This window comes from Prinia subflava, chromosome 2 (assembly GCF_021018805.1).
Source record: "Prinia subflava isolate CZ2003 ecotype Zambia chromosome 2, Cam_Psub_1.2, whole genome shotgun sequence".
NCBI classification, from domain to species: Eukaryota; Metazoa; Chordata; class Aves; order Passeriformes; family Cisticolidae; genus Prinia; species Prinia subflava.
In genome coordinates this window covers 99,173,360-99,317,538 of record NC_086248.1, presented here as the reverse complement: position 1 = coordinate 99,317,538, position 144,179 = coordinate 99,173,360, and the positions used below count along the sequence as shown (strand labels likewise).

The window sequence follows — 144,179 nt, the reverse complement described above, 5'->3', positions numbered from 1 at the left end:
ACTGTTGGCTGAGCCAACGTGGGCTTGTAGGGATATCTGAGAGTGTTCTGGGCAGGAAAACTCTTCATCTGGGAAACAGGAAGACCCCCCAAAAGGCATTAGCAAACCTTTTTTAACTTCCAGATCACATAGCTGTGTTTACACCACCCGCGTTATTTATTGGCCATGTGCTTGACAAGTACTTACCATGAGGAATACTAATTCAAGGTGGCAGTAAATTTCAGGAAGACAAGCAATTTTCAATCAACATTTTTTTGATCAATATTATTTCCAGCCTTACCTAAACATGGGGACCTGCATATATGGAGATTTGTATGGTAGATAATTTATTTTCTCCATACATTTGTTTCAAATATATGAAAGTAATACTTCTGTTTAATTTTCTACTAAATCCAAATGATATTTTCATAAGCTAATGAATAGTATCATATCTTTATATACTTGCCAGTTTTCTGATTTCTTTGTCAGAATCTCTTTATATGAGATCTGAAGGAATAATATCCCTTGTTTTGACCTTGCAGGCAGTTGCCAAAGGAATGTATAGTGAGAATAAAGCCAATTAGATATTAAGACAGCCTCTCCTGTTCTTCCAGGAACACTTTTATATCCATACCAAAAGTTTGGCACTCTCTAGTCAGTTGTAGCTGCACTCACTGTTTTTCACAGCTTCCCAAAGGTGAACAACACAGCAGCTGGGGCTGGCTCCAGTTTGGGGGAGCAGGAGATTAATTTGCCAGTCAAACAGCCAGAGTTACAGAGGTTTTGGAAGCATGGATCAAATCCCTGTCCACGGCACATCATCACCTCAAACTGAGATCATCACATGGAATAGATTGATGAGGGCACAGCAAAATCAATCCCTTGTATGCCATCAAAACCTATCAGCACATGCGAGGACACGTGTGATGTGGCATTTACAAAATTGAATTATGCATGACAGTAGATTCCTCTGTTTATGTAATCATTGTATTGGCATTCACTACAACCTGCTTTCAGGAGCATATTTTGAATTTTCAAAGCATGGCTAAGCTGGCAGGTGCTTTGTGAGTCAACACTGAACTGCAAAACTGCATGTGAGTGATGTCCTCTCATACGTGAATATTGGTGCTATGCAAGGACACGAAAAACACCTCCACAAGGTTTAAGTTAAGTATGCTTTAATTAAAATTAATTATGGCAATGATCTCAAACTGGTTGCAATCACAGCTGATGACTGTTTAAAAAATGTGGCATAAGTTCAAAGCACAACCCTGAGTTTTAACTGCTGGAGATGTCCTTCTGCTTCTTTTTGCAATCAGATTTTCAGATTCTCAGGAAGTCTCTAAAGCTTTGTTGTTGCTGATTATGTAAAAAAACCAAATTTATTTATTTTTTACCCTCTATAATAAAAAAAGCAAAGTGTCTGCTAAGGAGAGGGTGGATGAGCTGTAAAGGATTACACATATCCAGGCTTTTGCTGGCTGACACAATGCATACAGAAGGACATACAGAAGGACACCAGGTCAGTGCCTCACACTCTGCCAAACTGAGCCACCAAGGAGAAACCCAGCAGCCCCCAAGGTGGTTAATCAACAGCTCTGTCTTTGGTGCTCCAGCTCTGTGCCCTCAGCTCCTCCCCTGGGCCTTCACCATCCCTTTCTGCAAATACAGGAACCCTGTTCTTGGGAGCAAATGACAGTGCTCAGGCTGGCTATGGGTGAGCCAGGCTGCAGGTCACCATTCTTGACCTGGGAAGAAAGGGAAATTCCTTCTGCTGATGGAACTGTTTCAGCCCCACTGAGGTCATTAGGAGGATTTTTGTTTGCATCAGCTGCACATCTGTCTCCCGGCTTCCTTGGCTTACTCCTCCCGTGGATGAAGGGGTCTGCAGAAGAGCCCTGGAATGTCACTCTAAGGGACTGTTTTGCTGCAGGGACGGGCAGGACAATGACAAACCAGGCATAACATCCACACCAGCACCACTGGAGTGCTGGGAAACAGCGGGCTGGCAGCTCACAGAGAGACAAGGCTGACCTTGCTGTGCCTCACCCCCCTCTCTCTCTTCTGGGCATGCCACAGGTACGAATCCAAGATGCTGAACTTGATGGCAAGTGGGAACTTTGCAGTTGCACTCCGCAGACATGCAGTTAAGTCATCAGTGTAAATTAGCTTCATTTTATTTATCCACGAGTCCCATTATTTTGTTACTTAGAGTTGCCTTCTGGTTACCTTGGTGGGTACATCCTCTGTTATGTCGCCTCTGAGTTGTCCCTGCTCTCTTTTCCCTTTTCCCATGTCTTGCACAATGTTGTGCTGGCTGTCAGCATTTAGTGAGCTACAAAGAAACAAAAGGGTAAACTTTTCCCATGAGAATTAAATCAAAACACAGCAGAAGGTTGTTTAGCAACTTTGTGAAGAGCAAGGGAAGCCAGCAGGGCTCCTGAAACACCTCTATAGCAGTGTTTCAGTAAGTTTTGTAACTAAAACAAGGCTTAACGCTTTACTGTATGTGAAATAATGTTGCAGACTCAGGGCAGAGATATTTTACTCTCAGTTGTGTGACCATACACGCTCTACACAGCCAACTCCAGGCTGCTCAGGTGAGGGCTTCCATCCATGGCCAAAACCACACTTTGAAACCAAATGTGGAACTATGAGGACAAGAAAAATGCTCTCCCGCTGATGAAGCAACAGTGGCAAAATACACCACCAGCACATCCAGAACCGACAGCAGCAGTAGAGATTATAATGCAGCCTTTTTTGTATTAATCACATTGACTGAGGGATTTTTATCTTTCTATGAAGAAGGTAAGTTTTACCATTACAGGTGCTGTCCCTACTGTAATCTTTGCTGACAAAATCCCACCAATAAAAACATCTATACAGCAGCCTTCAGTCACTCCTGGGTCTGCATTTTAAGATGTGGATGCAAATATTCTGTTTGAATTAACTGAAAAAACACAGTCTTTCTGCTCCCAGCAGTATTAAACAGCTCCCCACACATCCTCTTATTCATATTAATTTATTCCCAGCTTTAAATATGTTTTCCCAGCTGCTAAGGCAAACCTTATTCACACTTATGACAATACAGATTTAAAATCTGTATCAATCTCATAATATTCAGACATTCATCTTGAAAGTACAATTTGAGCCATGACCACAGAAGCAAGTACAGTTGTTTGTCACCATTGTGGTTATTTGTAACATTGTGGCTGCTTGAAAAAGACAAGATTCTTTTAAGTAAAGTCTTTTGGCACTCACTGAGATGTATGTAGATGTAGATAGCACATTTTCAACAACTACAGCCATGTATTCTCAATAATGACTGTAACAGTGAAACTGTTTTTCATGTTATTACTGATGTGATAATTGGTTTGAATATTGCAAAGTATGGGACATGAGCTAGTGCCATTGCTACATTTTGAAAAAGCTCTCCATGCTGTTTCCATAACACAGAGGAAGTCATAATTAAAGTAATTTGTAAAGAGGGTATTGCATTAGTGGTACCACACAAATCAAACAAGGCAAACAACTAGTTGAAAGTGTTCTCAATATCCATCACACATTTTGTGCAATTAAAGTGATACTTCTGTAGCTGCCAGTTAAAACACCCTTAATCACCTCCTGTAGTGGTGCTCAGTAATATAAGCAGAGGAAAGAGCTGGATTTGATTCCATGTGAGAATGGTGAGCAAGGAGAATCATAACAAATTTCTTTTCTTTTTTTTAATTAGCAGCCATTGGAGGAGAGAGAATCAGAATAGGAGTAGCACAACACTTAATTTAGCACTGAGATTTATAACAATCTTAATGGCAAGGTGAAGACTTTAAACAAAAGAGCTAACTTCACCCATGCTGTACCTCTAGAGGTGCCATGAAGACACTGAGATACTTCACAGAAGGAACAAAGCCTGCTGACTTTGTTTTTCAAGAGTCACATCTAGGAGACTTTGAGCTGGAGGGATCTGTATTTCCATTTTCAGGAGAAAAGGCAAGACCTTCAGTTGGCACAAAAAAAACCCCAATGTTGCCAGCTTCTATCCATTCACCTTGGATGTTTCATGTCCAGCCCATTCAGGCTCAGGATGTGTTTCCAGGTGACATCCTGCTTCCTGTTTTGGTTTGGAGGTTGCTTTGATATAGGATTTTTCCTTCCAATAGTAATTTGCTCCCCTTAACACTGAAGCTGGAGCTCACAAGCTTTCCCAGCAGATGCTGGCCGCAGATTGCGTGGCAGAGCCCAGCCGGTGAGGGGTGGCAAATGTTCAGCACAGATGGCACTGCCAGGCTGCCCTGCTGCTGTTTTCTTCATTTTTTTCCCAAAGCCCTCAAATGACAAGGTGAGGACTAACTAAAGCCCAGCTCTGTTGTAGTGGTGGGTTGGAAGAGTGAGTCACTTCAACCTGACTGCAGTGGGGGAGCAAGGCCAGGGAACAAGCCTTGTCTGCATCCAGATGAGTCTTTGGAGAGCTGTCCCAGGCCATGTACAAACACAACTTCCCCATGAGGGGTAGCAGAGGGGCAGACACTGATCTCTTCTCTCTGGTGACCAGTGGCAGGACTGGAGGGAACAGTCTGAAACTGTGTCAGGGGAGATTTTGGTTGGATATCAGGAAAGGGTTCTTCATTCAGAGGGTGGTGGGGCACTGGAACAGGCTCCCCAGGACAGTGGTCACAGCACCAAGCCTGACAGAGTTCAAGAAGTGTTTGGACAATGCCCTCAGGCACATGGAGTGACTCTTGGGGGATGTTCTGTGCAGGGCCAGAGTTCGACTCAGTGGTCTTTATGGGTCCCTTCCAGCTCAGGACATCCCATAATTCTATGATGACACCACCTATACAACCTGAATTTCCAGTGACTCCAGGGATGGAGCTGACATGGCAGCTCCATCTGACCACCCCTCTCCTACTTCCATCAGCATGGATAAAATGCACAGAAGCCAAGGAGAGGGAAGTGATTTCCAGGTTAGTAATCTGTGATGCACTAAATGTACTAGGAAGAGAAAAAGACAATGCTGTAATTGTTGAAAAAAGTGATGGTAGAAGGTGCTTCAGGGTCTTTTATTTTCACCACCCATTTCCTAGAGAGGTAAGGCAGAGATACAGGACTGGGATGCAGATGGACAATTCCTGCACTTTACAACCCACACAACACTGAAATTACAGTTGCATTTTTCCTACTAAATGAGACAAAGTTTGTAAGATGAGATTACATCTTTTACTAAAGCAACTGCCCACACAAGAAGAAAATTATCCACCCGTTTGGGTGCACAAGTCCATTTCCTAGGCATGAAGAGGACTTTAGAGTAAGACACTTGAAGCACCACACAGCTGCATTTGGCAACAGGTCATGCCCAGCCTGAGGCTTCTGCACAAGAGACTTGCCTGTCTGCCCTTTACCGTCGTTCCAGCTCACAAAACTAGTACTCAAGTGTCTGATTTTTAATAACTCACCACTCCCAGAGGCAATCTGACTGCATGTTCTCAATTACTGCTGCAAAGGAAAAGGGACCTCCGTGGGTTTGGGGATTCAGGAAAAGACAGCTCTGCTGCAACTTCTCAATTAGCTGCCCTAAAAGAAGAAACAGGGTGTGCTAATAATATAACCAAAGTCAAATGCCAGACCTGGGAATTTTCCGTGTGGATACCCTGGTTTGATCCTCAAGAGACAGCCACTCGCCCACGGAGCACAGGCAGTATGTGTTGGAGAAGGACACCAGAGGCATCACCAGTGCTCTGTGTTTTACTCACACAGAGAAATAATACTATGGATTTGTTTCTAAAATGTCTAAAAAGGCACCATGCCTCAGTACTGAGACACTAAACTCAAACTTCAAATGATATTCTGCTTGTACCAATACTTCAGAAACTGAGCACCTTGTGATACTGTGCATAAACTGTTCACAACAATCTGGCTAAAGCCACATTGCTGATAGAAACCCTGTTTCCATTTCTTTGAACTTGTAAGGCTGCAGGAATGTTTTATCAGTGCAAGAGGAGCATGGCTGAGCAGGCAGAGGATGATGTGGCCTCTGTGATCTTTCTTTGGTCACTGTTTATCTGGGTGGTGGTGCATGTTGATATACTGGTCAAAGATAACCTCAGCTGGAAGATTTTCATGGAAAACATTTGAACATCTGAATATTTTACCTGCCTCTCTGGCATCTGTACTGAACAAGGCAATTTGTGCACTGAGTCAGTTCTGTGCTTTTCGCCAAGCACCCAGCACCAACAGGGTTCCACAGATGAGAGTTTGAGTACGTGAGGGTCACATACTCAAAGCCTGAAAGTGGCCAAGGAAGGGATATCCAGTCCAACAGAAGCTTTTTTCTAAATCCTGACTAATGGCAATTGTCTCATGTCTAGTTTGCAGCTCATCTGATGGAATTGGGGATATTCTCATTGCTCCCATAAGCAATCTAAGATCTGCTCAGCAGATCATGAAGTAAGTCCTGTCACAGAGAGTGCTGTGGCTCTTGGTGCAGAAGTCCCTCCTTCCCTGCCTTCAGTGCTTCTCCACAAAGGGAGACAGAGAGTGCTTTTGGTCCAGGTTCCATGACCACACAGGTATTTTGTGCTGCAGTCCCTGCAGCTCTCAACATCTTCCATCAGTTCAGGGACACAGCAGGAGCAGACACTAGGGGTCACACTGAGGGACACGAAGGAGGGAAGGAACTTGACCTGCCTCTTACATGTGCAATGCAAATGCTCCTTGCTTGATGTGTAATGGAAAGTGGAGCCTGTTTCTCTTGCTGTTGCTGTGACCAGCATGAGCAAAATGTTAGATAGAGCACAGAGCAAAATATGAGGAGGGCGATATGGGATACAGATAATCACACCTCGCATGTGATGAAAGCAGGCTGTGCCAGTCCACACTGCCTGCAAGGACAGCCTGCCGAGACATCTAGGAAAACATTATCTACTCCATGGCAATAAGCAGCGTTTTGTTCCACTTTATTTTTAGCTCAGTTCCTCCTCTTCCTCCACACATATGAGCCCTCTAGCTCAAGGCAAAGGTCCAAGAACAATAACGTTTCCAGCCAAGGACTAACCTCACAATCAGAAAACCAGAGCCTAGATATGACAGGCTGCCTTATTTACAAACACAGAGCACACAAACCCAAACCAAACCAAAATAACCTACTTCAATATTTTTGCTTCATACAGCAAGGAAAGCGAGCCTGCCTTGCACTCAGCTATGATGTGCTGCCATGAGGAATACCCTGAGAAGTCAGATGAGATTTATTTAGAACACTGAAACCCTTGTGTGTATGTTCTTGCCATAAATTCGAACCTCAAATGGAAATGTGATTTGAATTTAAACACTTAAAGCTGTGGCCTTAACAGTAGGCACTTTTGTATATTCATGCTCCTGCCACTGTCCTCAGTCTCCCGTGGTCTTGAATGACGTGTTGTTTTTAGACAATTGGCTTCTTGTCTGCAGAAGAGCAGTTTGGCCCTATCCCTTCCATTGTCTTTTATGTCCTGTAAGGAAAAGGGGGGAGGAGACAGAAAGAGAGAGACAGACTTCAATCAAAAGCACTGCAATGATAAGGGATTAATAAAAGCCTGCCTTGTGATCAGATGAAACCTAACAGTCAGCCTGGACGCCTTATATTCGATAACAAAAATGATCACTGCCAAGTATCGCCCGTAGAGTCGAGTACCTGCATCAGCTGGAGCAGCAGCAGCTTCCAGCAGTGCCTGCTGCTGGTGGGTTTGTGTTCGGGCAGACCTTGCTGTGGCTAATTCATCTTAAGGACAAGAATTTGTCAAGCTAGTTGAGTAATGTAAGGATGGTGTTTAACAGCCACAGTTAATGCTGAAGACACAAACAGCTCTTTCCTAGAGGCGCACAGCAGAACCGGTGATGAGGAGCACAACAGGCAAAAGCAGGTTGTCTGCTGAGCAGGGTGTTCCAGTGCTGTGTTTTAACTGTCCCAGCAGTGGGGACAGCCCCAGTAGGGCTCAGTGTTTTCAGGGCCAGACATTCCATGACTGTGGAGAAGCCAAGTGGCACCAGACAAAGAAGAGAGAAGCAAATATGGGGCAGAGGGACACTGCAAAGGGAACACGGCAGTTTGGGTGCAGGCTTGGGGATGTGTGAACTCGGGAACAGGCAAAGTCCTTGACACATGTTGCTGTTTCTTGGGGGACCCAAACCAGTCCCCACTGAAGAAGGCAGCAGAAGCACCATCAGTGTGCAAGAAAGGTGCTTTCTCTATGAGAGTGATGCTTGGAGATTCCAAAGAGAATAAACTGTCATGGATGCTCATGCTATCCACTGTGGGGATCCATCCAGGCCTCTGGGGATGTGCAATTCACTCAGTGAACTAGCTCCATAGCAATCCCATTTTCCACTGCTGCATAGAGCTGGTACTGCACCCAAACCAGCCAGTCATCCTTTATCCTACTCTTCACAGACACAAGTCAGGGTTTGAGTTACTGTCACCATGTTTCACTTCTTTTCATTCATATTTTTATAGCCACATGTGTATTTGGCCCCGCCAGTCCCAGGGAGACACTGAGGGGAAGGAATAGCTCTAAGGCGACTGGGACCTGTTTGCCACCTTTGCTTTCCCTTTATGCCCAGGGGAAGGGGAAAAGGACCATGTCCCTGTGTCACTTTTTTGTTGCACAATGAGACACACAGAGGTGCTGTGTAGGTATCATAGGTAAACATGGGGTGGTTACACTCAGAAATAAACCAGCTAACAGGAATAACAACTACCTCATGCTTTTTGTTGGCTCCTCTTCAGCCTCTCACATGGTTTGCTGGGAGGAACACCTGCCCTTGCCAACACTGTCCCTGTCAGGACACTTGCTGGTGACAAGCCTGTCTGTCACCACTTCCCTCAGATAGAGATAGTTCAGTCCCAAAGTATTCTCTAAAGTTGAAATTGGGTCTCTTCCAGGCACCCACCTATGGCATAATTCTTAAAATCTGCACCAAAAAAGCAGCACCTACTGCATGTGTACGGGAAGCCTCCTACATCTATAAGGCATTGGTCATCTCACGTGCATCCCCAGCATGCCAGGTTCACCACACACAAAATGAAGAGGCACTCTTGTTTTGGAAGCCAAGATTTCCAGGAATCTATCAGGTTACCAGGAAATGTTGGAGGATGTAAGATTATTGGTAGAAGTGTTAACCCAAAGCATCTGAGCTGCCTGAAAGAGGCTTAACACATCACGAACTTTATGTCAGGTGCAAACAACACACAAACCATATCACACAACTGGGAAATCAGTGCAGGCTCAGAAAGTACTAGCAGAAGCACAAACACCCTAAATCTAAGTCCAGGTTGGCCCTGGTGATTCACAGTATCTAGCGATGTTGAGCACAGAGATTGTTTCCTCTCACCTGGCTTAGTTATCCCAGCAACATGAGACACTTTGCACTGATGAAAACTTCCCATTGGTTTTAGCCTTTCCCCATAACCCTTTGAAACACTCTCCTCAGTCATTCCTGTTGCTCAAAGTTTCATAGAGTCATAGAATGGTTTGGATTGGAAGGGACCTTAAAGAACATCTCGTTTCAACCCCCCCTGTGATGGGCAGGAACACCTTTCACTAGCCCAGGTTGCTCAGAGCTCCAGCCAGCCAGAGACAGGGCATCATCAGCTTCTCTGGACAATCGGTTTCCATGATCTCTCCCATCCTCTTCCCTTTGGAGCAGAGAAATATCCCACTACCTGCCTAAATCAGCCCTTGCCACCACTTACTTTTGTGAGCCTTGATGCAGCAAGGACCCACCTCAGATGTGCACAGAAATGTCCTTGGAAAGGTATGGGTGACACGGTGGTTAATACAGCGTTTTTCACAGCAATGGCTCATACCCCATTAGCAGTGATTCCCAGATCCCCAGCCCATCCCAGAGTGGTGCCTATTTTCTCTTTAGACATCTTCACCTCCTGCCTCTGGGAGATGAAATAGAAGAACCAACACTGGTCTTTCAGTCAGGCTGAATTTGCTAAATATCAAGTTAAATAGGGCATAGTGGATTTAAAAGGCTCCTGAGAATGGCTGCAGAGCTGACAAGTGTGGGTTTGTCAGAATTCCATTTGCAGCTGTCCCATGATCAGCGAGTAATCCACACTTGCAGCCTCTTGCCTGAGTGTGTCCAACAGACCCCTCATGACCACTGGGCTTTGAACATTTTTGCTGGATAATTTGGCCAGGTCCAACACTCTGGAAGATGGCAGTCCATATTTCACCTAGCTCGGGACATCACAAAGGAACACTGGCAATTTCTTGCATGGAAGCACAGTCACATTTTCCATGCCATGTCAGGTGCACACTGCCCTTAGTGGCAGCTCACCTGTGGAATAGGGAGAAACAGCAATATCCTGGTTCCACAGCCCCAGCCCTCGAACAGCCTGACAGGACACTTTAAAAATGACACCACAGATGTTTCACCAAACTCCTGTTCACCATCTGCTCCAAGTGACACCACCAGTTTTCCTCAGGAAAGGTCAGCCCTGGCGTCAGTGGGAAGACGGACGCGGCTCTCCTGTGCTTGGCTGCAGCTGTGCTGTGCCTGGTTACGGGGTGTGCACAGTGGCCACAACAGCCCATCCCTCCTTATGGAAATCAGCCATCTGCCCAGGGCAGCCCGGCACAGCCAGAGAGCCAAGGAGCCCTGGGAACAGTGGGAAATAAAGGCACGAGCCCTTGTCCCACAGGAGGGGCACAGCTTTGCGCCACGCTCTCCATGTCAGGCGTGGCTCTTTGAAGGTGTGTCCCCTGCTGGCCTGATGCAGATGCACCTGTCAGGGTGGCCATTCCCTATGGGAAACAGATGCAGTTTTCCATGTTTGTGTTAATCACAGTCTGAGCTCTGAGAGACAGTGAACACCTTGAGTTATATATAGTCAAGCACTGCCAAACGAGACGTACTCACACCTTCAGACCAAATCACAGGATTTACTCTGACCTCACTCGCCTTCTCACATGAGGTGCTTTAACTGTGTCTGTACAAATAAACCCACTTCATAGCAGGATAATGTACAGTGTCAGCATCTCCTGTCATCAAGGCTGCATTCCAAACTCATCTATAACCATTCCCTTCACTGGTTCCTAAGTGTTGACAAAAAACTTCCTCTCAGACAGCAATTGCTTATATTTGACTTCTATTTACAACCATAAGGGGTTTTTTCAAACTTAAAAGGGGCTGAAGAAGCATTTCTTTCTATATACAGAATTAGTGAGCTCTGAGCATTAGGTTCTGCTCACTGCAGGATGTGCAACACGGTTAAGGCATGATATCACAATTTATAATACTTTTATACAGCTCATACATTTAAAACAAGAGGAACAGAAATATAAAAGCAGTCTGGAGTTACTGTTAAGGTATGAACTCCATAGGTCTCAGTGCAAGAGAATTTTGACTAACAGCGATCCCAGGGTTGGGGCATGCAGGGAGTATCAGACAAATAGTGCCTGCAGGAGCCACCATCACCCAGTCCTGTCTATCCCACGAGCTACAAGGAGCTCAACAGCCTTCACTTTGCCTTTCACTTACAGCTTCCAGGAAAGTTTTCAAGAGTCTTTGCAGTTCAGCTGAGAAATGCACAGGGAATGCCTAGAGGCAGTTCAGGCATCTGGGGATATTTATTGATCTGTCACTGTGAACACACCTCATTTAGAGCTCCTTTCAAAACCAAGCCAGCCAGCAACTCCCAGCACAACACATTTTCTTCTGCTCTTCAAAAGCACTTTGCTTGACAACAAATTCCAAAGCAATTTATATATCTCAAAGGAGACACACCAGTGGGCTTTAGGAGGAATGATTGGGGATGATTGGAAGAAATCTGAGGAATCTCTAAATATGCCCACATGAGAATCCCCACTTAAATAAAAAAAAGAAAATTAAAGCCTTCTAAACTTAAGAAGATGAGACCCTTTGTACATAACTATGTTTTTAGTGGGAACTTTGGGTGAAGGACAGCATAGAATCCTGTCTCTGATAATCTTATAACATTTGCCTTTGTACAGTGCCCAGGTTATTTCTCAAGGACTGAGATTGCTAAGGAGCTTTTCATGCCAAGAGAATCAAGATATCAAGCCCAAGGATACCCACCCAGATGTTTCAAGGCATTCTTTACTTCTGTGTTTGAGAGGGTTAGCATACATACATATATATATATATATATATATATATATATATATATATATATATATACACACACCTGGTTTATAGATATATATAAACCTGCCACAGACAGGTTTTCTGAGACCCCAATAATGTTTAAGGTATTGCAATTGTGTGGCTTTATATTCTCATTTTATATTTCAGTATCTAAGGAGCAGAGAGATCAGATCCATGTCCACAGGGTATTTTTTGGCATCCAGCTCCCTTCAAGGTAAAGTGGAGGATGAAGGCTACTAAAGCTACAAGTTAGCAGGGAAGATCTATCTAGATAAACTTCAAGAAGCAGAGAAAGCCCAACAGAAAACAATGCCCAATAATGTCATCAGTGATATTTTAGTCTGTACATTTTCCCAGCTCTGGAACTGGTTGGGGATTTACTGCCTCACTTTGGGAGATGGACTACACAGTTCAAATGAAGCAGTAATGGAGCATTAACAGAATTAGTGTGCTGAAAGTGCTTTGCAGGCTGGAGTTGGACATTTTCATCCGGGATGATGGGATCACTTTCCTGCAGTAATTAGTGGAGCAGCTGACATTAACTCCATAAGTGACCTGTTTGTTGCCACCACTGTGAATCAAAATTAGATTAGCAGCCCCCCTACAGGTGTGGCTGCAGACAGAGGTTAAAAGCACACTAAATGCTCTGCTGATTCAGAGTGAACCAAACTGCATCAAAAGGATTACAAACCATTTGGATCAGCTGCATACAGAGAGGATTTGGGGAAGATCCTATAGCCCCAGAGAAGGGAGGTGAAGTGTCAATGCAAGAAACAGTTCTTGCTAAGTATGGAAATATTTATTCCCAATCCATCATGAAATTTACAGTTGTCCCAGGTTGCACATATGTGCTGTGTTCAAAAGCAACAGATGAAAACAAAAAAACAGTGGCTTGAATAAATAAAACCCTGAAACCTCCAATGCAGTGAAGGGGTCACTCTAAAAAAAACATTTTGGGAGAAGAGCAGAAGAACTGGCATCTCTCAAATGATATGTCTTGCAGTATTTGGTTGTTTGAAGTGATGTCCCCTACAATTCCAATATTATTATAAAATATAAAGTTTATAAAATATAAAATATAACCTTCACAGTTGCAGAACAAAGCTTGAAAATGTGACCCAAATATAGCCAAAGGACTTCTTAAAAGCCTAGACAAAATAAAATGAGCTCTAATCTCTTAAAAACAGTCTCATGATTCCTGAGCTACTCTCAAAATGCTGTGAGGGCTTAGCAAAATTTATAACACTTCACTTGTTTCAATTCTGTTGTCAGGCATAAATTCCAAAGCACAGGGAAAAAAAATTAAAACTAACAAGAATTAAGAAATCAAGGAATATCTTCTGGAGCCGCATCCTTTAACTTTGTTCATTGCTCCACTGAATCAACAGAAAAAAAAAAAGGAAAAATGAACCCATGAAAACAATATGTAATTTTAAGGCAGTTCAGTGCTTGAGGCCAGCTGAGGGCATGAGCAAAGGAACAGGTCAGGAAAGGGAGACCTCCTGGAGCAGAGACACTGGTGTCAGCACACGGCAGAACCCAGTGCAAGACCAGCAGGACAGAGCCTCTTGTAAGAGTGCAAGGAATACACGATGGGAAACAAGCCAACATGGATCAGAACAGCAGAGGGAAACTGGAGTCCAGTTGGGAGAAAATAAACAGAAAGCTAAATAGCAGCAAGGTTAAAAAAACCCCTTAAAAAAGAGAAAAGGCACCTCTGACTGAACCAGATGGGGAACTTTCACTTTGCACAGGTTCCTGATCATACAATTAGAAGAATATGTATCGACCATAATGGAATTTCCATAAATGCTAAGTGTCTCTGCTGAAGCTCTGTCATTTCACGCACACAGATATGAAAACATGTTTCTCTGAGTTCAGGTTTCTCAGGTGATTTCTGGATAGTTAAGGCCATGCACTGGCACAGAGAGGAAAAGAATTTCTGTATATTTTCTAGTATAAGGAAAAGCTGAACAACTGACCAGCTGTAGACAGACTTAAGCCATGTTAAACTGTGCCAAGCATACCAAGCTGTTCAGAATGCACAGATAAACTGGCATGGTTATTAGAACTAAAGGTCTTATACACACACACACCGTGGACCACAGGGTGTAGTAAACAGCCACTTGAAAATATTCATGTGACCCTATCCCACCTTACAAAATCAGATTGCTGCCAAAGGGCAGACTGTGACCAAAGCTACCCCTCCTCCCCCAGACATGACCTATAAATGGCACTGTTCAAAGTAACCACAGGCACTACTGCTCCCAGTCTGCCTTTAAGATGAAAGAAGTGCAGCAAATACCTTAAGTCTGAAAGAAAATATCCTGTTAAACGTTTTGCTGCTGACTTGCAGCTGAAAAACAGCTGAAGCATAGCCAGGATTGCTCACAGCAATAGGTACCATGGCTCACCCTGCAGCAGTGAAGCAGAGGGATGTGTGTGCTGAACAGAACAGGCTTTATTCTGCTCATTAAGAGTTAACACTGTTGACAACAACAAAAAGGCAAATAGAATTTGGTGTCGTGGCTGTCAGCCACCATTCAGATTTTGTCACAGAAGCAAGTCAAGGACAGTATTCTGCCACTGCTTCAGATCAGGAAAGGAGACATTTAGGTCTCTTATTTCAGTATATGTTTCACTGGAAAAGGACAAGCAGGACACACTGGGAAATGCTGACTCAAATACTATCGGCTATCAGTATCTTGCAATGTCCACATTTGCTAGAGTGGAGATTTTGGGGTCCCTTGTAGGTTGCAGACCAGTTGACAGCACTATCAGTGGTCTAGAAATGCTAACCAAGCTGGATCACTTCATCTCTCTCTCTCTCTTCCTTTTAGTATTTTTTTTTTTTTAACACAGGCAAAACTTTCACCCTTGAGACTTCAGTCAGTGAGCAGTGGAAGGAAGAGACAGACTTAGTTTCTAGGTAACAGTGCTATTGAAATCCACCCCAGTGCTGGGGTTGACCCATTTGGGAGCTGGCCAGAGGAGCAGAAATGAACAGAGGCAAGAAGCTGCTGGCACATGGGGCTGTTCCCCGCTGCTGTCACCCCCTGTACCGCTGCTCTTCACACCCTCCGTTGGGTCCAATGGGTCCAAATCCTGCTGCTGGCTCACCAACAGGAAAGGTCTGGCTTAGGAAGCCTGAGAAAAGGGGTTATTCAGCAGAGGCCAAATGCTAAGATTTGTATTAGTTACAGTTATTCTGGCTATGCATCTCTCCCTGGGTTCTGCCTTGTGTTGAGTCTCCCCTGTTCTGCAGGGTGAAAGATACCACCCCCCTCAAAAGAAGGAAAGGAATAAGTGGAGCCATAGCTTACTATGCACAGCTTTTGACACTCACTGTCTTAATGCAAATAACTTCAAAGTAAAAAATCTTTATAGATGAAAAAAGACTTTCATACTGTCTCTAGGCAAAAGCATTGCAAAATACCATGGATCTGAAATTGTTAAATTCTGCGGTTGCTCATAACCCTCAAGGAGCTGATCTTCATCTGGTAATGGTTCTCCCCGTATTTATAGTGTCAGAAATTACACACTTCCCCAGCATACTTTCTACAGAATAAGTCACGGCTGCAATTGTCACATACACAAGATGTGACTGTAAATACGAGAAATTGAAGGCTAAGACACTCTAAAGAGAGCATAAAAATCATCACCTGGTAGGAAGTTCTCTCTCCCCCACACACACACAGAACAAGATATTGAAATGTGGGAAAGCAGGAGATTTGGGCTGCTTCTAACTACTGAAGAAAAAAATGTCCACTTATTTTCTGGGGAAGCAAGATCAGACATGTTGATATGGTGGCTGCATTATCTTGCTGATCAGCAACATCTTCCTCTAACACAAGGTGCACACAAAATTAGGGCAATGTTGAGACCATTTGTTCTAAGTGCTGAAGTAATCAACTCCAACCAGAGTGCTTCTGTCTGAAAAACAGCTACTGAACCCCCTCAACTCAAAACAAAAAGTCATCAGAAGCATTAATACTTCTAAAGCTAGCAAGTAAGAATATAATTAATATCCTGCTATTAGCCTGTAATACTGGCACTTTCAGATAAAACCACTGGCACTTATATATATAAAATCACACAGTTTCATAATTTTGAGCTCAGGTATTTCTGCATATGAAAGGTTGACTGGAAACTGGTTTTCCTTCTGCATTTTATTGACAACACAACTACTCAAAGGTGATTCTAAGTTGTATTAATAGCACAGTTGTTGAAGGCTACCTATCTCCAAAGCCCTTAATGAACAATTTGCTGCTGTGTTTAGACTTACTTGTTTTGATGGATTTTTTATAATGTAATATGCTTTAAGAAAACCATGCAAGAAGTCAGACCCCACTCTATCACTGTACATAGCTGTGCTGGAGTAAATGAGGAAAAGGCAAAATATAACAGCTGTAAATCTGTTTCTATGATCTTATAGTACAAAATTGCTTCACTTTAATTTAAAGTAGCAATACATAAAATCACAGAATCATAGTCCAGCTCCTGACCTTGCACGAGGCACCCCCAAGAATCACATCATATGCCACACAATGGAAACTGAAGGAGAGAATCATTATGAGGAAGATGAACTAGAATAACACAGGAAGAAAAAAAAATCTTTCATCTATACAGTGGTTTTAAGAATGAGGCTCTATAAGTCAGACATCCTTGTGCTGAGTGTCATGCAACGGAATGCATTGGTTTTTGCTTTGCCTTTCATGATTTCTATTTACTGAACAGATGGAGAGGATTGCAAGCTGATCTATAAAGACTCTCCAACCCATGCCTCCCTCTTTCAGAGGTACAAGAGAGAAAATAGGAAAAACTTCCCAGGCATTCAAGATGAATTAAGTGGGACATATCTTAATTCAAATCAACAACATTTGTGGCAAGGGGAGGAAGGTACTGGCAGATTTTGGAAGCTGTGATCCTTCATATGCATGGGCTTGAGATTTTGGTATTTTCAGTACATGCAGAAGGAAACACAACTGTTCTTATAACAAAGCCCTCTCTGCCATTGTTTTTTCCACCCAGCCATGACAAGGCTCCAGCAGAAGCTGCATGGACATTAGCTAAGCACATCCTCTTTCTCTGTGGCTGCTCAGTACTTGCTTTAGAAGTAACCAAACCTCCTCTCTCTCAGTTTTTTGAGTAGGGGAGACAACCAAAAGGAAACATGGAAATGGCTTGTCACCCTTCTGTGGCTCCAGCCCCTGAAATCCAGAGGCCTCCACACACAGCAAGTTACAAAAGAGGGGCAGTCAGCTGATATAAATCTGCTCAGCTGCACTGGAGGGAAGAGGTTTTAAGCCATTGTGTAGCAGGTGATGCTCTGGCAGGGCAGGGTGGGTGGTGGCAGGTGAGGAGAGGTTCATTTGTGTTCTGTGAGATTTGGGGGTTGGTTTCATGTGTGATGCTACTTTGGATCATTAATACTTTCAATCATAAGGCAAAACAGAAGAGGGAAGAGTAAAAGTAGGGTACAGATTAACTCATAGTTTCCCAAAGGCTTGTTGTTTGAGAGGCTGGAAATCAGCTTCACATCAGTTCCGGCAATTTTCAGGAAGTCTTAAGCAGATTTGCAAAATTCCTGCAGCACTCACATGTGCTAATTTTTCCATAATTCAGAGTAGGGATCTAAATTAATTGGTAATAAATTAATCTCGTGTAAAATAAATTTTTGTGTTGTGCTTTGACATTGCAAGGAGTCTAGGACTTTTAGTTTTGTGGATTTAAAGCTGCTGAGGCTTATGAAAATCTCCATTCAGAAAATCTCTCAGCTCTGCCTATAGCTAGTCCTATACAGACAGGGAGAAAAAAAGGCATTTTAGAACAATCCTTCCTTTTCATCAATATCCAAATCTGCTAGTGTGGAAATAAAAAGAAACCTTAACCTTGCAATGGAGCTGATGGGCACTGCAAGAATGGGGGAAGATGAGAGTTTAGGATTCCATACAGAATAAAGCACGAATTCCCAACGTGTGCCTGCGTCTTCCTCTGGGCTCGAAAGCCATTGGATGAGGTGCACAGACATGCTTTTGAATTGCAAAATCCATGTAATCGCTGAGGCTGTTTTCCCGCTGTGAAAGGCCGGGCAGGAGTGTCTGGACACGGCGAGGCCGAGCCATTGATGCCGGCGTGTCCGTCCCTCGCAGCGCTCCAGCTGTGCCGGGCTCACAATGCTCTGCCCAGACAAAGCACAGCCCTCGCATCGGGCTGAGAACCCAGCTCCCGAGCGGAATCACCTCCTCAGCTCCCCAGCACAACGCAGAGGAGCTTCTCCAAAAGCCTCTCGGGGAGTAGATTGAGAAATGTGCGGAAAACGAATAATTAACCTTCAATCGTGTCCCACTTCACGTGTGTAGGGGCGTATGAGGCAGGGGAGATTCTGCTCTTAAGCTCTGTGTGGGAAAGAAACAACGTGGTCCCCAAAAATCACTTTGCTGAGAAGACCTGGGGTTGGGGTACCTCTCTTTCCTGTCTCCCAGTCTGAATTAATACAGCTGGGGAGGACCAGCACTAGGTGTGCTTGGCATCCTTTTGGCTCCCCTTGCTAAGGGAGGATGAAGAACCAGAAGGGACTGCAAAAGTGGAATGCACAGTAGTGGCATTTTTGATAATTGAGCAGGTGCCAGCCTTCAGTGATTTTTCAATGCAAGATGAAATTAAGAATCAAAAGGAAGAGTGCTTAGCTTAGCCAAGCTATACAGAACAACTATTTAATTTGGCTTCCTCAGGTGATTCTGACCAGTGTTTCTTTGGTTAACTCGTTGCGTGAAGCGTAACGCTGAAGAAAATTTGCATTTGATTTACAGCTGAGAGAGAAGTGAAACCATTCAAGAAGAAAGTCAGTGAAGAAAAATATAGGGAAAGCAGTAAGGCTCCTGCACTTGAGAAAATACTTGAAGATCACAGAATATTTATTAGCAGAATTCAGTTAGCATTTCACAGATTTCAGGCCCCAAGAGCAAGCTTTGGTATTTTTCGAGGGGGCTTATACTTGTGACTTGGAAAGTCCTTCAATACAGATTTCCAGCTCCAGCTGTTAGTTTATTGACTTCAAGTGAGTGTAGAGACAAAGGTTTGAATGAAGTGTGGTTGGTTTCTGTTAAAGGCTGCCATTATGAACTATACAGAGTTTATTCAGTTCTACCAAACCATTGTTGAATCTCTCCCTTCAGAAAAAGGAGAAAATCTTTTCCACTGTGAATATACATTAATCAAGAAGCCTAAATTCTGCTCACCGTTGATGAATGCCTGGTCTCAATTGCATTATTGCACTGTGACCTGCATAAACCCCATTGACACATCAGCTGGGAAATGACTGTCCCCGTTGTAACCCTGCACGTGTAGGCACCGTGCACCAGTTTAGCATAAAGGTGCTGGACTGCAGGTGACGTCCTTCAGCAGCTGCTGGCCAAAAGTCCCACACTTGCAATGAGAAAACGTGGCTCAGACTTGGGCAATCAATGTTTTAAAGATTTATTCCTGTAATCTTCACTGATGGAGTGCAGGAGTCTCATCTGCCACCCAATGAAGTTGGTGCTGCTGCCTACAGCAGGAATGGGGCTGCACCAGCCCTTGCTGGTACAGCAATAAGCTGTGATACATCAATATTACAAAGAAAACAAAGATTAGCTGTTTCAACTTATTCCTACTGCTTTACATACACAGTAAGATATTATTTGCTATGTAAAGGGTAATTCCCCTGAAGGATACCACATTTAAGTGGCAAATTAATTTGCTGCTTACATTCACCGGCTCTTCCAGCTGGCTTAATTCTCATCAGCCACCATAATTTATTAACAGTGAGGTGAGAAAAGACATGAATCAGCTTAATGTGCTATAAGTAGGGCATTGTCATGGCAACAAGATGCGGACTGTTTTCTACTATTTATGTATGGTTTGTTTTGTGCTCAACCTTGAGACACCGCTTGGAACTACTAGAATTAGAAACATCTCTCTTTTTTCCAAATCTTTTTTTCCTATTCAGTGTATTTTTCATAAATGATTAAAATAAGCATGTGAAAGACTCCGGAACATCTCTCCAGGAAAAGAGCTCTATGCTCTTCCATGAGTCTTCCTAGAAACAGAAGCCTTAACTCTGATCTCCCAACCATTTTCTCACATTGCCATACAACCGAGTCCATGGGTGAGCTCCCAGTTCATACCAGTCTGAGATTATGAACAGACCTTCCCTGTTCCATGCTCTACATTTTATTATTACCTGGGGATAGAGGGAGAATTAGACAATATCACTAGAAAAAGAGCAAGCCTGTGTTTTTTCTTAAATGTAATCCATTGTACTTAGGGCATGAAAAAAAATTAGAATGCTGCATTTTTACAGACTCATGATGAGGAAATATAAAGTTAAAAATTAAAAATTAACAATAAAGGACTTTCATTGCCTTCCCAGCTAAGACTAAATCCCACTGCCTTTTGCATCAGCAATTAATGCTTTTAAATAAAGCTAGTTCTTCATTCATTCATTTTATTTACTACTCTGCTGCATAAAGGGAACAGTTGGAATGCTAACAGAGCCCTTTGAAAAGCAATTACCAATATTATTCTTTTGTTTTCTTTTTTTTTCTCCACTACCTTAAGAATCTGCTATCAAATAATTAAAATCAAAACATGTCTAAGATGTCAGGAAAAACACAAGGAAAAATTAAATCCCTTTCACAACAAATTTTGCAGGCTTTAAGTATTGCTTTGTTCTGAGTAGGGACAATACAAATCTGAAAAATTCGAAGAATTATTCTCTTTTTCTCCATCCAGTGCTCATTAATACATTTTTTAATATGTCTGGGTTTCTATTACCCTAGGTATTTCTTTGCATAATATGTAGGGCAACAGGCAACTGGGCAGTACCATAACATACAAAAAAACAGGGCTTTTTTTGAAACTCAAGAAAAAATAGTCAACAATATAATTTTGAACTCAAAAAATTGTCAAGCTACGAATGCAAATATTCAGTTAAGCACTACTAACTAACTGGGCCCTTGGTTAATGCACCTCTTGGTGCCATTGGTGGCAGATTTTGCCTCTCACATGTTTATCCAGTGGGAAGTAGTTTGTAACCAGCACTCTTCACAAAAGCTCTGGAATTACAGGAAACTTCTTGGCTTTCCCCAGCCACTGCTCCAGGCAGCAGAGCCCCGCAAGGCTCCCTGTCCCTCACAAGTGACACCTCTCAGCAATAATGAATGAGCTGTCAGACATCCAGCTGCTGGCACGACATGGTCCAGTCCTTCCTGGATACTTTTTCACTGTCCAAGCTACGCTTTTCAAGGCAGCAGATTCTCATGGACAGATCACATTTCAGCTGCCTTCTGCTCTCACAGAAGCTGAGTATAGTTAACTTTGAAAATGAAGGTTGTTTTGGAAGCTGGCTTGTGATCTGCTTTCCTTCCTCCTATGTAAGAAGACGGTCTGAAATGTTTCTCCCCCTTTGACATTTCTGACTGCTCAGAGCCACAGGGCATGTCCCTCATGTTGCTGAGATCCTAACTGAGTTGGTAGGAATGCTCACCCCTTGCACCAAACACACAGGGAATGCTTTTTTGATGTCAGAGAAGCGCTAACAGCATCCCAATAAATTTTCCCCCCAGTGTTAACAGTGTGTGGGTGTTGTGTCTTGGTTTACAGCAGGTCCTGGACTACTGCAGATAGATGGTGTGCCATCTGACAGGCAAGAGCATTGAATGAGACCTTAATAGAGTAAAACAACCCAAATCTCTGCTCTTATGTAACTATCTGATGTTTTCTCCACTCAGAAAACAAAGGATATATAGCCTCACCATTCCCAAAGCTAGCTCTTCTCTATTAAAAATGAAAATACATTTTAATAACAAAACTTTCTTTACAGTTTTCAACCTACACCTGCAGAAAGTAATAACTAACAATGTATTACTAATTTGTTATTTGACCCTAAATCGATCTTTTCACCTGCCTGTGATTCTTGCAACTGAAAGGGCAGATGCAAGAATCCATCAGGGAAGCCAGACTTTGAAAAATGCTTCATTATTTGCCTTAGCTCTGTGTTAACTAAAACTGAATTTCCATATTAATAAATATCACTGATATCACATATCTCTGCCCAGTCCTGACAAGATTTCAGAAGAAGAAAGAAAAAACTCAGGAAGAAGCTTATGGTTCCCAACATGGGAGGAAGGAGAAGGAAAAGGAGAAGGAGGTACCCAGGCTCAGTTTGACCCTGTGATTGGTGATCTGGAAAACAAGAGTTTGGGCAGCCATTTGCAGAAAAAGATAAGGAACCACATATCCCAAACCCACAGAAAGCAAATAGGAGGCAGGGGCTGCCTTCTGAACACCAGTCCGTGCCTCAGGGGAAGAGATTCACCAAGAGGCCTGGAGGCAGAAGTCCTTTACCCAGCCCAAGGGTATTTTGAACTCCTCATGTGGTTACAACATCTAAATTCTAGACAGGAAAAACCTGTCAGGACATTACTTTTGAAATTAGGTGATTAACTCTGCTGTATGGAGTTAGGGGAGATCCTTACCCATTTTGGGAAGTTTGGGCTTCAAAATGGAGACTCTGAACACCATGGGGAGGAGACAGCTCTTCGTCAGCTGGAAGGAATGGCTCTGATTTAGCTTTCAGCAAATGACACTGATGTAGGGCCAGATAAATGAAAAAGAATTAAAATATAGATGATGAAGAATGCAGCTCACATGGCCCTCATGCCCCGCAATTTAGAGTCAGTAAAAGTGAGCCCTATTTTTCATAACACATTGCAAAATTCTCCAAGAGTTGTAGTGTGTAGAGAACAACTCATGGGTATTAAATGACTTTGTAAGTAAGATTTTAAAAGCTGTAAAAGGACTGTCATCTTGGCAGATGCAAGGAAGACCATGTGAAACCCTATGGAGGCCTCAGAAGTTGCCATGTTAACCACTGTGCTTTGCTACAAAAACACTATCTGCTGTGGTGAAGAAATGCTTTTCCTGGGAGTGGGACACAGAATAGTGAACTATATTGCTGGAGGAAATGTAAAGGATCTTTCCATGTTAGAAACACTGCTGTTCATAAGGTCAACTCTTGGTCTAAAACCTGTGGTACAAGAAACATGATCCATTTATTTCTATATAGGAGAGCACATATCTCACACTTGGGTTGGAGTTTCCCAGTCTCTTCACACTGGGATAAATTAACTGATTCAAGTAAGGCAACACACATGGCTGATGGGGAAGTTGAATATTTTCATTATGTTCATAAGAAAATTAAGATTGATTTAGACAATTTTTAGGCTTTCCTAAAATATATCCAAGACTTTCTGTGCTTTATGTACATCTCACAAGATGGCAAGACCTGAGGTTGCTGCAATGCTGGCACCACTCTGATTTTCAGTTTGTGCCCATTTCCTTGGGGACCGATAAAATCTGGAGAAAACCAGGTTCAGTGGAGTTGCTTTCTTAGCTTACCTCATAATGCTTTCTGAGATAACCATCGGGGAGGGAAGTGCAGAAAAGGCTTTTTCCCATCCTATACAATGTCCTGAGCCTTGAAAAACACCTCTGTTCTCCAGCACACCCTGCGCCAGCCCGGGGCCAGGAGAGGGAGAAAGGCCAGAACTGGAGAAGAAGGGGCCGTGGGTCTTTGGAGGGTGTCGAGCTGCTGGTGAGACCTGTCCTGCAGAGTCCCAAGCCTGACTGAGTGACCGCCTGGACCTCTGACCCCTGTGGCCTTGCTCGGAGCATCACCACACAGCAGAAAAGCACAGGAGAGCCCTGGTTCCCTGCTTTGGAGGGACAGACACCAGGCAAAGCATCGCCTGGCTCTTTACTGTGCACCAGCTCCCAGGGAAAGCTTTGAGCCGGATGCAGAAGAGACTGGGGCAGTCGGAAAGCCGGCTGCCTCCTGGGTGTGCGCAGGGCTGGGACCTGGGACCCGGCTCCCATCCCCATCCCCATCCCCATCCCCATCTCCATCCGCATCCCCATTCCCGGCCGCACACGGCCCCAGGCACGAGCCCCGGCAGCTCCAGGATTCGAAAATTAAAGTTTGCCATCTAGCGGCAAGCCTCGGGCTTTTGGGAGCGGCCGCGCACCTCCCCCCAGGTTTTTGGGGGATTTGTCTGTGATTTCTGACTCAGATGTGATTTCTAGCGCCTTCTGAGCCTGCCCGCCATCCCGGTGTGCCCGCAGAAGGGACGGCAGGAGCTCGGCACGCTGTCACTGCTGAGCCCTGGCACAGCTCCCTTGGTCATCACACCGTGCAATGGGGATGGCTCCAGGTAGCATTAAATCCTGAGTCGTTCAAAAAAACTCCCACAACCAAACACTCCAAATTTCCATGGGATTAAAAAACGATGCAATGAAATGCAATCAATTCCCTCCATGCTCTTCTCTTGCCTTGGACAATGGTAATTCTCAGGAGCCAGTCTCCTTTGTTTCTGTTGCTTTGTTTCCCGTTTGAATGGATCTGCACCTGGAAGCGACAGCCTCGCCCTGGTTTGCCAGGAGCCAGCACCTCTGCAAGAGCTGCCCATGCCCTCCTTGCCAGAGCCCCTGCAAGTTTCCTCTGAGCAGGATGTTTCCCGTGTGGGATCCATACAGGATGTGCCTATAGGATTCACGTGGAGACCACCCCTGGCATCACCTGGTACTCGTTTTCGTAAGAAGAAGCAACATGAGGCAGCAGGAGTGTGGCTAGTTTTCCAAAGAGAAGAAGTGGTCAAGGATCCTTCACAAAGGAAGGCAGCAAAGAATGGCTGTGGCTGAGGACAGGGTCTGGAGAGGGAGCAGAGGGAAGGTCTGGGAGGTGATGGGCAGTGTGGTCTACTCGGGTGACCAGATTGCAATTAAAGAGCTGCAGGATGCCTACACAATCTCTCCTCTTCCACATACAACACTTCTATTAACAGAACTCCAGGTGGGATTAGCAATTTTTGTAGCATAATCACATTGTTGAGTCATATTTAATTTATGAACCACTATACGCACAGTATCATTTTCTCATATTGACGCTGAGCTGATTATTTCCCAATTCATATTTATGCATTTGATATCTCCCTCTGCAGTGTAGCACTTCATACTTGTCATTAGTGAACTTCATCTTGTTGATCTGAGACCATCTCTTCAATTTAGCATTTGGCATTCTGATCCTGCCTGCCAGACTGAGCAAATTTTATAAGTGTACTCTATATTTATCCTGAAAATCACTAATAAAAATATTGACTAAAATCAGTTCTGAAGATCTCTGCACATCTGCTTGGAATGCTCTCTTGAAATTTCCTTTCAGTTTGACATTGAGTCATTGGCAATAATACTTCGAGAGTTTTTTCATCTATTTGTATACACACTGATTATCATGATTTTGCATAAACTGCATTTTGCTAGCTTATATGTATGAATTCAGGTTATTAGTGCCAAAAGTCTTATTAAATATAATATCTATTGTTTTATCAGTACTTAGAATACAGATATTCAGGTCCTGCTACAAAACTGTGCAACGATGTCAGAAAGAAGTCATTTTTACACCTTCCTTCAAATTTATTAATTTCATTATATGAGAATTAAGTCTCCTTTAATGAAGGAACTTATGAGGCATAAGCTATTCAAATTATGTTGAGAGTCCAGAGAAAAAAAAAATAAAGCTCTATACCTTCACATTTCACTTTGTGTGCAGTGTCAGCACAATAAAAATATTTGCTGATGATGTAGATGTTCCTTAACACAGCACATAGGATTGAAATGATGCAAGTGCCTATTAATCCTAAGATAGGATTCTTGGTAAAAGGAGGAAAAAAGGAAAAGTGCTTAATAACCATAACTGTGTCAGTTTTACTGCTAGCACATAATTAGATCAGAAGAAGATGATTTCAGAATGTCCAGAGCATAACTGCTTCTTGCTATTTAGATGAAAAATAAGCTGAATAAAAAGCTTCAGTTCATCTTACATTTTTAAATGTAAGAATCTTTTTGGGGTCTATGTCCCCAGAGTGGTGGCAGTAAGCTGCTTCTTCCCTTTGCATTTTGTAGTTTGCAGAGGAAAAGTATCTACGACAAACAAACAAAAATACCATGTTTATAAAGGCATTTGTTTTTTTCCCTGCAAGAAATCTCTCACATGTAATGTCTCTGTTTCTGGCACAGGCTGGAGAATTTTAGAGATGCCACTGATCTGGAACACAGCATCCGCACGCCAACCCTCCCAGACAGGTGCTTGGGAAGAGGCCAGGAAAAAAGTTGTCCACAGTCCCACAATGGAAACAAAGAAATGACTCAACAACCTCTTCTCATAAACACATATGCTAAGGGAATGCGATCAAGGATCCAATCTGGTAAACAGCCTGAGGGACAGGGCCAGCAAAGCCTGACCTGTGCCGTGAGCAGTGAGCAGCCAGGGGGGATCTGGGCCCGGCCCTGACCCCGAACAGCCCTGCTGGTTTGGGGGAGGCAGATGGTCACGCTGCCTCCCATTCCTTTAAGCTTCCTGCTGGTTTTCCCTGCCGAAGCTGTCCCACTGAGAGCAGCAGTAAATGTCATTTTGTAGGTGTCTGCAGGAGAATAAAAGTGGCCCCAATGCAACACCCCATGAAATGCGTAACTGCAGACAGAGATGAATCATGCCAGCACCGAGTCAGCTCTCACACAGAAGCAGTGTAGGTGTTATTATGACTGTAACAGGCCTCAAAAGAATCAATTGCACAAAGGCCAGGCTGGCAGCGGTTCCTGTTAGCAGCAGTAGTTTGGGTAACACTGCTCACATCACCTTCTCACATTACACTCTGTTCCTTGAAGGTTTGGCTGTAAACTCCTCCCGACTCCATGCTAATTCCAAAGGATAACATGAGCGTCAATTAGGCACTGCCATGACTCAGAAAATGAAATATTGCCCTTGGTGGGAAGTCAAGACCGCGTGTTTTCCCTTGCCTTCACCAGCACACGTTGTCCTACCCACTAGGTGTCCCTGCCAGCCAGGGAAACAGTGCTGCAGCCAGGGCTGCATTTGCTTCTTTCCACTTGGCTTCAGCTGAAAACATCACACGCAAACAACAACCCAGGAAACATGTCTGAAATTACTTCTTCTCCTTCTTCTCCTTTTTCTTTCTTTTTTTCTTTTTTTCTTTAACTCTCCTTTTTTGAAGCAGCTTCAAATTCATGCACAACACACAGGATGGAAAAGGCAGCTCTCTGTTTTGCTCTGCAGAGGAATAAGAAGTTTTTGGCCCAAAGGAGAATGGTTTCCCCTCCTGGATAGCAAGCGATAGGCTACTTTAGCCCAAGCACCACCAGCTTAATCTCTCCAGCTTCATCTCTGACTTCTGTAGGAGCCAGACAAATTGTACTGTAATCTCTCACCTTTATTTGCCCATCTTTAGAATAGATTCTGTCCCATTTTGTCTCCTCCACTATGGAGCTGAGAGGTTAAATGAAGGGTGATAATGTTCTTTTGCTTCCCAATTAAAAAAAAAATCAATATTTTAAAAAATCTGATTACTATCAATGTGTGGATGTTCAAGTCTCACAAAAAAATTCCTAATGTGTGGGTAAATAGGGCTAGGTGGACGCAGGTGTTTATAGCCTCAACATGGGTTAGGTATAACACACACATTCAGTGGCTGCCTCTGTAAAGAAGAGACCATTTTCCCCACCTAAATTTGCTCCAGTAATCCCTGGAGAGTATCCAGAGGTCAGCAGAGAATCATGGAAGAAAGTGAAGACATTAAAGGAAGCACATATCTGCAGACGTGGCAGCTTCTGCCAACCCAGGAAGAGGGAGAGGAAGCAGGAGGCAAAGCCTTGAAGACATGCAGGGAATTTTTTGTTTTCAAAAAGGTTTCATGTCTTTGTGATACTGAACTGGAGAAAAGAGGAGCAGAAAAAGACTGTATAAGGTGGAGAAAGTCATTCCACATTTTCTGAGTTCTCTATCCTGATCTGTCAGGGAAGGGCAGCAGCATTTCCACATCTCCCGGTGCTGCTGCTTTACAAGCAGCCTGAAATCCTTAGAAAGGAGAAGGAAAAACGCAGCAGAACCGGGTTTTCTGAGCCATCATGCAGGATGATTTCTGCACCAGAAGCCTGGTCCGAATGCTCTGTGTTTGGGAGCCATCCATGGGCAGTGGGGCCTATTGTGCTGTGCACTGTACAAACACCCAGGGAGAGCCATCCCTGTCACAAAGGACCTGCTCTCCAAACAGAGACGGCGGAGGAAGAATAGCAGGAGGATTAGAAACCAGTTGACGAGCTCAGAGTTGCACGGTTTGGTGAGAGACAGAAGCCTGGAGTTCTGATTCCCAGCCCAGCAAGCTGCTCTTTCTCAGGCCAGCCACCTTTGGCCACTCTGGTGCTTACAGGGTGTCAATGGCACTAAAGATAATTTCATGTGGCTTGGTATTTTTAACTACTGGGAGCTTTGCATACAGGCACACACCCTCTGAACTTGGTTGCCCCCAGGGACAGTGTCCCCTCCTGGCCCTAAGACAGCTTGGAGGGTGCTCAGATAGTGACTGGAAGGTGACCTTCACAGCAGGAATGCCACACAAGCAAAGGGACAGGAGGAGGGCACAGCTCTTGCAAAATCCTGCTGTTGAAACACCTTCACATCTTGCAACATAAAGCCAAAAACCTCTTTGTCTTAAGGATTTAAGACTAACCATAGGAAGAACTGTTTGTCTCATGTAAATCACCTAGGCAACTGGGAAAGCAGAAGTGAGCTTCACTTTCTAGTGGGCTTTGGAATCTGCCAGTTCATTCAAACGCCTTTTTCCAGTACAGCAGAAATATGTGTGGTTCTGCTGCAAAATTGCTTTTTTAAGAAGAAAAATCGTATCTCTAAACAATCACTTTAGGTTTGTAGCTTTTCCTTTCCCACAGGTGTTGTGTGCCTGCAAGCCCAGGTAGTTATTTAACAACCCAGGATCTACATTAGAAGTATAGCCTTCTCCCTCATTTTATTTTCTACTCCCTGGGATCCTGCCACTGGTGCAGCAAGGATTTGTTAGAGACCAAGGAATGGGCTAGGAACTGCCCTCTTCTTTCCCAATCAGTGGGGAATGGATGAAACACTCTCATGCTTTGAAAGGGGTTGTTAAGGATAGGAGGATATATCCCAAAAAAATGAAGTAATGCTGTGCAGGTGCAGACCTGAAGCTTGTGTCACACTGCTGCAACACAGCTATCAGTAAGTGAATAATCCAGCCTACCACAGGGTCTTGCAGGATTCAAGTCCCAACTCATACCTTTATTGTGGGCTGGGTCAGGAAAAAGGCAGGAAGGCTGTCTCTTAGCAAGGAGTAGCAGCAAGGTTGTATTTTTCCCAGTGGCTCATTCAAATCTGAAGTTGTTTTTGTGAATAAATGCTAGCATTAGCATCTGCTATTTTATGGAAACATGTACAAAAGCATAGGTTGAAAATTCTGTTGAAGTTGATCTTTTGGCAGAAAATGAGGCCTTCAAAGTAAAAAACAAGACAAAACGAAAAAACCACAACAAAACAAAAACCCACAGGCAGCTCCTACAATCCTAAAAATTAAAAAGGTTAATTTTGATTTGGTTGTTCCTATTCTTGTTCAGAATGCTTTGCTTGATAGATGTTGATAGTTTTTCACAGAATTCTTTATTTCATAAATGGAAAAAAAAATCTTCTGGATGGTGCTGTCTTAGAAGAAAAACATGTTTTTAGTAATGTCTTTATTTACATTGTTTCAAAACCTATTTTCCTTGAAAGGAAATGTTTATGAGGTTTGGCTTTTCTCCCGATATTTCCTAGGCAGAGTTGCTGGTGCTTTGCTCTGCCTGCCTATGCCCAACACAAACTCCAAATCTTTAGTATTATTTTATTCAGCAGAAAAAAACCCCTGAGTTTTCTAGCCCATCTACAGCTCCACAGAGGGGGTGTGAAACCCTGATATTTCTTTTGGGCAACATTCAGAAAACTTCCAAACAACTTTACAAAGTTATAAATAATTATGCACAAGGTGCAAGGACTTGCAGAGACAAGCCAAGTTTATGAGGCCCAGAAACTGAGGGAATTAAAATTTTTTCCATCTGCTGGATGGGTTTTGGTTTAAACACTTGAAAGTCAGATTCATCTGAACATACTGGATGAATGGAAAAGTTACAGAGCTGTGGACAACACGATACATTTCACTCCCACAGAGGCTGCTGAATAAGGCAGAGAGAAGAAAAAGCACATGATCAGATTCTCTACCAATCTTTTTGGCAAAAGAGCACAAAACAGGCAAGAACAAGAAGGAACTCGGCAACCTCGTGAACCCCTTTAGAAGGGATAAATTCATGGTGAGAATGAAGGAGAAGCTGTGCCTGTGCTCACAGCACCTGAAGCAGAAGAGAGCAGGGAGCACAGCGTGCAGAGCACACAGTACATGGACAACATGGAAACTCTCCTACATCCAACATGCAGCCTTCAAGGTTTGGGTTTATTTTGTTTTTTCCCAAGGCCACGCAGCTATAAAGGGGAAAGAACTGAAGGCCTGGAAAATTCAGGAAGTGAAAGGACCAGTTTCGATATTTCTTAAGTTTAGAATTAATAGACAGTAGAGATACACTGCTTAACCACTAAGATGCAATTAGAAATGAAACATTAAAGGCTAATTTTCAGTTATTTTAAACAATTGGAATTAGTGAATGAAATTCCTGATCACAATGCATCTGCCCTTAAAATATAACGAGGATCATGACACTCACAGGATAAAGCCATGGGACTGTCAGCACTTGATGGCTCTTGGAAGAAATGGAACCCAATCACTTGCGCATGGAATAATTTTTTAACATTTTAAACCAGGTTAATAAGAATACCATTTATCCATTAAAAATGATGAACTCTCAGGAGCCTGATACAAGCCTCAGGACCACCAATATGAAGGGAGGTTGTGTGTGCAAAGCAACTATCAGCTCCAAACAGACTTGTTGAACCTGGGCCCAGAAATTATGAATAATTGGGCAGTCTTATGTGCAAAGAAAGACTGTCTTTAGCAGACAGAAAGTGTTAAAGTGGTGAAATAAAGGAAAAGGACATTGGAATAAAAGGGTGGAATTTGGCAAGGAGAGATTCTGTGGCATTAGGAGCTAGCTGCACTGGGGCAGTGGGAGGAGAGGTTGTCTCTCAGGCTTTATAGGAAGAAAAGAAGTTAAAAATGCAGGTTACAAATGGATGTAATATGAGACAGAAGCCATATGTTGTCATTTCCACTCCCCCTGCAAAAGACATCCTCCCTAAAGTCTTGATCAAGGAATGGGCTGTAAATCACAGGAGAGGCAGGATGCAAAGTTCAGTAATTTCCACTATCTGACACCAGCTAGCACTGTAACTGGTAAAAAAAGTGGTTTGGGGCAGTCTATTGCCTTCTGCTTTGCTGCTCATCAGTCCCACAAGTTCACAAGACAGTACAAGGCAGTCAGATACCCAGTTGTATATTAATAATTGATTTAAAGCAATACACAAAGTGTGAGTAATCTATTTCCTTGTTTCTCTGTTTAATATAATCCATGAATCATGGTGACCAGTAAAGAGGCTGATTGGCCACTCAATGCTAACTTTTTGGCTGATTCCAACTATTGACTCGCATTTAAGAAAGTTAAATGTCTGCTAAATACTTTGTGGTTATAACAGGGATGCTGTAGAAGAGGGAGACGAATAGTCAGTTCATTTGATAGTGTCCATTTTTGGATAAGAGTTTGTAGCTCTGTCTTGTGCTGCTTCCAGTAGTCCCATGTCTGCCCAACATTATACGCTAAAATAATTGATGTCAACCATAGACCTCTCTCATTTTGGCCCTCTGTCTTGTCTCTCCCAGACCTAAGAAAAAGTTTAACTTGCAAGCAGAAGTTGCTTTTATTCTCACCGTATTGCTACAGGTATCAGCACCGTGGTATCTCTTTACCCCACAGTCACAAAAGATTTCCTATTTTCAGTACCTTTTCAAGGTGAGGAACTGCTCTTCCTCTTTTACTCATAGGGAAACAAAGAGCTGAGAGTGTGTCAAGAACCTGGCTTTGCTAATTGTGCTATTTCAGGCACTTCTGCTTGTGAACATATGCGTGTTTTCCACCAATGCCAAGATTTTCACTCATTGAGTGTCACTTCCTTTGTTAGCTCCAAATGTGCAGAGGCTGAAAGGGCATCTTTACTAGTGAAAAATCTCTCAAGAACTCTTATAAATCATTCAAGCTTCTGGTTGAAAATGTTTCCTTTCACACACTTCTTAGTGCCAAATACAGGCCCATCTGGAATCATTATTAATTCTGTTGAACTGTTTAATTCCAAATGGTTCTCTTTTATTTATTTTTTTTTTTTTTAGGAAAGACTTGATTCAGTATTTTATAACCATAATTGGAATAGCACATTAAGACTCAACAGCTCATTTTTTTATTCCAGGAAATGGCAAGCAACACATCTTGTACTCAATCAGTCACGTTAATAGAGCAATGCTAAAAAATCTTGTAACATGCAGCTACCCACTAGTTTAATTCCTCTTACATATTTGTTTGCCATATAAACAGAGATGAATAAAATGATCTTTGTGGGCTTAAGAAAGCTTCTTAAACAATTTGGAGCACTTCTCAGTGTATGCTTCGCTGAGCACCTCAGCCAGAGAATTGGAAGAATAGGTTTCTGCCACTGAAATGGCTGAGCAAAATGCAAAGCATGCTCCTCCAGATACAAACTCACATCAAGACAGTTGTTTCTGGTTTAGCACCAAGACCTAAAAAATAAATTCAGTTTGCAAGCAAAGTCCCACTCACATTTCAGAAAGAAAAGCACCAAAAAAAGGTGGTGTTTTTGTGCAAACCTGCTTATTTAACTTGGTTTCGCATTAAACATTGCCTCTAGGATCTGAATGCACACGTTTAAGGGAAGGGAACTGTGAAATCTTGGTGTCATTTATGTCAACAGCACAAAATTCCTGATGACTAACATTCAGGACAGCTGGGAAGTTCTCTCCATAGTTCTCCACATGCAACTGATGTGGGAGACACTCAGGCTGCACGTTTGGCTCCTTGACACTTGCTCTAAAGAGCAGTCACAGATCTCCACACCTCTGTGGGGTTGCACAGGCTGCTCAGTGCAGGCAGGCAGGCTGGAAACACAGAGCCAGGGACTGTGGCTGCCCACGGAAGGGCACAGCTTGCATCCCCCACAAAGCTGGGGATGAAAGCTCCGGAAGGTTTTCATCCCTAGAAGCTGGTGATTAATGTTCGGCTACAGAGAACTGTAGGTATGGAACCAGTCAGGGCTTAGAGTGATACAATTATAAATTCATAGCCAGACTGTCATGATACAAATTAGTCTCAGCACTCATTTTCTTTGGCAAAACTCCCATTCTTTGGATGCCTTTCTGGTGAAATTTACTGTGACATGAAAGATATCCAAAATAAAGATAAAAGGAGTAGTTTTCCAAGTGCAAAATCAACTAGAAGTGTTTGCCATAAACTCCCCATAAAATAAGCTGGAAGGCAGCTTTCATTTCTGGTCCATACTCCTGCTCAAAATAGGGTCAGCTTTGAAGTGAGATGGGGGTACTCAGGGCCTTATCCAGATACGTTTTGAGTATATCCTAGAAAGGAGAGCTTGCAAACTCTCTGAACACTTATTCTAGCACTTGATCTTCTTTACCACAAAGTTTTTCTCCTTATATCTAACTGGGATCCATCTTTCTGCAGCTGGGATTCACTGCCCCTTGCCTTTCATAGTGCACCCTCAAGAAGTCTGGTTCCATCTTGTCTATTATCATTTATTAGGTAGTTACAGAGAGCAATAAGATACTCCCTGAGCCATCTCTTCTCCAGATGAACAACCAATTTTCTCAACCTGTCCTTGTACTCCATAAGCACCAGCACCCTGAGCATCTTGGTGGTTCTTGCTGAACTTGACCCAGTACAGAACCACAAAATGGTTTGAGTTGGAAGGGACCTTGAGGATCACATCATTCCAATCCCCCACCATGGGCAGGGACATCTTCCACTAGAGCAGGTTGCTCAAAGCATCACCCAACCTGGCCTTGAACACTTCCAGGGATGGGGCATCCACAGCTTCTCTGTGCAACCTGTGCCAGTGCCTCACCACCAAGCCTGTTGTCTGCCAGGACCCTGGGTCTTGCCTTGAAAGCTGCTTTCTAGCAAGCCCAGACCTTGCTGTTACAGGACATTATTCCTTACTGGGTGCAGGACTTTGCACTTGCCTTTATTTGGCTTAGTGAAGTTTCTCTCAACCCATTTCTCCAGCCAGTTTTCATCCCTCTTCAATACCCTGGCCTTCATTGCATTGACTCTTCCACCAGTTTCAGATCAGTGAACTTGGAGAGGTTCCACCCCACTCCACTGCCCAGCTTTAAAGAAGACAATGATACCAGACCCTGCAGTGAACCCTGAGGAGCACCACCAGTAACCAGTCACTACTTCAACTCTGATCTGCTACGTGGAATGCCTGGAGCCCTGTGGTCCAGTCAATTTTCCACTCATCGTCCCTCTCAGTCCTCTTGTCTCCAGCTCAGCACCCAGGATACTATAGAGGGCTGTCAAAAGCCTTGTTGAAGTTCAAGTAAACAACACCCACTCCTCCCCAGTGCCTGCTGAGATGGCCACGGCCCTCTGGCACTGCCCCTTTCAGTGCCCACTGGCATCACTGCCCACGGTGTTGTCCCCAGGTTTCGTCACAGAGACCATGTGAAAGGATTCTGTCATTGGTCTCCTGGTACAGCTGATACAGCTATGAGGACTTGATTGACAGCAGCAAAGTAAATTTTGTTTGGAAATATAGCTGCAAAATCATCATATCCATAGAGAAGGGTTTGATGTATTAGTAATCAACTTCCCTGGAATATTCCTGTAATTGTTATGGTTCCTTAGGAGTAAGGAAACAATTTTCTGGATTTGGATCACTGTGTTAGTTAGTCTGACAAGCCCAAAATAAAGTAAATTTTCACACATCAATCATTAGCATATTTGCCTAAGAAACAGAGTGCAGAATTCATGCAAAATCAACAGCTTATTCAAGTAAATACATATTCATAATTATTCTATGTGAAATATTGCTTTCTGAGTTTATTCAGTGAATGCTAACTACATTCCTAACAAATATACAAAAATAACAGTTCCCCTGTTACTATGGAGAGGGAGAAGAGAAGGTATTGTGCCAGAGGACTAATGGTAAAATCTTTGGAGTAAGAACAAGATAGTGTGATTCCCTCAGATACAGTAATAATAATTTAGCAGCCCAAGGTTTTACATTCAAGGTTTTGGAGGGAGAAATGAGAAGTTGCTGATGGCTTGGTCTAGAGATATAGTGAAGGAGTGTTTCCTGGGAGGGACATTTTCCATCATTCAGTGGTACAAGAAGGGAAGGTGTAATTCTCGGCTGAAGCGAAACAAACACAGGAACAGGTTTGGCACTAGCAGCTATGCTGTATCTGAAATTGATTCGAGCTCGCTGGACAAAGCCGCCCCTACCAGAGCCCATCCCTCCCACATCTCCTGCAGCCCAGCTGGCAAGCGAGGATACGTGTCCTTGCAGGAATCAGTATGCACATGTGTGCACGTACACAAACCTGCGACACCTCATCTCCATCATGGGATTTGCTGGGAGCAAGCAGAACGCGATCGCTCCGCCCCTCGGATGCATCGGAAAGAGCCAGCATTCCATGCTTTATTGCCATGGCTGTGGAAAAACTGGGCTGCAGGTCACATTGATCAGAGAGCCAATAGGGCGAGGAAGGCACCCTGCAATATGGAGCTGCAGAAGCGCTGCCAGGGAGGGATCGCAGCACTGCCAAGCGTCACTGCAGCGAGGCACAGAGAGGCTCAGTGCTGCAGCAAAGAAAGGACGGGGCATGCTGCAGTTTATAGGGCAGCTACAGACAGGAATTTACACCTTTTTGCCAAAGACTGCTAAGCACTCTGCACCAATTCCTGACGTTCAGGTTCCCAGCGCCAGTACGTGGTAGTTTTCCATATGGCAGAGGGGCTTTTTCATCCCTAACAGTGCTCTGCACTCATTATTATGCAGTAGATTTTTTTTGTTTCTGTACACCAGGCCTGGGATCTTACAAGGAAGTGATTATACTTGCCTAAATAGAGGTTCTGGTGACAAGATAATTTACAACGCTCTGTTGCATAATAATTGAGCCAAGGTCAGGGAAACCATTGATGTAGCACAGTCAGGGCAGTTGTAAATAAACCCCACATCACGAAAGGGGCTACTGTCAGTGAGAACAGACGGACAAGAAAGGACAGAAAAGAAAGAACCTCCAGCTCTCTCACCATGGTAAATTCTTACTCCCCTCCCTTATCTCCACGGATCCCATGGTTGGCTAATTAAAGAAGGAGGTGTAACTATCAATCTAATCTCACTTGTTCTCAAATTTACCATAATTTCTACACTTGAGAGGCTGGTGAAATGAAACAGTGCTACTAGAATTTCCCATTCATCAGCAGGAAGCAGAACAACTCTGGGAATTGGGCTAAAAATAATTAAGAAGCAGGATCAGGTGCTGTGCACATGCATCTGTCTGTACATAAGCATGCAGTCACACAAGCATTTACTGGAGGTAAAAGCAGTAGCACAGGGGGAGATGAGCACCACCAGTAATTCTATCTTAACATATGAATGCTTGCAGATGTACTCACAGCATACTTATTAGAGCAGAAAAAAACCCCAAGAAAACTGCCATCAAATTATGCTACAAACAAAATCAGCTTTTTAAGCAGATAAAACCACCAGCAGTACTTCAGGAGACACTTGGGAGCTGCAGGGGTGGCCGCAGCATGCAGGGTGCCCAGCACATGGCCCTTACCCCAGCACACTGTGGGCACAAAGCAGGTACACACCCTTTGAGCAGGAAAGTGGACATTTTCTGGCAGCATCTGTGTCATTTCACATGCTTTGGTTTGTTTTGCACTTGTGCAGTAACATTAGAGCTTTTCAGATAGTGTCAGAGTGGCTTTTGCCCCTTCTCCATACAGGCAGGCTGGGAGGGACGTGCTGCCAGGGGCCTTGCTCTGCTCAGCACTCTGAGGGTGCAGCTGGTTCAGGACCTCCTCCAAAGGACAAACTGATCAGACACACAGATATCCTGGATCATCAGAGCTGTTCTTCAGAATCCACTTCCATTTCAAAGGGATAGATGAGAAGCAAGATGTACCTGATAGGCAGGACTAGGATGGAGCATTTAACTAAATAAGTAGCTCTTACCTGAGGAATCAGCTATCCAGCAGAATGATTTTTGAGAAAGATTCCCCAGCGTTACTACTAGTTATCAGAAACATACAGTTACTTGCCATGTTCCAGGAAAAGCCTTTAGTTTGCAGCTCCTCCAAGAAGGGTATAATGAGATGGTGATGGGCCAAATCCTCAAGCCAGTCTAAATCAGTGCTATTTGTTTGCCTCTGCTGGAACCCCCACTCTCCATTTCAGTTAAGAGCTAACACACGCCAATTTAATATGCATTTATGTTAATATTTGCACTATGCAGTGTTTGGTAGATTGCGTGGCTGGCACATGTCAGGCTGAATGTCACTACCAAAACCTAGGGAATGTCACTTCCAAAAGCTAGGGAACCTACTGGAAACTGCCTTTAAGAGTGACTAGCTGACAACATGTAGCACCTCTCTGGAAAAGCCTTCCCACCTCAAGCACCTTCTTGTGATTAATCTTTCTAGACAATACACATTCCTATCTAAAAAACCTGAATTTTTAAGGACAGAACGCATTAATGAACAGAGGAAAGTGTGAACAAATTAGTACCTTCCAAGCACTGCAAGACACAGGGAAAGGATACATGAAGAGAGTGGCCAGGTCTCATCAGAGACCACAGCTGTAGCCCCTGTCTGTAACATTTCCTCCTGGCAGCATTACTGTATCCAGCCCTGGAATCCAGACTCCATGCCAATCACTCCAGAGCAGTATTAAGAAGCATGGTAAAATTGAAATCAACGTTTCTTTCCTGCACATTGGCGTGGGATAGGTAGCAAAGGTTGATGTAAAAAGTGAGCAAGCAGCAATGATGGGGGTTTGTATCACACAAGCTTAGAAAAGAGTCTGGAATAAAAAGGGTGTGCATCATTGCTTTCACACTTTATCTGATCTTGCACTGCCAGACAAACTAAGAGTATCTGGCAGAATTCAAGATTATTTTGCAAAGACTTTTCATTCTCCTTCACCAGATCGCTCACAGTAAGACCTGATGGGGAGTTGGAATACATCATATTAGAATAAATATAAATGGTAATGATCATGCTCCTCTGCAACACATCCACTTTAAGGAATCAGTTAATTAGCCCTGAGCTGAGCAGGCCTGCCAGTCAGGAATAGAGCAGTCCAATGGGAAAGAGCTTCCTGACCCTACTTCTCAAGGACAAGATTCAGTAACCCTTATTTATGTTAAACATTAGCTTACCCTGTGAGGAACCTCCAGAAATCAATAGGAATTGCACTACATGAGTAAGACTGGCAGAATCTGATACCAATTATAAATTCAGATCGGCCCTCAGCTGGGTATTTCTGTCTGCTCTTTTCTTTTTTATTTTTTCTTTCCATATTCTTCCTCCCCCATGTCTGTACCCAAGAAAATACAGAACGTTCCCTCTTATAAAAGGCACTTGAATGGCTGCTTCTCCTCTTTCTCTTTAATCCAAAAAGTATGAATATTTCTTGTTAAAGGAAGGTAATGTTTGACAAAACTTGGCATATTGAAGTGTATTTCTAAAACTGGAAGGAGCCCAGCCTTTTTGACAAAATGGAAGCCACAATTTGTGACTTTAAATGTGAAGTGGTTTATTTCTTCTTGAAGAAAAAAGTATAGCTGAAACCACTAGAGAAAGCATTAAGGGATGCAATCTGGACTTTTAAAAAAAAAGAGATACAAGATCTACACTTTTTTCTTTTACCAAAGCATGTGAGGGAAGAGGTGGATAGAAACAAGGAGATGTATTTTCTATTTGCAGTTCCTTTCCTGAAATTTTCTCAGAAGCAGAACAGACTGTAGCTGGGTAGAGGAACTGAAAGCCTGAAGATACTGGTAAAGAGAAAAATACCCATGTGATGTAAAAGGGAGGTGGGAGAGAAAAATCCTTCAGCCTTTTGAGTCAGCTCAAAGTTAAATCACATCTTGCTGCACAGGGAAACCACGTCTCCTGAGAGCTGCAGCCTGGGTTTCTGTGTCTCCTCTCTGGTCTGGCCTCCTACGTTGGACTCCTTCTCCCAAAATGTCACTGCCACGCACCACCTACAGCAGTCTCCTTGACTCAGCCGAGCCAGAAAAGCATGTTTTGCTGCTGGAGCAGTCGTTGGGATGGGGAAACTGGAGGATGGCAGGGGAGCAATGCAGCCTTCAACCTCCTAGCTCAACAGGCTGCAGGACAGTAAGCTCAGTCTGGGCAACCCTAAATGCAAGACTTTTTTTTTACATCACCTGATGAAAGAGTTGTTCGTGCATTGGAGTTGCTCATGTGGCAGAAACTGCATTTTTGATCAAAAACACGGTTTTAATGGGAAATTTAGAAGCGGATCTATTCTTACTAAAAAGGAATAGTGTAAAAACCCAGTGGGATCTCAGGAATGAAATCATGCAGAAATTATCCTTCCAATACTGATGTGCAGGCAGAATGAATGCTGGTGTTTTCTGCTGCTGAATGACTGTTGCTCACGCTGCCTTTGTCAAAGCCAAGTGACAGATTGTGCTGGAATTAGATCGGAGGCATTGCTACCTTGAAGCTGTGTAAGTGTCTGTGACTTTACAGCACTGACTAGCTTTGAGTCTCTATATTACCCCAGTTTAGTAGGTACTCTTCTGCATGAATTAGATGCTTCCAGATTTTTTGAGTTTGTTTTTCACATCAGACAGTGTCTGATTGCCTTAAACTATTGGATACTTAGCCAGCTGAAAAAAAAAATTAAAAAAGCAGCTCTCTTTGGCTCTGGTATTGTTTTCTGCTCATGTCCTAAAGCCATGTCAGGTTGAAATAAGGTACACAGCATCCCTCCCATCCTCCTTCATTGGCAGAGTCCCAGTTTCTGTGGAAAAGAAAACCTGGAGCATGCACTGACAGGGAATTACAGCATGGCCAAATAGGTTTCTGATACAGAAGAGTGGGGCAGCAAGTCTGCAGGCTCCTCCCTGGCTGCAGAGACAGAGCCAGCAAGCCAGGAGTTCCTTATTCTTTCTGTAGACACAGACAAGAAGATTTACTGCTTAGTATAGCATTGCCTCTGGGGCTGGAATTGGATTTCTCCCCAAAACTGTTACTTCCTTTCAAGCTCCTCTTCTGTGCAGAAAATTTTAGAAGGAAATGCCACTGGATTACACAGCTGCTGTCTGCCTAGGCTTTAAAAGTGCCAATTTGCATCAGTCTGTAGGCAGTGCTGAGAACAGGCTGGAAGTGAGTGCAACCTTCCAATGTTACTAGTAGCATCTTACTTGCAAATCTGAAACAATTGAAGGGAAAAGGTGAAGTAGGACTAGAGACAGCCAGCTCTGAAATGCTAGAAAAAACCTAAATTCTTCTGAGAAAAGCATGTGTGAAACACAGCACCCTTGAGGGATGCCCTACAAGGCATCAGGGTGAAGCCTCAGTAACTGATGGAAGCAAAATTAAGTACAAAATGTCCCCATGAAGTAAAAATGACCCCATTTGTGTAACTGATCACACTGGGAATGAAAATTGTTGAGAACAAACCTGTCACTAAACACACTGAAAAATTTTCAAAGATGAATTGTAACAGTATCAGTGCACTATGAGAAAGCTGATCCCTACTTGTATTGCAGAAACAAATAAATAGGATAAGAGCTCAACTCCAGAAATGCTGGCCAGAAGTGAAGTGCTAAAGTTTTAGAATTATGTTTTCTGTTAACAGATGAGCAGGCACATTGTCACAGAAGCATTACTGTGGAGCATCACTACAAAGTCTTCTAATGTCACCTTTACAAGTGTGCAAGCAGGTTCCCATCCCTTAGAGAGACCTGCTATCTTGCTGTTCAGTGTTTGGGTTATGCAAGGACTTTGTACCTTGGCAGGCTCAGGAGAAGAGGAGGCAATGTGAACAGCCTGGAAACTGGCTGTCTGCCTTGCTTCTCATTAAAGGAATTCTGGCGTTAAGAGTTGTCACTTGGGAACCAGACAGAGATGTTGGGCTAGGACTCCTACATGAAGGAGCTGCCTTACATGTTGGCTGTACATCCTCAGTTTAGGACTGGGATGTATGTGTGAGTTAAGTGATCCAAATTTAGAACACCCTCAGACTTCTTCTATGCCCAAAGGAAGGCATAATCATCTGCTAGCGATGCACAAGACACCCAGATGTCAGAACAAAAGTCAACAAAACTTCAACTTACTGTCACCTGTCCTTCCTCGTAGGAGAGGCTTTTAAAGGGTAGAGTACAGAAAAAACCCTGCATGTGCTCAGTACTTCCTCAGAAGAGGGTAAATAAACTCTTGTTGAACCAAGTTAGTAAAGCATAAAAATATTTAGTAATCACCATTCTAGGGGTGCCAACTTTTGCTGAACGTTAACTAACATTATTTCAAGACATTTCTAAATATTTATATCAACAATGTCATGACTGCACTATCAGCTACATGAGTGCCTCTCTCCTCAGTGGTACGTGCTCCATTTCAGCTGGCACATTTGAGGAGCTGTGTTCAGTATCTTAGGTGAAGAAGCACTTAAAAGGCATTAACTAGTAAATTAACATCTCTGTTTTCAAAGGGATGTGTGAGAGGAAGAAAAAGGCAAACTCTCGAGTTAGCACTTAAAAACATAAGTGAAATCATACAGAATTTTTTAAAGAAACTAACTTGGACAGCTGCTGTTATGATTATCTTATGAGATTCATTAAAGCCCTGTTTGACATTCAAATAAGTTCTTGTTTCTGGTGGTAAGAAAGAAGGAGCGTATGTACTTTAAAGAAATTACAGGATTTAGAAATGAAGATGAAAGATTCAGAACTACCTTGTAGTTACTTTTTGCTCCCTCTGCCCTCTTATAAACTGGAAATATTATGACAAGAGGCACAGTGACCTCTGATGTACTGCACAGGAAGAAATGAGAAAGTTAATAGGGGAAGCACCAAATTAGACACCTGAAAGAACAGGATTAAAAGATGAATAAGAATATTATATCACTTGTCAGCATGGCATTACAGAGTCCAACTTCATATTTTTTTCAGGTTTCATTAAGGAAATGACTAGATGGGGCTGTTTCTTTCCCAGCCCTCCGCAGCCTATTGAAAAGGCAGGATACATTCACTCCAGTAGGATATATTCCTCAGTAGCTGCATGCCAACAACGTGCAAGGCCTAAAAATTATTCCATGTTGTTCCTATGGATTTGCACTGCACCTCTCTCCCCTATCACAACTGCTCCATGCAGCTCATTCTATGGGTGGGACTGAGCCTCCCAGAGCTGATTCACAGGCACTCCTGCAGCCAAGGCACAGATGCCCCTTGTGCTCCCTTTATTAAACACACAAGCAAAGGGGACTTGTGCCACCTGAGGCCCCCATCTCCCTCTCTGGCTCTGCCCCACCCAGTCATCCCATTCTGATGGCACAGAAGATCAGCTACAAGTCTCCACTATGGCTTTAGAGGAATTAAAAATGTGGGTACATTCTGCTCCTCATTTATTTTCCAGCAGCACTCAGGCTTCAGGTGTGGATCTTCCTGCAGCAGGATCAGAACTTGCTGCGTTTCAAGCAAATGCTTGCAAGTATTAAAGATGTAATTAGCCATCCAGGCCTGTTCCTCTTGGACTCTCATTTGTTTCTGAATATCTACCAGCCATATACCAGAGTATTTCTTTCCATATGTGGTCTGTAGGAGGTAATGATCAAATACTATGATGATGAAGATGCTCTAAAAATATACAAAATCTGAATAGATTAGACTAAAATAAAGATGGACAAGGGCATGTCAGGATATGATCCTTTTACTTGGAGCTTTCACCTTAGTGTGGTAAGAACTAGATTTTTTTCTTTCCTGGTATATTATGAGTCTTGTGTTTTTCCCCAGGCAAAAAGATGTATTGAGAACAGCATAAGTGGGTGAAAAATATAAGAAATGGCAGGCTGAAGTGACATGGATTATGTTCTGCTTCTTATCAGCTTATTAGGCGAATGTAATATTTGATTTTGTGCTGGTTGCAAGCCTTGGAAAAAATACATTTTATAAATTAAAAAAGCAGAAAAACCCAGCGTATTGCAATATATCTTCACCCGTTATATGTATGCAAACTCTTCTTAGAAATGGGTTCTAAGATTCTAAGTGGCTTCTAAGAATTTGATTTTGTCCTTTAAAAGAAATTTTAGTTATATAGAAGTTTTGAAGTGACATATATTAAAGACAGAGATGTTCAGATGTCATAGTAACTCAACTGACTGGCTCAATATACAGCTAGCAGAAACCAGTTGGATTTTCCTCTTTCTTTTCAGTTCGTATAGGTTTGTATTGCTTGGCACCTTACATTAAAATTTAGCTGAAAATAAAGCTCAGTCAAAAACCAGTCTTATCAGAGTGAATCCCAAATGGTTTGGAAAACGATTTCGTATCCAAGTACCTCCATTGCCACAAGCACTCCTTTCTAGATGTAAGAGACTGAGTTTTAAGTTAATTAAACATGAGACAAGATTCTAATTTGTTTGATTTTCTTTCAGAAGGCTTGATCTGCCCTTCACACTTTCTGGCACATGCCCCTAAACAAGCAATATGTCACATCCCTGTTGCCATGCTGCATGTGTGGGACTGAATAAGCAAAGCCTTTCAGTTACAAAGAGATGTTCAGCCTAGGCCACTGAATTCCAGTTCTACCTGCATGAGCCCACTTGATTTACCAAAGGCTGCTCCCTTAGATATCTGCTCAACCTGTCTGAAATGATTCATTAGAAACATTCTTGGCATATGCCTTAGGAAAAAAAACAAAAAAGAGGAAGCAGAAGAGTGGAAAGAAAATAAAGGGTGAAAAGGCAAAATAACTGTTCTGTGTTATTTAATCTCTCAGAGCCTTATTTCATTTTGCATTTTTTCACTGTAAACCTCTCAACTATTTAATTACTAATTTTTTTCTCTTTTTGTTATTTTTATGGGGACTGTGCAAATTGATCTGGAGAATTTCTATTTTGGATGCCATTATGTAAGTATTATCTGTTCATTCTGACAGCTGATCTCTGACAAGAAGTCAGCTGTTATCATTCCTCTGTCTTTTTCCTGGGTTCAGATGGAAACATTTCACTTGAAATATTCTCACTGCAAATAAAAGAATTTTTCTTTACATCTGACATTACCTCCAGTATTCTGGCTCTCTGAAAAAAAAGTCCCAGGGTCTTTTTTAACATCTTTCATACAGCCTACACTTCAATAAAGATGAAATGTTTATCTCTTCAACTTTTCATGGGATACACCTATGCAACAGGAGAGTGCAGTTATAAAGGTGATACAGCAAGGATGTTAAATGGCCACAGACATCTCATGCCATGAAGACTGATTTTGTTTGGTTAAGGCATCTGACACTTCCTTTTTATGTGAGGATGTTCCTAAAAGAATGCCCTGAACTTTGGAAACACCCTTATCTGCTATGTGATCTGAATTAATCTTCTCCTATATCACAACCTCTTATTTGCCTTTCCATTCCTTCTATTTCTTCAGCTGAAAGTTCCACAGGAAGAAAGAATCCCAGTAAGCCTTGTTTCCTTATTGCTTATCAAGGCCACTGTCTCTCAGAATCAAAATACCCTAGTGGAAATCTTCAACTCATTTTCTTTTACACCCAAGAAACAGATGGGCACCCATGCGAATTTATCCAAATCCCCCTTTCCCCATTAAAGCATATTTCTTGATCTTCAGCAATGACACCAGGAAATGATACACAGCCTCTCACGTCCTCCTGGCTTCTCCCTTGCTTTCAGCTACAATTTGCAGTTACAGGGGTTCCAGAGCAGCCACACTTCCATGCAGAGTCCCTCCTCCCCATCTCTAGCCCTGTGCAACAAGCCCAGCCCATCAGGTCCCTGTTCACTGAAGGGTCACGTCCCTCCCAGGACATTCTGATACCTCAAGCTTCATCTTTGTCTGGCAGGGAAGACTTCAAAGTGCTGTTGGGGTCAGGGTTCAGATCCTTCTCTGGAAAAACAAAAGAAGATTCTAAATGTAGCTTATGAGGAAAGATGCAAAGCAATTGATTGCATTTTGTCAAGGAGAATGAACTAAACCAGGGCTAACCAATAAACAAATCACTTAAAACCATTTGCAAGTCATATTAACTCCGCATTCTTTTAGGAGGCATCCTGAAGGACTTTAGAGAGACATTTACAGAAGACTTGTAGATACCAGGAGACAAAGCACCGACTGAAACACTAAAAGACTACCAATGAAGTCCAAGCCGTTCCATACTGGAGGCATTTTTCTTCCTTCTCTTGAAATGCAGAAATTTTAAAGTGCTAAAGTGCGAGCAAAGACAACGATAGTAGAGTAGCCCAAATCACTCTTTCAGGAATTCCAGAAGTATCAATCTATCATGCAAGTAGGTACCCATACTAAACTGCAGAAAAGAGAAATGTTGCAGAAAAGGAAAGGAAATGCATAAAACTAAATGCTAGCTATATACACTTGTCCACTGTTGAGTTATAATTTACTCACAGTAATACCAGAAAGAATTATTAATCTATAACCAATCTTTAAAATATGAGGAGAGCTGACCAAGTTCCCAGTTGAAAACCACACCACCCAATTGTCCCTTGTGCCTGGATGAGATGGAGCAAAGGGAGTATAAAATATCCTGAAGGATACTAAGATGTTTCAGAGGATGTTTATCACTTAGTAGAATGGAAAGCACAATAGGCAAAAAGGTTGGTGACACAAGCTAGGCCTGAGACAGCTGGGAAGAAAGGTTGGTTTGGGTAAATTTCTCAATGATCCTTCTGATGCCGTGTGCTTAGAAAAATCAGTACAGACAATCTGAATTCCTTGGACAAAATCCCTTGCCTTAATGCCCATTTGCTCTAATGACATTAAATCTTGTTTGGAAACTGATGAGGTTATACAGGGTAAGGGCAGAAACTGGATCCCTATCCAGGGAGATGCTTAGAGTTCTCCAGAGGATGATGAGTAATAACACAAATGCAGTTCTTACTCTCTAAACCTGACATCAGTAATGGCAAGCTATTCCCCCTTCCACACTCTATCACAGCTCGTTGTTTTTGCTATGACTGGTTACAGCTGCTGTTGGTGCAGCGGCCTGGAGACATTCACCAGGCTCAGCCTCGTGGTGCCAAGGGCTTCACACACACCCAATAAATGGAACTTGCAGCCTCCCCTTGCCCAGGAGCTCAGCTTCAACAGGACAAAGCAATCAAGTGGCAGGAGGAGTCCAGAGCGTGGAAAGATGGGACGGGAATCAGCCAAAGGTCACCTCAGTGTCAGAAGGACAAGCAAAGCCAGGCTGTGCTGGCTGATCTGCACTGGCTCCTTGTGCCACTTTCCCAGAGAGCTGACTCTGACCAGGCCAGCTCTTCAAATACAGAACTTGCACAAATCCCCAGATTTCTTGCCCATTACTTGCATTTTGTGACGCCCCTAAGAGATAAGTTAGGTTACCTAAATAACCTGATTATTTTTTCACGCTGATCCTTGGTAAACTGAGCAATCTGGGCCCATGGTGCCACTAGCCAGGACAGCTCTGGCTCTTTCTCAGATCCGGACATCCTCTGCTCTCTCCTGTTATTAGCTGGTCATTGACACAGGCAAACAACTGCTGGTCCCAGCTGCAGCTGAAGGCAGCAAATGCCCAGCAAGAGATACAAAAGCAAGTTTGATACAAGGAGCTACAGCCCGAACATCATCCTCTGTCGGAAGGGAAGGGTCAGCAAAGCACTTTCCAAGACTGATTAAAAGCTCTGCTCAGCTGCAGGAGGGTGGGAGATGGCAGCCCAGGCTGACAGCTGGCACACCCTCACTGCAGAAGGATGGGGAGGTGGAAGTTTCTGTCAAGGGTAGCAACACAAATCCTTCGTGATACCAGAAGTCATAAAATCTGTAAGAGTGAATTAGGAGAGAACAAATAGGTTTTGTGCCTTTTTTGGCCCCGTGAGAGAATTTCAGCTGTTTCTTGCCTATAAAATACATAGAAATAAACTTGAACACCCTGGAAAAAGTTAAAATAAATATATTTTGGGGAATTGAAGTGCTTTAACATTTGTAATCCATCTCTCCCCCCTGAAAAAAAAAAAAAACAAACACATTTAAGAGGAGTCAATTATATTTCTTTGGAGTTTTTTTTTGGAATGCTGCATTCACGTTTTCCAACTTCTCAACTGCAGATGCCAGAACTCACTTTTTTTTTTTTTTTTTTTTCCCGAAAGTGGTATTTGAACATTATTAAATTATAGCTGAAGTGGGAACCAACACAACACTAAATAAGAACACCAACACAGACACAAATGCCAATGCTGGTGATGCAAAAAACCACTAAGCCATTTCATCTGACTAAACAGCATAAGAAACAAAAGCCTTTGAATTGCTAACAAGTTAAATCACAAACTGTAGGGTTGGCTATTAAGTATTATATACCACAAGAAACTTTATCACAAACTATTAGAGCTGGCATTAATTTGTGCTTGGCTTCCACTGCATAAAGCCCAAGTGCACCCCTGAGAGGGGAAATCCCTGTGCCTGTGGAAAATAACTGTGAACTTTGCCCTATGGCAAGTTTGTAAGAGGCTGACACAGGAAAAAAGAAGTGAGTGGAAAGGATCTGACTGGAAACACAATAGCAGACTTAAAAGGCTCTGATAAATGAAAAGTCATTCTGAGATTAGGGTCTCATTCAAAAAAATAACAAAGACATTTTCTGGTATGTGCCTGAAAATAGATTCCATATGAAAATGCTTAGTAAAGCTTATCAATACTTTTCATTCTCAGCAGTCTCTGAATAAATGCAGCAATTTTAAAAACTAAAATGGCATTTTAAAAGCATTCTGTAATTTAGAGGCAGAAGCTACACAACTAATGTCTTCATTTTTCCAGTTTTTCAGTTTAAAAGATTTTGATGTTACAATTCTTTCACACTTTTTCCCCCTTCCATCTGCCTGATCTTGTCCTCGCTTCTTGTAAAAATACTACCAGCAAGGAAAAAGAAAACAACTTTCCTTGCCTGAAAACTGAACCGACTTAAGAGTCAGTTGATTCAAATGTTCCAGAAACTTTGTGGAAAATTTAGAGAAAGCACTGAGAAACGTTTATCATTTTTGGACCATCTCTAGTACCCAATGAATCTTTAAATCCCTATTTGCAGGGTATATGTAATATTCTGAACTCTTTAAAGGACTGTTGCGGACAGAATTTGTTTTCATTTTCCATTAAAAAACACCAAAACAACAAACCAAAACACACACACAAAAAAAAAAAAAAAAAAAAAAAAAAAAAAAAAAAAATCAAACAAACACATTACAAAGCAAACAAACAAACCCCAACAAACCAAACTGATGGGATTTTTAAAAGACAAAGCAAAATTTTTCTCAGGTTGTCTAACATTTGTTCATGGTGCAGCACGTAATCATTAGCAGCAAGAGCACAGGTGGGGGAGGGGGATAAAAAGCCATTATCTTGTTGATACACTAGATATTAAAGCCTTGCAGCGGAGTCAGGCACAGGCTCAGTCAGAGCTCCCACGTTTCTCACGGAGCACATGAACCTGGGGGAAGAGCGGTCAGCAGTGGCACACGGGCCATCTCCCGCTCCACGCCCCCAGCCCAGAAAATACCCCCCGGACTCCTGGGAGCGATTTCTGTGTCCAAACTCGCCGGGGCGCAGGCGGGCCGGAGCTGTGGCAGTGCAGCTTTGTCACCCCGCGCCTCCCCTGCAGCACGGCCGCGGGCGGGAGCGCCGGCGCCCCCCGGTGCCCAGCGCCGGAATAGCGGCCCCGCCCCGCCGGCGGCTCCTTCTCCTTGGAGATGGGTCCTTTTCGCCAAGCAGCGTTCTAAGCCACGAGGCGATTTAGTTTACGTTCAAAACATCGGGTTTTGGTTAAACGCATCCTCTCTGTTTTCAGCCGGGCAGGTCTTCAGTCAGAATTCGGTTTTCTATTAAATACGCAGTGTATTAAATCCCAGGAATCTGGGAAACCAAACCACCAAAAAAAGTCAACTCTGCAACCATGACTCAAGTGAATAATCATGAGACATCTGTGGGACTACTTCCAGGAGTGGGAAAAAGCAGCATATGTCCCCAAAAGTGCTCGGAGCAGAGCAATTCTGCCAATTCTATCGTGCATCTCCTATCTGCTTCTTGAAGATGCAGCTTTGGGAATCAAGAGTTTTCGTGTGAATCTGAATTCTAACCTAATAAGAAAAACAAAATGTTAACTAGTTCAGATAAAAAAAGCTTGGAGGAGGTGTGAACCCCCCCAAACTAGCTACCACCATGAGTAATAAAGCACTATAATTTTAAAATTTTTGTGAATACCACTGAGAGAACATGGGCATGGATCCCCGGAGATGACAATACTGATCAAACTCTCAAATTTGCCCTTGAATGCAGCAGCTAAGTACATCAACCTTTCAGGAGAGACCACCACTGCCAAATTTTGCAGGCTTGCACTTCACCTTCTGCCCTTGCTGAACAACCCCATGCAAGAGGCTGGAAAACAGTTCTGAATCACTTAGGGGAGAAAGGGGGAGAAGAGGGGATACTGAAAAATCCTCTTATGTTTACAGATCAAATGTGGCAACTCTGGGCAATTACAATTGTATTAATTTACATAAATGGTAACCACCAGAGAAATCACCTAAATGTAGATACAGCCACAAAATCACCATCTACTGTATTGCTCCTCTGCATGCTTTTACTAAAAATATAAACTAACACACAAATCTAATGTATGGCTTGTTTCTTCCCATTTCCACAATGATCGCAGTTTTTCTGCAAGAGCAGAATGAAGCAACCTGAAGTAGCAAAGGTTCCCTCTTTATTGTCTGAAATCTGGCAGCTCATGGGGTTCTACCACACTACAAGAAGCCTACTTCACTGTTCTTCTTCCGTGGCTTTCACCCTTACGTGACCTTTTTTTTCTTTTTGGTTGCTGTTCAGGCTAATTTGTATCTTCTAGCAGGAAGTCAGCGTAGCATCTCAACTGCACCTTTAAACAGCGGCTCTGTTTGGAGGCTTGTTCCTTTGGGGAAGCAGGCAGGTGCTCCTGGTTGCTTCTGAAAGCATCTCCTCACTGCACTTCCCATCTGCATCGGCTTCTGTTTTAACCACTAAGGTCAAGTCTGTGTGGTTTTCCCACTCTGCCTGTTGCATTAGTGGCACTCTGAAAGTGAGACTTTCACTGGATGGGAAGTGTTTGGTGAATTTTTAAATACCGTTCTTGATTTCACATTAATTTTCTTTATGAACCAGGGAAAGCTCTTATGTGAGGGTATAAAAGCCAAGAAATATTTGACAAGTTGTTTAAAATCTATTGCCTGGAAGAAGCCTGACAGATCAATTGATTTATTTTCCTGATATTTTAGTATATTCTTTAAACATATTTTCACTGATTATTATTATCCATCCTGAAGTATACAGCACAAAAGTGATTATATATTACGTGCAGCAGAGGTGGCTACCTCCTGGATCTCTGCCACAAGAGATACGGATATTTTGCCCAAACCTGTTTTTTCCCTTGCCTTCCATGAAACATGATTAGAACATAATGGTTTTGCCTCTGCACCAGTCCACACCAGGTCTGTGGCTTCTGTTTTAAGGCATTAAACCTGTAAAAAGATTCTTTTTTATATGCAAACTTCTCTACCTGTTACGTCAGTTTATTTCACATCCCACAAGTGTTCTTTTGGATACAGATTATTGATTCCTCTTTAGTGAATAACTTTTTAGTCATTCTTTGGCCTCAGAAAATTACCTTTGAATGTTTTATGCAAGAGTATTCATTATGAACAATTAATGTACTGAAAATGTCAGCACCTCAAGAACGCATTATATAAAAGATGAGTAAATTTATGGTCATGCATCATTCAAACTTCCTGCACTTTTCATTCTTTTAAAATTTATGTCTTACATTGTAGTGCAATAGCTTGTAACAATTTGATGACCTGAATGGAATAATGTCAAAAATGTCTTTCTGTATATTTTAGAAAAATTTTAGAAATTATGAGGTTTTTTCACCACTATTTTTAGCTATGACATGTCACAGCTTTATAGTATTTGCTTTGCAACATCTCTTCACACGTTTTTTAATCAGAAGCCCAAAAAAATTGGTTCAGAGGAAGCTTCAGTCTACATAGAGACATTCATAGAAAGTGAGGAAAGGTGAGGAAAGCCTTTTGTATCAACTGGAGGGTGGAAGGACTAGTTGTATCCATTTATATTGATATTTGCTAACTTTTATAATGTAGAACACTCTGAATTTAAACCTCTTAAACTTTTCCCTTTGACATGTGGAAGATCTCAGAGTGTTTCCCTTAATTTAGTAAGCTTTCAGCCTTGAAAATGATGTATGTTTCACATCACTGTCCAAATGCTCTAAAAAGTATTTTAAAGGCACTGCCAGCTAATTAACCAAATCCAGGAGCAGTAGATTTTAATCTAATTTCCAAACACTTGAAGTAACAGTCTCAGTGCAGCTGGTTTGCAGTGCTGGGAGAGGAGAGGTCATTTTAGGTGATTAGCTGCAGTCACAGGCAGCACATACCTCTCTCTCGAGTCACAGCACCACACCTAGGAGAACTTGAGCAGAGGAGTTCAGTGGTTGGTTCCTCCTTGGCAAGAACAAAGGCTCCCCCCAAAACCAAAAGAACCTTCAGCTCTGAGCTGTGCAAGTACCAGCTTCCTCCTCTGATTTACACAGTTGCTCTTCTGGGTCATCGTACGAGTGCCAGATGGTCTTTGTACCTTTTTGAGGGGACAGGTACAAGAAGCCTTGGGTTTATGAAAGAAAGGTTTGTTGGTTGAACTTTATTTATCTTTTAGCTGACAGACATAATTGCTAAGTTTAATACTGAGCTAGTAATGAAATACTTTGGATTTTAGACAAAAGTCTTCAGCTGCAGAAAGATTAGGAATAAATACAATGCCAGTTGACTCTCACTCATATGCTACAATAAGGGAAATATTGTTGGAATAGGGTCTGCATTTCAATTCAATTATACTTGGCAGCTCAATTAGAATTGCTCACTATAATACAGATATTTCCTCTTTCAGTGGTACTGTAGTAATGGATATTCTTTCCTTTTTATCTCACATATGAGTGATGAACAGGATGTTTCTAATTAAAACCAACGCCAAGCATTCCATTCCCCAATCTTCACCTTTTTATGTTTCTTCACTGACTACACTTCCACACCTCCAAAAATTGACTCATAGATTGGACTGCCACCTTTTTCCACACCTCACAGGCTGAGTATGGAAATCCTGCACACACATACCCCAACAGTGTGGTGCAACAGAACCAGTGACCTGTCAAGACGCTCAGGCTGTGGAAACTCTGTGATTGTGAGAGCTCCCCTTTCTACCCAAATGTGTTCAGAGCTCTGCAAAATTCCAGCACTGAACAGCCACAGCCCAGTACTGCCCAACACTGACTACTGCACCCAATGTCATGTTGGAACAGAGCATAGAGGGAGAAAATTAGATTTGATGCTTTTCCTTCTTCTCAGTTGCTTTCTGTCTCACCGGAAAAAAAGAAAAAAAAGAAAAAAAAGAAAGAAAAGTAAAATGCCTGACTGTATTTTGTGTTCTGAATAACTATTAATTATTCCATACACAAAGTAGTTCACAGACAAAATGACATCTACACAGATGTAAATCTGAAAAAACCCAACTTCCATCAAAATACGCCCAGTTTTGCCAAGCAGTTCACAAGACAAAGTCATTCATTTAATCACACACATTAATAAGATGACCAGTTTGATTAACAACAAATACAAGGCTCAGCTGTTAAGAAACAAATATTACAAAACAAACAATAAAGGTTGAACATTTATAAACTTTTAGAGTACCAGCTTCTCTACTGATGTTGAACATGAACTTACAGTGACAGTCAGTAACCTTTTTCCATAAAACAGCACAGAGACATCATTTCCCTTTATCCAATTCCTAAAAGGAAAATTCTCTAGAATCTTACACTACTCTTACTCAAGTTTTCCTTCTCATCTTAGCTGAAACTTGAAAATATATGATAATCTTGATTTCCCACTTTTCTTTTTGATTTGCTGTGAAAAGAACCCACAAAAACTTAAGCAACAAGAAGATTTAAGACTCAGGGACTCAGTGACTCAGTAAATCTGAGTTTGTAGAACTGACACAGCCGAGTGGAAGAAAACCAGATTTCATTTAACATATTTAAATCAGTTGTTCTGTAAGCTGTCCTGAGAGTGAATGTGTGTTTACATATACTATATAAATTTTGTTAAGGTCTAGATCACACTCATGCACATCACCAAGAGTTGGTGGAGAGGATTTTACAGTGCCATTGATCTCATTTATACACACCTTCTTCTGAATAGATGATCTATCCTCCATGTCCGCTTATCAGCATAAAATAATAAGAATCTGACACATTAGGGATTCACTATGGAAATAGGGTCATTGGGGAATCAAAAAGATCACAACCAAGCCTTTGATGTGATAAAGATGTGATAGGAACAAACATTCTAGATCTAGAATAACCTAGGATGACAACCAAGTAGACTCATAAGGGGATACCTGCAGCATGCTACCCTTAAAATCTATTCTGTCAGTTATTCCTAGGAAAACACCTCCTGTTGTTGATTAGCTGACCCTGCTGAGGTGTAGGAATGTGCACATAGAAAATGGAGGATAAATAGAAGCAAACATATCACCACCATGTGGATAACTGGAAAACCATGCAGCTCTGAAGAAAGTCACCTATAGGTACTGGCCTGTAAGACATTTCTTGCCAACTTATCCGTCACACGCCCTCAGCAGCAGAAATCCAAAGCTCCTTGAAGGTAACAACCAACATCACCACCACGTGGCAACAGAGAGAAATTAACTGCTTAAAGTCATTACGTAGCTTAAAGTCTCTACTCACTGTGTGCTCCCAAGTTGGTAATCTCTGAAGTACGTGCTGCCACCTGCATGGATGCACAGCTCAGCCACAGAGCAGAACGCGGGGCTTCACCAGCAGCCCAGACAAGCCCCACAGCAGCACAGCTATGGCTGAGAACACTCCAATAAAACAGATCTAATTAGGAATGACTTTCACCCACAGGCCCAGGGAAATACTAAAGGCATGCCTCCAGGATCAGTGAGCCAATCTGACTGCAAGCTTCCTTCACGTAAGGGCCATCCTTTCCCACCGCATTTCTGCACTACCTTTGCACATGTCTGAAAACAGCTGTGCCTCTAGCTGGATTAGTTTGCAGACATTTTACCTCCCTGATCCGCCTGTGCTGCTGCAGAAATGCTGGCTGACAGAACAGGGTACAGGGTAGGAGCAACAAAAACATGGCTGAGAGAGCAGATTACTTCTTAAAGGCAACAGCAACTTGGACCCCAACTGCAAAACACTCTTCAGGGCATCCAAAAATGCTTTCTGATGGAGTATCTCCTGGTCATAAGAATAATTAGACCTTTACCCCCACTTATCAAGCAGGGCACAACCAAGAGGTCCACCTGAGATAGCAAGTTGGAGAAAAGAAGACCTACATTCCTCTCTTATACCTGCTCAAAGTAGAGAAGGAGCAAGCTGGCAAGACTTATGCACACAATATGCTACACTTTTTTTTTCTTTCCTGGGCAGGTCCGACCTTTCTATACTGAGAGAACTGTTATGGTAGAAAAGATACAGCTTTGGAGCAGGACATTTAAAATGGCATCTATCTACCAGGTAGCAAAGTGAAAAACTGTAATCTCTCTCTTTTTACCACGAAGAACTTGTTCCCACCAGTTAACAAAAACAGTTGTTGTTAGGGTTAAAACTGCCAGTACCAATAAAACTCACACCCACCTACTCTCCAGATTTGAAGTGAAGGCAGTTATATTTGTGTGCTGATGGTGAGACCACTTTTGTCTTCCTGCCCTCAGGATTGAAAGCAACATCACTTCTCACTGCTGACCCTTCTCTGTACAGAGATACAAAACCCCATTTAAGCTCCCACCTCTGGCTGCTCTTCAATGCTGCCAATTGTTTGACACATTGAAAACAAAGACTGGGATTCCTCATACTGGTTTTATATTTAGTTGTTCACAACAAAGGTGAAGCAAAGTGTCCCTAACTGCTCCTTCCCCTCTAGGCCTCTGATAGACCAGCTTCAGAGAACGTAAGTACTTGGCAAAAATGACAAGTTCAGAATCTCACTGAGATATTTTTAGGGAAAAACCAACCCCCAAGCCAGCAAAAAAATTCATAAAGAAGCCATTCTTTTCCTTTGGTAGGTCCAAATCTGGAGCTGGGCCCTCATGTAACTCCAGCCTCCTGGTATTAAATGATTGATTTTTCCAGTTGGGAGTATTGGATGTACTTCTTGTAAACATTTCTCATTTGGGACCTGACTCAATTCATTATGTTGAAAGATCTGTTCAGGCTGCATCCTCTCCAAGGCAATATAAATAACACCCACAGCAGCCTTATTTGGGGAGCAGAAAACCCCAGCTCTAAAGACAGAACTCATCATATGGACATACTGCTGATGCAATGTGCAAAACAAAAGTAAGGCTCCAAGGAATAAAAACTGACTGAAGCCCATAGTTGATCTCTGTACATGCATGTCTGAAAATGAGCAGCAAGAAGCAAACATTGAGTGAATGAGAACCACCAAGTCAAAATAATATCTCATCACTCATAAAATTATGTGATTGATACCCAATCTATTTTAATTACCTTTAAAAATGAAGCTTTGTGTCAGTTCAGACTATCGGAAACACCTAAATTCAGTCCAATCCAGAGGACCAAGTATGGGGATTTCACTGTGTACTATCAGGAAAAATGGGCTGAAACTATAGCATGGATACTTGAAACAGCTCCATACTCCCTTCTCCCTCCCCTGAAGATACTCCCAAAAAAATCCAGAACACAGGCTGTGTAGATATTTATCTAGCTATGATATTTCTACCAAGACAGCTGATAATGCCTTAAAACTCAGACATAATCCCTCCAGGATGTTTTTTAGAAGTTACTTTTTTAAAAAAAATTAATGAGAACTGAAGTACCACTCATGATTCTTGAGAGCTTTGTTAGGGCAGAATTAGAATTAACATGTTAGATAAACATGTTGCAACAGTCATGTGAGCTTATAGGAAACAACACACATTCCCCACCCTGAGGTCTTTATTTTTAGTGCAGAAACCAGGTTGGTATAGCAACAGAAAACATCCCAGCCACAGACTTTCACCCAGAAGGCAACCCAGGAAGGTCAGCTAACATCAAGCTGGATTTCAGGAGACATGGATTCCAGGTAAAAGGAGGCAATATTAAAGAGTCTTTTTCTGCAAGAGTGGGAAGATTCTAGCTGCATGAGATGGGTTGTAAAACAAAATTAAGAGGAACTGAGGGTCAGAGACATTGCAACAAAATGACATTGGAATTTTTGAGCTGCACAAGCAAGCACGTTCAACCAGTCCTAGGTATCGACAGGTATTTGTGAAAGGCCCACATCTTCCAGTCTTAGAAACAACCCCAGAGTTTAAAGAGCTACAAGTCAGAAATTCACACTGGGTCAGCCCCAAATCTTCAATGCAGTATTTTTAGTTCAGGGACATATTAGCAGCATATGAGATGGTTAGAAATAATAGGCAAAATTCTTATACTTCTGAAAGCAGTAACCTGACACCATGGAGAAAGCCTTAGATAAGGACTCCTTTACCCTGGGTTCTGTTAATAGCCTAAAAATGCACTTGGACAAGTCATTTCAGCCCTTTCTGCTTCACTTTCATCCATACAGAGAGGGAGAGACATGTGGTTCCTTTGCAAAACCACTTGAATTGATTAAAAAGCACAAAAAAATGACTCCTTGTATTTCTTGTTCAAATCCACAAGCTGTAGCTAAAGGCTCTGTGGTGGGCTTTGTATAATAAACTCTAACCATGTTCTCAAAATATTTCTTGTTCTCTCACAAATATTAGGAAGCAAAAGCTAGGAGAAGACCGTGCATTTGCCACTTGATTAAAAGGCAGCAATTCAGGGGGGAGTTGTTGTTTGTTTTTCAATTTTCAAAATGATGGTTTCTGAATAATTTTAAAATAGTGTTAGGCCATCATATACAAGTTGAAGTCTGTCCATGCTTACGTTTTGTGAACCCCTTAGAAGTAATTCACAAATCACAGATTCATTGAAATCTGTTCTCCTAGACTTGAACAATTGTTTAAAGCAATACCTGCATCTTCAGGGTAAGGATGGATCATGACAACTTGAATGAATCTGTCCCACATTCAAAGCATTTCTAACAGGCTATGAAGCAAGGCTTTTCAGGTTGCTAGTAGAAATAACCATTGAATAGAATAAAATACTAGTGATTCCTGCAGATCACCCTGGCCTCAATCAGCCTTGCTGACTTAACACTTTACACTGTCCCATAGTAATTTCTCAATCCTGCTTATTCTGCAACCCCACCACCTCTAATCTCTCACCAATACTCTGAGATTCTAAAAAAGAAACAGATTCACTATGTTGATATTTGTTTTAACTGTCTTCGCTTTAGAGAAAGTCAGCCAAGTCAAAGTTACTCTTCTGTCTCTGCACATCACCCTCCCAAATAGGAATCCTCTTCATGACAACTTGCACTACATCTCTGTATGAAGCTGCCTCATCTCTAACTATTCTGTTAACACATAATTAGCAAGTTACTGCTATCAGTAAGCACTCTGTGGCATCTCTTCCTCCGTGCAGGAAGGAAGGTGATCTCTTCAAAGCAGCAGGCAACTCTTGAAGAAGAAACAGAGAACCAGTTATCATTAACATTTAAATACACACATATTTGAAGTTCAGTGCAGCTTAGGAGTTGGTCTGAATATGATGAGCTAGCACTTGACAACTCTGTCCAAATTGCTTGTGCTATAAATGCTCCAAGCAAGCTCTTCACCCAGGCCTTACATCTTTCTCCTCATAATGCGAGGCTGTTCAAGGGTCACCAAAAGGTGATTTGTGGCCAACATAACCAGCCCAGCAAGCATTTCTATTGTCGACAATTATGCAAAAAGATCACTGTACAGTTTAGCTCCACTTCCCATTCCCTCTCTTCCCAATTTAAATGAAGAAAAAGCTGGCTTGACAAAAGCAAAATTATCTTGCCAGTATAAATCACACCCACATTCAGGAATGGCTTATTAGCACATCATACAGGACGGCTTAAAGCACCACCACAGTGGTCAATACAATGAAGCCCAAATTATTAATTTGGGCTTTCAGTGCCATTTCCTTCACAGAATGGTGTTTTCCTTCTTAGAGGCTTTACAGCAGCAACGGAGACACAGGATGGCTAAGTAGAACATTTTAAAGACTGACAAGCCTGAAATTATGATCAAGTCCCAGACTGGATACATTTAACAGCTATGAGAAGAGATACAGAGATTTAGCAAATAATGTTTTGATGAGTTTTCAGGATTTCTACTGTCTGGCCTTCTAAAGCAGAGCCAAGAGCACTGCAAGGATTTCTTTACTCCATGCCTCATATACAAACACTGAATACTTACAGCAATCACTTTTTTTGCACCAGTACTTTATTGAGTAACTGAAACAAGCCTGTATTATTCAGCATGGGGGTCTCATTGTATCAACTCAGAGTATTTATTCCAATCTTCTGCATAACTTCTATAGATTGCCCTCAATGTATTTTGGTTGTCAGTGAGAGTACATATTGGACCTTAAGGAGCTAATTACAGCAAGTGTTTTTGTAGGCCAAGAGACCATTCAGTTTCAAACTAGTTCAAGACTTCTTGAGGAAGTTTAGAGTTTGCTTCAACTAAATCAAGTTTTATTCTAGTATCAGAACCCTTATATTCCTGAAGGCTCCATGCAAAAATTAGCTTGTCATCAACCCTTGAACACACTTTCAAAGATTTAGAGTACTAAAAATTTGGAGCATACCTACATTGAGCCGTTTCAGGTAATCTTATGACAATAAAAATTCATTTGCTTGGTGAAGAGAGCACAACAAGAACAGCTGGACAGAAATGGATTCACACAAACAAAATACACCAATTTAAAGATTAGAAGTTTTCAATGAAGGGGAAAAAATCCTTACCTACGACACAGTAAGTTCAGCACAATACTTGGGTAGGGTTATTCTTCCCATTCAAGAGTTAAAGCAGTTCCACAACGCTACTACCAAAAATAAAAATAGTTTAATGATATTTACATGTAATTATGTAGCTCTACAGAATGTTCAGTGCAGTAGCCTGGTAATCGTTACGACAGAAACTGGCCCCAAACAGACTGACGTTTATATTTTTTTCCCTACAAAGTTCTTCTCATAGGAGCTTAACTTAATTACTTCTTCCCCTAATATCAGAGAAGTTGGCAAGAATTACTTCCCTCGGTCATGGAAAAACATCCTCCACTGTTTCTCCAGTCACTCTTTAAGGCAACAAAATGTTAAGTCTAAAAAGTGCTCCTTAACTACTGAGATTTCTCAAAAATTTTTATTTTGTCTAATATGAACTGAGAATTAGAATGCCACTGTCCTTTCCTTTAGGATCACAAGTAAAATGTTTTTAAAGTTTTTTCTTTTTACAAGCTATCATTTCCTTTAGCTATATTATACCTTCATTTGTCAGCTTGAAACAAGCTCCTACCTAATGCGGTTTTAATTACCATCATTTATTTACATTTCATACCAGATAACACCCTTGCTCTTTAGGCATAGACAAGGGCCCTGGTTCCAGAAGCTCCCAGAGCTTAGTTTAAGTAGGACTCCACACAAACCCACCTCCGCAGCATTAGAAGCTGATTCCTAAACAACCCTACAAAGAGGTCTCCTCCTTACTGCTTGTGTTGTGCCATCCATTTTATTAAGTGACTCCTGAAAAGGAAAAATACCACAAGGTAGCTTCGCTTACTTTTTTTTCCTTGCTCTGAGGCCATCAGCTGGGCACCAACACAGCAAATACAATAAAGGAGGAAAAGCCTCATACACTTGTCTAAAGCCCAAAATAGAGCATTATCATTGTAACTAGCAAAAGGCAGCACAAACACCAGTGGGCACACCGGCCAAGGAATATACACAAATCCAGAGGGGAAAAAACAACCAGTCAGGAAACCGAAACGAGACGGCACCCACAGCACAGCTAATCCCAGCCCTGGCAGGGTTACCAAGGCGCACGGCACCACAACAAGGCACCGTCATCAGACGCCTGCCCTCTCTCCTTCATCACACACGGCCTGAGCGGAGCTTGCCGGGCCCCTCCGCGGCCCCTGCACTGCCGGCGGTGCCGGCGGCTTCCGGGCTGCCCCGGGCCCGGCTCCCGCGCCGGCTGCTCGGGGCCCGCCGCCACAGCCAGGGCCGAGCGCCGCCATTGCCGCCCCGCACGCGCGGCCCCGGCCTTTTATTGCACCGCGCCGCCCCACCCCGCGCCGCGCCGCCCGCCCGCCCCTCCCCAGCCCGCGCACCGATAGTACGGCAGCGCGGATTGGCCGCGCCGGCGCCGGCCGTTTGTGTGGGGCGCGGCGATTGGCAGAGCACGGCCGCCCAACGGCCGCCCGCTCGCGAGCGCGTCCCTGGCGGTGTCAATGGCTCCTCCTGCCACGGAGCAGCGACGGGCCTGAGCCGGGCAGGACCGCGGGATCGCCGGGGGCCGGGACGGGGGGGCGCGGCGCCATCGTCCCCCACAGCAGCGCTGGGAGAGCCGGCGCCTCGTCTACCTTCGAGCGAGCCGGCAGCGGCGGCGGGACCCGCGCCCGGAGATTTCCCCCCCGCCCTTCCCTGCTGCCCGCGCCTGCGAGGCGGCCGCCCCGGGGCTCCCTCCGAGCGCTCCCGTCCCCGCCGAGGCACCGGTTGCCGGAGGATTCCCCCCCTCCCCTCCTGCCGCCCACACGAGCCGGCAAATGAACTCGGTCCGAGCCGCCAACAGGAGACCCAGGCGAGTGTCCAGGCCGCGCCCGGTGCAGCAGCAGCAGCAGGAGAGGAACAACGCCGCCGCCGCCGCCGGGGATCGGGGTAAGCCGGGCTCGGGGCCCGCCCTGCGCGGGGACCGGCAGGAAAAGCTCAGGCTGCTTCACCCTTGGCTCCCGCTCAGGCCGCGCTTTGTTTGGCTCGGGCTCTGCCCCAGCTCGGGGGGAGGCGGGGGCTCGGCCCCTTCCCCTGCCGGGGAGGGGGGAGCTGATCGCCCGCGGCCCCGCGGGACAGGACACCCCCCCGAGCCCCCGCCCCGTCCCCGGGGACCGCGAGCGGACGAGCCGCCCTCGCCCCCCGGCCCCACCGGTGCCTTCCCGCGGGGAGCGGCGGGCCGGGCCCCCGAGGGGCGCGGGGGGAGAGCGCCCGGGGGACTGCGGGGCGGGGGGAGGCGGTGGTGCCGGGCGACTTGCGGCGGCACCTTTCCCGAAATGGTGTCCGGGGGCGGCGGCCCCGGGTCTGGCCGAGGCTCCGCGGGGCCGGGCCCGCCGCGCCGCGCCTGCTGCGCAGTTCGGGCTCCGGCTCCAGCGGCGGCGGGGGGGCCGCGGCCCATCGGCCATTGATCCCCCCCGGCCACACCGCCCCCGCGGCCCCGGAGCGGAGCGGGGGCTCGGGCCGCCAGCGCCTCAGCCCTGCCCGGCCGGGGCCTAGCGTGAAAATGTTGACAATTCGGAGCTAATGGGGGAAGCACCATTGTGTGAGGGCATGAGGAAGCGGCGAGGTGGGATTCGCCCCTCACGGAGCCCAGAGCAGGGTGCGGGGGGGCTCGGGGGTGGCGGCCCCTCGGGCCTGTCGCTGTCGCCCCAGTGGTGGCTCTGAGGGTGCCACTGTGCGTGTGCTTCGAATGTGCAGGGCTGGTGGTGGCTGGGCTTTTTTTTTTTTTTTTTTTTTTGAAGGCGAGATGGGGGTGGGATTGGAGGAGACATTTTGCATGTCTTATCTGGTGTATTGGATTTTAATTTTTTATGCATTACCTGTCACAACTCCGGTGTGATAAAGGAGACTGATCCGTGGTGCGGTCTTAGGTGTACAAATGCCTTTTTAAAATTAAAAAAAAAAAAAAAAAAAAAAAGCTTCATTGTCAGCTGAATGTCTTTTGTTTGAATATCTAGGATATCACATTGAGAACAAGGTATTTTAACTACGGAGATGCGTCGCGATAAACATTTTAGTGCATTTTGTACAATCAAAACGTTTTAAGTAAATGAAGTAAAGAAAATTTAATCTGAGGAAGTATTTTTAATTCTCCATTCCTCCCCCTCCCCTCCTTCCCCTTCCTTCCCCCGCCTCCCCTCGCACACATTGGTCAGAGCAAAGAATGTTACCCAGACCAGATTGCTGTGTATATAACCAGAGGATGTGATGTCTTATGCCCAATTATGGGTCTTGTGTAAACCTTCCAAAATCTTCAGTAATTATATGATTAAAATGACTTCTCTGGTATACTGACACTTAGAAGAAAAACAACAACATAGAAAATAAAGCGAAACAACTGCAAAAAAAGAACTCTCAGAGACATACACTGAGGGTTTTCATCATCGATGTTCCATATACAGAATATAGGGATTTTTTCAACCCCATGGCTTACTTTGCCTTTTAAACAGATGAAAATACAACTTACAAAAGGCATCCAGAATGATGTGCTTATGTATTAAATGCAGTGATTATCCAGTTTTACGTTGGACTGCCACTCTTCATATGTTACTAATTTGCTAAAGATACAGGCAGAAACTTTATTAAAATGTGAGGCTGCAGTGTGTTTGTATTACTCTGGCACTTCTGGAACTCTGGACTCACCTAATTTTGTATTTTTTTACATTGTTGTGTGCTGTTGACCACTCAGTGGTGATGAAATTATAACAACATCAAATTCCATGGTTTGTGAAAATTATTGTTCCATGTGGATCACTGCTAGCTTTTTCCTTGCATTTTTGAAGGTCAGTTGTGCTAGGTCTCACTTGCCCAAAAATGTATTAACAGTATTAATAGTTTTTTGTTAGTAGTGTTCCATCTACATTTAGGATGTCTCTAGTGCAGTTTCTGTTCCATCTCAGGATTTGCGAAGTCTGTTCCACTATATCTTGAAAGTAATTTCAGTTTTACCTATGACTTTGATTGCTTTGTGCAGAGCTATTGCAGTAAAGGCTGATGAATAATGCTACTAAATTAAAAGCCGATATACTGGGGTTAGACTAAACCGTGCAAATCAGTGTTGACTTTTTTCACCTTTATTCCCAAGCAATGTAGGTCATCCTAAAAAAGGCTGTACAAAAGAATCAGTATAAGTTATTAGGAAAGGGTTTCTATTGAAGTCAGATTTAAATTTGTTTAAAAAAACCTCTTACTGGATACTGTGAGTGCGGCTGTGATTGAACAGAAATTATTTTTTGTTACTGTTAATTTCTTTCCTCCTTCATATTACAGCTCTGTATTTATTAGCACAGATATCATGGGACAGAGTTGATAATACAGCTCACGGTTAATCTTTGGAACTTCTTGTTTCATATCATTAGATTGCTTAGTAAAACATGTACTAGGTCTTGAGCTTTATTTATTATTTAATGCTGCGTAAGTAGACACTGTTTTACAAGTGAGTAACAGCTGTTACACGTTCATTACTGGGTAAAAATCAAGTTATTGATGCCTACTGTTAATAAATAGATCACTGGGAAAAATTCTTTTATAAAAATCCTTCCTCAAATGTTCCTTACAAGAATTTAAAAATCATACAAAGCTATGCTTTATACTGAAGTGATTCTCATTTTATGTTTGTAGTAGGAACAACTCTAATGAATATATAACCAGGCTGTCTATATTATACATTGATGAACAACACCTGTGTACCTGTGTTCTGATTAGAAGGGGGGAAGGGAGATCATAAATGATTGCAGATAAAAATGTTTTCTCCCCCAGACTCACTGTGTTGTACAGCCAAGATTAGATGTCATCAGGATACACTTCCCAAGATGTTTTGCCTTATGCTCTGCAGTTCACACCTCCCTCCATCTAAATTAGCCACTCTGGCTACGCTATGCCACTTTTGTTTTACCTTTTCCCTCTTGATGTCTCCCCAGTTACCAGTGGGGTGTTACAGTAGTTTTGCAGTTCTGCATGAAGGATATAGAATAGATACGTTGTTTTATTTTCTTTAGGACAAAGTTCTATCTGAAAGGAAATCTGGACTTAGTAATGTTTATGATTAAATATTCCCATGTTGGTTTATAGTGCCCTTTTTTTCTTCCTTAAGTGTGTAGGTTTGGCTAATTTTAGGGAGAAGACAAGGTTAGACACTTACATTAAAAGACCGAGAGATCTTGTCCAGAATGCAGCTGAAATTGTCAACCTCAGAGCTATCATATCAATATATTTTTCGTGTTTCTGTTCTTCGCAAAATAATAACTCCATTAAGTGCATATGTGCCTCTGTGAAAGCAGCACAGGACTGGATGTAGTACTAATGAGGTTCTGAGCTGCAGTGTCCAGAATTAAGCGCTGTTAAGGTCGGCTCCTGCGTGCTGATAAGCACCCAGTGTGTAGCGCTGTGGCAGCTGCATCTGCCACGGCGCTGCTGTTACGTGGTGGCGGTGTCCATGTGACAAGGCAGGGAGCTGGCTCCGGGGCTGCCTGCGCCAGACGCTAACTGCCTGGGTTTTTTCCCAGGTTGATTTTTGGCACGAGTGCTGCTACAAGGGAAGGGATAACTCTGAGCGCCTGTGGGTGTGGTGGAACTGTGGCAGCTCCAATTTAGATTGGGTTAAGCTGGGTCAATACTTGTGGAGCTGAGGCGAATTTAATACATGCAGTCTGTAAACCTACCTTGCAGGTTTGCTTCCCCTCCTCACCCCAATCTATTTTCCAGTGAAAATAAGATATATACACCCATACAGTCAGTCAGTGTGTCACTCTGCAACTTCTGAACTTGTTAGCTCATTTCAGCCAAAGTTGACAAAGGGGTGTGAAGTTAAGGTTTGTGGAAACTATTGGCTGGGAAGAGGACGAAGACAATGAGGGAAAGACATTTGTAACTCACCCTCTCTACCCATGCCAAGAAGCAGCAACCAGCTGGCCTGTCAGCACACAAGGTAATTGAATTAGTCATTTTTCTGTATAGGGGACACAAGGGCTTGACGTACTGGGAAAAAGAGTAGGTTAGGCTGTGTAAAACAAACGTGTAGAAACTAAGCCCCAGCAGAGTCCTTGCTCACAACGTTTGAATTTTGTAATGTTGAGATGAATAGCTCAGGAAAAGTAAGGAGTCTTTATTTGGCTCTGTTTAAAGTGAATGTGTGTAAACACATGCATGATTATGTATGGGTTTTTCTTAGTATGTGCACCAAAAGGCTTATTTGGTGAGTGCAGGGCAGTAACAGTAACTGAACTAAATTACTCGTATTCTGAAGCAAATGCACAGACCTGCATCAAGGCACATAAATAGGTTTCAGTTTTTGCAGGGTCATCCCTTAGGGCAAGAAGTCAAGTCAGGCATCAGTTGCTCCGTGTGGAAAGAAATCTAGTTAAGGCTTTTCTCTATTTGTTGGAAGTGAGTTATGGGCTGGGAAAAGATATATTCACATATGGAAATATAATTCTTGTTTTTGCAATGAAAAGTTTCCAAAGTCTACCTTACAGATAGAAGTTGAGAGTCCATAAACTTGGTTCTTCAAGTACAACTTCTGTTTCCCAAAGCTTCATTCTGCATTACGAATACTAAGGAATATCTGTGTGCCTTTGTTGTCCTTCAAGTAGGAGAAGTGCCTAAACCTGTGCTAAAGCTTTCTATTTTATTTGGAGAGATCAAAATCAAGTGTATTTGTTCTTGACATATACAGTAGTGTTCATTGCCTATTGTTTTGGTGTATTTTAGTCCATCATAAGACTATTAACATCAATTATAGTTTCCCAGAAATGTCAAATCTTTTTTTACTTTCTGTGTTACAAAAACTTGGAGCCCAGTGGTTTAAGAGACACTGAAGCCTCCTCGATGGGTCTATTTTATATTTTTGCTCTTTGGGGGAAGGTTATGCTCTGCGCCCCCCTCCTTGCTCTGGTACTTCCTGGGACAGTCACAGTTACAGAGTAGACCAGTGCTGTGCAGTGTATGTCAAGCTTTTACTGCAGGTGTGCAGGCATGAAGCATCTCATTTGTTGAGCATAAATAAACATTCTATGCACTGAATAGGAGGCTTTGATGTATATGCATACAATTGGAGCACTAGGAATGCTCTCTCAGCCCAGCAGCTGCCGGGGAAGGTCAGGCTGGCAGCCTGCTTTCCATGGGCAGCTCCCTCAGCAGCGTGGTGAGCCTGATGTGCCTCCTGAGTGCTGAATGTGCAGCGCCTGGGCAGTGCTGCTGCTGGGCCATGTGTTTGCTTAGCACACTGAGCACACACACACACAGAGATGGGATCCCAGGGGCTGCCACTGCAGCCAGGACAACTCCTTTGGCCCACACTCTCCTCTGGGTCTCTGTGGTAATTGGAAGGAGGATGCACCAGGTGAATTGTTAACATGCATCATCTGTGGCAACACTTAAACTGCCTCTTGTAGGCTGTGCCTGTAAACTGTATGGTCTGCTAGGAAGAGGAGGTAGTGTGCTTCTGTAAGGTTTCTAAGTTGTATTGATTAGTGATTAAATATATTTATTCTTACACGTTACAGCATATGCAATAGGAAAATAAAATCAGAGCTGTGCAACGTATGAGTAACAAAAGCAGAGGTGAAATGGAAGGTTTGTTCAGTTGAATTTGTAGTTACCTAATCTTTTCACATTTTCAGATTATTGAATATTTCATTTTGTTTCTTACTTAGGCGATGTTTCTGCATTCAGCACTTGGATTGGAAAGGGAGCAAAACTTGGTGATTCTTGTTTGTGGTACTAAGCTGTAGTATCTGAATATAACCTAGGCTTTTAGTCTGAGTCCTTCAGTTCTTGTGAAATGGGGGCCAAGGACGGGGGAGGGAAAGAAACTAAAACATACAGAGAAACTAAAAAACATCAAGATTCTGCTTTTGTAGTATATTATTGCTTTGAAATTTGCGTAGAAGAGTAAGTTCTAGATGTAGGTTCCGAAGTAAAGAAGATGCTCTAGAGGTGCCTTCTATTATGTGCATTGTACTTTGTGTTAGAAAGTTTAATGAACTTCCCTTGAGGTGATTAAAAGCTATGCATCTGGAATCCTCTTAAAAGATAGCTTGAATAGTAGTTATTGTAGTTCCTCTCAATAACAGTTTTCCTGATTATACTGGTGCCTGTTCTTAAAATTATTACTCATTTGTGGAAAGAAGCTGGGATAAACAAGCAATGAATACTTACAAAACCTGGAGTTCTTTCAGTAGGCTTTTGGGGACTATTTTTTGTGCTCTCCTCTGAGATACTCCTTTAGTTGCATTTTTCCAGGAGAGCTAAATAATTGTAGAGCCTGTTTGTTAGAGGAAGGAGTTGTCCTGGTTCTCCTGGTTCAAACTCCATGCTCAGCCTTTGCCTTGCTTTGGCACCCTTAGCTCCCTGAGCCACATCACCACAGAAACCAAGCCTCCAAAAGACTGAGTAGTCACCTGCTGGTTTAGCTGTTGGAGCTATCTGACTGCAGGCTTGGGTGAGTGCGTAAGAGAATTGGTGATCAGTGGGAGTGGCCCTTGCCTCGCAGGTCACCCATAGATCAGCTTGGCTTTCGTGTGGGATTGGAGCCTTCCCCAGTGCCTGGTGCCAGTCCTGTGTATTTGAGAGGAGCTGCTGGGGCTCTGTGCTCTGCTCCGAGCTGTGGGACACACAATGAAACCTACTGTTCGTTGTAACAGAAACCTGCAGTTTCCATTCCGTTGCCAGGTTTGTCAGGTCCCTCTGATGTCTTATATGTGAGAGTTCAGGCAATGCTTTGTTCTGAGAGCTCGAAATGCTACATCGTTGAGCTCTGCCTGGAAACCTTGTCACTCAGGCTCCTAGGTTTGTTTCTGTTGAGCAGCTGTACCCTGATTCTATGTAGTTTATTCCACAGAAGCCTGTATAGATATGCTTCCCATACATACCGGATATCACTGGTATTCCAATATCAAAATAATAGTAGTGTTTATCTTCTTGCGCAACCAGTTTTGTGTTCCAAAAAACTGAATCAGCTGCCCCATGTGAGTGCCAGTCTAGTGCTGGTAAAGCATATAAAGCTTTTCCTCAGTCCTTCTGTGCTGATTGACCAAGCATTGAGCTTGGTATGTACATACAGCATAGAGAAATGAACACTCCTGGGAATGAGGTTGGGAAACAAAAGCTTGGATTTTGTCCTACTTTGAATTGCCAGTAAATGGCAACAAGGCCAAATCAACAACTGCACTTGGAATGCCTATACTTATTTGAATAACCACTGTCCACACCAGCAGAAGAGCTGAACTTGCAGTCTCATGCTCATCATGCTGTGTGCATGTTCTATACAGAAGGGCTGGTTAGCATGAATAGGTCATGTTACAGTAACTATTTCTTTTTGGTAATCCCAGTTTGTAGTATTTGGAAACAGCTTGTTTACTTTAAGGGCTCTCATTTGTGCGTTCTCTTCTGTCGCTTGTTTTCAGCTTTCACATCTAGAAGCAAAGGTTCTAGGGTTTAGTGTCTTGGTTTCTGAGTAGGGGAGAGTTGTAGCTCTACAGCAGGTCTAAATTTCAAGCTATCTTTGTATTTGGACATGTTATTGTAGGATGACAGGTTACCATATGTCAGCTGATCTGTGGTGTCTGATTCACAGTAATTGTTCATGTGTATGCTCTTAGCCTGTGGCAAATGGAAGGTAATTTGAGTTAGCTTGACCCTCTTTCATTATGCTCTTGTAAGGCACTCCCTTTTCCATGTGGATTGTTAGACCTGCTGAAGAGCCTTGGCTAAAACAATAATGCAGTTTCTGTCTCTCAGCTGGTTTGGCTGTACCTGTACAACAGCAGGCTAAGGACTTCACCATTTTCCTGTATTGTTGCAGTTTTGAGACCATACCTTGCCGAAGAAATAAATCATACAAAGGTGCTATCCCAAAAATCAGTCAGATGTTACAGTTACCGGGTGTGTTTTTCTTTAGCAGAGCATACAGAGCTTTATTAGTGCACTTAAAAACACATGAAACAAGTTGTTTATTTCACAGTATCTTTGTATACTTCTTTCTTGTTTTTGAAGAAGTACATTTTACCTTGATTTCTTTCAGACAATGCTTGGTAATTGAAATAATTCTTACACTGTAGGAACAATTTTCAATGTTCTCATTCAAAGCCTACTGAAATCCTGGCTGAGAGATTCCCATTTACTACAAATGGCTCTTGAATTTCATCTAAAATGACATGAAAGGTAAAACAATTGATTTTCTTTTTAGTGCTTAGTTCTTATTTGAAATTTGATTTTTGCAACAGAAAATCCAGTCTAGTCTGGTTCATCAATAATTGTTAAAAATCTAAAATACTACTTAAATGCTTATGGGAAAATATTTTTCAGTAGTGTGATACAGCCATCCTGGCTTGCTGCCTTACTGAATTCTGAAGGCTCCCAAAGAGAAACTCGGAACTGTCTCTTGACTCTTCCATTTCCTCTTCTTACACAGATTAATCTCATTACTTAATTACTGCATTACTGATCCTGTGTGTATATAAGGTATCCTCCCTATTTTTTCATTCTTCTTTGGTCAGTAAGTGTTTTTTCTAGGAGATAATTGGGTAAAATTTACAGTTCCCAAGTTTGTTGTATTTGGAAAAGTGAGTGGAAATGTGTAAATTTCTGCTTTAACTGGAATTCGAGACATAGGTCTTGGTGCAGACTTGCTGAAGTCCTGTGAGAAATAAATAGTTGGAAAGTTTATCAACATACTTTAAAAAGTTTAGGTTGTCTGTGTACCCTTAGAAAGAACATTATGCTGCAAAAGCATGGCAAAACTTCAGATTTTGTTTCTTAGAGCTGAGGACAAAATGGAATGCTTTTTTGGCTAAATAAACCTTTCCTGACAATTGGGAAGGCAAGAGGACAGAAAGGTGACCCAAATGCTATTGGATCATCAATGCAAATTGTGTGTAGTGGCTGCTCAAATTAATGTTTACTATTTCCTCCAGTTGTTGCCATCTTGACAGAAGGACTACAGCTCTTAGATGGTTGTTACATTAATCATTGTCAAGATGTGATGCCTTACCTTTCTCTGAAGGTGGTAACATCTGTGACCATTTTCTTGGACATTCATCCATGGTCTTTGAAGAGCAGTTATTCAAATTAACCAGAGTTTACTGTGAAGTTTCATTTGCTCTGTTTGTACATGTGTTGGCTGCAACTGTACAAGTTGAGACCCTGGGTAGGGACAAGAGATGGCTGAGCTCCATCTGTTATGACCTGGGAAACCCAAAGGGCCAGGGCAATTGGAGTGTATGAAAGTGCAGAGTGGTTTTTCCATCACAGAAGAACTACTTTTCGTGGAATGACAGACTGGTTTGGGTTGGAAGAGACCTTAAAAATCATCTGATTTCACCCCTCTTGTATTGAGATCGATTTGAAGCTTCCTCTGGTTCCATTTTTAGGTCTCACAAAGTTCTACAATAATTGAGCCTCTAAGGTACGTGCCTCGGATTGCTGTTGAGAGAACCTCCTTCAACACAAGAGTTGTTTGGCCAGCTAAGCATCAGTGGGAGGAGAGAGGATTAGTGCTTTGGGCAACTGTTCTGTCAGGATGACTAGCAGAAGAATGGGTGTGATTGTGATAATGGGTAATATATGAGCAACTTCAAGCGGCCTTTGATAACAAGCTTAGAACTTTTCATATCTTGCCAAATTTCTTTTTACTGATCAGCAGCATGTGATCAATAATCTGCTGATACATTTGACATTATCTGTATGGTTGTTTGTCATTGTTGAATTTTACCTTAATTTGAAAGGTGTAAGTAACTGAAAAAGGCCTCTCCCAGTAGGTTCAGTGGATGACTGTCTAATGAAGCTCTGTTCTGAAGACCATTTTGTCACAGTACTGGACAATGTGATGTTGGATCTCTCATTTTGTCTAAATAATGCTTAAACATCTGAGCTTGTTAAGCTTTAAAAGTCTAAACAGGAAATAATGTTTACTAATTACCCCATGTCCTCTAAAACGTTTTTTTAAGTGCCAGAAAAGGAGATGGAATTATTCTGATTTTTCAGTTACAGACAACCTAACTTTAATATTTAAGTTTAAAGGAAAATGTATTGGTCATGCTAACGTTGAATTCTGTAAATTTGTAAAAATGTGGGGAAAAGAGAGAGAAGAAATTATTTTCAAACAAATTTTTATTTTAAAATTTCAATCTCAATAGTTTGTGGTGTTCCGGTTCAAGATCAGTTTCCCTATTCACTTCATTAATTTTTCAGCCTATGTTCTTCTGGAGAATTTTTTTGAGAAACTAAAGCTTTGACTGTTCCCTCTGCTGTGGGTTGCTCATATGCTGATTAATACAGTGGAAGTTAAAAGTAGGTAGTGTGTGGAAAAAGCATGATCCTCCTCCTCTCTTTCAGAGGCCTGCCAAACCATACCTGTTATCCATTGGTACTGAGAGTGGATTCATTGCCATGTTCTTGGGTAAATCCCAGCAGACTGAGTGCATAGTTTTTCATTAATCTCAGTTGACTCAATGACCAGTATCACAAAGAGTGATATGAGCTGCCAGTTTATTTTTGTGTGTGTAAGATCTAGAAATGTTGCACAATTGTGTGGAATCAAGAACATTACCTGAACCACAGTGAGTTGGGCACAGGGAATTTTCAGACTAAGTACACTTTAGTTGTTATCTCAATGTTTCTTCCCTGTCAGCAACATTAGCCTTGAGCATTCCTCTGGCCTACTGCTATTGGCAAATAGATAATCTGGTGAAGTGGTGCTGTAATGGCTGTGAAAGGCAGAGATTTTCAACTCTTTATGTTACTTGCATGGTAGAAATAATTACCACTTTCATAATGAGCAAGTTTTAAATAGTAAAACAGACCATTTCTTTTTCTTATTATCTTTATGATGTTTTGATGCAGATGTAGTCACTAAAATTATGTATGTATAGTGAGTATTAAACATTAACTAAGATTTATTTCTTGTAACATGTAGGGTCCTGTTAGCAGCAAGATTATGTTTTGCAGTAATATAAATGCTGTGTGTGCATTATGGTGTCTGGGGAAACTGCTTGAGCCTGGTTAAGATTTCCTTAAGATTTCCAGGATGTATTTTGTCTTTTCCCCAAATTCACTTGTAGTACAGAAATGGCCAAATACATTAAAGAAAATGAATTTTAATTTGTCTCGCTTTTGAAATCAGTATATGGCTTGAGAAAGGGCAAAGGGGTCAGAAAAGCAAGGTTTAAGAATGTGGTATTTCTGCTTGTGTTGAGTTTTTTTCTCAGTTAAAAAAAACCAACCTGCTTCTTTTTTAGTAAAACATATAAGTGATATATCTCCTCCCCTCTGTCAGGTATTTTTTTACTATATATATGGGGACAATTCTTAAGTATCCCTCTCTGCAAACCTAGCTGGCAAAAATCTCCCTATCTGGATGAAATTTCTCTTAGACACAATCACTGTAGTAGACTTAATGACCTTAAGAGTTTAAATTAAAATAGAAATTTCTTGTTCTTTTAAGAGTAGATTTGTATACATGTATGCATATTTAATTTTTAAAGTGAGATGAACAATTCAGTGGTTCTTTGTTTCCTCTTTTAGTATTTCTAGTAACAGCACTGCAGTGGGTGGAGTGATACTAATGAGCAGTTTCTAGTCCAGAAGGTTCCTGACTTACCGATCTTTTCACAGAAATCCTTACTCTTGTATATGCTGAGAGTTTACTTGGGAAAGGGCTGTTCAAGCATTCAGTGATGTAAAAAGAATACTAATCAGTGCACTCAACTTTAATCCTTTCTTTTTGCCTGAAGGTCTTGTGTTGGAGTTGCAGTAAACATGGGGAAATATCTGTTATTCTGCCACTAGTAATTGCTTAGAGTAATTTCAGATCCTGGTGAAGGATCCCCTTTGTTTTACTAATTTGGATATTTGTACTGCAGAACTCATGCGTTGTGCAGGCTCCAGTCATGTCTGTAGCTGTCACTGCACACCTGGGATGTACTGATGTACCATTGTTCTGACATCAGAGTGGGAAACGAAAGTGTGAAGAAATGGCATAACTTGCCCAAAGTCACCAGGGAAGTCTGTAGGCAGAGTTTCACTGGTATTTTAAGCAGTGTGATTGCAAATGGCCACCAAAAGGGATTTTCTCAGTTTGCTTCTTCCTTCCTTTGTTTTAATGACTGTGTACCTATAAAATCACTGGGTATTGTGTGTGGAAGCTGGTGGGAAAAGGTCTGCACCCTCCTTTCTGGAAGTATTATACACTTAAAGTGTTTCATCTTTATCATGGAACCACATCTGTGGCAAAGCACAGAATTGAACCTGATGTCCTTGGGTTCTTGTGGTTGGTGCTCTAGTTGTGAACCTTAGTACAATACCTGTTTTCTTTCTGGACTTATGCTAGTGCGTGGCTTGTCCTAGGCTAAAATATGGATGGAAGTACTGGGAGTTGTTGCTTTCAGTTGTCCTTTGTCCTGTGCTCCCAGCTGATCCTTGTTCAAGACGGGGATCACTGAATGGCTCAGAATATGGCTGTGGTGGTGCTTTAATCTTTCAGGGCAGCATATGATGGTGAAGGAGAATTGCAGTTAGTTGGCTTAATTATGCTGGGCTGAAAACTGGAGCTGCTCTTGCCGTGCCACGTGAGCTGTATGGCCATCTGTCATTGGGGCAACAACTTATATTCTAAGGGGCAGCTGGCAGGGTTGAGGTTTGCTTTGCCTGGCAGACATTTTTTTCTCTTTATTTGCCAGTGCGTGTCAGTCAAAGCCCTTATTTGTGTGTAAGGCAGAGAGTAAAGGTTGTTTTAACTGTTCGCGCAATTAACTTCAAAAAATCCCAAGAGGAACAGTGGGCATTTCTGTGAGAATAAATAACACTCTTCTAACTTGCATTCTGTGCCCTTATAGACTCTTGGTTTTTTTGTGCTTTTGAGATATAACGTTGTGACAGTTGTGAGGCCATAGGTATGCCTGTGGGTGCACTGAACCATACGTATGGCACAAGAAAATGACACATTCGTACTAAAATGCAGTGTGACATTGTGAAAGCACAAATACTGAAGGAAGTGCATTGAGACACAACGTACAGCTCATGTGGAAGATTTAAAAACAGATTTTGCTCTGGTTCTTTAGAAACTTTATCATAAGCTTCTGAGTAGGACTAGGGGAAGTCTTAATGGTATTGATCATATTGGCACATTGCTGGGAACAGAAAGAAAAAAAACATTGGTAACATTTTATCTGAGGAAGACTGAGTTTGTAAAAGGTAATTGTAGGGAAAATAAGTAGTTGGAAAAAACACTGTAATTGGCAAACAGCATATGGCTTTTAATTTGAAATGCTTTGAATATTTTTATCAGGAGGGGAGGTGCTACTCCCTCTCTTTTTGTTTGGTGGTTGGCTCTTTTGTTTTTTCAAGACTAGGCATGAGTTAATAGTTCAGTGGTTCTGGAAACTCTTAGTGAGTCCAGCATTTACACTGGCTCCTGCATAAGTCTAACTGCTATGACTTGGTCATCCCATACAGCCAGCTGATGTGCTAGGGGAAGAGGCTGGGAAGCAACATAAATAATGAGTTCCTAGTACTCAGTGGTAATCTGGACTGGTACAGATGTTCTGCTCGAACTTGAACCTGCCACTGGCTGCCCTAAAAGGACCTTTAAAAAGATGACACCTGGCATACAGGTGCTTTATTCACTTCAGTCCCCTTCTCCATCCGTTGGACCAGAGACTGTTGAAGGGGATATGTGCAATGTGCATTTATTGACTTTGCTGTGGTGTGAGTCCATAGTTTGGTCTCAGAATCTGTCACAGTGTTGATGCCTTTCACAATCATGTCTAGGAATAAGTCGTAGGGCTTCCAGGCCCTACATTAAGTTAAAGTTGAAGTTTATGAACATGCAATAGAACATGTTTGAGACGTCCCCTCATTGCTACATGTAGCTCAGAGAATAGTCTGGAATTAAAATTATCTTTAATCTGTCCTACTAAATTACATTTTTTGCTAGAGGAAAGTGAATTTTTGATGGCTTTTTTTTTTTTTTTTTTGCTTGTAGATGTGGTGGAGACATTTGACTTTAATAATTGCCTCAGATTTGCAGGAAATTATATTTAGTTCTCTGTACTTTTCAAAGTTGATTTAAAAAATAAAGTTGTAATGACTTGGAATAAAATGTTATAACTGTCCAGAAAGGGCACTGACAAAGTATTGTACTCGTTTGTACTGGCAAAATGAAGTTCAGTGGTACTTTCAAAATTAATTCCATTGTAATTATTTCTGATAAAAGACTTGCCTTATACTGTCTATATTTTGAGATGTCGAAGTCTATGACTTAGTTGCCTTGATTTTGATCTTTGCTCAGGCACCATCCTGCCCAATAGGTACGCATCAGAGACTCCTTCGTGTAGGGAACTTCTGTCTGAGGCTCCCCTGTTGCAGGAGGCACTCCTGGTATTAGTATTTTTTAGGGGTTTTATCTTGCGTTTTAAAACGTATGTATTGCCCCCAGTCTCCAGTGTCATTTGTGATCAAGTGGGGAGGAAAGTGGTTGTGGGACTTTGAACCTCTTTTTAATCTCAAGTCTGTTCTTTGTTAGGAAACCAGAAATCTTCTGTGTTTACAGTGAGCAAGTTGACAGTAAGGTTTGGCTTTTTAAAAGATGAAAATTAATTTTGAACTGCTCTGTACTGAAGATAACTGCTCCTCTGTATTTGTCCACTAAGGGCACAAAAGAGATTTTTTTTGCCACTTGTGTCATTGACAGTTTTATTGCTATGTTTGTTGTAGAAGTTTTTGCTTTGCAAGATTTTCTTCCCAACACTGTTAGAGCTGAAGGTTTTCAGGTCATCAGCCACAATTGGTTACTTTTCATCAAGGGAGAACTTCCCTGTTTTTCCATTTGTTTCCTAAAGAACATAAAATATTTTATTAAAGTTTTCTTTTGTCTTAAAATCTAAGCTTAAATAACCAAACTGGATTTTGATTTTGAGATGCACATGACTTCTTTTATTTTTCTTTTTAAGTTTGAAGGCTCTGGCTCTCAAGTGTGAAATGTTACTAACAAACTTTTCAAAACATGTTATTTCATAGCTCTTCACTTTGTTCCCAGGAATGATGACACTTCCTGGCTAATAGGTGGCACTATATATAGCATAAATGGTTCTTGCCCTTGGAATATAGAAGACTCTGCTACTGTGAAAGATGGATTTAGTCTTTTATCTAAGTGCTGTTCTTAAAGTCTTGTTAGCGTAATACTGGTTTTGTGTGCTTAATTATGTGTATTCAGCAGGTTACTGCCTGGCAATAAATCTACTCTGAGCTCTAAATATGACTTCTACTCTCTCAGTCCATGTTGCTATAAATGTTTATTTTTTTTCATTCTGATAACTGCATTTGACTAGTGCATTTGATCAGAAAGCATCTAATTTGTAGTTTTGTACACTGTATTTCTACCAGGGCTCAATCTGGTCCTGCATGATTTACTTCTCTGTATGTTTAAGTAAAAGGAACAGGTGTGTGTTGCTTATAGGAGTCAATGACCTCTTGCCGGGAGGCATGGAGTTGCCTGTGGACCATTCCTTCTGGAGAGTGCCTGTGTTTTTTGAGGAGTATGGATTGCTAGATTGCCCATGTCAATTAAGGTGAAAGTTCTTGGAAGCAGCACTTGTTTCTACCAAAATACTAGTTTGTGAAGTTGTGAACAAAACCTCAGTAATCAACTAAACCTCAGAATGTGAACCCAAAATACCATATTTACAGCATCTGGATGTGGGATTGATGTTGGTATATGTGGAGGAAAATGAGTAAAGGTTGCTGTTGGTAACTTCTTGATTAAATTCAGAAAGGTGAGACATAATGCAATATTTTAAAGAATTATTCTTAAACTATGTATTCTGTGTAAATCAGTCACAAAGTTACACATGAACACATTATTTCAATAAATACACTAGCATTTTTTGTATGTTTATTTGTTCAACCTGTAAAATATAAACAGTTTGTTTTTTAAATTAGCTGTAGTTTGAGAATAAACATGTCAGGAATTCAATCTGACAGTTGCTTAGAATACATCTTAAGACAATTTTTTAGCTATGTTGAGCATGAATATAACAAAGATTACTAATTCTCCATGTGCTCAACCAAAATACAGGGGAGAAACATGGCAAAGCTCACTGCACTTGTAACCTATCTTTGATACATATTAGAATGTGGGGAATATCCCAGTTTTGCCTTTAGGAAAATAGTGAACAGAGATGTAAGAATGCTCTGCTTGATGGTTGACAAGTATTGTGTATTTTAGTTCAGTGGGGGAAAATATCTGTTTATTTAGTAGGCTGGATTTAACTGTGTTCGTGACCCTTGTGGCATACTTAACACTGAGTGAATAAAATATATTTCACTTGCTAGAAGCGTTTTGAATGCTTGTGTTTTAAGAGCAACTCATGAAGGATTCTTTTGTTTTGAGTCTCCAGTGATACTGAATCTGCTCGTGTCTGTTCTGGCACTTCAAATCTGACAGACTACATAAATGTAGTAATGGGGGGCTTTTTGTGCTTCTGAATGGACAGTGTCTCACCACATTCTACATGTGTAGGATTTGAAACTTGCTGTGATTCATTGTTCTGAGTTTGCATCTGTGGTCTTGCTATCCCATGGTAGTCTGCAGAGAAGGTGGGTGTGGAATGACTGTGTAAAGACAGGATCATCAGTATGTAGATGCTTTGCATGCAAGGTTTTCCTCTGGGAACACTTAGACACTTCAGAGGCTCCCTTCAAGGTAAAGACGCTTGACGGTCAATAAAAACCCTCTTGTGTTTAGAAGTGATGGCTAGTACTGGATTGGTGCTGAATTGTTGGCATTGACCCATGTTCCCTGAAGGACTGCAGTTCTCCAGGATTAAATTATACAGGAAATGTGAAAAGACAGGAGCAGAACGAAGTGGTTCTGACTTTTATTCTTCCAAGTATTTAAGGTTGGTTCTTATTTTATTTTTAATTAGCTAGTATATATTTGCACACATGGGTAGCTCTTGCTATGTGACAAGAGTCTTGAGCTTTCCTGCACCAAAGACATGACCTCCTGTAAGTGCTTTGAGAGTCTGAGATATAAAGTGGAATATCTTTTTTTGGAAATAATTTTCTACATGTGGCAAATCAGAGGGATCTGTTAAAGGAAATAATCTCTATGGTGATGTCTCAGCTTTGTTTACTTGTTGATTTCTGGTTATAACTGGATGTTCCAACTACCATAATATTTTCCCAGAATATCACTGTAGATAGTGGAGTGCATCCCTCTGCTACAGGTGTCTATTGTCTATGATATGGGAGTAAAAATTCATTCTGTCATAGTTCAGTCACCGGCCTGTTTCTCATCTTGTGCCAGTATCAGAAATGGACACAGCACTGGAATGAAATAATTCACTGACTGTTATGTACTACACTTCAAAGATAGCAGCCTGATTTGATGTCAGGCTTCATAATTTTTCAACCATAGTTTGACTGATGCACCAAAATTTCTTTGTGTTCCTTACTTGTTAGTCATCCGTCGTGGCATATGCTCTGACATCTAAGGAAAAAAATATTGTCAAGCAGTTCCTGTACAGTGACAGGGTTCTTAAAGGTGTATTTCTCTGTTGCCTGCCTTCTAGCTGTTCTGGCTGCAGGCTTTTGGTTCACAGGGTTTGGTTTGACCAGCCCTTAACTGGGAGTATAGAAGCCATGGGCTGTGTTTTCTTCCCAGTTTAGCTGCTGTCCAAAGCCCTTTTGGGGGTGGTGTTTCAGAAGCACAGGAGTGGCGTTGAGATGGTTTTGGTAGCTTTGGGTTGGAGGGAGGAGGTGGCCGCTCTGTAAAAACTTCAGTTGCACAGTAACAAGTGTGACCATATAGTTGACCAGTTCAGTAAAGAAAAAGTGTGGTTAATGAAATTAAGGACTTCTGGTACTGAATTATCTCCTCCTAAGTGCTAACACAAGGTAAAGTAATTGAGATCAAACATTGGAAATTGTAGTTCACTAGATTCTCCTTTATTTTCACCAGTAATTTTCAGTAGTATTTAAATTCAAATGAGTCCACAGAAAATACTTTTTCTACCCTTGCTTTACAGTAGTGATGTCTGAAAGAAGCAGCAGGTGAAAGAATGTAAGCAGCAATGTCTTTTGAGTCCTCCCCACCTACTTTTGAAAGCTGTTAATCCTTTAACTCCTGAATCGGGTGGAGTATGCCAAGATGGCAGCAGCCAGTTCTGGTTTGGCTCCAGCAGTTTCAAGCAAGTTTTTCAGTGTGGAGTTCTTAAACAGTGTGCCATCATCTCATCCCAGGTTATCAGTTCAGAGAAGGAATGGCTGTAAGCAAACCAGCAGGGACAGAGATGTTCACATAACCCCAAAGCACTGCATGCTGAACACACCATCACACTAAGCCCGTGTGAAAACAAACTCACCGTGCCTCCATGTTGTCTTACTTTCTCCTGTTCTTGCCTTGCTTGCAACTGTGTCCATGAGCTCTTAGAGGCGAGTTAGGGTTTTTCCCCCTCTGCTGTAAGTGTTTGAAGTGAGTGACTTGGCTGCGTCTCCAGGTGCTCCTGCACATTAATAACAGTGGAACAATTGAGTAGTTTGCAGGTGTGTCAGATTGGTAAATTCAGAACAGGTGAAACTGTGACAGGATGACTTGATGAAGGAAGCTGAAACTGAGGTGATGATTACAAAGACTGACAAAAAATAGGGCCTGGAAAATAAATTCAATTTGCTGATGTTATATAACCATCTTAGTGCAGCCTGTAGATTCATTAGTTTGGGAACATACTTTGTAAGGGAGAGTGATTGTGTGTGGCTTTGCTTTTAGCAAATTGACTGTAATTTAGAGCGAAGGTGTAGGAGGTAGAATATATTAATACTCTGACTTTCTAGCTGGTGCGATCTTGTCTAGCAGATGAGTTTTTCAGCGTGTTCAGCCAGCATGTGTTCCAGCATATTTCAATTTACAGCTGCAAAGATCCTTGAAACCATGAATTGGCACAGTAGCACTTGCTGATTTTTTTTTTTTAACTGCTGAGTGCTTAATAAAATGGAGAAAGAATGGTTTCTCTCTCTGTACCAGCAGGACATTCACAGGTTTGTGCAAAGATGGTGTAGAATAATAATGTAAGTATTACCTCATTCCAGGTGAAAGACATGGGGGTGGGGGGGCAGATACTGTTTTGAAGATCACCCTTAAGTAGGTGGTACTTGTATGTCATTCATCCTGGTGCGAGCAGAAATGACTGGAAGAGCATGAGATGGGGAAAGGAGGAGCAGGAAGGGAGCATAGCTTGCTGCAGATACCCCCGACTTCCTTCTGAGCCTCAGGAGAGCTCTCCAGGCACAGCCCAGGGACCTGGCAGGACCATGGCCTCTGCTCAGCTCACTGTGTCTGGGGGGCTTCACTTCTGAACAGAGGTGGAGGTTACCCCTGCTCTGCTACCACCCTAGCAATGCAGATTTTGAAATCTTAATTCTCTTAAACAAAGGTCTGATGGATGTCTTGGAGTTTGTCTTCCCTTCTTTCTCAGCTCTAGCAGTAAAGGAATAATCTTCTCCTGTAGCTCTGTAATCAAAGCTTTTATTTCAGTTATAACCACATTTGAGCAGTGTAAACAAGATCACACAGGCAGCGATTTGTTTACTTCTTCATGCTGGTCTTCCAGGTAAACACTAAAACCTCATTACCTTTTGGTCTTTAATGTGGAAAGATGAGAGAAGCAGCTTGAGTTTAAAATTTTGTTTTAAACTGTTCAAAATTTCTGCACATTGGCTTTGAAATTAATTTTCTGGATTATTTTCTGTAGATGCAATTAAAAAAATTGAAGAGGAAGGATGTGTCTGTCAATTACTCATCAGCATTCAATTTGTAGAAACGTTGCTGATTCTCTAAAACAGCTTTTTTTACAAATATTTTATCAGTTGCTCTTCCTCTACACAAACACTGTTTATTTAAAAACAAACAGATAAAGACTTGGTGATGTTCCACTTGCCTGGTCAACTGTATAGAAGGGCCCTGGGATGTTCTACAGCCTAACTCTGGGTCAAAATGCACAGCAGTGGTGTTTTTCTCCTCTTAAACCTCTGGATCAGGAAGATGATGAAATGAAACTGAGTCTGACAGTTGGGAAGGAATGATGTGATATATGGATTATGGAAATGTAACAGAAGGAAGGAGTTTGTTACTTGAACAAGTTATATTTTAGTACTTCTAATCAAAGCTTTAAATAGTTGAGCTGAGAATGCTTTGACTTAACCTAAAATAGTATTTCTTCGTAATGGATTTTTGCTGACAAAATATGTTTTGATACAGATTATTTGACAACTTTCCACTGGTGTGGAAAATATCCATGTTCATGTAGCAGTGTAGTTTTACGCGTGTATGATTGAAAATGCTGTGGTCTGTCTTCCTGTCCTAATGTCACAATGTCTGGGATTTTTAGAAGTGTTGACTACTCCCAGAGTTAAAATGGGCTGAGGTTTTTGAGATGCTGAAATACTACAAACTTACATTTTATAGCAAAACAGTGTGGTTTTGCGTATATATCAAATTTCTCTCCAGAAAAATGCCTTGACAGCTCTGCATACACACAGAGCTACATTTCTATTCTGTACATATTTAACTTTTCATCAACACTTAAAATTATTGAAAGGGACAAGAGCAAACTGTGTAGGCTTGTTGGAATGTGGGGGTAAAGGGGTAGTCAGCACTAGTCAAGGCATGAAGGGGAACCTCACCAAGGGGCAGCTGTCATGCCACATCTTGACATCTTTGAACATTTTCTCGTAAATCTTCCATTTTTTAAGATCTTTGGGAAAAAAAAAAAGGGAAATGTAGGTAAAAACACAAAAATGAGTTTATCGATTCCCTTTTCTTCTGCATGTGTTTTGTCCACTGATACTCCCAAGTGCCCTGGTCTGTGAATACACTGCTTGGGGGGAAGGGGTTTGAGAGTCTGGATGGAAGGGGCTGTTGCTGGGCTCTTCTTCAACCATACTGTTTCCCTATTGCTTTTTGCTGCATGTGTTCAAACGGCTTTTACAGTTCATGCACATGATCTCAAATAACTTTCTGGAATAATAGTTTACCATACTGTGGCATGACAAATTTGTAGGAAGTGTGGTGGCTCAGATCTTCAAAATGGAGACAGAATAAATGACAAAACCCCGCTTCTGTCTGGTCTTAAAATGAGTGAATATCCAGAATTTGGGAAACTAAAAACAGGAGGTCAGGTGGATGAGAAGGAGGACCTGTTTAAGAAATGAAAAGTTCAGGATTCTGCTGTGGGTATACAAGACTAGACAGACTGTGGAAGAAGAAAACCAACCCTATTGAAAACTTTCAGTATTTCTGGACAATTTTGACAAAATCAAAAAAGTTAGTAGTTTCTTTCCATTTTGTGACTTTAGTGGCTTGCTCTCAGGTAATCCAGCTTACTCTGCCTGCTTGAACTTTATTTCCTCCTGATGTTGTTAAGAATAAATTTGAAATGGAAATAATAAGCATCTACTTAATCTATAAGACCTTTTTTTTAGATGGGCATTTCCACATTGCTTAGTGTAACAGAGCTTTAGTCAAATTAGGACCATAAGAAAAACAGTTGAGAGATACTAAGAAAAGAAGCTAGATTTATTTTTAAATGAAATTGTCAGTAATTGAAAATAATTCATCAGATACAGGGCATCATCTGTGGTTTTAAACTTGAGAGTGTTCACTGCAAAAAATCTAATTCTGGAAACAAATTATGCAGCCATTACATTTAACTTCAGAATTTACCAGGAAAAATGTATCTGCAATTGGTGTAATTAATTACCAAAAGACATAATTAACAGCCAAATACACCAATTTTTGCCCTGCACCACCACCCAAACACCTTGACGGTTGTTGGTGTTTTAGCCTCTGAAGTTTTACCAAAAGCAGCATTTCTGTATAAAAATCAGTTTTGTTATTCATTAAGAACATGTTTCTGAAGTTCAAATGCACAAATATACAGCTGTTAGATATATATATGTATAATAAACCCATATCCATGAGTTTATGTATATATATAACAGCTCCTCACGATGTGAAATGACAATGTTAATAGAAAATACTAATGGAAATTTAATAGCTACTTAAAAAAAGCTTTTAGAAGTTCATTGATGCAACATTTCATGCATGATACTGCTTTTAATGGCAAAGATACATCATCAGTCAGCATCTGACAGCCTGTTTTCCTTGCCGTTGAAAACAGGAAAGTTAAAACCAGCTGAGTGTTGTGGGGTGGTTGGTTATGCAGTGCTGTGGAACGGGCTGGGATAACTTAATGCTTACAGAATTCACACAATGTTTAGGTTTGAAAAAAGAGGTGTCCGTCTGTAAAAATAAACTTGGTTTTAAAAAAGTTTGTGTAAAGGCAGAGAAAACAAAAACAAAGGTAAAAACTTGATTAATAGATCAAAACTATGCCATTTGGTTTTCTAATAAAATCAGGATGTAATTTTATTATTTTTTTCCTCTCCAGATATCCAAGTGCAGTAATTTCTGGATTGGGGTGTTTGGGAGATCCTTAGTCTAAAGGGCAAGAAAGAATAGAGTGTCCTCTCTGTGCTGCAATTTCCTTGAACATAATAATACAAAACCTTATTTCCAGCTTTCCTCACATTTGATTTTCAACACATGTTGGCAGTGGAAAACAGATGATCTGTTCTTCCAGTTTGTGTTTAAATCATGTATTAATATCATAAAACTTGGCAGAAAAGCTATTTAGCCTTTATCTTCCACAGTACTTTTGAATCATGATAGTTGTTCTCTGTGTAGGATTTACCTTTTATCAAAACAGCTTGGGTTTAGGTAGGCCCTTCCTACAGTATTTGGTATTGTCAGCAATTTTTTATTTTTATTGTAGCTGTTAACAAAGGTAGTTTTGAATCAGATGTTGACTACTGCAGTGGTGCTTTATAGTTTGATGACAGATTTCTTAACCTGTCTTAATAACATATATGCTGGCCAATAAGTATTTCCCTCCTGCACTCTGACGATACTTGGCACTTGCTGTGGTTCCACACATTGTTTTCTCAGACATTTCCCTTAAGCTAAACAGAACCATGCCTTCCTGCTCTTGACAGGCACCTTGGAGTTGGTAATTTAAGGAATAGAATAATAGGAACAGTCGTTGAAGTTTTCAGAGTAAGGAACAGATAAGTGATTGCATGTAAACCTTGTCACAGTTAGGCTTGTAAAATCCAGCCTTACCACAACGTGTATTAGATACAACACATTTTTGACTATTTCAAGCATAAAAAATGATTGCTTTCCTATTTTTATGTGTGCGTGTTTCTGGCATAATAACACACATACTTTTTTTTATTAAATAGCCTTTCTTGCAAGGTTAAAAATAACTGTGTCTTATAACAAGGGGTCCCTTTGGTGAATAAAAGAGCAATAGTTCGGCAGGAACTAATGATTTTTAATTTTTTTTCCTCTCCAGTCTAATGTATTTATGTTTTGCAGATACTGTTTTAGTTATGGTGTTCTTACAGTGGTATTTCAGGTTTTTTGCTGAGGGGGTGGGGCCGTTGGTGTATGTGCTGGAGTTTTTTTGGTTTTGTTTTTTTCTCATTTCAGCTGTGACATTTGAAATTCTGTGTAAGTGTTGATTGTAGTACTAAGGCAGCAGGAGAAAGCAGTGTGCTTGTTTAATATCAATGTAATAGTGTGGAGAAATAGCCAAAAAAGGTAACAGAATTAATATTTTTTTCTCTTTTGCTGTTTGCACAGTTTCCTTTTCTAGAAACATGCTTTTGAACATCCCAAATTGTGAGGAGTGTTAGCATAAGGTGTGTTTTCCTCCCAGCTATCTGTCAAGGTTACAAGGTCCATGTTTTTCCTCTGGACTCTTTGGGCTGTTTCACTGCTTCTTCATAGACTGTCAGCATGGAAACTTTGCTTGGTACAGTGGGGAAGAAAGGCAAATGCAGTAAGCTATAAAACTAATGTAGTTTTCCTCCTCTTGTTACTTCCTTAGAGGAATTAATACTGACTATACCCCTTGAAACCTAGCACACAGAAAGAACTGTCCAGCCTTTCATCTTGGTTGGTTCTTTCCTTAGCCTTTTTGCCACTGCAAGACATATCTGCGACTGCCTTTCCTTGTCATGCTAGGCATTTCAAAAGGTCTTTTACTTCTGAAGCACTAAACCAGGAATTTCCTAAGGTTCATCAAAACTGCTCTTCGACATAATGAGGTTTCAGCTGGGCCAGTGTATTGATAGATGTCAATCACTTCTGATGGAGAGTCCACAGAAGGCAGATGGCTTTGCATGGCAAGTATCTCCAAATCTACTACTATGCTCAAGTAGCAGGAGATACGTATTTTTTTCTGCCTGTTTTACAACAGTGTTCTGCAGATGTGGCTCATGACAGCGAAATCTGTGGGAGGCTTTCATTTCCTGAAAACTGGGTGAAATGATTGTGCCCTGAGATGGTGTTTTACAGGGGTTATGCTTGAACAGCTGCAATAGTGTTAATTCATAATGAGACTTGTGAATTGTTTTATTGCACATTCCAGAGGAGCCATGTTGGTTTCCCACAGATCACAGAAAATTTCTGTAAATGGATCTGCTACAGACTCTAGAAAACTTAAAGTGTAACTTGTGGATGCATTAAGTGAAATCTCTGCATTCGCGTCAAATTTACTCATTCCTTGCCTGTGGGTTTGCCCCAAATTTTTTCAAAGATATCAGAAACTCAGCTAGAGAAAAAATGAATAGTGTCCTGCTCCTTCTTCAGTTCAGCAGTGGTAAAGGAGGTGAGGCTGAAAATAATTGCTGCCAGAAGTTAATACAAAGAGGAAATCAGACTGCTAATTATTTTTCTGGAGTTATTGGTATCAAAAATATCCAGACTTAGTGTTATTAAAGAAGGTTAAGGTTTCTGCTTCATAGTTCAGCTACTCTCTTGTTATTAGAAATAATCTAAATCCTCACAAATAGGTATCTCTTACTAGTTTTAAATGTCCCAGTTAGAACATTTTTCTCCCTGAGTTTTGGAGGCAGGTTGGCAGGTTTTTATCCTGATAATGTCCAGCCATTTAAACTGACATCATTGTTCATGAAAGGCAGTTCTCTGGGTTTGGGTGGTTTTTCTTGATGGCTTGTTTATTTGGTTGGTTGTTTTGGTGGGGGTTGTTTTTACCTTTTTGGGTTTTTTTAGTACTGGTGACTGGTTCCACAATTCCTCTGTTTACATGTTCTGGTGACTTTGGTATTGCTGTTGGAGAATCTATAATTCCTTCCTGTCTGAGAGACACTTTACTTCCTGGTAAAATGCGATTTTGGAATTTTTTGTAGGCCCCAAGGGTGGGATCACAGGGTTCCATTCTCACCTCTTCGTTCAGGCACCTTGAAGTACTGCCTGAACTTGGAGTATGAGGATTGATCAGAAACATCTTTCTGGTCAGAATAAAGTGGCAATACTTGAACCTATTTCAGTGTTTTTTATTGTTCTCACCGGCTGTGCTTTTCTAATGAGATTAAAGTTGCTTTCTCATTTCTAATGAGATTTCAACCAGAGAGGGAGAAGACCTTTGAGACTGGTAATCTGACTGCCCTAACAAATGAAGCGATATGGCCAGGTAGAAATTTTAATTGGTCCTGCTTGGAATCTTGAGTATAGTAGTCACAATAGACAAGAAAAAAAAATCAGGTTGTAGTAATAGTCTATTTTATTTAGTATCATTCAGAAATGTAACAATGAAGGCTCTTGGGCACTGTATTTCTGAACCTTAAAATCTACTTGGTCAACTTTTTCACTGTAGCATCAAGGAACCATGCAGCAAGGCCAAAGCTTTGAAAGTATTGCTTTCTTAATGAGGAATGCACCCAAAAAGGGTGCCTCGTCCCTTCTCAATGAAAGCTTGTCAGAGCAGAAGTCAAGCTGCCTATTAAGCAGGGAGGGAAGTTCCCTTAATACTTGCAGCCACCTGAAGAGTTATTACTTTGCTAAATGTTACAGATGGTGCTAAAGTACAGGTATCATCAGTTTGGGAAAAGCAATGTAAATTTAAAAAGCAAAGCAAATTAAAAAAATACCAGAAAATAAAATCTGTCTTCTAATTTTAGTTTATCAGTTCTACGTGCTAGTACTGATCATTAGAGCTGCTTGCTTATTCCAAGAAAAAGATCTTTATTGTCCCTCTCTAAAATAAGTTATTTAACAACGAGCTCAACTATGCAGGTACTTGCACAATTATTCTCTCTGTCTAATAACAATGTGCATGTTAAAGTTTTTTGGGTTTTTTTTTTTTTTTTTTTTTTTAGAAATTCGGTCTTTAACTTGATGTTAAATATCTCTTTTGGGGGGCATGGTTGTGGAAAGAAACCAGAATTTTTCCTCAAATCCTCGTTAGCACTTTTTGATTCTGGCTTCTGAAAAGGAGTATATTCTTCATAGTAGCTGGAAGGTTTTTTGACTGATGTTAACACATGTTTTGTGTGCTAGGTGGTTTTGAACTGTGAGCTCCCTAGGGAGTGGAGTGTAAAGATGTGAATAGCTATTTGTGACTGTTGATAATTTTTTAAGAAATATAGATGAGGACAAGTTTTGAGCTTGCAACCAGTGTGTATTTCCCAGTTGTCACCTTTTCTATTAGTCTGTTGTGTGCCAGCTCTAAGAACTTAAGTTTTTTGCCTTGCTGTGTAAGCCATGTTTTCCTATGCAGCATTTTGGGGGTGCTGGCTGACCTAGCAGACCTTTGAGGGAGCACTGTCTCTCTGTCTGGTGTGAGTGACCTCTGTGAAGATCACTGTAGTGGGCTTCATAATGTGCTGAGAAGGAGAAAAGATGAGATTGTTAGGATCTCATGGAAATTACCTTTTAGCTAAGAATAGCACTAAGAAATAATCTCAGCTTTAAGAAACTCTATGTAGCTAGGTGTAGTTGCTTTTCTTCTTTTAGAAAATACTTCTAAATATGTTGTAAAATTAATATGAGCTTCTGGATAAACGCAGATAGAGTTTGAGCGTCTGATCTATTCTTACTCTTTTTAGGCCATCATGACTGCACGACCTATTTCCAGAGAGAGTAATAAGATGTCTTATTTGGGTATTGATGTTTGAAAGCTTAAAATTTAAATGCAAAAAAGGTGCTGTTTGATTCTTTGGGTGGAAGGTGGTGTGTTTGTGTGTGTTAAATTTTGCTCTATACAAGTACTGCGGCTTACGAGTTTAAGCATATTTTTCCCTCTCTTTCAATTTAAGAAGTGTCATACAGGAAAATTTTAAACTATTCCATACCATTTTTGTTTATTTTATTATTAAACTGTTACAAGCTACAGTGTGCTTTGCATATTGTTGTATATCTTTGGTTTATTGTCAGTAAGAAATTTTATGTATATTTAAAATATTCTACTAGTCAGTAATGGTTATTGTGTCTGGTTGTTGCTTCCCAGAAGGCAGAATCTCTATTCCATATGGTGTTCAGGAAGTCTGATCTTTCTGTAGTCTTTAAGAAAGCATACATTTTTAATGTTAGGTCTGTCCCCTTTCCAATCTCAGAGGCTGCTACTGTGACTAGCAGTTCTGACTCAGAATCTTTTTCTTGTAGGCTCTCTTCCAGTTCCAAACATCTTTGTCTCCAGTCAGAGGTTAATCCTTCTCATTGACCAGTACCATCAGAACCTTACACAAAATAGTACCTTACAGATTTTACCTTTCTGTGAGCTGAGCTGCTCTGGATAATGCTTGAAAAGTACTACACGGTTTCTTTCTGTAATAGTTAAAAAATGTATCACAGTATTTTTTAAAGTCCAATGTTAGTAGCAAATGAGTTTGCAGCTACTTATTTTAATACCATGTTTTTAACGTTCAACATAAAATGGAGTAGCTGTATACATGACTCCTGTTTCTTATGAACCCTTTTTTTTTCCAAGTCCACTGTAGTGAAGTGGAATTTGATTGTAAAGGTCCACCAGAGTTCTCCTGCCTTTAGGATGCGTTGTATCCAAGCTCCGTGAACTTTGCATGCCATCTTTCTCAGTTTTGTAGGGGCTTTCTTTGCTTTGGGTGGGGGTTTCTGGGAGTGCAGTTGCTTTTTTGGTTGTGATATTCTTAGCTAGTGTTTTTTTCTCTTCAGAGCAGTCCTCAGATAGCTCTCAAAAGAAAATGGTCTCCATTTCAAAAGCAACCTTAAGCCATCCATAATTTAAACTAATCCTTCAGTGCTGCCTGGAATCAACGGGTAAGCCTCTACTGGTGTGAGAAACCTTTGCTCTGAGATACAGAGTAGTAATGTGCAAATTCTGTATTCGGTATCTTTCATGTTTTGGTACTGTATCTGCTTTCAGGTGTCAGCCACTTGTTAGGAATGTTTTCAAGGACACAGGATGAGTGTCAGTCACACTCTTGATACATGCATTTATTTAACAGCTCACTCCCAGAGACTTGCTCCTTAAAGAAAAATGGTGGGTGGGTGTGTTCCACTTGTTTTTTGGGTTGGCAGTTTGTTGCAGAGACATTGCTGTAGGTGCAAATACAGAACCGACTTGTATATCTGTTCTATAAGTTATTTACTTTCATCTATTGGGGGTACCTTCTTCTCTACTCCTTTAAACTTGTGTCATCCTCTCTTCTCTGTTGGAGTTTTGAGCTAGTCCAGAAAGGGATCCAGTCAAGTAGTTGGGGCTGTCATCTCACAGGCTGGCAGGATTCTTGATCTGGGTTTTGCCAGATTTACAGCAAGATGAGCTCAATCCAGAGCATAGGAGCTGTTAATATTTTAGTTGCTTAATTTGTGTTTTCTTCTAGTTATGAAGATGGACAGTGTCAGATTTTTTTTAATGTAGTTTATTATTTCATTCTGAAGTTGTACTGGTTCCACTTAAAAGACTGTTTAATGCACTCTTCTGTTAAAATTTTTTTAATGGGCAAAATGGATCATGGCTTCATTCAAATAGATTCAGTATGGATTAACTTTATTTTTCAGAATGCTCTTCTAGATCCACTCTCAATTTGATATGGGTTTTCCTGTCTTAAAACTGGTTGTTTACATTTCTCACCACTTTCTTCTCCCAGCCTACAGGAGCAGTTTCATTACTGTGAATGTTTGGAAATATCTGCCACCCTCAGAACTCTGTTTTTCTTGACTACAAATCTTTGTTTGGTTGATTTTTCTCCTCCTGCCCCATTTAGTGAAGGTAGAGAAAATCAGCTCAGAAATGTGATGTTGCAGAGTAAAAACTTAAGTGATCAAACCCTACAGGTTAGAGTATGAGTTGCCTTCCTTGGGATCTTCTCGCACCTTTTTCTTTTTTATGATGAGTCTATTGGGGGAATTTAAATCTTTTTTCTTTTTATTTTAAAGACTTTATCAAACTTAACAGCTGTCATTTATATTTATGATGCTTTTTGGAAATATTATCTGGAAGCATGTAAGGTAGAAATGAAACCACACGCCCATGTTTTGGAAAAGATGTCGTGGACATAATAAATTTTCTCTAGAAGTGACCTAGGTGTTTATATTTTTTAGTAAATATCTCTTGACAATACTTCGTCACTTCTCTGTAACTTATGTCTTCATGAAACAAAAGAAGTCAATTGTATAATTGTGTTTTTTCATTATTTTAATGTACTCGCTTCCACAGCATCTGTGGAAATACAAAGCACTCTTGACAGCAATTTGCCAGAATTGCATATTTTTCTTCTTCTTTTCCTCATGGAGGTATTTGTCCTTTTTGGTCTTTGTGGGTCTTAAAGCTTATAGTGTTATTGTTCAGGTTCATGAATAATTTTGAACTATCAGATGAGAACTCTTAATTCAAATCAAGGTTTTGACTTGTCAGAGTCACAAAGTTCAGTAAACATGACTTTATTTGAAATTATTTTATCTTACAATATGATATAATTGCTGTAAAATATTCAGGTAAATATTTTTACTTGAGAGCAGACTCAGCTTAATTTAATCTCTTAAAAACTGCAAACATATTGACTTGGTTAAAATTGTGACAGCATCTGGCAGTCATTTCAGCAGGTGTTTGTATGATGATATTAATATTGCACATACACTCTTCCAAATTTGTTTATTGACTTTTATGCTTCTATCATCAACAAATGTGATTATAATGCTTTTTATGTATGTTACTGCCTGATACTGTTACACTTTAAAATAGGGTTTTTCAAAATATTTTGGAGGCACTGAGCTTCCATATTTTAAAACAGATATTTCTGCTCTAAAGCAGGTGTAAGTTGAAGTGAGTTTTAGGGAAAGATTTTCAAAGTAGAGCTCTTGGAGTCTGGTTTGAGTTTTCTTGCTCAGGGAAGGGCAGTGTGCAGTGTTGAAGAAGTATTTGGTTCGTGAGCAGCATCTGTCTGAAGGCTTCCAGTGTAGCTGCCTCAGTCTGTTCAGGGCTTTCAGGGAGCTCTGGAAGGCCAAAACCAAGCACCAAGGCTGCTGCTCAAAGAGATCACGCAAGACCTTCAGGTCTTCTGGTACTGTTTCACATGGCAGTAACTACACAGGCTGCATCTGGAAAAATAGAATCAGTTGTTATTCCTAAAGTGTCAGAAATCTGTGCAGAAGCCCCTCAGAAGTGTGGCACAAACTGCTGGTGAAAAACATCGTCGTATCACTCCCTTGTCTTCCTTGATGTTCAGATCAAAAAGGGAAGATTTAAATTCTTCTGATACCTGCTATGAGTGTGTGCATATCCTTTAATGTCATCTGTGCTAGAAAAGTGATCTTTTAGTGGGACTCCTGCCATTTTCCTAAACACACTGCAAGAAAATGAATGTATTTCTCTTCTGTATAGCCAGTCCTTCAGCGTTTCAGCCAAACTGACCTTTCCTTCCATTTTACCCCACAGTCTTCTGCTGTCTCTTTCCAGCATTAATATGTTCTGTCCTTTGTGGCCTCCATGGGTGTTCTTCTGAAGACCTGATTGGGGTTTATCCATGCCCTTTCCATCACCTACTGAGAGATCAAAATTCTCTGCTTTGCTTTCTATTTTTTTCCCCGTTATCTTTGTTTTTGTGCTGTTGCTGTGTTTCATGTGGCAATTTTGAACTGTTGCACTGACCGTCCAGAACAGGGGGAAAAACCCAGCTGTTCTGACAGTCATCCTGTGTCTTCAGTGCAAAATAGGGGAGCATGGTGGGCTTGAGACACCAGGCTCTGAGTCCCCAGGTAGTTTCTGGGGGATGTTAGCAATAGTAATCATAGTTACAGAATCAAATCTAAAACAGACACAAGGGCTGCAAAATCGATCCCTGCTGCGGTGTCTGAGTACATTTGGGTGCTTTGCCGTGAGGAGCCTTGGGGCTGGCGGATGGTGGTGCCTGAATTCCTCCTGGCAGGGCCTGCTTCACACCCACGGCCACGTCTCTGCTCTGGTGTGCCAGGGAAGGCTGGGAGCTCTCCTGTAGCAGCTTCTGTCTTCTGCCTACCTTCTTAAATTGAGAGGGTGTTTTCAATCAGAGGTGCAAAGAAACAGGTAAAACCAAGTGACTGAACCGTGAGTGCGCATTGAGTCTGCTCAGAGGTCACTGACCTTCCACAGGCAGTGATCCCCATGCTGGGCCAGACACGCCTTCAGAGGAAAATTCACTACAGTTCATCTAGCCGTGTCCTTTAGGCCTTTTGCATAATTCATAAATACTTACCCTTCCTCGGTAGTGAAGTGGTCCGATGCGAGGTATACCTGGCTTTGGAGGTGGCTCTCTTGTAAAAAGTAGTGGATCTTGATAGAAACTTCATGGTTAATTTTTGTCCTTAAAAACCTGTGCTGATGGTGGTTCTTCCCAGTCATACGGTCTTGTGGATGTGTTGAGCTGGACCAGCTGCTGGACTGGCTGAAGGCTGATCATGGAGGTACTTGCAGGTTAATTATCAGGTGCATTAATGAACTGCTGAAGCTCTCTTCTGTTGCTCTGAGGAGTCCGTGTGCACATCACCAGTGAACTTCATCTTTGCACCAGCTTCTGTCCTCTCTTTGGATGTTGTGGCAGTGTTGTGATCTCTAATGCTACATGGCAAGCTTGCCGTTCATAAATATCTGCTAAGGAAGGGGAAAAATAGGTTGGGTTTTTTTTTCACTAATGCAGCAGCTCAGCCTGCATGGTATGTATAATCCAATATAAGCACAGTGTGTTGTAACTTATGTCAAAAAACCCCAAACCAGAAACCCTTAGGAAAATCATGGAATTAAGATTTTGAAATGAGAGTGAGTCACTTCAGAATTGCATTGCTTAGTGTTTTAAACAGACTACTGTAGTACTGGAAGAGTATGGGACTTTTATTGGTAGCATATTGGGTTCTTTTTTGTGGATTTTTTTTTAATATTTGTCTCTTTAACGTAATATATGCAGCAAAACTGCTGGCTCTGTGGCATCGCTTTTATGGCTGTTATTTTCACATCACATTTTGCCCAGTTTAAAAAGAAAAAGGCAGTTAAAAGGAAATGCAAAATTGTTTTCTCACAGTTAAGCATCTGCTGGAAGTATACCTTTTTCTTAAGTGAAGTTGGTTTTAGTTTATTTTCTAGATGCTTTTTGTTCTGGCCTTTTTAAAATTCTTGCAACTTTATAATGTAATGTTAGTTATAGGGCATGCAGTGAGGAGTAATTATTTCTTGCTTGTTTCAAGCATTTTCCATAAATATAAGAACAGGGAAAATTGAAACTAATGAATGAAAACATTTAAAATTATATTCATGACACTTTCTGCACTTCTTTTTTAAAGGGCAAAGAGAAAATATGCTCTTACTTTTTCAAGTATAATTTAGGTGAAGAGAGTGTATGTATTTAAGGCTACCTCCATTTTACAGAAGGTTTTGTGTGCTGGCCTGAGCTATTCCCAAAATGTTTGAGGAAAACTCAGTCTTGAGTTTCGTACTAAGTGCTATGTTTACTAAAGGATTTCTTGATAACTTTTAGTTAATAATTGACACTTCAGTGTTTGTCATTCTACTGATAGCGCTAGGTAAAAAATTTGAAGTAATGAGGTGATTGAATTAGCATAGTGAATTAAATGCTTTCAGAGAAACCAAAAGCCTAGATTTTTGATTGTTTGGTTTTTCTTAAGCTGCTTTTGGTGTAGCTGCTGTGTTTGAATGGAGAAAGTACAAATGAAGGAACTTAGGTTCATATGCTGTGATATTCTGACTTTTTTTTTTTTTTTTAATAGAAGTTCTGTGTTCTCTTGCACTTCCTCCCCACCCTTCTGACTATGTACTTACCTGAAAATTTCTGTAGCACTTTCCTGGTATAAAGCAAAACTACAATTCCAATTACCGAATTTCTTTTTTTGTTTGCAGATGATGATGTACCTGCAGATATGGTTGCAGAAGAATCAGGTCCTGGTGCACAAAACAGCCCATACCAACTTCGCAGAAAAACTCTTCTACCTAAAAGAACAGCTTGTCCTACAAAGAGCAGTATGGAGGTAACTTCCTTGGTTTTAATTGTAAAGGAAATTTTACTGTTTCAAGAGTATGAAACTAGTTAGTCTTTTTCTTAAGTTATCTAATGACTGAACTAATTCTTACTTATTTCTTTAAAGGGTGCCTCTACTTCAGCTACTGAAAACTTTGGTCACCGAGCAAAACGTGCTAGAGTATCTGGGAAATCCCAGGATTTATCAGGTAATAAGTTTTGCACAAAAAAGAAAGTGAGGGAGAAGGAGTAGACATTTTAACATCACACATTGTTCCACACACATTGTCCCTAAACTGTTTTTTGTGTGTTCTCCAACAAAGAAACAGCAGTGGGGAAAAATACCAAAACAAAACTGCAAGCTTGTTCTGAACTTCAAATTTGGTAGCATGATTTTAATCAGATTTTTTGTCATCTGATCCTTTGTTCTGTCTGCTTCACTGCAGGCATGTTTTGGTTGTTTTTTATTCTCATGGTGCTGTGCAGTTGTATCTAAGCTACTGTTAGAAGCAATACTACTGCAATGCTTAAGTACCATTTCTCATATTGATGGCATTGTTCAGTTGCATTTTTAGGGGTAGTTTGGGTATGTCATCATAGCACCTCATTGTGGAGAGAGGGAGAGACTGGTGTGTTTGTAAATAAGAAACCAGATATATCTGCATACACAATGTACCTAGATTTTTGCACACATCCACATTAAATGTACGTTGTATAATAAACATACATCCAATACATGTGTATATCAGTGTATTATGTGTGTATTTTGTTTGTGTGCACACACTTTGTAGGTGTGTACAGGCACACACCCCCTGCTCGTTTTGTTTTCTGTGTAGTTTCTCAGTCTCTCTGCTCCTATTCTTTTTAGTCTCCTGACACACTCTTCACTTCCAGGAGATCTGCTGTCACTTTTGCCTGGAAAATCAGCACCACCGTTTGCCAGCTCCCATCAGTGTGGTTTCTCCTGCTTTTCTTGCTTCTGGTTTTTTTAGTCCATGCCCCCCTTAATATTGTGAATTAAAACTGAGCAGCTGGCACAAGGCTTTGGGTCTGTTTTCAATGCTTCTGTTGAGGTCTGCTCTTTCTGGCTTAGTTTTTTGTCCTTCGAGCGCTCTGTCTTTTCCCTCCTTTGTTTTATTCTCCCCCTCTTTGATCAACTCTTCATTTCAGCAGCTGATTAGGAACTATTTAACTTCAGGTTTATATTCTTGAAATAGCCAGAACAAGTTGGACATAAACCTGTTGTGTTTTGTATTGATTGGTTTCCTGATTAGCTCTCTGGAGCCTTGTGCAGAGTTATCTTGTCAGACTCTCTTTCTCTTGATAATCCTTAGTTTTTCTTCTATTTCATTCACTTCTTTGCTGTGTTCGTCATTATGCTTTTACTTTTCTCCTTTCTTTAGTAAAAGTCTGTAACTTTCCAACATGAATGAAGCTGATTTCCAGAGGAATTCACCATGCTTTCATTGTGCATTCCATTTGTTAGATTCTTGAGCTCATGTGGGGAAAGTATGGGGATTGTGGAGGCTTCTCCAGCATGGAATTAACAAGAATTGTAAATGGTGATTTTACAATTTTACTTTTAAGACTGTGTTCAAACCAGTTATAATCTAAGAAAGGAGTGTCCTCCTCAAACCATTTTCTATTAATCTCTTTCCCAGTGTGGGTAATGGTTATTTTTTTTTCTCCCTGTCGAGTTTCTAAGAGATTCCTCTAAATTTGTAGGAATACTGATTCTGGTGAAATTTGTTTTAACACACAATCCCCTTTACCTCATGTTTTTTGTTGGCATAGGTAATGATAGCTGTTGTAACTGAGTTGTAAGTATGAAACTTTTTGGATTGTCATGAGCATCAACTGTGTATTGTCATCTGGGCTGTACAGGTGCTTATTTTAGAACCGTGGATGAAATGAAGGCTTGGGACTAGAAATACAGGAAAATTTCTTGGTGGAAAACCATTCCTTGTTGTACAGATTCTGGGTGGAGGAAAACTCAACCAAGTTGAAAAGAGACATGCCAGTCAACTAGCGTTTCCAACTGGAGTGGAGCCAGGAGTTGGAAAAACGTGTATTTTAATACAGATTTCAGAGTTAGTTCTGCTGGGAGTGTTGCTGTTTTAAATTTCTCTTTTCACTGAACTATGGATTTGCAGTGCATACTGAGACTCAAGGTTACTGGTTCACTGACTGATTGTTCTGTACAGTAGGAACATGCATAAGTTTACAGAAGTTACTGACTTTTTAAATGGATTTTTTTTCTTTTCCTATTGATTTCCTAAGATACTTTCCCAAGAACAATACATGTCACGTTTCTGACATATTTCTCCTTCTTAACAAGAAAAGATTTTTGCTAAATACATCCTTATGGAGCAAAAGCTATTTGTCTCCATCTTCTCCACTAAAGTGGACAAAAAGGCAAACATATGAGACATAATGAGACAGTACAGTTTTGTATTCTTGGGATGGCATTCTTGGTCTTTGCACAAAGAACGGAATTCACTTTCAGGCACCTTTCCCTGCTCTTTGTTTTGGTATTACTGTGCTAGTCCCTATCAGCTAAATTATCAAAACTGAAACTGAATTAGCTTCATGCATATCCTGTGGAAACTGAATGACATAACTAGCTAACTGGTGTTTCTAACTTTCAGATGTGCAGTAAATTAATGCTTACTAAATCATAAACAGTGTAACTGTCAGCTTACGTTAGGGCAAAGATAAGGATTGGTGATGACCTCTTGCACTTTGTTTTTATTTTTATTCTTGTCTGGTTTTGACACTTATTTGGAAAATTGATTGGGTTTCTTTTAATATGAGTGTGCATTTTGTACATTACCTTCACATCATCACTAGGCATGAAACTGTCAGGAGTAGGAGCGTATAAATGCTTCTGATTTGATGGCCAGACAAGACTTTTTAAAACAAGACTTTAGTTTTAGCTGATTTTTGTAAACTGAGAGGAAGAACACATTGATTACATCCTTACTTTGACACATTACTAAAAGATATCCAAGATGTGAAGCGTGGATTTATAGAACAGAAGCATGTAGGTCTCTCTTGGATACAGGGGAGTCTTCACATTAAGAAGCAAATTAGCTTTTTCAAATTATACTCCAGAATTTCACCTGGTAATCACTGTATCAGTGATTTGAGTGGAGAAATCTTAAATCAACCCCTGCTTAATTGAACAGAAGGGCAATTTAAATTAAATTGCCCACTTCTACACCATTTTGAATAAAGCTGAGTGAGGATAGCAAACACCTGTAAAATCATGATCTTCATTTTGAAAGCAGTGCCTAAATTTCTAAGTAAATGCAACTTGAAAAATTGCAGGGGCAAGAAGATTGATTGAGGCTCTAAAATTTTTATTATTACTTTTATTTCAGGTGTTTTGACATTTTCTCAAAGTTGGTCCTTGTCCCTTGTAGTAAGGAAACACATCTGGATTTCAATTTTAAAATCAAGCCTAGGGAGGAAAACAGGAGTATGAACTTTGTAGCAGTGGGAAGGCACTATATTACTGAACTTCCCCTTTCGATAAAAAATTATTCAAGGTCCTAACATAGATAAAGGAAGAAAAAAAACCTGCAGGTTGTTTATGGAAGTAACTGCTTAAATTGTATGCCTCAGGGAAGTGTGTGTTAAAAGGAGAAGACAGGTCATGGAAAACTTGGGAGGATTTACTGTTTTACATCTGCAATATAACATTTTGGCTTTCAGTAAGACAGTAGAAGACTACATCTAACTGGAAAGCTAATTCAGAAGCAATGTCCAGTTATCCTGTGATGCAGTTCAAGAGCAATTAGGACTGTAGAATGAACTGCTCCTGCCTGGTTGACACAAGGAAGGACCCTTTGTATCTCCAGTGGAAAAAGACCTTTTTAAAAACCAGCATTGATAGTGCATGTTATATTTTTTGGTGATGCCAAACCATGTTCCCCTTACAGAGCTGTTAAACTCTTCAGACTTCAGGCTTCCCAAGTATCTCTTGAGCAGAAGGCCTTTCCAAACTACTTGCATTTCATAAGTTTTACCGACTTAGTGGCTTCAGCCTGGCTCATAAGGCTTTGTTTTGTTTTTTCTTGAATAAATATAATTTTGTAATCTGCCATTAATAATGCTGTTGCAGAAGAGAACGGTTTTGGCCAAGTTCTGGGCATTCACTCCTCTTTCTTTCCTTGTGTCCCATGCTAGTGATTCTGTAGCTTGCAAGGAGCTGATCATAAAAAAATCTGGAGGAGGATAGGATACTGTAGGGCGAAATAGCTGTGGGCATGCGGACTGATGGCACTTACCACTTGGGCACAGCATAGATTTTTGCTGGGTTGAAGTGGCACGTACCTGTAGTTGATGGCTGTAAACTGACACTGCTGTGAGCAGCAGTCAACTGCATAAATACACCTCTGGCGTCTGAGGTGAAATTGGTGTTCTGGAATCACTAGGGGGACATTCATACAATGGCACAATAAAGAACCCGTTTAGGGAAGGTGCTGCCATCTCAGGGATATTTCAGAATTTCTGCCACCTGGTCTGATCAAAGATGTAAGCATGACACCCTGGAAAAACAGCTCTAATCACTTCTGTCTCAGTACACAGGTTCTAATGATGTGGTCTGCAGTTTAAGGGGGGATAAAAAAGCCACAGTTTGGTGCTTGCAGTTCCTGTTTTCTCCATCTTACAACTGGCAATAACACATTTCTTTGTGCTGCCTTATGCAGGGAAATCCTGGGGCAGTTTGTTTATTTTGTTTTTATGTGAAGTCTCACATGGATACTGTTTTTCAGAATGTTATTCCCTCTTACTTAGTAGGTCATCTTTCCTAAGGTCTCTTCAGTAGGCTTCTTGTAGTAGCCAAAATGACAATCCTGTTGCTCCTTAGGATCAGATGTTCTAAGAAAAAATAACGTGAGGGGCATTATGTGAATGTAATTGTCCTGTGAATTTAGCAGGCACAGACTTTGAATGCCTTGCATACAAATCCTCTAAACTTTGGTAGCTGCTCTGTGTGGTTGTGCCTTTAGGATCATAGAAAGGATCCTGAAAGCATTAGCCAAACAAGTGACCTTTGCAAGCAGAACTCACCTGCTTTGAGGATTCCTGCCCCAGGAAGATCTGGTGAGAACACAAACTGCAGGCAGGGCTTTCCCAAAGGAGCTGTTGTATGTGGAGTGTCCATGTGCCCGTGAGCAGGGGTTTAACAAAGTGCACTCCTGTCTCCACACAATGACACGGGAATACAACTTTCTCTAGTGCCTCCAAAGAAATGCATCTGGAAAGACCAATAATTCTTCTGGTTTAGATTTTTTATTTTAAAAGGAAGAACATAAATGGGATTAAGTGGAAGGAGGAGACATAAGAATTATTGATGGTTGTTGGTTTCCTACATCCCAGATGTCCTCCTTCCCTCATGTGTTCATTGTGGGAGAACAAGGAAGTCTTCCTTGTAGTTTTTCCAGCCAATTACTATTTCTGATTAAATTCTTTTGTGTTTGAAAACATTTGCAGACATTTTGGCTTTGGGACTGCATTATTACTATTGTATGGATAATGTGGGTTAATTGAACCACAATGAAGCTAATAGCAGTGACAAGCCAGCATTTCTGGAACTTGCACAGTAGCCTACTTAACATCTGCACTTGTTTGCAGAATGATTCTTCCAACAGAAAAGGTGAACTAAGAAGTTTGGAAAGAGGACTTGAAGGACTTCACTTCTATCGTTTTTTTGCCTTTGGTTTTAGAAGAAACAAGCTTTAAAAAAAGGCTGCTTTGAGCTAATTGACATTTTAAATGGGAATCTTTCAAGTGACCAGTGATCTTTTGCAGTCAGAATTCGAGCTCACTAAGTATGTCAATAACCTTGTATTGATTACTGTTTAATAGCAGCACCTGCAGAACAATATCTTCAGGAGAAGTTGCCAGATGAAGTGGTTCTAAAGATCTTCTCCTACCTGCTAGAGCAGGATCTCTGTAGAGCAGCCTGTGTGTGTAAACGCTTCAGTGAGCTGGCTAATGATCCAATTCTGTGGTAAGTGAAAAGCTATTCCTCATTATCTTGGGAAATACTAGATGTGCTGCTTGCTGCTCAAGATGCCAGTACAATAGAAATTCTGGTTACAATTAGTTGAAGGAAAACCAGTTGTATTTTATTATGTTTGGTTTAGTCAAGCATTATTTGTTACTTGAATATCTGATTATATGTATTAAACACTAAAACTTGATTCTCTAGTAGTGTAGATACTAGTCAAAGAATGCCTGTTTTTAAAAAAAATCAGTTCCTTCAGTTGATATTCCTTCTTCCCCCTTTAATGTTTTTAGGCTACTATGGGGATTGTGTTAATTCACACACAAGGAACAAAACATTTCTTCAACTTAGATGCAGGCTTTGTCTTGTGTTACTTAAATGGGGTTTTTGTTTGGTTTGAATTTTGTTTGTTTTGTTTAATGGTTGAATACTTGGGCTATTTTCCCCCATATGAGTCTGCTCTGCCCCTGGGTTATTGAGAGTTTGAATAAATGGGAACTAAATTTGTAATTTTTTTATGAGGGAAAAACCAACATATTTCTTACGGTGCTTTGGTTTAGAAATAAAGATTAGGACTAAAAGAAAAATAATAACATCACAGAACTACCCCTTTTCTCCTGTCCTAAAGACCACTTTGGGGGTGCCTTGTCAGATGAATTACAACTTCTTTGATTCAGTGGCATCCTGTAAGTCTGGGCTTAATATCAGCAGGTTCAGACACTGCAATTATTTGCATTCTGGCACTAATGAAAAGAATCCAACTGCTGTCTGCTGTTTTCTTCTTTTTAAACCAGTGTGATTTGTTCACTGATGAACTCTTTTTGGAATACAGTGCATCACTTGTTCTCAGTGAATGCATTTTTCAGTCTTTTTTTGGCAAGGTGAGGAAGAGGTGGTGGCACACTTGGTCTTAAGTTTTGTTATACTTGTACTACTAGTTTTTGTAAGTGTTAAAGCAGTGCTGCAGTTAATGCACAGTTTGATTTGCAAATAGTGTAACTGCTTAAGTTTCTTCATGAAAATTGCATGTTGAGAACTTTTTCTCTTGGATTGTAAAACATAAAAATATCTTTCAGAAAACCACAAAAGTCAGTACGACAAAAAAATTGGTTTTAAGTGGTAGGTACTGATCTTGATTGTATTCACTGTCACTGGCAAATTCTGTTAAAAAACCCCCAGGTTTTAGCCTTTGGTTCTATATCAAAATGGACAAGTAATCAGAAATGTATTAATTTTCTCTTCTGCTCAGGAAAAGATTGTATATGGAAGTATTTGAGTACACTCGTCCAATGATGCATCCTGAACCTGGTAAATTTTATCAGATTAATCCAGAAGAATATGAACATCCAAATCCCTGGAAAGAAAGCTTCCAGCAGCTGGTAACAGTTTTATTCGTTTATATTCAAATTTATTGGTATTTATCAAAAACACCAACTTCTGAAGTGTGGCTGACAACAGTAATTATCTTGGGTTTAGACTTTAAGATCCTTGTGGTGGTGTACAGTAGGGGGACTTCAGAACTTATTTCCTGTTTTGAGGTGCACTTTAGGGAGACACCACATGGTAAATGGAGTCCTTGAGTATCCACAGCTCTTCTGTGTTGGGTTTTACATCACTGAAATTTTATGTATGAGATTGTCATAAGAATGTGAAAGCTGCTGTTGTCATATCTTACGAAACCAGAGTGTGTGCTGCTTATCAGATTTGTGTGCATCTTCCTCTGGTAAGCCAAACGTATATTGGTAATATCACTTGGGCTAAATAGTGATTTACAGCTGGCCTGACTGGAGGTAAACAAATCTTCTTTAAGGAATGTGAATTATACCTCTAATCCAAAATTTCAAAGGCATTGAACAAATGGCTGGGCATGATACTAGGAAGACAAGGGAAGTAAACATTGGAGGTGCGTGTATCACACAATCCCATGTGTTGCTGGTTAGTGAACTTCTGAAGTGCATTGAGGACAAATGGTTGACTTGGCTTCTTTGTTTAGTATTCAGCCACTAGTGAGGGTATGGGATTCTCTTTTCCTCACCATATAAATGCAGTTTTTGTGGCAAGCTGCTAGAGAATCAAGAGATGGAAGTAAGGACAGCTCTTGTGGAATGATTCAGGTGTGTGAAGCTTTTCAATCAGGTCAAGGCATATGGCTGTGTAAGTAGTTGGACTTATGGCTTAGTTGACCACTCCCTTAGGCTTGGACATTTCTTCTGTTGCCATTTCAAACTGTGTGCCTGGAGTGGGAGGTCAGTATATGATCCTTACTTCCTGGGACAAACTGATATCAGCAAATGGCTTGTTAATTAGGGAATTAGTAAATCTTCTGCCAGTGCATTCGGACCCACCTGTCTGCAAGCTCTCACAAACTCTTTTCCTTGTTCCAGTACAAAGGAGCACATGTAAAGCCAGGCTTTGCTGAACATTTCTACAGTAATCCTGCAAGATACAAAGGAAGAGAAAATATGTTGGTATGTTTCCAAAGCAGTTCTTAAAAATAATTACGTATCTATATAAGTGGAAATGGACATAACTCTAAATTTGTTCCTTTTCTTCTAGTATTATGATACCATTGAGGATGCTCTTGGTGGAGTTCAAGAAGCTCATTTTGATGGACTTATCTTTGTTCACTCTGGTATATATACTGATGAATGGATATATATAGAATCTCCAATCACCATGATTGGTGCAGGTATGTGAACTGGGAGCATCACTGTCTCAAACTTGTGTTAATTACCACCTTAATTACCATGATACTCAGGTGTATTAAATATCCAGTATAAATGCCCATCTTTCTTCATCTGCCTACCAAATAAGTGGTTTTTGTACAAGTGTCACTAACTCAAAAGTAGGTGATGCTTCAGACTGAAATGATGTTGTCTGCTTGCTAGTTCTCAGAATAACTTGATTTGTCTTTTTATTTCATTAGGAGAAAAAAATGGAATTTGTCAGAAAGCTTTTTCAGTTACAGGACAGCAGTTGAAATTTTTACATACATACATATATAAGCCATCTCCAGAGTAGAAACCAGCAGTGAGAACAAACCCAAATTAGCATCTGTCCCATTTTTTCAGTATCATAATTCCATCTTGAGGAAGGAAATGAAAGCATCCAGCAGGAAGATTCTGAGACTGGAGGTTCTTCTGTTCTCTGCCAACTGTTTCTCTGAGCAGGAACCTTTATGGAGAAGGAAATAAGACTCAGAGTATAGGAAAGTTTTAGGAAGTTAATATAATGTACCAGGCTGCAAATTGTGGTACCTGTGGAGCTGCTTGCTTTTTCTGTCACTACTAGGAGTATATGAATTCCCAGCAGCATGATAACTGGTTGGAATTCAGGCTGTATTACTCTCTGGTAGAGATTTTGATTAAGGGTTCTCAGACCTCTTGCTCCTGTGGTGATCCAGAAGTGAATTACCTGCTGTTTGTGTTTTCTGAGAAGCTATCTCTCTGGGCTGATTTGGCTTACTGGGTTGTGGGTTTGGGGTTGGTGGTGTTGTTTTGGTTTGTTGGTTTTTTTGTTTGTTTGATTTTGGGGGCTTTTTTTTGTAAGAGTGGGGGGTTTTGTTTGTTTTGGAGGGTGTGTTTCATATGTGTATGTTCTTTCTTTTGCAAAATCTCTCTTTCTGGGTATTTATCTCTTCTCCATACCAACTGTTCTGTTCTTGAGTGAGACTGTTCTGGCACTTCTTGCCTGGGCTTTGCAGCCTTGGCAGGGAGAATGGTTTTGAGCAATGCAGTCAGATTGTTCCAGTGTTATTCTGAAAAATTGTCCCCACAGATCTGCAAGATATGGCTGTGTTAATATGTGAGTTTGTCAGTTTGTGACTACATTTCTGGAGCTAACATTCTGAACATGCCCACTTAAAGTGCTTTGGTCGGTGTTGTGGACAGCTTTTGGAGCACAAACTGGATTCCTTTTGGATGAGACTAATTCAAGAGACATGTTCCTGGAATACTCTTCCTGCCCTTCAGTAGGCAGTGTGTGTTCAGTCAGAGGGACCTGGTGAGGACTAGGGCAAAGTCAGTCTCTGCTCTCCTCCCTGTTCTGCAGTGTGTGGTGGAGGTGGCTGATCCTCAGCACTGGTTCTCTCTGTGGTACCACTCCTGTGTTAGGCTGCAGGGCTTGCTAATGCAGATGTGGCCACAGACAAGCAACCAGCCCCTGGCTTCTGTTTCACAGAAGAGAGGATGACAGTACAAATAGAGCAGGTCATATCCATGAAGTGCTTAAAGTCCAGAGAAACTGGATCAGCACTGTCCTAAGATATCTACCTGGGGAGATGGTGGATTCACCATCTCTGGATGCGTTTAAGAAACGACTAGATGTGGCACTTGGTGCCATGGTGCAATTGAGGTTAGGATTGGGTTGGACTTGATCCTGGAGGTCTCTTCTAACCTAATGATTCTGTGATTCTGTAAGATATAAAGTTTCACACTCACTTCAGACACTTGAAATGATACCTTTGATATCTGGGTAAACTTCTGCACGTTCTGTTTTAAGTTTTGAAAAGCCATCTGCTTTCCCTTCCTCTGGAATTAACCTAAGTTATTCAGAAGAACAGTTATCTTAAGTACAGTCCTTTAAAAGCCAGGGATCTTTATTGTGTATTTTTGTAACAGAATAGCTATCTTGGGGAACAAAACCTCCAAGAGGAGTCCAGCAATGCTAGATGTATTTATATTTCAGTTTTTGGCACTGCTGACTTCACTTCCTCAGACTTTCTCCACTGAATGGTGAGTGACATTGTAGAGAGTCAGTTTTCATTTGACTGGAAAAGAAAACAAATTCAAGTGAACCGCAAAGCCTTGGAGAACTACCTCCTCTGTTCAGTGTGGTATGCTTTTCAGAATGGTAGAATTAAGGCAGCACCAAATCTCTCTGCATTTCTACTCAAATTTCTTTAATAGTTTATTCTTCTGGCTTCAGAAAGAGCACAACATTATTAGAAAGGCAACTTAACATACCTTGAGCTTGGAAGAAACTTCTGCTTGGCCACATAACTAAAATGTGCTTAGCAAATAATGCCTGGTGTTCTGAGTTTTTTATTCTGTTTGATTTTGGGGTTATTTCTTCCCTTAAATCTGTGGGAAGGAGTTGGTTCATAAGGAAGGCTTTGGATGTATTACTAGTACTGTGGCATATCTGAATTGCCAAGAAGGAGCAAAAGGAGAGGTTCTGTAAGGAAGTTTTTGCATCTGGTTCAGCAGACAGAAATACCTTTGAATTTTTAAAAAGAATTCTGTTTTCCAGGGTTGGAGAGGGAGGTGTGTTTGCTGCAGGAATAGGAGCTTTCCATGGAGCGCTCATCTCATTCAAGACACAAGATCTCCAAATTGCTGAGTTTCAGCAGTTGTACAGACATGTTCTGAGATGAGAGTCTTCACTGAACATGTATTTTCAGAGCTACAGCTTACATTTTTTCCCTTTATTTTCCATTTGACTTAAATAATATGCAAGCAGATGAAAATGGATTATCAAAAGATCCTTCAGTCAAGAAAAAAAAATAGTAAAGCCAATAAGAATGGTTATTGTCATTTTAAGGGTGGAAAATCTAAAATGATAAGAGAACTATTATAATTGGATATTTTTTACTTTAGAGTGGAAGAGTACTTTCATGTGCCTGAGTTCTTCAAATACCCATTCTGCATCTTTGTATTGAAAGCTTTATTTTGGACTGGTTTAGACCTCTGTGGTTTACATCTTGTATATTGTATGATCTAAAAGAGTAACTGGTTTTTGCTTGGTACAATTGGACAGGGTCACAGTTAGTTCCTGCAGAAGGTGGTGATTTTTTGTCTTCTAATGTAGGGAAAAGTGAAATTGTTTTATTCCTTATGAGGAATTAAATAATTCTGAGGCAATATGCAGTTAATTTATATATTTTTTGACAGTCCCTTACTGTACGCTTTCTGTTCCATTATTTCTAAATGGTCTATACATGGTCCTTAAGCTGAGCATGAATTCTGATCCTGGGGAACATGACTCCCTTATGTTCCAGCAAATTGACTTCTTGGGAGCTATGTTTTGCTTGATTACAAAATTAGTGGCCCTTTTCTTCCGTTTCCAATTCCAACTGATTTCTTTATTTTAAAGTGGTCTAAGCCAAAAGCTGAAATAGGGATATTTCTCTAAATGATGACTTCACTAAGATTCAGTAGAACGTTGCAGAGAATTTCACTGGTGCATTTGGAATGAAACTAATGCTTAAGGAAGTCTTCACTATTTTCCTAGGGAGATCTAAGTGCAGTGATCTTACTAACTGGCACATTCCATGATGGGCATTCTGGGACCTTCCCAACTCAGAAGTTACTACTTGTGTAGGAACTTGTGTGATGAGAGGAAGGTGTCCATAGAGAACATGATCCAAGTGCTTTGCAAACAATTCCACAAATCTCTGTTCAATAGTGTTTCAGAGCATCCAATGTGAAGTGCAATTTTTCTGTGCCACCGCGAAAGTTCTGATACTGATTTATGGCTCTCATATCCTCCTAAGGGCTCTGTTTATTTCCTGGGTTTGGTTTACCTGCAGTACTGTGGTGCTGTTCCTTTTCATGTGCTGAAACACATGGATTTGTTTATGCCACTGCATGTGCACCATGGTGAATATATAGAAATGTTACCAAACCCCAGAAATATGTTTTGTATGAGGACACAAATCCTCATCAAAGCCTCTTTTAGTTGTTATCTAGTACTAAGTGAATAGGGGTGTAGAGGAGAGCCAGACTACCTTAAAATATTTGCAGCTCTGCAGTAATGAAAGCGGAGATTGGGCTTTTAGATAGTGAGAACAAGCTGGATAATAATGTAAATGTTGCTTCATTCTGACTGACATCTTTCTGCCACAGTGATGAAGAACAGGACATACTGCTTGTCTATGCTAATGTCAGCAGACAACAGAAAAGGATCTACTTAGGAGGAATCCTGTGCATAGCCTTTTCAATAAAATACAGAATTTAGGACAAATACGTGTTTGTGTTGAGTTGGAAACAGTTTAAAATGCTATCAGATGAGGTATCTCCTATAGTACGTGAAACTCCCACCTTTGTATTTGGTGTGTTGAGGGAAGGCTGCTTCTGGCTTGCATGTTTAATGTGCAGGTTTGAATCAGAAAAACGATCTTGTTTGTGAATGAGCGTCATTGAATTTATTGTGGTGGGTGGCTGAGGTTGCTTGGTGCTCCCTCTGCTGGCTCCTGCCATCCCAACATAAGCATCACCTGCCTTTGGATTAAGGGTAAAGAGTCGAGCAGAGCCTCTCTGGTAGCACAGGAAATCAAGTGACACATTATGGCATTTTGCTAGTGAACCACTTTTGTAACCTTCTGTACATACTGCCAGTACTATAGTTCAATCTAATTCAGTAAGATTTTTTCATAAAGAATAATGAGGGTATCCATTCAAAACTTTGAATCCGACATTTGAGAAGTGTGGAGAGGTCACTTGTAGGTCATGAGCAGATTAGTAAATAATGGTTTGTGTCAGTGATGGAATGTATGTTTTTAGCATTAATAAAAGGGTTTGGAATACCAGAAGAAATTGTACTTGGAACAAGTTAAACTGCCTCTAGCCTGGTACCTATATATAAGCTGTTAGTTTAGTTCATTGTAAGTAGTAATCAAAAACCAGCTCTGTAAGAGGAGGCTTTTCTCACGGTACTAGATATCATTAAATTAATGCCGAAATGTGTTAGTTAAAGACTAGTTTCTTCATTGTCATTGAAACTTCCTTCTTTAAGATCCTTTTGACAGGAAGACTATTTATGTGCCAACAATAGTGATAATTTTCCTTTGTTGCTTTGAACAGAATTCTGTAAGTATTTTGAGGATTTTTTTTCAGCAGCATAAACTAAGACTTATTGTTTTCTTTGCAGCACCTGGAAAAGTAGCAGATAAAGTTATAATAGAAAACACTAGGGATTCCACCTTCGTTTTTATGGAGGGTTCTGAAGATGCCTATGTTGGATATATGACAATCAGGGTAAGACTCTCATCCTTAAGCATCCTCTTAAAAATTTTATTTTAATGCCTGAGCAGTTAAATACAACATTTCTGTTTTCTTCCTTTTCAGTTTAACCCTGATGACAAATCTGCTCAGCATCACAATGCACACCACTGCTTAGAGATTACCGTGAACTGCAGTCCAATTATAGATCACTGTATTATTCGAAGTACTTGTACAGGTTAGTGGGCTTTTTATTGTTTGAAGAAACACAACAAATTGAGTATGATTACTATTGGCGTATTTTTATTTTTTGATGCAGGTATTCAATACAGGTCTGCAAGCCTTAATTGCCTTGGAGCATCACTATTAGAGTGACTGACTTCTTTGTGTCCAAAGCCTCTGTGATAATGTATACTTGGTTTTCTGTTTGAATCTGTTTGAACTCTTTGGCCAGTTGGTTTGAAATTGAGAAGTGACAGTTAAATAAACATACTTGAGTTTGGTGTACAATTGTAGCTGGCAGGATGGGGCGTTTGAAAGGGTTACACATGGGCCTTGTTCCTGCGGCTCGTTGTGATACTCAGTATTGGAAACGATGGCATTAAACAGTCACAAGATGTAACTGCTAAGCTCAGCTCTCTTCTGAGTGGAATGATTTAACACATTCAGAGGATGAGTAGTAGCTCTACAGGCAGAAGTGTTGGAAGACTCATTTCACCATCATAGACAATGAGGAATTTATACCGCCTGATTTGGGAGAAACCAGTAGTTTAGGTTAAGGAAAGAAGGGGTCAGTGTCTGGAAGTGAGGAGCTGGATGGCAGTTTAGTCACCAGCAGGAAGACATGACAGTTTGCAATCACTAGACACAAGACATGGCAAGTTGAATGTCTTTGAGCACAGCCAGATGAAGTGGAGTTGGAGTGTCAGAAAGAAGAGGTTCAGGAGAATTAACATAGTGAGTCTTCACATGAAAATGGCCATGTGAACTTCCCCAAGGTCAGCTAGGGAGAGGGAATGGATCTGTGCAGCAGGCTGTACGTGGAAGTTGCTCAGCTCAACATAAAGGCAAGGAAAAATAAAAGAGTTCTTCCAGCTAGATACAAAACCTACATTTTTCTGGTACTGCCTGTGAAGAATACTGCAAGGAACTGTGATGAGAATGGTAGAAGGATTCCAGGTGTGTGCCTTCTAGAGGAAGATGTGCTCTCTTGAAGGTTTTGGGCTGTAAACCATTGCACTTGGTCAAGGCAGTTCTATGCTTTGTAGCTCTTGCTTTGCATCACCATCTTTTTTATTGGAGACATATCAGTGAACACTTGGAGGTGTTAAAAATGATAAAAGAGGAGCAAAGGACAGCGAGCTGTTTCCTGTATCCCAGTGATGCCAGTGTTAATGCTAATACTCGGAAATCGAAGTATATGAGGAAAAGGTGTTCTGGAACTTATCATATACCAGTATTGGAGACCCTGACAATCAGTGAGAGGAATTAGATAAGGCCACATTCAGCTTGATTATTAAAGTAGTTTGAAGAACTGCATGACTCCATATTTTTGTGAAAGTTATTTATGAAAATTAAGTTTTGATAATTTTGTTCATGACCACTTTCCATTTCTGAGAGTTTTGAAGTTTTGCTCCCTCCAAGACTCTGAATTTCTGAATGGTTATTGTATTGAACTGTTGATGTTCTTTTCCAAAATCAAAATTTCTGGTCAATTTTGGAGGCTGTGTGTAGGCTATACTATCATCACTTACCGATTATCAAGTTTTACTGGCTTTTTAATCCTACCAAGCCTTGCTGTTACCTACTCAGGAAGTACAGCATTTGTGTAAAAAAGAAGGAAGAATGGCAGTCTGCCAGAAAAAGCATTTACTGTTTCCAGATAATTGACATCTCTGAAGTATTGATCCACAGGCATTCAAAACCTTTCTTAGCACATGCTTGATACCCTTTCTATAGATGTCCAAGTTGCATTAAAGCATATTTCTACATTGTCATATGTAAAGTTTTTAATGTATGTCATATGTAAAGATGGGAGCTATGTAAGTGCAAGTCAATTAAGCTGGAGGTTCCTGCTGCCAGTCCAAAGCATCTTTTGAAACATTTTCAAATAAAGTTTAAATGGCAAGATCCTGAGTCTAGAGGTTCTGTTGCATCCATTGTGTAAGAAATCTGTTTTAGTCTTCACCTTGATAGATAAAAGTAGTAGCAGATGACAATGTTCCTTTTTTTAAAAAAAAAAATTAATATTGCTGGAGTGTGTGCAATCATTATATTCTGAGGAAACAAAGCTTAAATCAGTACTCCATGTGCTTTGTACTCCAAAAGGACCAATTTCACATGATCAATACTCAAGTCCAGGGAAGTGAGTCAGAATAAAGATTGCTTTCAATTTAAATAAGCAAAATGTGATAGAGGTGTGCTTTTAGAACATCACGCTGGGTTCCCAAAATCCATAGCTCCTCAATCTCACAAAAAGAGATAGAGGAAGGGGAGTGAAAGCAATTATGAAATACAAGAAATAAGTTATTAACAGTTAATACAAATAAGAAATCAGGAATTGAAAGAAACTGTGGGGACTTCTCTCCAAAATAAAACCGCATCACTTTACTGCCACCAAGAACTTGATAGACAAGACAAGATGCAACATCTGTCTGGAAGAGACAGTAGTTGTGTCTTAATTTGGGGAACAAAGGGAGTTTTAGCAGTGATGCTTATTCATCATCATAGAATGGAAAAATTTGAATGGCAAAGTGTTGTATAATTTTTTTCCGTATTTAATGAGAATAGGCAGGAATCATAAATGCCCTCAATCCTCTAGAGGGATAATGAAACATGTTCCACTCTTGACAGTAACTGTGGATGAGACTGAACAGCTGTAAAAATGGACATTCTAAAATAATGCAGGAGTTTACAAAGAACTGGCCAAGAAATTCTCTGGCTACCTATTGTTTATCAATGGTAACTTGAAACCTCGATGAGAGATGGTCTTTGTCCCTGAGGGAGGTGGCAGGGGAAGAGACTACACAGGATGAAGTATGGCAAGAGTACTGCCTGTTGATCTTGGGTAGAATGATGAGGTATAAATGCAGGTCAGTCAAGAATTTAAAATTTATGATGAATCAAATTAGTGTGTATTTACAGAAAGTTATAATGGTTGCATTACACTGTTGGCATTTTTGATTACTTTCTTTGACCAAATGAAGGCAGTAGTCCCAGTGTAATTATACAGAACTTTGAAAAATGTTTGACATCAACACATAGTGCTTTAAAGTTTTGGAGTTCTGCAGAACGCCCAGAGCCCACACCAAATAGATGAAAAATAACTTTCAGAGTAACTGGAATGGCTTTTTTGGTGGTTATTTCAAAGATGTCTTCTTGACTTGCAGAGGAAGTAAGATCTGTCTTAATGAGACCTGTAGACAAAGAGGACTTTACTATTGAGTGTTATAAATACAATATGAGTGTAATGTAACTACAGTCTTAAAAATAACCAGGAGGATGGGTTGGTGTAACCTTCCTGGTAGATGGACTGTCAAACACCACTCACATTAGTCTGACAAAGCGCAGAGTTACACACACAGCTTGCTCTTGTTCCTATTTCTGAGGGCTGAACCCCTCTCCTGGAAAGCTGAGAAAAGCTTAAAGAGTCATTGTGGATAAACTGCTAAATATGAGCCCTCACGTGGTGGAGTGGCCAAAAGAACTGATGTGATCCTTAGTTACACCTGTGGGAATAGCGAGCAGAAGTAGAGACTTGTGTTAACGCCTCTGCTCAGTCCTCCTAGAGAATAAAGTGCTCTTTTCTGGTGTCCATAGCAACACGTTGGAAAATTTAGAAACTGTTCAATGAAAAGTCATATAAGGTAAAGCAGAAAACTTCAGTTGTAGTGAAAAACACAGTGACTGCAATTTGTTGCTCCTTCAGCTTTCTCCTTGATAAAGTAAGTTCCTTGCACTGAATATATGTGTGCATTGGGTATGGCATACACTGATATAAAGAGAACTGGGTGCCAAAGCTGGAGGAATTCAGATGAGCAATTAAAGTATAAATTAAAAGGACAACAGCCCTCTAGCCAGCTAACAAGCTTTATGGTTTCTCAGTTGCTGGAAATCATAGTTATCAAAATTTAAATATGTTTCTACAAGATATGTACTGAAGTTCTTGCTACTAGAACTGAAGCAGGATTTAATTCAGGGAATTAGTATAGCCTGTATTATTCATAAGGTCAGACTAGACAATCAAAATAATTTCTTTAGGAATTAAAAAATTAAAAAATAAGCTCTCCATAAATGAGTCTGTGAATTATTTAAGCATAGTCATAGTGCTTTGCTAGAAGGATATATGAAAACTGATTAACAGAGGAGGTACTGGTTTGCTTATTTAGTGATGCTTAACTGTGGGGGACTTGTTACATAGGCCAGGTTCCCTGACATGAGCTCTTACCTTTTAGAAATCACTTGATTTTAGTGGCTGTGGAATTTCATATTGTCACAATTCATGGAGTTCAGGGAATTGAGCTGATCTGCTGAAGTCCTGAGCAGTTTGAGTCCTAGTTTCCTGGAAAATATTTACTTTCTCGTTTATGGTATGATAGCTGAATTTTCAAGGAGCTTTGTAATTCAGCTGGGAAGAGACCTGTTTGTTTCTGATGTTTATTTTGTCCTCAAGATTGTGCATCTGTGTCCTGCTGAACATGGGGTAGACAGTATGTCTTTGTATGCTACAAAATTGTTTGGCCTCTTTGAAGTACTGAGTTGTGAAAATTTAAAGGGAAGCAAAACAAGGCGGTAATTAGCAGAGAATTTCGTTATATTTCTCTTGTCCTCTGCTGTGAACAGTCAGTATACAGTGGGCCTAACACAGGGAAATAAATGAGTGAGAGCTTTCATAAGCATGAATTAACATATAAACCATTGTCCTGGCAGCTGTTTAACTTTGGCTGGGTGATTTTAAAGTGACTCCTACCATGGTTTTTGCATCTGCAAAATGATGACAGTAGTGTTTTTCTGCCAGTGGCTTGCAGTGCTGTGGCACTCTGCACACCAAATCTTTTTTAAATATCAGTTCACACTAACTTTTCTTGTGAAAGCACTGCCAGACTATTTATAAATACGCTATGCTTTGAAGCTATGGTAACTGTACTGTTTTCTTCCAGTTGGCTCTGCAGTATGTGTTAGTGGCCAGGGAGCTTGTCCTACTATAAAACACTGTAACATCAGTGACTGTGAAAATGTTGGACTTTATATTACAGACCACGCACAGGTAATTTTCCTTATTAATTTCTTTACCTTGATAAAATTGTTTACTGGTCTTGATTTCTGTCTTAATTTACATTTTTATTTCCCAGGGAATATACGAGGACAATGAGATATCCAATAATGCGTTAGCAGGCATTTGGGTTAAAAACCACGGAAATCCCATTATCAGACGGAATCACATTCACCACGGACGTGACGTTGGCGTTTTCACTTTTGACCATGGAATGGTAACCTATATATTTTCTTTTGAAGAAAGAAATACAGATGTTGTAGAACTGAAGTCTTCAAATTTTGCCTGTCATTGGAGAAATGTGTTTTAAAAAACATGCATTTACTCGTGAACATATACTTTAAAATATGCCTACTGTTGTTCTCTTGCCCTTAAGTGGGAGACATCACTTTAAAGACAATTTTAGCTGAAAGAGGTTTAAGCAAGCTTTTTGCAATTGATTGGCATCCTGTTACATTGTATTATGCTGCAGTGACAAATACCTCTTGAAATAGGATGTAAACTGTAGGCTTATATTTATACTTCATTCTTTTCCCTTTGAAATGGAACAAAAATAAGGTGCTGGATGATTTAGAAAAGAAAAAAAAAAGCTTTGTGGAGACTTAGTCTTATTTTAATGTTAGAACTCTGCAACAGGGTATGTACACCTTCTCTGCGAAGAGGATTTTGGTAGAAGGGAATTTTAACAGTTGTAGTTGTGTTGTAGTTGTAGCAGGGAATTTTAACATAGAATTTCATACCAAAATTCAGGTCTTCTTTCATAAATATGTTTATTTGTGTGGGGTGAAGCTCATCATTTCCAAGCACGCATACACATGTACGCAAGTACATGTAGTGAGAAATGACATTCACAGCCCTTGAAATAGAATAGATTTTTGTCTCTGAAATGAAAGATGATTTGTTTTAGGAAAATATTTTGCATGTCTTCCAAAGAGTGCCAAATCATTGTTTTTTCTGCTTGAGTGACAAAGTCCCAATTCCCCACGCCTAGCTGGCAAAATAACCGATTTTAGTTGTTTTCTTTTAGTCACTCTTAAAATCGCAGATCTCTTAAGGATGTTTTCCATAGGGTGCAAAAGCTCTTGATCCCTAGGTGTAAGAAATCAGGAAAGGAAGACAGGAGACCTGCTGGGTTGAGATAAAAGGTCAAGGAGGAAATGCACAGGTAGTGGAAGCAGTGACAGGTGACCTGGGAAGAGTCCAGAGACACTGTCCAGTTGTGTAGGGATGGGGTCAGGAAGGCCAGGGCGTGAATGGAGCTGAACTTGGCAAGGCATACAAGGAATGACAGGGAAGGCTTCCACAGGGATGTCTTTCAGAAAAGGAATGGCAAAAAAACCTCACATCACCCCACCCCTCCCATGAGCAACAGCAGTGACAAGAGATGAGGAGAAGTCTGAGGTACTCAACAACATTTTGCCTCAGTTTTTATTGGTAGTCTGTCTTTCTACACCTCTTTAGTGGATGGACCTCAACGCAGGGACAGTGGGTGCAAAGTCACTCTCACTGTAAGAGAAAATCACAGTTGTGACTGCCCTAGGAACCTGAATGTACAAAAGTCTATGGAACTCAGTGAGATGCATCCCAGAGTCCTGAGGGAATTGGCTGATGTGAGGTCCAAGCCACTTTCCATGACATTTGAAAAGTCATGGCAGTGAGGTGAAGTCCCTGGTGACTGGCAAAAGGGAAACTTGGCACCCATTTTTATTGAAGGGCAGAAGGAGGACCCTGGCAGGTACTCACCTGTCAGCCTCACTTCTGTGCCTGGGAAGATCATGGAACAGCTCCTCCTGGAAGCTGTGCCAAGGCTCATAGAGGACAGGGAGGTGACAGGGGACAGCCAGCACGGCTTCACCAAGGACAAGTCCTGCCTGACCAACTCAGTGACCTGTGATGGAGTGACTGCATCACTGGAGAAAGGAAGGGCTATGGATGTCATTTATGTGGACTCCTGTAAGGCCTTGACACATTCCCCTTCAACATCTTTCTCCCTAAATGGTTAAGATCTGGATTTGATGGATAGACTGTTCAGTGGATGAGGAATTGTTTGGATAGTTGCATCCAGAGGGTAGATGCCAGTGGCTAAATCATGTCCCTCGGTGGTCTGTACTGGGACCAGTACCATTCATCAGTGATATAGTCAGTGGGATCAAGTGCACCCTCAGCAAGTTCTAACCCAGACCTGTTCAGGTTTTTGATGAGAGTTGGCAGACTGGAAGTAGCATTAACAGGAAATCCACCATGGATAGAATGTAGTGAGGCCTTTCTCCTTTTTGCCCAGTTTGCTGGGGAGGCAGAGATAAAGCATCAAGACAGCGCTAGTTGTGGCTGTTGGATTTGTGGTTTTCTGGCTTCAGGAGAAGGCAAACAGGTCATAGGGCTGCTGTTTTTGCTGCTGGCATAAAATCTTGCCAGTGGAAGGTGAAACATGGTGGGATTCTGCTGGTAGGTGCCTCTTCTCCGCTCTAATAGTTATATCCTAAGGACCATTCTTGTTCTGTGTTGGCCAACATTTCACCAGCTGAGAGGATGGCTTTACATCACTTTCTCTTCTCTAGAGGTGATGTTGCTTGGCTGGTTTGCAAAGAGTGGTGGCAGATGTCTTTGCTTTTTACTATCTGTTTGTTTGGACTGTGTTAACATACTGTACAAGCACTTCTAATCCGCTTCAGTGGGTACGTATGTCTATATATCCCTTCAAGACTTAAACAGGCTTGGAGACATGGAATGAAGTGATTTCAGCTATAAAAAAACTGCTAAAGGAAAGTGCTTCAGCAACTCCTGCAGCGGAGGTATCTGTATGTAGGCTTGAGGGTTAATTGGAAAGTCTGGGTAGGAGCTGCTTCTTGTTTAAGTACTGAAGTATAAATATTAAATATATGAGTACTGAAATATTAAAAAAATTAAAAATCCAGGCTGAATTCACTTGATTAATTTTAAATAAAAGTGTATTTGATCTTTTTTTCTTACCAATGAAATGCCTGTTTTAGAGCTGTGATCAGTGTAGTATCACAAGCAAAATGGAATAGAAATAAATGTTTCTCTTTTGTTTAAAAGAAACAGTAGCACATTAAAGAGAATGTGTGAATAACATTTATCTCAGCTACAAATGTTATTGAAATATTTCATAGCCATAAACTCCTTCGAAAGATTCAGTCCCCCCATGTCTTAAAGTCTGCTTTGGCAGCATGTTCTGCTTTTGCATCATGTCCAGTGATAGAGTCAATGAAATGACATCATTGACACTGTTTATGTGCTTGTTTAGTGACAAAGCACCATGGTATCCTTCAGATACAAATCCTATATTCCTAAACAAAGTAATGGATTTTGTATTTTTGCTTCTCTCACTTCTCTTCTGTTACTTTCTGTAATTTTTTTCATACTGCTTGTGACTGTGAAGTGGGATAAGTGCATTCCAGTGCTGAATTCCTACCCTACACGTTCTTTTCCCGTGGGTTTCTGTGGTGGAGTGCTGTCTCCAAAAGGTTCAAGGGTGCTTTGTTTTTCAGTTTCATGTTCCCAGAGACTGTTTTTTGTGTTTTGATACTTGTAGAAACTTAACCTCTTATTTCTAAATTGGGAATCTCCTGACGTTTGCCTTAGTGCTGTGACAAATATGTAACAAGCTGGCATTAAAAATGCAGCGTGTCATTGACAGCCCTGAATGCCTTACTCTGACCTCTCAGGTGCCTGAGATGAGTTACCAGGCATCTGTCATAACTTGTATGTTATTTTGTAGTTGTATGCAAACAACAGAGAAGTTCCAATTTAATGTAAGAATAAGCATCATTTTACAGTTTAAAGCTGAGCTGTAGACAAAACAGTTTTCATTTTCATTGCACCCAAATGAGGAGCTTGGAGGATTTTTTCTGATGAAAAAGGAATGTAGCAGCATGGGTCTAAGTTGGGTCATCATGCCTAGTTTACTCTGTCTTCTAAATACTATAAATCAAATAATTTTAAAGAAATGTGTATATAAAGTCCAAAAAAAAAAAATTAGGCATATGCCAGATTCTATACAGACTACATTAAAAATTCAATTTGCCTTTTGCTGTGCATAAAAATAAAAGGATTGTTTTGCATCTTGGATGTGATTTTCTTTGTTGCATTTGAATTTTCATAAAATGCGCTGACTCTCAAATAAGGACCTTTCCAGGGTTTGGAAGGCAAATTTTTATAAGCATAGGCAGTTACTTTTTCTGTATTCATTTCCTGTTGTCTTTTTAAAAATTTTGTTTTTCTCTTTTTTCCTGCCCTATTGGGAATACCAGAGTCAATAAATATTTGGGAAATGTTAAATCTTATACAATTTTATCTTTTTTCTTTTGATGCATGTGTTGTTCAAACAGTAATATGAAATGCATCTGTGTTTCTGTAATGTTGTAGTCTTCAAAACAGAGAAAGGAAAAAAGCCCTTTTAGAAATAAAGGGGGGGAGAAATCCTCTGAGAAGAAAAGCAGCAACCAAATCTCATCAGTTAAGTCTTAACTCTAAAGCATTTCAAAGCCATGTTTGTTAGACTAGACAACACGCAGAAAGAAAAAAGCATCCAAGTTCAATTACTGAATTAGTTGTGATGTATAAAGTCTTCTGCTGTGCAGGATCTCATCTTTGTGATCACATCTTTTTTTGTACAGTGTGTGCCAGGTGGGAACATCAGCATTATCATTGCTGTGGTGTTTGTTTCTGATTCCATTACCCACTCAGACCTTACCAGGCTCCAGCAGTGTTCTTGCCCACACATGCTGTCAGTGTAGCTGTCATTTTGTGTCCACAGCTAATGCTCTGCCTGGGATTGTAAATAAATTAGATGTACAGAGCTGGTTTTTAATATTTAGGATTTTCAAGCAGAAAGCTACTTGGTAGTTTTGTGCAAGATTGTAATACTTCTTCCACATGCATCCTTTATTCCTTCTTATTAATCATAGGTGCCTCTTTTTCCTTAGCAATCTGTCTGGTGCTGTCCCCTTCAGGTTCTTCTTCTGTTGGCTGTTGAATTATAAGCAGAAACCCTCACAAAACTCAAGTCAAACACCCAGCACACTTGAAAACCATTCTTAGAAGGAGGTGGAAGCAATACAAGGCTTGCAGTCCGTCTGTGCAGAGGAGGGGCACTGACCTTTCTGACCTCAATAGCTGCCTGGCAGTGTCCCCCTAAAGGATCTGGGTTTGAGCTGCCCAGTGGCTGGACAGAGCACAAGGGCTGGGCAGCTCGAGTGTGCTGAGAGACAGAAGAGATGAGAGGAGCAGCTGTGTCTGATGGTGGTAACGTGTTAGAGCTGGAGCTGACAGTAAGCTCTGTGTAAGCAGTGTTGGTGGACCCTGTGGTTGACAGGTCAGGGAACTCCGTGCTTGGAAATGCAATTTTCATTTTAAAAACATACTTGCTAACTTTCCAAAGAAAAAATGTTGCCTAGAGCCCTATGTGATTTTTTGGGATCCACAGGTTCATCACTAGACCTCTTTGAGAGGCTCTAGTTCAAAGGCTAAATAGAGCCTTTTGAAGAGGTGTGGCTCTGGTGGCTGAAAAGTTACCAGGGTTTGCCTGGGGGCATCTTAAAGACAGAAGTCAGTATAAGCCCTTTTTAGGGGGTGAATTTGGGCCAGAAAAGTTGTTGGTATCAACAGAGAATGTCATATATGTTGTTATTATATAATGTTACATAACAAGTTGTCGTTTTAGGTGAGTTTCTCTGAGAGTTTCATTTTAAGTGAAAATTTGGAGAAAAAAGTGAGTCCTTTCAGGATAAGAAGTCAAAAGACTGCCTATTGGCATGAAGGCATATTTCTGAGATCATCTTTGGATTCCCCTGTCTGTTAGTGTGTAGCTTCCTTGAGAACTCTGAAACCATCTTGATGCACTTAGGACTGGATTTCTTCAAAGGTCTTGAAAAAAAATACTCTGAACGTCTACAAGAAGTAGGCATCTTCCATTTGACTTTTTTACCCAGAGGAATCTGAAGAGCCAAGCTGTGCACATGGATAGTCTATAGTCTTTTTTGGAGAATCTTTAATCCATCACTGCCTTTCCTGACTGTAATCCTCAGAGTAGGGAGAAGAGCATGCTGCCTTGATTTCCCTGTTAAACTGGACGTATTTCTGATTTTTTATAGTCATTGTTTGATGGAGTCCTATAGTAATTCACAGCACAGTGAAATAGAGTGCTGACTGCCTATGTTGGCAATAAACTGAGTAATTGCCACGTGATAGGTAGTAGGATCTCCAGGCCTGACGCATTCCTGGTAGTAGATCATGTGAGCATGGCATCCAGTTACTCTGAGCAGTAGCAGTAATTGTGGGGGTTTTTTTGTTTTGGACTTGGTTTGGTTTTGGTTGTTTTGATTTTTTTTGTGTTTGTTTTTGTTTTGTTTGTTTGTTGTTCTTTGGGTTTTTTTTTTGTTTGTTTGTTTTTTAGTGCGCAAGTGTAACAAGTCTTATGATGAGCAGGTCTAATCAGAGAAATCATCAGGCAGGAAGCAATTATTTTGTCAGATGAATTTTCGGGTGGGCCAGTTCATGGTGCTGCTCCATGGTTGCATGGAAGGAGTGTGCCTGGGACGGCCTTGTGCAGTGGCCTTTTCTTTCCCTGCCCATAGCAGTACTATTTATAATGTTCTTGTTTAAATACAGTTCTGTTGTAGGTCTACTGCTGCTGTTACAGTGTCTCAGTGTACATCATTTTTAAAAAAGGGAAAAAGGAAAGAATTGTACCACTTGGCTACTCAGACCAATCCAGCCATGGAAAAATTACTGAATTCCCACATTAATATTATTTATTTTGATCAGTTGTTTCAAAGAAATTTAGCACGCTTCTTCCTAAAGAAATCATATTTTTGCCAAATGTATGTAGTTCCTGGTCTGAAAACAAGCAGGTAGTCTTCTCCATTGCACTCTCCTTTCTGTGTTGGCCTTTGAAATGAGTCTGGTCCTTAGGAGCTGCTGAGGAAACCTGATACTTAGTCCTGTTCAACGTGCTATATCTAGAGTTGCCATTTTTTCGTGGTGTTCCATGAGTAGTCATAAATAGTAATGCAAACACTGTCTTTGAAACAGTATTTTATTTTTGGATTAATGAAATTATATAGTGTCAGTAGTTGTTTTAATTAGCTGTGTAAGTACTTACATGTTGTCAGTTTTGGTACTGTTTCCTTATAAATGGGGATTAAATTTAAAGGGAAGGGAGGGGAGGGAATAACCTTCATTTAAAAAAGGACTTTTACAGGAAACCGCATGTTTTATGTCTTAAGGGTTATTTTGAAAGCTGCAACATCCATAGAAACAGGATAGCAGGCTTTGAAGTGAAAGCATATGCCAACCCAACAGTGGTGCGGTGTGAAATCCATCACGGCCAGACTGGAGGAATCTACGTGCATGAAAAAGGAAGAGGACAATTCATAGAGAACAAAATCTATGCAAACAATTTCGCAGGTGTTTGGATTACCTCAAACAGTGACCCGACAATAAGGTATTGTTTTCCTCATTATTATTTTACTATGTAGAAGAAGAGATTTGATGAGGATGGAATAAGTGCACTTTAATTTAATTATGAGGATCTGTAAATAGTCCTGTATATGTAGAAATGAAATTTCTGTCTGTGTTGAGTTGAACTACATTTTTAATTTGTGCGTACACTTAGTGGTAGGTCTTTCTTAAAGTAACAGAACATAAGTTCTTTATTTTATATCTGAATATGGTACAGTCCTGGCCACTACATACACATTTAGTATTCTACAGTGTATTACAATAACTTCATAATGTTGATTTTTTTTCTTAGGGGCAATGCAATTTTTAATGGGAATCAAGGTGGTGTTTATATCTTTGGTGATGGAAGAGGCCTTATTGAAGGAAATGACATTTATGGTAAGCTGATTTGCTTGCTGTGTATTGATTTCTGAGAAAAATGAATGTGTAAGTTGTATTAAATAACACTTTTGTTGACAGGTAATGCATTGGCAGGAATACAGATTCGAACAAACAGCTGTCCCATCGTTCGACACAACAAGATTCATGATGGTCAACATGGAGGCATTTATGTAGTAAGTGCAGCCTGGGACAGGCACAGACTTGTGTTCTCTTTTAGAAATGTTGGGGAAAAGCACCCTTTGTGAAATCTTTGTGCTTGCAATGCTTGAGCTTCTTACGTTATAAACCAGGTTCATGGTAAGCAACTGAAGCTGGTGCTGCTATTTTAAAGATGAAGGTTTTTATGAATGCCGCTAAATTATTCCTATTACAGAATAAAATATTTGAAATGGGATAGATTACAGAATTTTGTCGTTGCTTGGTTGAAAGCTTTTGTAAATGCTTAGTTTTCATAGTATTATGTCATAATTCAAAAAAAAGTCTGTTCAGCTCTTTTGGAGTGTTTATCTCTAATCTCAGAGAGGATTTTTTTTTACTGTCTTCAGGATGATAGAAATTGCAGTTGTTGTATTGAAAAAGTGTGAAATAAAGCACAATTCCCAATGTGTGCAGGAGCTCTGCTAACTGAACTGAAAGAGCTGTCATGTTCCCGTAAGCAATAGCAGATTTTCAGAAATATGTGTCTGTCTTTCTGCCAGATGTTACCTAAGGTCCGGCTAATGCTGCAAGTGTGCAGCTCATCTCTTCATTGAGTAAATTTAACCAGAACAGCTTCTTCCCCTGACTGAGAAGAACTGTTTGACCTCTGAGCTCAGACATGTGGTGGGGATGGTGACCTTCAGAGCCACGCCACGTTTTTGGGCATCTGGGGGACAGAGCTGGGTGTAGGTTTAAGAATCACGAGCCAGGGCTTTGATGTGAGTGCACAGCACTGGGGAGGCACCTCTCCTACAACAGCCAGCAGACATTTACAGATACCACTGCAGAGCCTTGAAGCAGAATAATTTACATGTACGATGTTCTTTATTTTATGGCAAATACTCAAAATCATCATATGCTGTTATTTAAAAAAGAAAAAGTGAAAAAGCTTACTCAAATGGAAAGGAATAACTTTGCTACAGTAAAGAAGCCAGGGGTGGGAGGGATGGGTACAGCAGGAAAAAGAGTATTGGAGATTAGCAGGTTTTTTAACTCTTAAACCATCTTGTATTTAGCATGAAAAAGGACAAGGTGTGATTGAGGAAAACGAAGTTTACAGCAATACATTGGCTGGAGTCTGGGTGACAACAGGGAGCACTCCAGTCTTGAGGAGAAACAGAATACACAGTGGGAAACAAGTGAGTTTTGCTCTGTGGTTGCAAGGGGGCCACAGAAAAGAAAGTCCTGTGGTTTTATGCCTCATTGCTTTGGAACTAATAATATCATTCTTGATGTGTTAGGTTGGAGTTTATTTTTATGACAATGGACATGGCGTGTTAGAAGACAATGACATCTATAATCACATGTACTCAGGGGTTCAGATAAGGTAACATTTATTCTGATTTTATGCCAAAACAGACGTGGCTTATTATGTGCTCTATTGTGTCTTTTTAGCTATTCTTGTCATTTTGTTTATAAAAACAACTTTTTTGAAGTCCAGTATGTCTGAATACTCTCTGCTTTAACCTACAAGAAAGTTACCACAAATACAGCCTGGGTATTGAGTGGAATGTGTGGCCCTTGAAGTCTGTAGAGCTAAATTATGTTTGCATGTTTGGAAAGAACTATATTTTACTATGATTTTTAAGCATATTTTTAAGAGATCCATGGGGCACTTCTTTAGAGGTGTTTGAGATGTTTGGCCTTGGGATATAGTAAATTGCTATAAATGACTGTTTTTAATGACTTTTAAATGACTTCTTTGCTTACATTTCACTATAGAACTGGAAGCAACCCCAAAATTAGACGCAACAAGATCTGGGGTGGTCAGAACGGTGGTATTCTTGTCTATAATTCTGGTAGGTTTGTTTTTCATGTGCATCCAGAATTGTTTGTGTCCTGTGGTGTTATATTATCTTCTCATTTATTACACTTTTTTTGATTTTTTTTCCACCCTTCCTTCAATTTTAGGGCTTGGATTTATAGAAGACAATGAAATTTTTGATAATGCAATGGCTGGTGTATGGATTAAAACAGACAGTAATCCTACACTAAGAAGAAATAAAATCCATGATGGAAGAGATGGAGGCATCTGTATATTTAATGGGGGAAGAGGTAACTTTTTCCCTTACTGTTATTCACTGAATGTTCTGGATAAGAGTTAAATTTCAGTTTCAGCAGTGTTCTTTTTAAAGTGCTCTTTAGAAACACAGCTCTTGTCTTCTGAAGTGATAAAACAGTTATAGCGAATATACCCTAATGCTTTTTAGCCTTAATTACATAAGTAATACTGAAATCTGTGGGAGGCAGAGAGGTAATTAATCTCAACCAAGATAACTCTTAGATTGCTGCTTAGGACAGTCCTTTTATCCCATTTGCTTTTGTAACCTTTGCCATTTGACTGAAACACAGTGTTGAATTCAAGTCATGTAGTCAAAATCATGCACCTGAGCAGTTTAGGTTCTGCCAGAGTGTTCAAGACTCAGGGGAAAAAACCCCACGGATCTTAAAGGAATCTTTTGTATACTTGTAAATTCAGAAGTGGTCCCTGTCTGAAATCCCCTGACTGTTATGTGTCCTGATATCAGCTTCTGATATTCTGTAGATAATCACTTCCTCTAAATGACCTTTAATTTTAACTCAGGGTTTTAAAGTAATCCTGTGCTGTAACAAAAAAAAAAAAAAAAAAGCTTGGCTTTGACAGTCTGCTCATTTTAGAAGACAGGAAGAGAAAAGTGCTAGAAAAATTAAAGAAAAAATTGGAAAGCAGAAAGACTTAGTTTTCTGCAGTGGTGCCTATGATGGCAAATTCCATGCTGTATACTGAAAAAATACCCTTACAAAATTATGCACTGAGAACTACTTTAAACTGGTATCACTGATGTCAGTGCTACTGGTGCATATTCTCCAAATGAAAGGAGTTACTAACAGGATTGTGACACATAAGATTGTTTGAAAATAATTCACAGAAAGATTACAGGTCAGGAAATGCTCCCAAGCTCAAATGTAACATTTGTTGGTCTGTCATAGGTCTTCTGGAAGAGAATGATATCTTCAGGAATGCTCAAGCTGGTGTTCTTATCAGCACCAATAGCCACCCTGTGCTACGGAAAAACCGAATATTCGATGGATTTGCTGCAGGTTTGTGCTGTTTAAATCAATTTTGGAAGCTTGGAGTGAGCTCTTCACAAAGTTTACTTTGAGTTTCTTTCCCCCATGGTATTTAGATGTTTTAAAAGAGACTGGGATGTCCTTCAGAGTATTCTAAAAGTCATTTGAGAATTCAGATTTGTAATCGGGGTGTATTTTACAGCATGTTGGGAAATGCTCTGTCTTGTCATTTTTTGTGAAATATTTTTCATTATTTTATTTTAGAAGCAGTTGGTAAAGTTGTCTAGTACATACTCTTAGTTGACGTGCTGGATGCTGGTACAAATATCTTATCACTGCTTTAAAACCTAGGAAACAGCAAATACATATTTAAAGAGATTTGAATTGCATCTCAAGTTCAACTTTCTCACTCCAAAGTGAGAAACCTTTTCCGAGTTGAAAAATTGTAAAAACGAGCATTTCTTTCTCCAAAAGAGATGAAGAATGTTTAACAGTGATTTTTTGCAATTTTACTGTTTAATCATCACAGTTTCATACGTCTTGCATTCCATTCCATTTCAACTAAAATTGCATTCTTGAGTTCTCTCCCATCTTTCTTTCAGAAGAAGCAAGTTTTCTGAGAAGAGCCTCTAAAGGTGTTGTTTCAGTGTGGTGGGGGGGAAGGATAGGTTGCTGTCAAGAGCAGTCCTGGACAAATGACTTGGAAGACACGGGTTACTGATAAAAGCTAAGAATTAAAGAAATGAATTTTAGGTGCCCATCTTGAGAACATTTTAAAAAAGATATTTTTAAAAGGGTAAGGTATGTGCACAAGAACTTTCAAATGTACATGAAGATGACAGCTCTAAGCACCCCAAAATCATAGCCCCTTTGAAAAGAAACATGATCATAGTACCTTTTTATTATCAGATAAACTAGTGTGTTGTTCCTCCCAGAAACCATGCATGCCAGCTGTAGCTCTTTGAAAGGATTCAACAGCAGCATTTGAACATGTTTTATAACAAATTACAGTGCAGTTTTGTAGCTGTCATTTTCCTTTCTTCCCCTTGAGTTTATGATGGCTTGAAAAAAAAAACCCAACCAACCAACCACCCAACCAACAGCTTCTATAAAGCTGCAGATGATGACAGAGGTTCAAATGCACAACCACCAGGGATTTAACTTTGCCACTTTCTTTTCTCTCCTTTGTTCCCCTGACCCATTAAAGGTATTGAAATAACAAATCATGCGACTGCAACATTAGAAGGCAATCAGATTTTCAACAACCGCTTCGGAGGTTTATTTCTAGCATCTGGTGTCAATGTCACAATGAAAGGTGAGCCCAAGTCGTCCTGGTTTGTGTTTGGTCACTTGTTTGGTGGTGGGTCTTGGGTTCATTGTTCCCTTTTGTGGCTCACAGCTGTTAACACCTTAAGCAGAGTTGTGACTAAGTTTTCAGCTGAAGGTAATGAGCCACATTAAGCTGTGTTGAGATTTTTAGACATACACATTCAAAGATAACTTAAGCTTTTGCTGTCATATTAAAACTCTGTGATCAGCTCTTCTGTCTCAAAATCACTTCTGAACTGCTTCCTGATCTTTGGCCCATCTCACACTCCAGTTCTGAGTTAGTACAATGGAAAGTCTTTTTCTCACCTATCCAAAACCAAGGGCCCAGTAAAGAAACATGCCTCACTTGGCTTTTAGGATTTAAAACCATGAACATTCACAATCCCAAACACTTTTTTTCAGAAAATATGAACAGTTCACATACATAAAATTCCTTTGTATGGGAATGATGGTTTGAATGCTAGACAGCTCTAGGAGGTTATTCAAGAAGAAAAAGGTTCAGTTTGCAGGGTTTTTACATTCTTGCCTGTAGCTGCTAAAGCCTGCTCTGTGGATGATTTGCATCTCTTAAAACACAAGCTCTGGCTCCCTGCTTCCCTGCACCTGGGCTTCGTGATGGCATCACTCGGTGCTCTGATGCTGCTGGGAGTGGGCAAAACTTTTTGAGGTGCACTTTGGGACTAGACAAGATCAGGTAGTTGAGTAATAGAGGGGATTATCAAATTCACTGTGCTTTGGACACATCTTTGAAGTACTGGTCCTGGTCAGACCTAATTTCCATTTCCATTGTGTTGGAAAGTACCTTATTCCTAAACTTCCTGGAGAAAGAGCCATCCTTTTCCTCTTTCTAAGGGATGTGTAAAAGGCCTTACAGTAAATGAGAGGCTTTCAAACATTGGGTTTTCAGGCTCCTCAGCAGAAAACATCTGCTAGAAAGGCTTGTGTGTCTCTAAGCATTTATTAACAGCTGGGTTCAAAAAGAGTGTTTAAATGGAGGCTATTAGGTATTTGATGCCACATGGGCAGAGAGGAACAGTGTTACTTGCTTCAGGAGTACATGGCACTCTGGCCATGTGGGCATTGTGGATTTTATATTCTTAAATGCCAGAACTGAAATGCAGGTATAGAACAATAACTGTTCCTAATGGGCCCTTTGCTTCAATGCCTCAAGGGAAAAAAAGAAAAAAGTCATTGATGCAGATGTGATTAGTCCTGGATTTTTTCCCCCCAACAGATAACAAAATAATGAACAATCAAGATGCCATAGAGAAAGCTGTCAGTAGAGGCCAGTGTTTATATAAGATCTCAAGCTACACCAGCTACCCGATGCATGACTTCTACAGGTAACCGGTTCTTTCCCATCACCTACAGTAAAAGGCTTTCCAGTAAACCCCCTTTCTCTTCCAGCAAGGCCCCAGAACAGTTGCTGGCTGTCAGTGAACACACAAATGTGTGTAAAGCTCTGCCTTAGCTGCAACAGAAGAGGATTTAACAAGTTCCATTTTCTGGAACTGACTTTGGGGTTGAGCAAAAGAGATTGTTTCTGTGAACCTGAGCCCAAGCGTTTGTACAGCACAACTGTGTTTGTGACACAAGTAACAAAAAGTGTGCTGTGAAATGCAACTTCATGTAAAATTCTCAAACTCTACAGTCCTGTGCACGCTTTTTCTTCAGTGCATTTCTGACCCTCCCACCTCCTGGAGCACTTTCCTGGAGAAGTGGTCAGGTTTTGGCTCCTGCCTAACATGCTGCTTTTCCCCCCAGATGTCACACCTGCAACACCACAGACCGTAACGCCATCTGTGTGAACTGCATCAAGAAGTGCCATCAAGGACACGACGTAGAATTCATTAGACATGATAGGTACGTTTCCAGCCAGGGCGTGGGGCTGCTCCCAGAGCAGGAGGGAATGGCCACTAAGAGCTGTCTCTCTGTTGTAGGTTTTTCTGTGACTGTGGTGCTGGAACACTGTCCAATCCTTGTACGCTCGCCGGAGAGCCTACGCACGATACAGATACACTATATGACTCTGCTCCACCTATAGAATCTAATACATTGCAGCACAACTGAATTCCTGTTCAGAAAGAAAGTCCTGCCATTCTAATATCATAACTATTAAAACTTTTTTTTTGGAGGAAGTTACACTTGCCCATTTCTGCAGAAAGAGACTGTATTAAAGCGGATGTGTGAGGTGTTGACACTATGGAGCTCAACCTACCAAAAAAGAAAGTGGCAATATGTTGACTCAGGATAACAGAACTGGGCGTTTTAGCATTACTGTGTAAACAAAGACTTTGAAGGGACAGAAGTGAAGAAAAATAAGCTGCAATTTTGTACAGATACCAACTTCTGAGAGCTGGTGTTTTTACAAGTAGCATTGAAACGCAGTCCAATTTGCAGTAGTACTATTCTGTAGACAAGCAGCATTCTTTGTTGCTGCCTTTATGGACATGGGTACCAATTGCTTTTGTAACATGGTAAAAATGTGAGCTAGCACTTCTGCATTTCTTTTGATTTTTTAACATTTATTCAGATTGAGAAATATGATTTTAATGCTTTAATCTCATGTAGTTTGTTTCTAATTTCAAGCAAAAAATCTTATTGTACTTGAATGTGTCCTGTTTTGTTAGCACACCTAGACTTGCTGTAACTGTACTCATGTCCCAGTATGTACGTTCTTTCTATGAAAGAGAAAACACTAATCTTAAATTATATCCAGCAATTTTTCTGGTGTCCTCTGAAGTTAGAATAATCTCCTCCCCTGCCCCAGCAATAGTCTGTACTCAAACCACCCTAACAAAAGAAAGAAAAGCAAGTGTTTTAATGAGACTTCCTAGACTATAATGCACTATAAAACAAAGTACCCATGTAACTAAGTTTTGTGAAAGAAATTTTACTATGTTTTAAAGTACACAGTAGAAAGTCTCCTCAAAACAGTCTTGTACTTTACTCTGTTCATAGTTTTTTTTGAACAGTCTGGACATTACTTACATAACCGGCTGGAAATCACAGCAATTTCCTGCTCTAATGAAGCTGAGACAAGTATATATACAGCCCTATACAGTTTCATAGCTTTTTTCCATTTATGTGTATTGGTGACAGTGGGTAATCAACAGCCTGAAAGTGTATGCATGTACCATAACATCTAGACTTAATATATTGTGGAGTACTCAATAACCATTATGTAGAGGGTAGGTATGAATTAAAGGGTTTAATTTCCTAGGAAAGACAATGGAAAAATGGTCATTTTTAAAAAATAAAGTTTATTAGATCATAATGTTGTCTTTTCCCACCTTCTTGAGAAACCTGTGCGAGTTCCTAAAGCTGGTTGATCATCGCCGTGAGTTTCCGAACCGCGTCTGTGTTACTGGTTGTTCCATCCACCACCTGGCACAGGTACCTGAGGGAAATAACCACCTTTACTGACACTGAGGGGCAGAGCTTAGGATTCCTATTCCTGCAACAGCTTTAGGAAACATGGATGCTGGGCCTGGTGTCAAGGCTGCCAGCGATACCCCCCAGCACCTCTGTGTGCAAATTCAGACTGGCACAGTGACCCAAGGCTTAAAATACTGCTCATTGTATCTCCCCTGCCGTAGCACCTCCCTCCCTGTGAACATCTGGTGTTCACAGATGTAGCTGTAACTGCCCCTCTTGCTGTGACTGAGTAAAAGCCCCACTGCTCATATACTAGAATGGGTTTCTGTAAGCAATTTGCAACTTAGATACAGAAACCCAAGGCCTTACCTAAATATTCTCAATGAGATGGTTGTTTTTTCAAACTCTTTGGCTTTTCTGTGCCCCTTCTGAATGACTTCCTCTGGAATATCTGCAAGTCTTGCCGCATTGAAGCCATAGCTCTTTGGGCAGGCTCCTTCAATGAACTTGTACAGGAACGTAATTGTTTCCTGGCTTGGATCTTCGCTCTCATTTTCAACCATGCATGCCTGGGAAGAGCAAAGCACAGAGTTGGCAATATTGACCTGCAGCCTAAGAAACACATGGGACATCATGTCATGTTTTCAAAACGCCTGTTTCTCAGGGCAGAAGAGCACAGAAAAGCAGGAACAATCCCATGCTCACACTCATACCATGTGGCCCAGGCGCACGGCCCCACAGTGGGAGTAGTCCTCCACCAAGGAGTGGTAGTGAGTGGAGAACAGTGTCCGGCACCGGATCCTCTCCGCCAGCTCCTTCACCACCGCGCTCGCTATGGCTGTTCCGTCGAACGTGGCCGTGCCTCTGCCTGGGGACACAACGGGACAGCATTGGCACACTCGGGAATACAAGAGGCACATTCAGGTCAATCCATGGTTCACATGCTGCTGGTGAGACAGACACCCTAAAGACAAACGCAGCACTGCTTTTGTAGTGTTTGTTTTTTCCCCTCTCCGCTGTGCGCAAGACAAACAGCAGTGAGGGGTGAAAGCCATCTCTGGGAAGTGACCTGAGTATTGGCCCCGTAACAATCACCCTCTTCTGCACTGCAGAAAAAAGATGTCTCTGCTCTCCTGAGGTTTGCTGCAAGTAATTATGCAAAGTAAAAGCAGGAAACCACAGCTGGAAATAAGGTCATAATGACTGGGGGTGGGAGGTGGTGATGAGTTCCCAGAGCACTAAATATGTGTCCCATGTTAGAGAAGCTGAGACAACAGTCAAACACCAACAGCATTATGATGAAAGTGGCCCTGTATGCTTGGCTGCCGTTCAGACAACCCAAAAACTTTGCAGCCAGTCTATCATCCCTCAGATTTAGCTTCCATCTAATGCAAAATAGTCTAATTACCCAGTTCATCCACGAGAACAAGGGAATGCTCTGTTGCATGCTGCAGAATGCTGGAAGTCTCACTCAGTTCAACAAAGAAGGTACTTTCACCTTTAAAGGAAATGACAAAAAAAAAAAAGGCCATGAAGTAGTAAAAGATCTGAGAACCACAACTAAAACCTCATTTAATCTGCACTAGAATCTGCGTTAAGCTAAAGTGAAACTCAGTAGCAAAATGAGGGTGAACAAAAACATGACACTTTTTTCCCAGTGTGAAAACAGCAGCTTCCCAGTCACCAGAAAAAACAAGTTTTGGTTCCTTTAGAGAACAGGTAGAGGCACAAACACAATTAATTAGGTTTTCAGGCCAACACACCTGCTTACTTTTAATAGCACCAGTCAAAAGTAACAGCCGGACACAGAGGGGCACGAGGGCTACAAGATAGGGAGAATTTTTGTTCCTTTCTTGCTCTAAATGCACAGGACAGGCTGAAGGTGTGTGGCTTTCCAGTAAAAAAACAAGCTGAAGATCAAAGACTGAGAGACTGGAATTACTGGTTGGGTTGTGATGTCATGAGGGAACTATTTGGATAACAAAGGCTTTATTTTTACACGTTCTCCTTGAATGAAGAACGACAAAAGCAATATTCTGCTGCTAAGGCTCAAGCATCTCATGGGAGTTTCAGCAACCCAGATAATACAAGGCCTGAAATTTACACCTGAAATTGGTTTTAGCAGATTATGAGCAGAAGTACGCAATTATTCACACCCTTTCTCATGCTAAAGCCACACTTACAAAGTCAGGATTTACTTGTTCTTTGTGGGGATCCTTACAAATAATCACAAGTAGCAGCAATTAATGCAATTTATTCCATTAAAGGCAAGCATTTATTTTTCGTACTCATGCTGCATGAGCACTGCTTTGCTCTAACATAAGTTTTCTCATACGAATTATTAAGCAGTGTCCACCAATCCTCATTTTCTGCATTTATTTAAAGACATTACCAGGATTTAATACATTTTAAAAATATTTAAGAGTAACCATTTATTCTCTTCAGAACATAAAGCCCTAAAATTGTATTACTGAAGAATTAACTTCATAAAAGTCCCTGACATCCATTACAAAGTGACTGCCGTGGAACAACTTTTGCTGTGCTTTCCTGTCTACACAGTGTGCAAACAAATGCATTAGGAACAGATTTCAAAGCTCGTTCTGAGCAGTGTTTACTCTCACAATGCAAAATGTCAAATCAGAAGTATAGTTCTCAGTTAACTGAAAAAAAACATTGAAAATGCTACGTTTTGCTAGACCATCTCTCATGAAGGAGGGGCCCTTCTCATCTCTACCATAAGCACTTCAGTATTCTTCCATACTTTTGATTCTTTCTTGTACTGAAACAAAATGGAGACAAGCTGGGCAAAGAAAGCCTTAATAACATTCTCTAGCTGTGGAAAAGAAGGCCTTGATTTGGGGAAGTGTAAATATTTTTTTTAATTAAGAACTCAAAATGATTCATTTCCAAATTCCTTCTGTGCAACAAGTTCAGGGGGCTTAACTCCTTTCATATTCACTGACCCACATTTTTCAGCAGAGAGATCACAGAAAATCTATGCCCTCCTTAAATGAGCAGCGATACCATTCTTGCCACAACAATCATTTTATTTTTCTAGCCCAGTGGCACTTTGCCCATCATCACTGGCAGACTTTACCATTACACTTGTTGTGTCATCTTCCACTTGTGTCTTCCTCTCCATTAAAGGAACAAAATACTCCAAGAACTGTCAACTACTGCTTCCAAGGACATCTGCCTCTCTTCCTCATCAGAAGAAATCAGATTTCAAATATAAGACATTCTGATTGAAACAAGGGACTTCTATAGTCCTTGCAAGAAGGTACAAAAACAACAACTGTGCAACAGCTGCCCCAACATCATTGTCCTATTTCAGAATACTTAGAAAAAGGTATCAATGAGAGTAGAATACAATCAATTCTACAAAATTATATTCCTCAGATTTGCATCCAGCTGGGAGTTAGGCTTTTAATATGAAAAGTGATTCCGTGAGTCTGTCAAAAAATCAAATGGACAGACACATGAAGAAAATAAAGCCTAAGTACAATCCTGTCTCCACTCTGAACAACAAGATAAGAGTGCCCCACTCTCCCTGCAAAATACTGTCTCCTTTCCAACTTGCCACTCGAAGCAAGAGCAGAAAGTTGGTGCCGGAGCCCTGTGTGCAGCCGTGTGTCGGACACTCACCGGCCATGATCCTGTCGGAGGCGCCGAGCCGCGTGAACACGCGGTCGATGGGCGTGAGCCTGCAGGCTTCCGCAGGCACGTAGCACCCCAGCTGGGCCATGACCACCAGGAGACCAGCCTGCACACAAAACAGGGACACTGGCATGTGCACTAGCGCTTGCAGCTTCAGTTCCGCGCACACAATGAGGGCAAGAAGCTGTGTTTCCCCTAAAACAAGGGCTGGAGTACATAAAGCTTCCTGCTGCTTTAGCAGCTCCAGGCTGCAGCAGCATCATCTCTGGCAGGACTGAACTACTCTGAAAGCCTTCAAAACACAAATTATCACAGCAAGCAGTGTTTATAGAGCAACCTCCCTGCTGATATCTAGTTTCATCTTGTTCAACCTGCAGAAGCATCTTTTGCCAACCGATGCCAGGTCCTGGGCAATTCACTTGAAAAAGATAAATGGTACTCTATCACTTTTTCCCAGCCACCTCTCCTAGGACAAATAAAACTCATCCCTGCCTAAAGTAGAAAATCTGTCTGATCATGGGCATTATCTGTGCAATTGCTGCACACCCTGCAGGCCGCACTTCTGGGAGCCCATGACTTCTGGGACCCTGTGACACCCATGACAGCCAGGCCCTGTAATTCGCTCACCCAAGCCCCAGAGGTACCCTGGAACATGTGACCATCACCTGTCTCATGAGCGTAGATTTGCCACCCATGTTTGGGCCAGTTACCAACACACAGGAGGCCTCACTGCTGCTGCCTTCATCCTTGATGCCTATCACGATGTCATTGGGAATAAAATCATCCCCAAAGAAAGTTTTTGTGATGCACGGATGGCGGGAATTTCTAAGTTCCAGGAAGGGAGCAGCATTATCCATAGGCAGCAGGATTACAGGTCGGCACAGAGGTCCATCCCCACTTTGACTGTAGCGAGCAAGGGACATCAAGACATCTAGAAAGTTAAGAGAAATTCCAGTCAGCCACACTTTCAAATTTCTTCATACACTGAAATTCATTAAATCATTGAATAGCAACTTTGTAGAAACAATTTTCTATTTTATTCCATTTTCCTCATAAGGGAAACACCCAAGAAGAACTCCAGAACAAATAAAAGGTGGGAATATTTAGTATCTTTCCTCATTCCTTCCTGATTTCTACAGATAAAAATGCTCCCCTATAGTTTTTTAAGTTTAAAAGTCTTTAAATCCACATCACTTCATTTCAAAAGTACATGTATAAAATACTATTTTCTTGCATTGTTTTTTAGAACAAGTAAGGAGGAAATCAGGTTCTGTGACAGTGAATTACTTTGTGAAGAATCCTAATTCTGCTTGAAAGTTGCCAGAGGAAAACGGTATAAATATTAAAACTCTTGTTGGTCCAGCAGGAAACAGCAGCACAAGACCCCTCAGTTAGCTGAGCCCTGAGGTTCTAAAAGCCAATCACCTACACAATGAGACTGTTTGATGATTTTAGAGGCTTTATGTACACACATTACAGCTGAGCCTGGACACTGAATTGCTCTCTGCTGAGAACCAATTCAGCACTTGCCCTGGGCTGTGGTGTAGCTGATGTGACTGTTTCCCAGCTCTCCCAGCAAATCCATTCCCAGCCAACACTCCCTGCCTGCCCTCCCTTTTCTGCTCTAGTGGCATTCAGAGAGTGCTTTCATTTTTCCCTGGAACAAAGACATCCCAGAGCGCCTCATCTTAGCAGAAAATCCACAGGACAGAAGTACGCCAGTCCTAAGATGGGAATATAGGAGATTGTTCTATCTCAGAAATTTAAGGAAGATTTGGAGAAGCCTTTTTAGCAGACTACCTTCTTCAAGGCTTGACACTGAGCAGTTTAATTTTTAAAGGATGCCCAGAAAGTATCCTGCTCAGATAGAAGGAAGCTCACCAGCAGGCTATATTTTTACACCTCCATTTAATAAGAAGCTACAAATCCACACAAGGCTCTGGAAGCAGTGAGGCCCATCAGGCTACACTGAACTGGGATAAACACTTGACTGCAGATTTACAACCACACAACAGGAATGGAGAAAGAGTTTGCAAACATTGCAAGGCCCAGCAACTGTCCTGCTATTTAGCGACAGCAAGGAAACAGGGAATCACTTAATTATCAACGCTGTTACCACAATCAAGAGCTTTCAAATGGCAAGAGCTGGCAACAAGCTTCCCCAGATCAGATTTCATCACCACAGGGGTAGTTTTACTGTGTGTCAGAAGGAGGCAGAGCTCTTACCAAGCACAGCAATGCACTCCACAGCTGTCTGCCAGTCCTTGCTGTTCTGGTCGAAGTTGTAGAAGAGGCGCCTCATGCAGTCCTTGAGGGCGGCGTCGCGGCGCTCCTCGGCGCTCACCATCGCAGCAAGCATCTTCTCGATCTCCTTGGTCCAGTAGCGCTTGTATCCCTTCCTGCTCGACCTCAGCTCGTACTCCTCGGGCAGGTTACGGGATATGGCACTTTCTGGGATTTCCAGCTGGTACCGGTTCTTGCCTGTCCCCCAGTACTGCACGGATTTGAACCCAAGGAGCTTGCGTTGCTTATCCAGGTACTTCCGAAGATCTTCCTGGAGAGCTCTGATATCCTCCAGTGCTTCATCATAATCGGCATCAAAACCTGCCTTTGGGGTAATCACTCCTGTCTTCCGAGCCTGGTTGTGATCAAAGGCAGTGTCCCACCTTGTGAGCTCTGCACTCAGGTCTGGGAAGCGGCCGTCGGGATTTATGGCTTTGCGGGTGACCAGCTGCTTCAGGATGCTGGATTTGAAGTCACTGGCAATCTCCTCCATGAATTCAACAATTTCATTCATTACTTTGAATCCCTCCAGGGCAGACAGAAAGTCAGAGATTTTTTTTTTGCTGTATTTGAGTTCTTCATAGAAGACAGCCCTGCTGTCAGGATGGTTCTGACTTTTGAGTGGTGACCCGATGCTGTGAATTTTGCTGAGCAGTCTTTCAAGGTCAGGCAGTTTCTTGAGGTGCTCACTGACTTCAGACATTTTATCTGGCACTTCCAGGAGGTCCTCAACAGCATCCAAACGATCATTGATGGATTTAGGATTACAAAGCGGAGCGCAGAGCCACTGTTTCAGGAGTCGCTTCCCGAATGGTGTACAACAAGAATCAATCCTTTCCAACAGAGTACCTTCTGTGGTTCCATTGGTTCCATTCTGCAGGACTTCCAAGTTCATCAGGGTGACTCCATCCAGCACCATCCGCTGGCCAGTTCTGGCAAACAAACTACCTGAACTCACGGTTTTTGCAGTAGCAATATCCACAGGGACATATTCCTCAAAGTTTGCCTGTGATAACAGCTCTTGATCAATCAGACATTTTTTAAGATAGAAGACACATGCCCCAAGAGCTGACAAAGCTAATTCACTGTTTTCCCCAGGAGTTAATCCCAGGGAGTCACTCTCTGAAGTCAGAGATTTGATTACAGAAGGCAGAGAACAACCATTTTCAGAATTCTCCTTCTCCTTGAAATATCCTTCCTCAAGAAGGACTTTTAGTGTTTTAGATGCATTCCAGAACTGGGAACCTGAGATCAGCCCTTCTTGAATGCAAGAAACAAGTGAGCCCTTCAGTATCTTCTGCGTGTCCACAGACAGGTTCCCCTTCTCAAACAGCACCTGCACAGGGGTGTAATGAGCTACCAAAGTCCTAAACCTGGAGCAGTGGCGGTCGTCTGGGAACTGGCCAACGTGGAACTTCCCCACGGAGGTGTCGACAAAGCAGACCCCGTACAGGCGCGTCCCGGCCGAGTCGCCCTTCTCCTTCACGCACAGCAGGAACTTGCTGTGGTTCTCGGAGGGGTCGCAGTCCATGACGCTGTAGGTCTGGGTTCCCTTGGTGATGATCCTGCAGATCTCCCGGCGCATCACCTTGTCATACCTGCCGGAGTGGCCCACTGACTTGCAGCGCGCTTCCATCATTTCAGGCGTTTCCGTCTGCTCCACGCGCGCCACCTTGTAGCCCTTCTGCACCAGGACGTCAGAGAATCGGCCAAACGCGATTTCTGGAAAACCTGAGTGGGCCCAGGTGCCCTTCATAAAGATCAGGCCCAACTCATTCACACCAGTGACTGCGTCCATGTGATACAACTCATAGAACTTTCCAACCTTGTAGCAAATCACAGCATCGAAGTTTTGGCTTTTGAGCTGCCACCACCTCCTCACGCCCGGCGTGCACTTGTTGAGATAATCCTCAGGCACATACAGAGTACAGGGGTCGTAATCAGGGTCACCCTGACGCCTCCTGTGCGCATCTCTCCTCTTCCCTTCCTGCAGCCAGTCAAGCTTTTCATGTTCCCACACTGAGAAGCCACCAGTGCCTCCACTGCAAGCATTTGCTTGAGAGTCAAAACTTTCAGGTGCTGCAAATGATGTCAGCTTAGACTTGGCTTCTGAAGAGACTGTTGCTGCTCTTTTGGGTGTTTCAGAACATTCATTTCCCAAGCTAGTCCTTTTAGCAGGCTTTTTCACTTCACTTCTCTTTCTTTTAGAAGGGACTTTTATGGGGCTCTCTGCAACACTCTCTGACTCTGTGTCAGAAGACTCATTTTCATCCACCCCACTACTGGCTTCCTCACTGCTTGCTGCTTCTTTCCCATCAGGCTTGAACTCCACATCAGAGCCATCGTGGTCACTATCAGAATCCAACACTCTCCTTCTCTTGGCTTTTACAGCTCTTTCCCTGCTCATCACTCGCTTTTTGCTTTTCACATCCTCCTCACTATTGCAGTCTTCACTGTTGCCTGATGCATCTTCACTCATCTCCTGGAAAAATAAATTATTTTGTCTGTAGATAATTCTGGCTACAAGTATACTGCTGCGTAAAGAAATGCAAAAATGTGAAATAACGCAGTACCTATGATGCTTCAAGCAAGAGACAGCAGAGCCACAGCCAATTCCATCTACCTTAACAGAACTCGGGTTTTTTCAGGAAAACTAACTGCTACTAGTCAGTGGCATGATTACTCTTATTTGTGTTCTTTAGAGACTCATTTGTTACTGTGCATATGTGATGCTGATGAACAAAGCATTTAAACTACACAAAAAAGAATATGGCACGTGCAGGAGAAGGAAAAGCAACTCTATTATTTGCCTTTTCAGCCCCAAACTTTAATGGAAAACTACCAGTGGAGGGACTGCAGTGAGCACAAAGTGCCACTGCACATAACACAATGCCTGGAGTGGCACCTGTCCCTCAGGGCACTGTCACACTGGAGACTGAGCTGATGAGGAGCTAAGGGAAACCACTGACAGTTTCCTCTCCAAAGAAATACCATTCCTCTCCAAAGAAATCTATTCCAAGGCATATGGTGCTACTGAAATGGTAGCTGAATCAACACAACATACATGAATACAATACAATAAAACATTCCTTTTTAGTTACTCCAGCAAGACTGGTGTTAATGGTGCAAGAACTGGTACTTTAGTGCTACTCCACAAGATGAGGGTGGGCTCCAAAAATTCAATTTAATGCCTTAGATGAATAAGTCAAAAACCTAGAAATTTATGCATTAAGACACACTCAAACTCCACATCAAACTTTGAGCAACCTGGACTATGAATAGCAGATAGAGAAGATAAAGTGATGCACCAGAAAAAGCATTTCTGAGTGAAAAAGTAGGTCACCAGGGAGTGATGAGTGAAGAGATTCAGAGAAGTCAAGTAGATTCTGAGGTCACTCCTTACCATACAGAACACCAAAGAGACTTGTCTTTCCAACTAGAAAAGATGAGAGACCAGCATATGACCTGACAACACAGAAGCAGTATAAAAAAAGACATATGGATACATAGGTCTGCAAGATTAATGAGAAAAGCTGTGATTACTGTACCAGAGAATTGCAGGATATTCCATGCTTAGTTCCAAGTCACAGCTTTTAAGTTCTAGCAATATTTCTGTAAATTACAGCAATTAAGAAACATTTTACCTCCCTTTCTTCCTCTTCCTCCTCTGTGTCTGAAGGTTCATTGCATACTGCCAGTTCAAGCCTCTTGGTTTTATCTTTGCTCATGGCATTGTCTGCCATCACCATGGCTCTTTTAATTTCAGGCTTTGTGCTGTAAAACATACCTCCCTTCATAGTCTCCCCATCTGATGAACCTGTAAAAAAACCAGATTTGTAAGGAACTGATGCCAGCCTAGCATTTAGCCAGTGTTCGTAATTCACTTTTAAATGTTTTCAGGCAACTAACATTCATATTCATGTAACTAAACTTCTGTGCTGCTACCACTCATTCCCACCATATCTTAAATACAGCAACCTATCACTCCTTCAGCCTGATAAACTACCCCTGGGGAAAGTATATACACTCACAAATGAAACGCCAACCTACGTGAACACTTGAAGAATTGCTTGAAGAATTGCTTCTATTTCTGTAACTCATTAGCACGTGAGCACTCCTAATCTGAGCTCTGAACACCCTCACACTGACTGTAGTTAGTACTGAATTTAACACTTCATGCTGGCAGTGCAGCAGACAGACCTGACCGAGACCACAGGGCTGTTTTAGCAATGACAGGTAAGTTCAGCCAGAGTTATCTTCACTGTCTAGGCACAGACCTATGGCACAGACCTCAAAGCTCTGCTGGCCTCCAAACTGCAGCTCCAAGCGCAGCCAGGCACCCAGCCCACTAGCCAGATTAGCTGGTGGCCAATCACGCTGGCCACTCAGCCCGACACTGCAGGGCCACAAACAAAGCCTGCTATTAATAACTGCACCATTCCCTCATCCTCCTGCACACCCCCACGCAGCACAGCTCCTCCTGCCACCACCTGCACAGCACAAACACAAAGCCACACACTGATCTCAGGTCCTTTTGCCTGCTCTTGGGAATCCCATCACCCACCACTACTGACTGAAGCTTCAGCTCTAAACCAGTGGTGGACAAAGGCAGCAGACTTGGAAGAGGCCAAATACCCCCGAAACAACTCAAACAAAACTCTTACTCACAATCAACTCCCGGTTTGCAGTAGCAAAGCAGGGAGTTACAAGTAGCTGCTGCTACAGCACAAAGGCAACACTTTAACAAGCAGATCTTCCTTTTAGCTTTCCACATGCAGTCTAAAAATATTTTGCATTAGTATTAAATGCAACTGAACAACGTCAGGAGAAAAATCTTCTCATATAATTGAGTTGCACCCTCAAGTGTGCAACACCTGCTTATTCACTTAACCAACTGCTATGCCCCTCCACTTCTCCATGCCCACCTGTTACAGGTCTGGCCCTGTGCTGTCTGCATTTACTCAGGTACAAAAAATAACACAACCCAAAAAACATCTCCATTTTCTTACCCAAACACTCTAACACTCTTCCTTTGTATATAAAGATGCTTTTTGAATTTAAAGCAAACCAAGTATTTTAAATATTTTTACTCTGTTCTGCATTCAATGCTTTTCCTGTGATTGATCTGTGTATCTGTGCTTAAACTTCTTTGAGGTGACTTTCTTTTGGTAAACAGATTAATTCCCCTAATAAATATTTACTTCTAAGTGCAACTGCAAGCTCTTAAAATACTTTGATTGTTTTCAAATACTTCTGGGAAAGACACGGGTAACCATGGACCAATTTACTTGCATTAAATTATGCTAACACTCATGGCAATAACATTACCGTTTTAATTTAAACCCATGGCTGAAGTATAGAGGAGACAAAAAGTTACTACATGATCACATGAGATGGAACTCTGACTTGTAAAAAGGAAGAAACTGTTTAAATTCAGGTTTTTTCAGTGACACAAGAAAATCCTACACGGCATCAGAAATACTGTATTACATATCAAGTATTTGATTGACTAACAAGACAGTTTACAGCAATATTATTTATACATGACACTTTACAGCCAATGATTTCATTTTCAGTAAGAGTAAAATTATGAATAAAGGGGGAAAACTGATTATGATTATTAAAAAGGTGAGATTTATTATGCAAAATGTTAACTCTTGATTACATTTGATTTTCACTAGTTAGTTCACAAGTCATTTCTTCAGTATCACAAACACCAACTCTGATCTGTAACTACAAGCACTGCCCTCACCAACGCTCAATTCTCAAATTATACAGTCTATTTGCAAAACTGCTGTACTGCTAAGAAACAGTGCAGCAGAATTCATTTTATTTACCCGATATTCTGGGCCCAGCCTTTTAATTCTGGACATACTGCAGTTTCTAAAGAGCTGCTTAAAAACTGGGTTTGACATTCCTAATATTTTAAGGATTTCAGGGCAAGAAGTGGAAATACTGGATTTATCTTTTACATAATTTTTATACTGATGGGGAAAATAAAGGAAATGTCTCTAATGTCTCAAAACATTTAACCATCTAAGCTTTTAAGTTTGCTTAATTAGTTGTTCTAATCTAATAAACGAAAGGGCTTAGTGTTTTATGTTTCAAGAACTGTATAAACACAAGTGTACCTGTAACCATCAAAAATTTGTCACTTACAAAGCACAAAACATGCTCAATTCTACTCTTGGTTTTGCTGCTCTTTCTCTATTGAGAATAATATATCCTGTATTACAAGCCTGTAATTCCAAAACAAGTGGCATATTTCCATTCCAAACAGTTTTGCTTCTATCTCTTACCTTTATATGGCTTCAGGAATCTAACACTGACCCAACCCCTTGTAGGGCTGTCATCAAAGAACTGCACGTGGATACGAGTGGATTTTCCTTTTCCTCTGACTATTGTTCTTTCGGTGGGGTGGTTGTATATGAGACACGGCCACCAGGGATAACCTTCCATCTTGGCCCACACCAGGTCCCCGGGAGAATACTCACAGGAGACACTGCAGAGACAACAAATGTGTCATTTACGGAACACTGACATTTGGAACAGCTCTCTTCACAAATGTTACTGCATACTGCTGCTGAGAATTTTGCCCTTTTATGGTCTTTGGAAGCCTCCCAGGGGGTACAACCTGGATTACGTAGTTCTTCCATACCACCACCAACACTTCTCTTCAACTTTTTTGGTTTGCTCCTCCAAGTTCAGACAGATCCCCACAGAGACAGAGATTTATCTGTCAGGGCAGGGTGGGACACCTTCCACTAGACCAGGACGCTCAAAGCGCCATCCAACCTGGCGTTGAACACTTCCAGGGATGGAACATCCCCAGCTTCTCTGGGCAACCTGTGCCAATGCCTCACCACTCTCAGAGTGAAGAATTTCTTCCTAATATCTAATTAGACTTACTCTGTTTCAGTTTGAAACCATTCCCCCTCGTCCTGTCACTACATGCCCTTATCCTGTAGAAACTAATTTTCAACCAGGCACCTAAGGAAAAGAGTAAGACTTAAAACCCCAGGCTACAAAAAATGAATAAATAAAAAACTCCACCTGCACTGCAAAGCACCTGACACAGCTTTTATTTGCTCCCTCCTCCTTCCCATAGATCTCACCCCAGCCACTGCCACACTTCCACAGATGACAGCTGGGACACTCCTGCAGGCTGTGGCCCAACAACCAGTGACATGTGGGACACTTTGCCATCACGGTGCTCAGCAAAAGAGAGACAGGGAGCTCCTGGAGCGGGTCCAGCAGAGGGCAACCACGACGATTATGGGAATGGAGCATCTCTCTTAAGAGGAAAGGCTGAGGGAGGGGGGCCTGCTCAGCCTCGAGAACTTGGTACCCTTGGCGGTACCAAGCACTAGAACAAGAGAAAAAGGGTAGAAGAAAGTTCCACCAGACCACAAGGAAGAACTTCTCGACTGTGTGTGTGACTGCGCCCTGGAACTGATCGTCCGGAGAGGTGGAGTCTCCCTCACTGGAGATGTTCAAAACTGTCTGAGTACAATCCTGTGCCACGTGCTCTGGGATGACCCTGCTCGAGCACGGAGGGGGGCCAGATGCCCCACGGTGGTTCCTTCCAGCCTGACCACTGTGTCATTCTATGATACAGCACGGAAAGCAGATTTAAAACACGAGTGCAACACTACTTCCAAACAGCAAAACGCGACCGCACGCCCCGGTCCCCGCAGGTGTCCCCCCGTCCCGCCCGCCCGGAGCACAGGCCGCTGCGGGCCAGCCCTGCGGGCCCGGCCGGGCACTACAGCCCGGGAACGGCGGGGGCTGGGGCAGCGACGCGGGGACAAGGACACGGACACCCGAGTGTCCCGCTCCGACCGCCGGCGGCTGCATCTCCGTCCCGCCTCCCCTCCCGCGGGCCGCGCTCCGCGGCCTCCCCCGTCCCCGCCGGTACCTGGCGGCCTTGGCGGCCGCGCCGCCCCCCGCGCCCTTCTCGCCGCGCCGCGCCGCCGCTCGGCCCGCCCGGCCCGGGGGGCTGCCGGCGGCCTGGAGGCCATTCCGCTCCCCCGAGGCGCGGCGGCGGAGCTCGGTGCGGGGCTCGGAGCGGGGTTCGGTGCGGGGTTCGGCGCGGGGCTCGGTACGGCGCTCGGTGCGGCGCTCGGCGCCGGCCGGCGGCGGCGCGGCCTTGGAGAAGAAGCGGAGCAGGGTGCTCTGCCGAGACATGGCCGCGGCGGGAAGCGCGCGCCGCCTTGCGCGCCAAACCCGCGCCAAGTGCGCGCCTGGCCCCGCCCCGGCGGCGCCCCGCCCTCAGCGCTGGCGGGAAACGCTGCGGGACGGGCTCCGGCCGGCCCAGCCCGTCTGTCCCTGCTGGCACTGCTGGTGCAAAACGGGGAACATCGACAAATTCCCGTGAGAAGGGACGCTCTGTGATGTCTGATCTTAGCATGCTTTCAAGTCTAACCAACAGGAAAGGAGTTAAGTCCTTTGAAGCAGCAGCTAAAAAGCAATCCCTGAGTGACGTCCAGGTGTTACAGAGACAAATTTCTTGTGGGTAGAATTACGTCG

General features: G+C 41.4%; 2 protein-coding genes across 3 annotated transcripts; one reads left to right on the top strand and one right to left on the bottom strand.

The window, feature by feature from the left end:
• The first annotated feature begins 60,772 nt into the window (after positions 1–60,772).
• FBXO11 (F-box protein 11) lies at positions 60,773–129,609 on the top strand. 2 transcript variants are annotated; one of them, XM_063391195.1, is made up of 23 exons: positions 60,773–61,207; positions 94,543–94,670; positions 94,788–94,869; positions 100,541–100,682; positions 101,929–102,058; positions 103,064–103,147; positions 103,236–103,368; positions 108,549–108,655; positions 108,746–108,857; positions 113,779–113,885; positions 113,971–114,108; positions 121,139–121,356; positions 121,666–121,751; positions 121,833–121,927; positions 122,969–123,091; positions 123,194–123,279; positions 123,675–123,751; positions 123,864–124,007; positions 124,923–125,033; positions 126,211–126,318; positions 127,567–127,675; positions 128,097–128,195; positions 128,273–129,609. In XM_063391195.1, exons 1-23 carry the CDS (start codon positions 61,096–61,098, stop codon positions 128,400–128,402), a joined length of 2,661 nt encoding a protein of 886 aa, XP_063247265.1. In that variant the 5' UTR covers positions 60,773–61,095; the 3' UTR covers positions 128,403–129,609. The 2 variants fall into 2 exon arrangements, with proteins under 2 accessions (XP_063247265.1, XP_063247264.1); XM_063391194.1 differs by having other exon boundaries at positions 60,774–61,207; positions 100,538–100,682.
• On the bottom strand, positions 129,576–143,896 carry MSH6 (mutS homolog 6). The gene is made up of 10 exons (XM_063391193.1): positions 143,569–143,896; positions 141,950–142,152; positions 139,295–139,467; positions 135,594–138,132; positions 134,033–134,298; positions 133,356–133,473; positions 131,119–131,208; positions 130,424–130,578; positions 130,080–130,279; positions 129,576–129,732 (listed from the first exon to the last, which is right to left on the bottom strand). The coding sequence occupies exons 1-10, from the start codon at positions 143,835–143,837 to the stop codon at positions 129,651–129,653; spliced, it is 4,095 nt and encodes a 1,364-aa protein (XP_063247263.1). The 5' UTR covers positions 143,838–143,896; the 3' UTR covers positions 129,576–129,650.
• Positions 143,897–144,179: the final 283 nt, after the last annotated feature.

What these genes read in the sequence shown, in the direction of transcription:
- FBXO11 (XM_063391194.1), top strand. Translation starts at nt 61,096, where the DNA reads ATGAACTCGGTCCGAGCCGCCAACAGGAGACCCAGGCGAGTGTCCAGG. An exon ending in CGCCGCCGCCGGGGATCGGG is followed by an intron (nt 61,208 to 94,542) that starts GTAAGCCGGGCT and finishes TTTTGTTTGCAG; the next exon opens with ATGATGATGTACCTGCAGAT. An exon ending in GAATTCATTAGACATGATAG is followed by an intron (nt 128,196 to 128,272) that starts GTACGTTTCCAG and finishes TCTCTGTTGTAG; the next exon opens with GTTTTTCTGTGACTGTGGTG.
- MSH6 (XM_063391193.1), bottom strand. Translation starts at nt 143,837, where the DNA reads ATGTCTCGGCAGAGCACCCTGCTCCGCTTCTTCTCCAAGGCCGCGCCG. An exon ending in GGAGTGCATTGCTGTGCTTG is followed by an intron (nt 134,299 to 135,593) that starts GTAAGAGCTCTG and finishes TTAACTTTCTAG; the next exon opens with ATGTCTTGATGTCCCTTGCT. An exon ending in CTCCGACAGGATCATGGCCG is followed by an intron (nt 131,209 to 133,355) that starts GTGAGTGTCCGA and finishes TTTCCTTTAAAG; the next exon opens with GTGAAAGTACCTTCTTTGTT.